Genomic DNA, 142,502 nt, shown 5'->3' on the forward strand with positions numbered 1-142,502 from the left:
TATAAATATACTGTAAAGCATAGCTGTGAGTAACCAAGCTATAAATGCGATTTGTAAATAAAAAAGAGCCAAATTGCTTAATGGTCTTTTATCTAGTGTAAAGCTTTGCATTTAAATCTGCATTTTAGTTAGTTTTTGTTTTTGTAGAGAGAGTATTTTGTGGTTTTGTTATAATGCGGCACAAGATTATATGGCTTATTTTTGCCCCTTGGTTTGACCACAACCAAATTTAACAATACTGACAGGAAATAATGCATTTGGCATCTACAGTGCCATATATTTCCATGGTGCTTTGGAAAGAGACATGAAGGTATGCTCAGTGCCCCAAGGAGCTCAGAGTTGAAGGTTTCCATTCTCTCTGTATGTAAATAACTTCATATGCTTGAATAGCCCCATTGCCTCAAGTGGACTGTTAAGGTGTGAAATTGCTCATGTGTGTAAATGTTTGTTAAAGAAAGACTGAATAAAAAGGAGTTGGACAAGAGCTGACAGGCAGGGGGTAGGTTGATATGTCAAAAGACACTTGAACTTTCATTCCTTCTTTTTTAATAGTAGGGAGGTTCCATCATCATGCTTTGGCAGACCTGCACACATACAAAATGCAAATAATCCTTCAGTGTTTGTTGCCATGGTTTTCTAGCTTAGGCAAGCATGTTAACTTGGATTTGTTGCACATCCTGTGTATTTTAAGGTATGAATAACAAATTGTATGCTTAAGAGAAACAGAGCAAGCCATGCAGAACTGTCCAGCAGAAGGACAAAGTTAATACTTCTGGTTTATGTTGAGGTGTTTTAAATATTGCATCTAATGTGCATGATCATTGCACTAATTATAAAAGGAAAATACTTTTCCAGAGATCTTAGATGTAAAAGTCACCAATATAGTGGATGGTTGTCCTGTATTTTCTTTTCAGGTTACTTAGAAGCTACTACATTTCATTCATAACTCATTTGTTCTTAAAAGGCTCTTCAATTGTTTAATCTGGCAAATGCTAATGGATGATCTTTGTGTTACTAAAGCAGTTGTTTCCCATTCAGGTAAGAGGATTAAAACTGAAGGTCAGGCTTCTGTTGTTAAACTACATAGGAAGCACCTAATCAAGCAATTTCATTTTTTTTCTTAGCATCTGAGGTCAAGCCCTTAGCAGAAGGGAGGAAATGCACAGTGTGACTACACTACTGAAACTTGTTCTTTGTCTGCACGGGAGTTTTAGGGACCCAGAGCTGTTAAGCATCTTCTATGAACACAGTACTCAGGTAGGAAGATCTTGGAATTGTTGGATGCCCTGTTCATTTATCTGTTTAGGATATAAATCCTTTATAGTAGGGCTTCTCTGATGAATATTGGAGGACAGGGAACTTTTAATTTTCAGCTAAGCCTGCACCAGTAGTGATATATAGTTTAGTTATTGGGCAAAATTGTGTATAACATTGAACCAGGCAATTATGAAAGCTGTAATAATGGTCACTTGAGCAGAGACAGTCCATAGATTTTTTTCAGATTATTTTTATTCCATCCCAGAAAGGGATGACAGACTAGACAATTGCTTGAGGCTCCTGCCGGCCATATATTTCTGACTTGGTTGTACTATGTAGTTGAAATAGTTTGCTCATTAACCTGGTTGTCAGAGAAAACAAGGTATTTGCACACATGGTCTGCTGAAATACTCAAGTCTGATCTCAAAAATACTATGGACACAGTGAAAATAGTCAGCTGGGGAGAGCAAAGAAATGAGTTACTGACTCTGCTTTGGGAGTGGCACCTGAGTGAGCTTAAAGTGTTATTACATGTCTGAGAATGTACAAAGAGATTCCTTAAATGACCTTGTTAGAGCTGATGCTTTGTAAGCAAGAAGATAAAAAGCTACAGAGAACAGGACTTTGTAAGTTTTGCTGCTTAGAAAACAGTTTGTTCTGGAGGGGGTTACTGAGCTTGTAGCAAGAAGGTCTAAAGCCAGTGTTTTGCCTCCTTACCTAAAGCCTATCTTTAAGTTCTGGAAGAGGCACAGCAAGTTTTAGTGCACTGTGCCCCCACTCACCCCTGTACTTTTTCCTACTTGCTAACACAACTGACTTTCTTTTTGTCAGAAGGGTCCCAGTAATTGCTGTTTACTTGGAAAAGGGAAACAGTGTGAAACACCACACAAATTACACGGCCTGTTACACATGGCCAGAGTCAACATCAATTAGTGCATGCAGAAACTGTTGATCACAGCTGTGCTAGAGGTGTGGCTTCTTGTCATCTGCACGCAGGTGTTATGACTTAGGGGAATGACAAGTGATTGTGGAGGTGATGAGGGTATAAGGATTGGGTCTTCCATTTGAAGGTGTTGGGTACACCTGGCCGTGAAGGCCCAGCACTGCTAGGGGCTGGAGATGGAGCTGGGCTGCCCTGACCTGGGCCAGGGGTGCTATGTGAAAGGCAGCAGCAGGAATGCTTTGTGGGGCTGTCTTAACTTAGATGTTACTAGAAAGACTTGGCCACTGTCTTAAAAAGTTACCAAATCACTTTGCTCGCAAAAGCTCTGAAAGAGCTAATGAGGTCTGGCCTGTGTAATTGCATATGATTACAGTGGGCACTTCGCTAAGTTTCAGTTGGATCAGGCTCTGTTGCTGTGGGCATTTAATATGTATGTGTTCAGGGACCTGAAGAGTTTGTGATCGAGGTGACTCCCAGGAACCCGGGGAACCACATAGTCCGTCCTCTGTGCTGGAACAAGTTCCTTATGGGTTAGCCCAAGTCCTGAGGGCAGCTGCTGGTGTGTGACAGCTGCCTGTTGAGATCTGGGGTCTCCCCGGCCGGAGCCCCGAGGCGGGTGTCCACGTGTGAAGGTGGTTCCATGCCCGAGGTGTTCGCTGGTTCCCCCGCCGGGAGGCAGCGGGGTGGGACCGCCGCGCAGCCCGGGCAAGGGGCCGCGTTCCTTCGGTGCCGTGCTGGGGGCTGGTGCCCGGCCGCTCCCCCAGCCCCTCCGACCACCGCTCCCAGGCGCCGTTGGGGCCGAAGGAGAAGCAGCCCGGCTCTGTTGCTGTTCGTTTCGGGTGAAGAGGCCGCTCGGTGCCGGCCCCGACCCGCCGGCGGGGAACCGCGGGGCACCACGGTCGAGCGCGCCCGGCTCCCGCAGCGCTCGGCACTTTCCGTCTCTGTCCGGTGTGCCAGCGGGCCGCTTCGGGTGTTTCCGTAACTCCTCGGCTCTATGTCGGGAGTTTCCGTGCTGGGGGCTCTCCCGGTTGTCAGGGGTAACGCAAAGCATCTGGGAGCGAGTGCGGCCTTCAGCGCCGGGGCCGCGCTCTGGGGTTGCCGGCGGGTAAGAGCGGGCGGGGGGCGGTGGCTGGCTGCGGTCGGCCCGAGCGAGGGCGCCGGGAGCCCTCAGCGGTTTGACCGGCTTCTTCGCAGTCGTTCCGAACCCGGCCTGCGGGAGTGCGGTCGGTCGCCGTTAGCCCGAGGCTCCGGAGCGGCCGGGCCGCTGCTTGCGGGCTCCCCGACCTCGGGTGGGCGGCGGGAGCGGCCGGGTCTGCGCCCACGGAGCGTGAACGTGGCGGCGGGACTCGGGTGTTGATGGCGCGGGAGCAGCCGCTGGGCTGTGGCGGGTCGCGCAGCGCCGTGGTGGTTTGTGCCGGGACTGACGATCGCAGCTCGGCCGAGGGGACCCACGCGGGTTTTGGCCCACGCGAGGCACTGTTCCACGGGCAGGATTCCTCCAGTTCCCTCATCTCGTCCCCCTCTGTGCGGGTTCAGGATTTAATCAGATTTTTACTATTTACTTTTTCTGCTCTGCTAGTTGTGGGAAATAGTATTTAGTCGTTAGCCATCTTTTTTTCACGTAACTCAGTTTCTTTTGAAACGCAGCCAGTAAGACAACACAAATCCCAAGGACTATCTCTGTATATAAGATATTAAAGATTATTAGTGATTTCCTCAGTTTCTGGCACACAACTCAGAAAGCATTGCTTTCTGGTTCTTTTCCTTGGAACATCAGCACTTACCGAGTATTTTCATTCAAATGTAGATAATATGTAGATGAGTTGAACTAATTTTGTGTAATTTCAGCAGTATAAGCTCAGAAGTGGTGACAATGGTTAAAATTCACTTTGGAAGCCCAGATAATGGGACTTTGCAACATAAAATCACCCTCTCTGTACACTAATTGACATATTTGGATATGAAGTACTGGAAGAAGCTTTCTGGTAAATGCTGAGTTATTTCAGAATCCTCTGAAATAAGCCAAAATAAACTACTGCTGAGAGGTTGGTACGTGCATACGCACGCTATCAATCTGCAGACTACAAGGCTCAGTATTCCTCTGTATTTAAAAAAAATACTACTATGACCATTTTTATGACTGTGTAGTGTGCATTGACAAGATTATGCTGTAGCTTTATTTTTTTCCCTGTTTTTGTTATATATAATATAGTGTATATGTATTGTATATATGTATTATATGTTTAAGCATGCTTGTTGAAAACATTTGTTTTCCTTGTACAGGTTTGCACTCTGTGACGGCTGCTGGTATTATGGCTGTGTATGTGGATCACCGGACAGAAGCTCCCGATTCGGTTGCCTCCCCTTCCCATATAGCGTGGCACCCGCTCCATCCGCTCCTGGCAGTTGCTTCCATCAGCACAGCGTCGGGGGGCTGTGTGGATATCTACCTGGAACAGGTTAATAATCAGCAATTTTGCTTTTGGGCTGTTTTGAAACGTCACTTTGTTTATATATATATATATATATATATATATATCTATATATATATACACACATACACACATATATATACATATATATGTATATTTGCAGCCTTACTTATGTTTCTGCGATCCCTCTCTCTAGATTTTAATTCCTATCCATGTCCTGTGCTTTTTAGGGCATGTCAGATTCATCAGCTACTGATTAAATGTATTTTATAAAAAGGTCTTAATAAGTTAAATTGATCTTTCAATTGAAATTTATTTTTTCCAGCCTTTCAGTCTTGTTTGTGGTGGTTATTAACTCACTTGTTACTTTTCACAGTATTAGAATTTCAGGCTTAAAATAAAGTGGATACATGCTGGTTTGGGGTTTTTTTTGTTTGTTTGGTTGGTTTTTTTAACTCTAAGTGAATAAAATGTACTAAGCAATGTAAATTAAAACAATAATACCTCCACCTTGAGACTGAGCTGATTTGCTAGACTCGGCTTGTTCCATTTGAGTAGGTTGTTTCCTAGTATGGTTTCTGCCTGTAGACAGATACTTGCTTTGCATACTTTAAAGTTTACACAAAAGGCTTGTGTAGGACTTTGCTTTGCATAATTTTCTGGAAAAAAGAGTGCTGTTCAGGGAAATGGTACTACAAGCTATCTTGGGGCAGACATACGGGAAACATTTAAGTCTGTTAAAATGAGTAGCCTATAAAATGTATACTTTCCAAAGTGCATTATGAAAAATTTCATCCAAATTTTACAAATGGAAAAATAAATACATAAAGAGGTTAAATCATTTGCCCTGAAGTATGATTGCAAACCATGCACAGATACATGGCTACCTTTAAGAGCTGTTGAAGCATGAGATTATTCTGTGTCCTCAGTGAGGTGCTTCTTTTTCAAAAGGTTTTGTTGTTGTCGTTGTTTTACCTTGAAACGTGAAGCCGGGAGTAAAAGCTTAATATTCATTGAGAGAGGCTCATGAATGCTGTGCCTGGAAAAGCAGAGTGAGGCAGTCACTTAACACTACTGTGTTTTCATTAGCAATTTTCAAGTGGAGGTACTTCATGTTGTAGCATGTATTTATGCACAGGAAATAGCTGTAAAGAGAATTTGTGTAGCCACTTCATATCTCTTACAGGAAGCTTTATTACATGCCAGTCCTTGATCACAAAAAAATATCTTGTTGACTGGGAAGTGAATCTGAAGGTTTAGCTGCATCCTTGTACTGAGTTTCCATTGTACTGAGCTTGCACTTTGTTTCTATTTGCAGGGAGAACATGTGTCTGATGCACATGTTGAGAGGAGCTTTCAGGTCACATCGCTTTCCTGGCACCCTTTCAGACTGATTCTTGCAGCAGGCTGGGAGACGGGAGAAGTTGTGGTACTTAACAAACCAGACAAGGAGCACCACACTGTGCCACCAAGTCACAACGCCAAAATTACAGTCTTAAACTGGAGTACGAATGGTACCTGCCTTGTGTCTGGTGACAGGGTGAGTAGTTGAAATGCTCATATGTATCACTGTTATATGCACTTACTTAGGGATCGCAGAATGTTAGGGATTGGAAAGTACCTCAAGAGATCATCTAGTCCAGTCCCCGTGCCAGAGCAGGAACACTTAGATGAGGCTACACAGGAATGTGTCCAGGCAGGTCTTGAAGGTCTCCAGAGTAAGAGACTCCTATCTAATGCTTTACTGTCCTTTATTTCAATATCTTTTCTTTTAGCAAGCAGACTACTCACAAGAAAACAGTGGATAAGGAGTTACCTGAATAAATATTTGCATATGCTACTTGCAGAGGAAAACCAAGGCAGTTTCATTTAATTGCTCTGGCAGTGTCATTTTACTAAGAATGGATATGACCAACAAGCTTTTTTAGATAACTTGATTTTAATTAATTTTAATGCTAAAGACAGTTTTTATTCCTTGTGGCTTAGTTTTAAGTGAGAGTAATTGTATGTGTCAACTAAATGAAAGGAGAGGTGATGCTCTGTCAATAAAAGGTTTATTTTTCTGTGCACTGAGTAGCTGGAGTCTGAATTCTCCTCTGTGTGTGAAGTGTAATGGATTAACTGTTGTCTTTTTTTTCTAGAATGGTGTCATGGTTCTATGGAGAATAGACCAGCGAGGCAGAGCGCAGGGTCCTGCCCTGCTCAAACAAGAATATGGAAAATGCCTGTCTCACTGTGTCTTTAGACCACCCCCTCCTGGCGAGTGAGTACTGTGCCTCGTCAGACCACTGGCACACCAGCTCTTTCTCTTGTTCTACAGAAAGAAAATCCTGCTCACAGATAAACTTTTTCTAAAATACATATATACACACAGATATATAAAGTTCTTCTCCTATCTGTCCTTTATTTCCATGTTTTTCTCCCTCTCCAGTAGCTCGCTGCTTGTGTCCTCTATGCAGCAACAGATCTTCCTTTAGTCCATACCTTTCTCTCTGTTGCTGTCTTCTCTTCCTTTAGTTCTTTTAACTAGCAATGTTGCTGACTGTGAAAAGCAGAAAGCACAATGAAAGCAGAATTATCCATGAAATTATTGATAAGAATAATTAAATAAAAAATCAGGTCTTAAGCATTATAATTTCTTATCTCTCCAAGCAAGAAATGGGAAACAGCTGTAGTAAAAAAAAAAATCCTTATCTGGGCCACTTCTGTTTTGTATCTCTTTAAAAAAATGGGAAAAAAAATGGTGAAACAACACAAATGAAAACTAGTATTAAAATTTTACTTTATATCTTGTTGAGTTTGTCCTTTTCCTAGTTAGTGTATGAAACATCTTTATTCCTTCTTTACCATATACTGTATTAACTACTTGTCCATTCTTTGAGATAAAAAGTACTCTGTTATGTAAGGAATTGGAAATTAAGTATCTCTGTTTTCAGGGACTTTGTACAGCTGGCAAAAGCAGCTGTGAGTGGTGATGAGAAGGCCTTGGACATGTTTAACTGGAGAAAAACTGGAACAGGATCACCCCTGAAAACAAGATTCCAGGAAGGACTGTCCTTCTTTATCACTTTGACAGATGGTGAGAGCAAAACCACTTTTTCAATCTGCTGGAAATTTGTCTCCTTAGTGCTTCAAAATAGCTTAGTGCACAATAGTCCTGTTTTCATATATCCAGCATCTAGGGTGTATTCATATATCCATCATATTTACATATCCAACAGGATAGAGTATTCATAGGAGTTGAAGGATGTTTGGTAAGAAGAAATGAATAAAATTATTAAAATTGTAGCATCTTCAGTGTGAGTTGTCTCTAGAAGGACACAGTAGGTTTTGGATTGATCAGGTTCCTGAAGAAGTGAGTGTAAGGAAAGTGATCTAACACCTAAGTGTAAATAAAATTAGAAGTTGTCAGCTTTTAGTGCAAATCTTCAATATAATGCATGTGTGGGTGTTTTTGTTGTTTGGTCTTTTCATGTATGTTTGTGTGTTGTTTTTTTTTTTTTTTTTGAGAAATAGGCAAATGCTGCTAGAATATACCTTTTAAAATAAATTATTCATTTACTTTTGTGCTTTGAAATGAGTCTTCAGTCTGAAGAAGCAAAAAAGTCTGAATATCTGTTTTGTTAGTTTTCTTCCTAATATTGTTTCTTCCCTGCCATTTGTCTTTTCCTCTCCTTTTTACTGTTCTGGGTACTAATTTGCTCCCAGCTCCTTTTCTTCCTACCCCAGTTGTTCTCATGATACCTTCTCTCTCTCTAACCTGTTAACTCTTTGGACAGGGGCAAGAATGTGTGTGACAAGTATTGTAGTATGTTTCTAGTAGGTGATTTGAGTTTGTAATCCTCTTGATACTCAAAAAAACCCAATTAAGTTATGCTAGTTCTGCATCTCAATTGCAGTTGGATTCAATGGATAGATAATCAGGATGAGACCCGTTGTTTACACCACTACAGGTTCTGTATGACTTGCAGGAGTGGCCTCGTCCAGCTGTATGTTTGTTTTGCAGAACAGTGGGCTGTGCCTTCATTTCATCTCTGAGTTACTAAGCCTGAGTGAATGAACCATTTAAATGAAAAAGCGGTACAGGGCACCTCTTAAACATACAAGGAGAGAACGTTTGAGTAGCTGTGCGTGTTACAGCCGCATTTTCATAGCAACTGTTGTGGTGGTACACAGCTCCATCTAGGGACAGACTCTGTATCCTGCGGGTGGGTGTCCTGTCTTGGTTCTTGGGCCTTCTTTCAACCTTTTACAATTTCAGTCAAATGACACCCACTGCTTCTTTGGAGCAGTCTCATTGTCTAGATTGGTTTGGGCATATGTATTTCGGACCCAGTTCTTAATCTAGTTAGTGATCTGTCTTCAGAATATGTTAATGTTTTTGTAGGTTTTAAACGTGACTTGTAAATTTACTCTAAGCTATGGATTCTCAGCCCAAACTTGTTTAATAAAAATGAATTTTAAACCCCCATTCTTATTGCATGATTTTCAATATCTCAACAGAGATTTGACTAAAGAGAGTAGCTGAATGCCATTAACTGAAAACTATACCGTGTTTATGTGTGCTACAGGTTCTGTGCATTACGTGAGTGAGAAAGGAAAGACAAGGCATGTGTTGTCCACAGACAGTCTGGTCCAAAAGCTTCTGTTCATGGAGAAAAGAGATGTTTTAGTTGTAATAACAGAGAACCTGCAGTTGTCCTTGTATGCAATTAGTCTTGAGGGAGAGGCAGATGAGCTCCTGAAGGTAAGAGTCAGACTACAAGGTAAAGTTGCAGTGTTTAACTTTATAAGTATTTGTTAGGGTTTTTGGTTATAACTTTTTTGCTTACAAATGAATCTTATTTTTGTTTCTCAGATAATACCTTGATGAGCAAATACACACTCATTTAAAAGTGGAATAGAGTAGTGTGTTATGGAACTCTGAAAAAGTTGTATAGGGCTAAAAACCAAACTGACTTCATCCGGGACTTATAATCACCTTGGCTCAAAATGCTATACTGTTGGAGAACAGTGCTTGTGGGGATGGAACCCAAACCTTCACCTTCCTGAGATGTTTTTTCTTTTCTTTTTATCTAAGATCAAAAGAGACTTGGCACTCATGTATTACAGGAATGTCCACTTTTTATTAATCAACACTTACTTTTGACTAGCAGTAAGACCTGGTATTTCACATTTTCAAGCCATCTTTATCAAGTTCTGAGAGCAGATCTTACCTACTTAATTAACCCACTACAAACTTTCTTTTATTAAATTTATACATCATATACTTGATGCATTTAGCGGTAATCATTGTCTGAGAGAAACTCTTGGTCTGTCTGAACTGACAGACAGGTCTAGTTATTCTTATGTTTTAACTTTTTAGCCAAACTAGGCAATTCAGATGCTTACTATCTTTCAGTGTGTTCCTCCTACCTTCTATAAATTCATTTATTTGCTTATGGTTAACAGGTGAAGTTGAGTGGGAAGACAGGTCGTTCTGGAGACATCATTTTAATAGACCATAGCCTTGTTGTTACAGCACTAGGCGAGACGGTCATCAGGTAAGAATCCTGTTTCAAAGCTGTTCTGGCTGCCCATGAGAAGTGCCAGCTAAAAGGTTTACAGTCTGCAATGAACTGAATATTTTACTGAACTGTTGTTTTTGTTTGTTTGTTTGTTTTTAACCAATAATGAAAAACTCCCAAAACAAACAGAAATGAAAAAAATCTGTTTCTGTGAGGAAAAAAATCTAATTCTATATAATTATTTCTCTCTGGTTATTTTCTTTGTCAGGCAGTATGGCCCAAACCTATTCCTTTCTGAGTGCTGTTATTGATTTCTTCTGAAAATACGTCCCTTTTTTTAATGGAAAAGCAACTTTGCTGTTCTTTCCGTTGTTATTGTCTAAATATTAGGATAGTCATCTCATCAGCAACAGGAAAAAGTGCTTGCTTTTCAGGATGTTTCTGTGCTACTTTAATACAAGACAAGTATTTTGGTCACTTCTATCCTAATTATTTAAACCAAGTGTGTTACTTTGCCGTGCTGCTATGTTACTGTGTTCTGTAGTTTTAATCCTTTTGCAACTTTTTAAAAAAAGATATTAAATATTTTTTTCCTGTCTTTACTATGGCTTGCTCTAGCTGTTTCCCCTAACTTGTTTCTAGGGGTGGGAGTGTTCCATTAACATCAGTAGTTCACTTTCTTGTGCCTCTATCTGCTGCTGTCAGACAAAATCATCTGTTAATTCTGTAAGAACGTGATAAAGACAAAGTGTCAAGAAGGAATATATTTGACAATGTTTAGTTCTAGAAAATACATCCAGAATCCAAGAGACTACTGGTTAACCAAGGAATAGTCTTAAAATAGAGGAGGAAGCAAAGTGGAGAGGAGGAAAACTGGAACGAGACCTCACTTCTTTCCTTTTCTTTTTATTTTTTTTCTTAAAGCTGGGTTTACTTCTGACTTCTTCATAGGAGAATAACACAAAACGTGCTGCACATTAAAAAGTCAAAAGGAAAGGAAGGAGACTGTTAAAAAATTCACATTCCAGAGACAGCTGCTGGCAATTTAATTTTAAAAATTGAATGATCTGGGCATTATGGAAATAGCAAATTAATGCCATGTACAGCATCCTATCGACTATGTTTACCGAGACACCTGGAAGGAAAAGCATTGTTAACACTCTTGTTTTGTGTACCTTAGATTCTGGGATTTGGACCGAGATGAGAACTATGTGCTCTCCCCAGATGTGCAATTTGGCTTCGAGGGAGGAGAATGTATTAACTGTGTTTCTTACTGCAGTGCTAAAGGTGAGAAATAACACAGTAACTGTGATCTCTGGATCCTAAGCCTTGCCAAATGTCAGCCTTCAGTACCCTGTAGTCCTTTCAGTACATTTGTCTTGTTACTGAGGGTTTCCATAACAGCATGTGGTGTAGAAGCATTTTAGTTCAGCTCAGGAGTGTGCTTTTGAGGGTGCAATGAGCTGATTTGATACTCTCCACACTTTGTCTCAGTGTGAAGTTGTCTCCTGACAGGCAAGCTGGATTCCCTTCGACACGGAGCTGTTATAAGTACTCCTGGAGTACATATAATGCACTCCAGCATGTTATGGACAATCATTCTACAAGCCCACACTAGAGCTAATGCAGAGAAGAACTCACCAATCATGTATAGTATGGATGTCAGGTCCTTAAAACTGATGTTTTTGACAGAGCTACTCCTATGCATCTCCTTGTTTGCCAACATCGGCATGGCTAGTGTCTGCTACAATGGTTTGCTATGGTGACTTGCCCATGGTGATTACAAAGCCAGCTATCCAGAAATAAAATGTTATAATCAGATCACTGTCTGATACGTTTAAAAGAGAACTTCATCTGGCATAGCAAACAGGCATTGCCACCTTAAACTTCTCCCATTATTTCTCCAGAAACTCTTCCCGGTTTAGGACTAGGATGCTGGTTTGCAGGAAGGCAAAGAAATGGGTGCTGTTAGAAGAAGGCTTCTCAGTACCTTAGAACCAGAGACAGGCTTTGTGTATTGTGCATTTGTTTTTCTGAGGTTTAATATACAAAATGTCTAAAAAGGTTTGTGAATGGCAGGTCTCTTAGCAGCTGGTACTAATAAAGGGAGAATAGCTATGTGGAGGAAAGCAGCAGGATCCGATCAGAGCACACGGGCTTTGGAGGGCAAGGAGAAGTGGAAGCTCCAGGCACCTACAGAACTTGAAGGAAATGTCACTCAGATAAAGGTAAGACAGGAAAGAGTATTGCATGTTAGTAGGACATCATAAACATGAGATGACTAGATCATCTTTGTGAAACATGAGTCCTACTTACAAAATTAAAACGTAAGTACTATTAAAGTCAAGAACCCAAACCTTTTGTTAAGATGCTTCCGTAACAAAAGGTCCAGGATATAGGAAATACTGTGTGCCATTAGTATCTCATACATCTGCTAATAAGTTGAGGGAAGAGATAGGGGTGCTTATGTCAGCTCAACCATTCGAGTGTTTTCTAGATAACAGGATATGGAGCGCTGTCCAGAAATAGCACCTTGTTCCCACTGTTTGTTACCGTAAACAAAGGCATTGCCAAACAATTGTCAACAATCTCTGTGTTTTTATTTCATGTTATAAAGCGGTCTTTAGTTGTGGAAACTCTAGATTTTTTTTTCTTCTTATTATTATTAATTGGAAATCCTGCATTCCAAAAAATACTTTGTTAAAAGAAGTTAAAAATTGTTACATGTGAAGTCTTTTGGTAATTCCTATAAAAGCCTTTTCCTATCTTATTATACCGTGAAAAACTCAGGCTAGAAAGCCATATACCATGGTGACATCAAAGGGCAGCAATAAGTTCATTTTATTCCTTGCCAACCTATATTTTTCATCCTGATGTGGTGGCTTCAGAAGAGAGGTGGCTGAGAAATGTGCTCTAGCTCATCTGTTGTGCAGCATAGCATCTAGTTAATTGTAACTAAGCATCATAAGAAAAAACAAAACACCGTTTAAAAAAGTGTTTGCTGAAACCTGGGGTTTCTTCCAGGAGGAGGGGCAAAGGTTACTTTTGGACCCATTTATTTATACATGTGATTTAGAACTCGTGGGTTGGGAATTTGAGCTACATTGACTGACAGGGCTATCAAAACGGCAGAAAACAATAAGATAATAAAAAAAACTGTATGCAACTGGCTTTTAAAGATTGCAGCATTATTAAGCCCTTTAAATATGTGATGCTCTCTTGCAGTAGTAAATGTAAGGTGGTGCAATAATATCTTAGGAAAGAGAAGTGGTTTTAATTTAAAAACCAGCTCTTCTACCTATACAAAGGAAGTCTGAGTAGCTGGGTAACAAGCATAGTAGTTTTAATCTGTAATAATTCCTAGTCATTGACTACAGTTGTATTTATATGCTAGGACTTCATGTATGTATGAAAAGGTTTATTCTGTCCTACCCCTTGCCATCTGTCTTGGGACATTGCTGTGACTGTTCAAGATCTTAGATGAAATTATGTGTTGTGCTTTTTAACTTTTCCTATTGTGTGCAGTGGGGGTCCCGAAAAAACCTGTTGGCCGTGAACACCGTCAGCTCCGTGGTGATCCTCAGTGAGCAGGCCATGTCAACTCATTTTCACCAGCAAGTGGCTGTTGTACAGGTGTCTCCCAACCTGTTTAATGTGACCTTCTTCAGCACAGGAGCCACACAGAATCTTCGTGTTGATATGAATGTCAATGGAGTCTTCGCTACTAAGGTTAATTGTTTGTTGTTTTTGTTTTTTTTTATTTTCATTTGCTTGCTTGATCGTTTGCCTCGTTAGGTGTATTGAGACCAAACTTTCTAAGTCTTTAATATAACCCTGCTTTGTTATTCGATTTATTGTGTAATGGAAGCATTGTTACGACAGCAGCAAGGATGCTGTGATGCAGCTGGTTTTCAGGCAGCACAGTGACTCAGTAATTCTCTGTGTTCTGATTGGAGAACTTTTGGGTTATCACAAGCCTTCCAACTCAGTATACAGAGGAACTAGTGGATGGTGGCTATTGTGTAGAAGGTTTTACTGTGTTATTGCATGAATTCCTGTTATGATTCCAAAAGAAACTGAATGTATATATTCTTTTGCTTTTTTTTTTATTGGTTTAGGATGCAATAGCATTCTGGAATGGGAAGCAAGTTATTGTCTTTGAGTGTTCAGGAGATACCTTCAGAAGTGCAGGTAAGACTTAGAACACTGGTCAGAGTTGCAATGCTTCTCTTCCTCCAAAGTTACATGTTCTCTTCATTCATGATACCTGATGGATTGTAATTGGCAGTGCAAAGTGAAAAACATTATTAACACTAATTAGACTTCATATTTGCGTTTTGCAGAATAGAAAGATTAGGGTATAAAAATCATCAACCACACCAGAACTCAAATGTCAACTTCTACATCTGCGCTTAATTCACTAAATATTTTGGGATATAAAGTGTGAGTTAACCTCACAGTAGCTGGTATTCCTGTATATGAGTAGCATTGCAGCAACAGAGGTAAAACCGAAGGTGATGTGCATCTGTAGGCATAAAATGAAAATATATATCCTCTTAACCTCTCTTCAGCTACAAGCCAATCCTGGAAGTACCTAAATTGGGTTTGAACCCCAGCTGTCAGGAAAATCTGTTCCATAAATTACTGTATACGGAGCTAAGTCAAGTAAATCAGTTGTTTCTGTGATTAATTCTCCCTATATATTTTTGCCTTGAGAAACAGCCTATGCAGAATTCCATCAATCCCATCCAAAATCTTGAGGGTTTGACTTTATCTTTTAAGAACTATCAAGTGTTTCCTGAGAAGTAGCTTATCTTGTCTATACTTACTCATTAATTTTATAACTTTCCTGTGCTGAATCAACGTCTTATGACCACTGAGGCCCCAACAGTCTATAACACTCATGAAATTATTTGAGTCACTCTTCCTTTCTGACAGATTCCTTTATCACTCTTCCATTGTAGTTTAATGAAGGAAGGAATTAAATCTCTTAATGGAACCTTACATTGCACTAGTCTTTCTTTCGCTCCTCTTATCAAGTCTTTTCCCTTTTTCTCTCTTGTTTTCATGGGCAAAGTGCACAAAACAGCTCTTTTCAGTAGGAGTCTCAGGTTTTAGTGGCAGAATGGAAGAGGCTGCAACAGCAACTGCAAGGAATTTGGGAATCAATAGAGGCTGCCATTGAAAAATGGAGTTGGTGCAGCATAGTGGAAATGGAATGCTTTAAGTTAAATTCCTTTTTTTTTTTCCTTTTAAAAAAATCTGTTTCTTATAATAATGGCTTTGTTGTGATTGTTCCAGGCTCTTTTCTTTGTGACTCTCCAGTTCTGTCCATGCACGGAGAAAATTTGTACACGGTTGAGCCGTATCGGGTCCAGGTCCGTACTTGGCAGGTAAGGGTTCATGAAACCACAAAGTGATGAGTATGCCTTACTGTTTTCAATGACTTATGTTGCAGGTTGAAAGTTAAGTGGATGTTTTGTAGATCTATTAATTCTACCTTTGTCATGGAAAAGGTGTTTTGAGTGTTTCAGCAGAAAGATCTTTGACACTTTGTGTTAAGAAGTCTGCCACTTTTAACTCTACTGCACTGTAACTGAGAAGTATTTATAAAATAGTATTCTGTAGGGGCCACACTTTAAGAGGATCAAAATTGCATGAAGGTTGAATATCTGTATGTGTATTACTGACAGGAAAATGAACATACTGAATATTCTTATAATGAAAAATACACCATGCACTTTCTATGTGTTCTGCAAAATCTTTTGCTTAACTTTTGCAGCCTCTGCCAGTCTGTGAGAACCACAGGGAGAAATCTGATTATCAGAGTTCTACGATACATAATTTTTTTTTAAAGAAATAAATATTTTATTCAAGAATGGGTGGGATTTATCACGCTAAGGAGTGATTGGATTACTATTTATTTTTGCAGCTGTATATTAAATGACCTTCAGGGATCTTCTCTATCTCTCTTAGTTGGAAAAAGTAATATTATTAAAGAGGAAATGGCTGCAGAAGAATACCTCTAAATTTTGACTTTTTTGGAGGCCACACATCCAATTTTCAACCTGAAACAGAGATTGCATTTGTAGAGACTGCATGCGCATGTGTGCATAGTTTCTCTGATTTTGCTGGTACTGATTTGTATAACACAGAAGTTCAGCAATTAGTTACGTGGTGAAAAAATAAAGCCTTTCTAGTTAGACTCTGAACACAGAACCCTGATGTTACACGTTTCTTCTCAGGGCACAGTTAAGCAGCTGCTGGTGTTCTCTGAAGCAGAGGGGAATCCGTGCCTCTTGGATGTCTGCGGAAATTTCCTGGCTGTGGGAACTGATTTGGCTCACTTTAAAATCTTTGATCTCTCTCGCAGGTATTAATAAGTTTTTAAAAAATGTCTGTTTATAACTGAACATATATTTTGTGGGAACAGGGGAATCATTAGCAGCTTTTGATCTGATGGAAAGTGGTGGCCACTTTGAATCTAGCCTACGTGAATTGATGGCCTATCCCTAAAGCAAGGAAGAGCCACAGAATTATGAGACAAATCATGGCATGAGTAACAATAATAAATTTTAAGAGAGGATATTGTGAACAATATTTGTGTGTGTTTGAAAGTGGACAGAATTTATGGAAGATCAAGACAAGGATGTCACGTGTTTCTGCTGATAACTTGAACAAGATCTTAATCTCAGAAGAGCTGAAATTAAAAAATGCTAGGTCTTGTATCTCCTCATAAATCAACAAACTTAATTCAGTGAATCCCTGGAGGAAGTGAACCTAGCATTGTGGACATTCTGTTCTTCCTCCTGTTTAGGTTAAGAGAGAAGTTTACTTGACTTTATTCAAACTTTACTGTGTGTTCTCACGCTGACAAATAGCTGCGCCGTGAAAAAGATACATGCCTGGTTTGACTTCCAGTTTGGAAATGTATCTGCTAATGACAAATGTAATTCTGACAATCTGAAAAGCCTCAAGAGTGCAATGGATTCTGTTCTTCCTTACTGCCACCTGGAGAATGCTGAAGTTTAGTTACACACTTGGAAACTTGTTACCTGTGTTGAGGGGGCACAAATTCTGCATCAGACACAATTTGAAGGTTACTGGATTTGAGCAGGTTGTAACTAGCAAAAGTATTGGTTTATGATGATTGATAGTGGAGAAAAAGTAGCTTAACTCCTGCATGCTATGTTAAATTTTTGTGGCTAGTAGTGAAAATGTCCCTTCTCAAATGACAGTGTAGTGCCCTTTAATTTCAAAGCAAGCATAGTTGGCTTAAAATAAATGAGAGGTATAAACATGTAACCTGAGAATGTTATTTTTACAGAATCAAAGATTTTTTTTTTTGTGGGATTGTACTATGGGTCTAAATTACTGTCACTTCTTTTGATTCATGAGATCTGTTGTCTTTTTTGCTGAATGATTGCTGTTTTTTTTTAATATCAGCAGTAAGATTCTTTTAAAATAATAAAAAACATGGGGGTGGAGAGGGTGGGTGTTGATGATGTGAATGATATGGTCTTTTGGAGCTTATGTACTGAGGGAAAGCCACCAGCAAGATGATATAAATACCACCCCTCCAAATAAATTACTTCTGCTCCACAGTCTGTTTTCCATACAAAGAACTTCTGTGTGACAGGCTATATTCAACATTTGTCGTACTGTTCAATTTATGTAGCAATAACAGACCTCTAAACTCAAAATTCTGGTAGGATGCTCTTGCTGTATAGCTCTGTTTTGGGAATCTGATAGGAGCATTGAAGTTTATTCTTGCTGATTCACTGAGGAAAGAGTGTTTCATTAACTTCTTCCTGAAAGAAAGGCAGATTGCAGCAATTCTCTGGAGAGGAAGCTGGAGTCTGGGGCAGTGGTGTCATAAGGTAGAATTAGTTTGTTTGTAAAAGTCTGACCCATAATTTGAAAAACGTTTTGGCTGATTTGTATTGCCAGTTCCTTGCCGCTATATGATATAAGTTTATTCCTTTCCACAGAGAGGCAAAAGTGCATTGCAACAGCAAGAATTTCTCTGAGCTCTTTCCTGGCCTTGGAGGCATTGCTTCTGTCAAGTGCAATGCTAATGGCAATAAAGTCAGCATCCTCGTTAGCAAGGTGAGGCAAAGCTCTTCACTTACACCCTAGAACCTGACATCAGTTAATAGTGTGAGGTTAAAGAACATAACTGAAGACACAAGATTGCTTCTCAGAAATAAACCTGCATGTTCTATGCATTGTGTTGGGTCTTGAAATCTCATGTCCAAGCATGTAAATAAACACTAAAATTAAGGTATGTGGTGAGAACAACAACCTGGAAAATGAAGCAATATTTCAGTTACAAAAGCTACTTCATAGCATTTCAAAGAAATCAAAGGCTAACTTGCTAGAATAGGAAAACAGCAAGAAATTTTCTGATACTTCTTCCAAAGAATGTTCTTCTGTGATTACCAGTAAACAAAACAGCGTGAATCAGATTAAATAAATGTACCATCTGCACTTTACCTTTTTTTCTTTTTTGACTGTATGCTTCAGCAACTTTGGTTTGCCTTCTTGTAGGCGGATGGGAGCATTGATTCCAAGATCTGTTTCTATGATGTTGAAATGGACAAAGTTACACTCTTTGATTTCAAGGCCAACCAGGAAAATGGTAGAGAGAAGCTTTATTCTGGACAAGGTGTTGACAAGTAAGAAGCTTTTATTTTGATAAGTATAACTTGGGGATTTAAGATAGGAATCTGTCCTGTGAAGACAAGTAACACCTTTATACTGGCATTCTTCTGTCTTTGTGTAGGAGCTTGTACAAATTTCATTATTTTATTTCTAAAGAATTAATTAAAACTGGTGCATTGTATGTCAGCTTGCATCCCTGTCTCTTCCAATATGTGAACTAGGGAGTGTCAAATGAAGGTATCAGAAAGCAAGCTCAAAATAAGAAGGAGAAGGTGGTTCTTCAGACAATGTGCAGCTGAGCTAAGGAACCCGTTGCCAAAGGAAGTTACAGATGATGAAGGAAGGGTCCATGGGAGCATTGGACAAATTCATACAAGAGAAATGCAGTGAGAGTTACTAGATCTGTGGAAGCCAAATCTGGCTCAAGAGGTGTGTGAGAGGAGGATGATTGGGTGTTTGGGGGGTATGTGTAGGGGTATTATATGACTACAATCAGGATGCTGATCTTAAAATAAAATCTTAAAATAAATCTTGGAAATCTACTTTTCCATGAAGAGGACTTCCACTGAAAAGAGGACATTCTGGAGCCACTCCTAGGAAAAAGGTTAATTTTTAAGTTCAATACAGAATGTCTTTTTTATGGATTAAAAACTCATGAAATGTCTATTTAGAACTGAAAGCTTTTGTTTTCATGCAAACTGTTCTGTGGCAAATGCATTAGAAATCTTGGTAGCAAGGCAGCAAAATGCAGTGAAATAGGAATTCTCATGGAAGTACAGTGGAACATCAGGGTACAAACTCCCATCTGGTTTTACAGTAATATTTCTGACTATTTTTCTTGAGAAACAACAGCATTAGAATAGGTGATTTGCTTTTTTAGCAACTATCTGGTAGAGATATTACAAGCAACAAAAGATTTACTCTCCTTATCACTGAAAAACAGAAGAAACTACCCAGTTTTTAAAAAAAAAACTGGGGACAGTGCAAATTTGGGACCTTATGTCTTGGTCAATTATGCAAACAGTGTAATAATGTGTAGTGAGAAAGTTTTCAAGTGTAGTATCTTGTGTAGCCCAACAGAGGCCACCACAAACTAGTAATACTGTTTCACTGATACTTAACTGCTAGATGGTGTCAGCGTGAATAATCCATTTATCTGTGCTTCATTTTAGAGTATCCTGAAATTGGAATAAGTAAACTCACCAGAAAATAATAATAATCTACGCTTCTTCCCCTTCTCTTTCTCTTCCTGAGGCAGAATTTAGATGCTCCCGTATTTTTTTTTTTTACACAAATACTGTTTTTAAGTTTGCAAGTAACTTATTTTTGATTCAGTGGCACAGATAGGACACTGTGTATTTCTGATTCACTTTGAATCTCTCCCTTAATTTGCCTTCCAGCCCTACCAGTTCTCCCCACAAGTCCACCCTTTAGTGGTGACAGCAAATGAGAAAAATATTTTAACAATGTCTATGTTTTCTCTCTTTTAAAAAATTTGACACCTATTTATATTCTGTATTTTTTCAGGAGAATCCTCAGCCCTTGCTAGAATAGTGTGATCCTGTATGTCTAGAGCTGTAACGTGGCCAACACTGAAGCAGGATTTAGGTGCCCAAAGGAGGCAGTGAGATGTTTCTTATTTGAACTGCTGTCAGAGAGAGGTTTTCCTAAAGCTGCAGGGGCTGCCCTTGTGCTTAACGTGCTGCTTCACAGTCTGCAGCTCAGGCACAACGCTGGAAAAAGGGACTGAGCGGTGACATATCTGGAGACCGAAGTCCCCAGCTGCAGCACTGGAGTTTCCCTCGGCACTGAGTTCAGCAGTTCAAAGCATGGATCACACTGCATGCCCAGGTTTCCTGGCTGAACTCTCAGTAGAGGGAGATCTGTTGCCTGAGAATATAAACAAATGTCTTTTTTTTTTGCCCCATCAGTTTAACCACACTAGCCTAGTTGTGATCTCTTAGGGCCACTGCTTAGCTGGGTTTGAACGTGAGGGATATGTGCTGGAAACTCTCTTTGCTGCTTATCTAAATGGGTATCGGTGTGCCCAAGCTGTCTTGAACCTGGCTGGGCACTCGCAGTGCTGGCAATAAGCACTTTTGGGCAGGTTGTAAAACCCATAAGAAGCCAGAGCTGAGGTGCAGTCCCCATGTGACAGAACCTACACCTGTAGCGGACACTAAGGTAGATCATTGCAGTGATGTTCAAGTATTTCTGTAGGACGTGATCTCAGTGGAAGCAGATTTTGGGTGCCTATTGGTATTTGTGGCAGTACCATCTTTTTTCCTACCAAAATGCTTTATGTCCTGTAGTCATGATTAATGTATACAGAACAAACTAAAAGGGGCATTGACATGTATAAAGTGTTAGGAGGTAGGAAGATGTATGTGATTAATGTTACAATGCAGAGTTACTGGTATAGATAACTGATCATCATCTGAAAATTATCCCTTGGTTAGTCCTTTATTTACATTCATGCACTGAATGGGCTGGAATTATTTTGTCTCCTTTCTACATTTTTTTCCTTGTCTTTTGGTAGGTCTGTTGTTCAGTATCCAGAGTTGCACAGTCACATCCCTGCTTGCCATTTCTGGGACCAGAGTGAACCAAGACTCTTTGTATGTGAAGCAATTCCTGAACCAGGCCTGCAATCGCCAGACCAGAAGAAAAACCAGCCAGAGAGCACAGTATGGTCTTTTTGTTGGTTTTACCTTGCTTTACATGGAGTTCACCTTTTTCAAGTAATAAATCATTGGTCCATTGTTAAGGATGTATGTGTAGGTAGTATACATTATCTTGTTCAAAAATGAGTAGTGAAACTGTATTTTTGATGTCTGTGGCTTCAGGCAGCCACTGTACATTAGCTTTCTGGTTTAGTCCTGGCTTGCATACAGTGATGAATATAAAGAGGTGATTTATTTGTTTGTGCTAGAATTTTGAGGACGATCATAATGCAAGCTTGTATCTGGATGACTGTTTTTCAGGTAACATTATTAGGTAAATTTATAATCTAGAGGTTTGATACTTATTTTCATTTTAAAAAATGATGCAGATTTTACTTCTTCGGTCAACTTTTATCATCAAGAATTAATTTGCTAGAATAACAGTGAAGTACACTCTTCCCAAATTATCTTTTATTATTTTTTTTACATTAGAAAAAATATTTCATTGTTATTGATCAGAAATGATCTCATCAAAGATTTCTTTCATCAGACCAATAATTCTTCCCTGCTTCCCCTGCTAATGTGCTTGTAGTGATCCTTACCATTTTATCTGTATAGAACTGCCTGTTCCTCATAAATATTCCATCGATTTGAAACATCAAGATTGATTTAAAGTTTTCTGATTTGCACATCATTTTAGTTAAACCTCTTCTAGTTAGAGACAGAAAACTCATTGTTTCTTTTGTTGGTTGAAATGACCTTAGAAAAATCATGGGAAGATCAATATAGAAAGGTGGAAGGGAATAGGGATGTCTCAAAAGGCGGAAGGGAATAGGGAAGTCTCAAAAGGCCTTGCAAAGAGAAGAACACTTCAGCCTAATATTCCTAATGTAAACAAGTAAAAATGTTTGGCTTCTACATAAAGTTAAAAAATTAAAAATATATAAAAGAAGTGCAACTTTTTGGCCCTTATTCAACAGAACTTTTAACTGTATGCTTATCCTGTAAGAAATGAGAAATATGATTAACTTTAGTTGGAAACACATGCTTCATTTTGACTTGACTCAGGTCAATATTTAAACTGTTACAGAAACTATTTTTAAATGTCTGGTATATGCCCTGGGAACTCAAAGCAGTCAGTGAGTTGCTGAAATTATAATAGAAATAATACAGTATTTAAAAAAGAAGAAATTGTTGAAAACAGTTGAGATTCTTTGACCTGGGTCTGATCTGTCAGAGGGAGTTGTAGAGCAGCAGTCTGGCCGGGGATTTCCCTCCTGATGGCCAGTGAAGTTGGGAGGTCCCTTTGCAGCAGGGACACCCTTTGTAATGTAGGCTGGGCTGTTGGCTTCTTACTATGGGGAGGAAGCATGTGGCTCTGCCCTCTCCTGCAGGTGTGTGCCTGTGGATGTGTATGGTGTATTATTTTTGAGAGAAGGTTCTGCCAAGTGAATATGGAAAATAAAAACAAAGTGAAAGAAGGATATTGCAGCATAAAATCAAAACAATGGTTTGTTTCCTTTTCCAGATAGATGCTTGGATTATATCATTCTTCAGTACTGAAGAGCATGGCCTGTTGCTTCAGGACAGTTTTCCATTGCCTCCATCCTTCCAGGTGCTTCTAGGCATAGAGGTGCCACATTATTACTTTGCCAAAAAGGTGAGGAAGTCTCTCACAATTCCTTCCCTTCTCATAACTTCAGGGTTTTCACTGTGTGGGGATCAAATTTAACCAAATTGAGTCTGGGATAATTAGAGCAACTCCAATAACAGTTGCTGTATCACATATAGAAATGATGTAAAGATAATTCTAATGTGGGTATTCTGCACTGAATTGGTTTCTCATGGGTATTGCAAACTGCATGCCATGTACAAGCCTAGGAGATGAAGTAATTACCAGCGAATGCAAATAAAAAAAGGAGGTGAAAAATTCAATTTCTGTTTCATGTAGTCACCATGCCTGTTGGAAGTAAAGGGAGGGGGTGTGTGTGTGTCAACTCTTCGTATACCATAAGAGGGGACATTTCCTGTTGGCTTCTGCAGAAGCAACCCATCTCCTTGTTGGAGTGGATCTTAACCCCCACAGAATAGCCAAGAGAACAAAAATACTCGTCTTGCACTATCACCAAATGCCTGTGTGCTATTAATACAAATACCAGGCATGCATGCTTTATCTTCCTAAACTTGAATACAAATCAAAAATTGTTTGCATCTTAGGTAAATAAAAGCATGCATAATGGGAAAAATGAAACCTATTACTTAGTGATTGGTTTTCTGGTTAAGCTCTGACCTGAGTGTCTCAGTGCCTGTTATGATGATTTGTGCTGCTCCCTTGTTGCAAGGGAAGCTTAACAGACTCTGTTTATTCTACAAAGGCATTTATTTTTGTAAAATCAGTAGGAACTTAATATTAATGAGGCTTCTAATTCTCTACATCTTCTGAATAAAACAGACGACTGAGATTATGTAAATCTGATTTCATGTAATTTAGAGGTTGTATTAAACAGGAAGAATCTAGATGTTTTTCTACTTAATATATTTAGATTCAGAGCACTCTTTTGCACTTTAGCCTCCTTCCAAAAATCTGACTGTTGTCACTTTTCCTGTGCAGATCCAGCTTTTGGAGTTGCGCTCTATTTTACTTTCTCTTTTCCCTTAATTTCAAAGGTCAAAGGTGATCTGCTGCATTTTGTTAATCTTTCCTTTATCCCTTCCCCCGATCATGTCTCATCCTATTTTATTTTGATATTACGTGTCTTTTTTTCTTTTTTTAACTCTGTATGGATAATTGCTGCTATTAGTTGTTTTTTCGGAGGGGATGTGTCTATAGACCTGTAAGTATATGCATTATTTTACTCCTCTTCCTTCATTTTCTGCTTTTCTCTCTTCTGTTTCCGTTTTCTTCCCTCAGTAGGTTACTCCATCTTAGTGACTAAGTTACTTGTTATATAATAATTCATTTTGGAAACATGATTTAGTATATGAACAGAGTCTGCTTTAAATATAGCAAGTCCAGTTGATGCAACAAGTCTGTTTGGACCAAGCTTCATTCCAGGGTTTCTCCTGATTCATTATAATGTCTTTTCTTCTCTGGTTCCTGAAATTCCCCAAATTGTAGTCAAACACCTTTGCATTTTTGATTTATGTCTTTTACTGTATCTAATACTTTCATTGCATAATAATACAATACTAATTTTTATTTGCTTCTGTAAATCTTAATATTTAGTTATGTAACTACAAAATTGGGGCAGAATATATGTGAAATTTGGTGTCCTTCATGACTCAGATGGTCTTCCACTGTGTTTGGCTGCCTTTCAGTGACTGGTGAAAGTAGCACTGAAGCTCCAGAACTTCCAGTTTTATGAGGAAGGGTTTGAATCTGAACTTTGCTATTCATAAGCTTCACGTGAAGGCAAAAATAAAAGAATTTGGTCTATATAGTTAATTTTCAGAACAGCAGGGTCCTTTTTGAGAAGAGACTAACCTTAGTGAAATGTTTATCGGAAATCTCCAGGAATCTGGGGACTTAATATTTGCTATTGTAGTAGTAGGAGTAATGCTGCTACTACTATAGGTGGCTGCCTCTCCTGTGGGATTTTACCAATTTCGAACTATTACTGTCGTACTGTGATTGTTCGCTATCATATGCTAATCTCTTCTATGACATTAAATATTTTGGGGCATTTTCTGGGAAGTTCTGAAACATTGCAACTGTTGTCACTATTGATTATGGTTCTGCAGAAATAGAAAATTGGACTGTAGTGTGGAAATAATGTAGTTAATTACATGTACATAGGAGTAAGTTTCAACTTGATACCTAAATGGTAACATTCTCATTTTAGCTGGGAGAAGCTGAGAAAGGACAAGCAGAGTCTGGCTCAATCAAGGTCTCTCAGATGGCGGCAAGAAGACCCCTGAGAGATTTCATTGGATTAGGAGACTGTGACAAGCCCACCCGAGATGCCATGCTGAACTTCAGCTTCTACCTCACCGCTGGAGACATGGATGAGGCATTCAAATCTATCAAGCTGATAAAAAGGTATCGTATTTGTGTATAGTTCTTTATGGATACAGTTTATTTTCATTAAAATTTGGTATAAAGTTTTGATCCTCTAAATTCTCCTTATGTTTTTCCTCTCTGATTTCGTACTCACTTTCATTTTTAGCAATATGAAATATCTTCATCTTATAGATATTTTAATGTATTCTCTGCTTATTTTTTGCCTACAAAACTTTACAAGCTCTGTGGATTCTTTTTTACTAAATGGGAAAAAATTATTGATAACAAGCAACCTTATTCTGTGTCTGAATGGGAAAAATCTCAGAATATCACTAGAAGAAAATGAACATTCACAACTTTATTTATACATCTAAAATTATCACAGTAATACAGAGTATTACAATTTTACCAACCACATAGCTGATTTTTAAATTTAAATGTACATTATTATAATACGGATATTGCAATATTAGAAGAAATAATATAATGTCTTTTAAATATTCCAATATTTTATTTTTTAAAACCCCTGCAATTAATCATAGCATATTATTTCTAGAAAAGATTTTCCAGAAAGTAATGCAGGCAAATGAATACAAATCTTAGTTGGTTTTTACAAACCTACTGCTAGAAGAAACTCTGTGTCAGCTTTATGGTAATCTGCCCTGAATGCCTAGAACAATAGAGTTGTTCCAGAGCATCAGTCTCTGCGGAGTGTTGCTCGCTTTGAACATGGTGCAGAGCAGCGGTTGGGGTTGAGTTTCTTATTACATCAGAACTGAGTGCAGAACAGAACTCAAGAGCCAGCTTGATGATCACATTTTAACAAAGTGTGGAAAAGGATTGTGGGAATAGTGATGAAGAAAAGCAGTGTACTCAGCCGGGAGCGACACAACTGTCCTAAAGAATTTGTAACATTCACAGCTCGTGGTCCTTCAAACCTGTCAGTAACTGTGCTCAGAGTAGCATCCTCAGAGTTTTTAAACGTCTGTCATTGCCTCTAGTTCCTGTATCCTAAGTATTTCTGCGTAACAGTTTTACTTTTGACCTGTTGTTTTTCTTCCTGAAAGTTATGTGCACGTGATTTTTGTGAGCCTGTGTGTTTCTCAGGGTCAGGCTTATAAACATGATGCCTAATTCCAAAGGTACAAATTATTTTCATTGCGTTACCATATTAAGTTACCTGGCAGGTCTTTTTGAAATCTCGTGCCTAAGTCCTGTATATATGTCTCATTCTCCAATTTGGGTGCTTGAGTGGCAGTTATACTCTTCAATATTCACTGTTATGTGCCTCTGAGCATTGCTGGGCAGCGCTGGGTGTCCTGCCAGCACTCTAATCTGAAAGTGTCACAGCAAATGATAAGCAAGCTGGGAGGAAAATGAATCTGAAAGATCATTCTTAATAATTTCCAATAATGTAAGTTAATATTATCTCTGATTATTAGGGAGTCCAGGTAACTTTCTTCTGTAGATATTTGCCCTCATTTAACACTGTAGTAGATTTTTCTGCAACATGTATGACCTGTTCTAGCTGCGTACCCTTCTCTTTTTTGAATGGCATGTCTGTTTATGTATAGCATAAACCTGAACCTTTGTCTCAGGATACAAAAGAAGTGTCTGAAAAAACACAACTTAATTCTTCTGCTTTCCCTTACTTTACAATTAGGGTGTTTTTTACTGGCTGGGCTGGGGAGCAGGTGTTGTAGCTAATGAGAAGTTCCTTGAAGAGAGGTGGATGGAAGGACTAAAGCTTCATGAAATTTAAACAGCTGTTAAAATAATCACTTATTCTATAGTGAGTTTTCTGCTTTCTCAGATTGCCTGTTAACTCCAAAGCTATTGTCACTGGTCTCCTATAGCTTTTTATATTATTATTATTATTATTATTAGGGAGCACGATAACACTATGCAAACAGAGAAAACATTTAGTTGCCTCTTTTCTGCAGTCCCATTGCATACACTGTGTCTGCTACAGCTGACCCTGCTGACATGCAGCTTTGATGCTCTGTCAGGATTCTGACAATCCAACATTCTGTGCTATACAGCAAAGGGAGAGGGCAATATAATATATATAAAATTATGTGTTTTATACATATGTATATAGATGGAGCCCATCCAAATAATAATTGAGGGCCTCTGCCCACAAGAGTGAGCTTTGTGATGTCTTTCAACCCTTAGTTTTAAATTACAACATATATTTATAGAAAACAACTCCAAGGCAGATCTCCTTGGAGGTCTTTCCCCTTTCAAGTCCGCTCTTTCAGCATGGTGACTCAACGTAGTCGTTTTCCAGGCCACGGCGAAACCGAGCGGTCAGGGTACGGCTAATGACGATGACCCGGGGCGCCATGCAGTCCTCACGCCTGTGCAGGATGTTCCATATGAGAATGGCGGCTGCCAGCGTGGCCAAAAGACAGGCTCCAATGTTCAGATAGCAAGACCAAGAGAGGTTGGTGTATGGTCCGATGCGGTAGAAAGTCACCAATCCGATAACCAGAACAAAACCTGCAAGGAGAATGTGAGAGTTATTTTTACTGTGTTATTCTCTTGAATTTCTGTAGTGGCAAGATGCCATAGGCCAGCATCCTGAGTCTGTAAAGCCTTTCCATCCCTATTACTATGTGCTTATATGCTCTTGAAGGCATATTTGGGCATGATGATGTATGCGAAGACTGGGTGCCTGAAACAGAGTCTCAATGTTAGGTTTAAATCTGTTCACTCTGATTTCAGTTTCTTATCCTCCACTTAGCTGTACTTCATGGTGTGGGGTTTTTTTTTCCCCATCCTCTTGTCCCACTTACACATGTGCCCTCTTTCTCATTTCCATTGCCAACAGAGAAGACTGCTATATTAATGATACTGAAAATCTTTAATTCAGAATATGGTACACTTATTCTAACATTTTAAAATGTTTATTTAAGGCAGGCCACTATTGCAAATGACAAAGTTGATGAGTAGCTCAATATCTTACAGAAATCATTTTTAAAATGTGCAGAAGCTTTAAAAAAGGGAAGGTGAAATAAATGGGACTTTCCACATTCTTTTTGGTAGACACCACTGATAAATAGCAATGTTATTTCAGAGATGAGGTGTGGTGGCTTTTCTAGTCATGCAGGAGGTCATTTTAGAACTGAGGGCAAATCCCTATCTCTTGACTCTTACTTTTTTATGTTACTAAGACTGCCCTTTACCTGAGCAATGCGTTGATAAGCACACAATTGCTTTTCTGCCTTCTGTTTATTGTATTGGTCTCTCTTGTTGTCCTTGCTCTCAAATAAAACTGCTTTTCAGCTTTTTAAGAAAAATATTTTTTATATGAGATTAGTTTGAAACGAACATAGAAAGAGGCAAATATGCCTCACTAACCAAAAAAAGTTTTCACTTTGTCCTCCTACGCATTTCCTTAACCACCACCATAACACAAGAAATATCATTGACAAAAGGTCCCCTTCATGAATGAAGACTAGAATAAACAAAGGCCCGTAGGCAGCCAGAGGATTTCTGGATACCATCTTCCTAAGTCCATGGGCAAGGACAAGTCAAGAGCAAGTCCCGGTGGCTGCGTGCTGTTTTCTCAGTTAGCTGCACTGCTTGCAAAGGTGGATAAATGGCAATGCTCTGAAGTGGTGTCACACCTGCATCTGGGCCTTGGTTTTCCATGAAAGAGCACATCCTGAGTATGCATTGTATCGAGTTTCTTTCTAAAAAGAGAAGTAGTAATGCAGTGAAGATGGAAAAGACAGAAATTACACAGAGATAAAAAAAGTAGAGGAGAGAAATGAAATAAAAAAAGGAGGAAAAAAAAATCCCACAATCACTACTTAAGTGGGGATGGCACTTTTACTATTCTGTGAGTCAACAATGTGAAGGCTGAATCCCCCTCCTAATAAAACAAGCGATGAATGAGTATTAATTCAGTTATCTTGCATCCTTGGCTCTCTTGTGTCTACCTAGAAGGTGGTTTCTAATGCAGGTGCTTGCTGCACCTTCTCCTCCTGAAGTAGCACACTGTCCCACGTGTACCAGGCAGGGGCTGAAGGGAGGCAACTCTTCCCAAGGATACATGAGGAGGAAATAGGTTCTTAGAGAAGGAGCAGCTCTTCCCTGCTCTTTCACCACTCTGCAGTAGCCTTTGCTGTGAAAAAAATCTTAACATACCCTGGATAGGTTTTAGGCTGTTGAGTCAGTTGTAAGGACAACAATTAATTGATTATGATTTTTTTTTTGTCAGCAAGTCTTGTAGTTATTTAATCGTTCAGCTTAGTTGTAAATGAACAAACTTCATCTGGGAGAGATGTGGCCACATGGAGCAGATTGACTTAACTGAGTTGCAAATCATAAAACCTTAAGCAGGAAGAACTGTGAACCTAAGCTGTTTGTACCATTTACTGCTTACAAGTACTTCTAACGGGAAGTTATAGATATTAACAACAGTCTACTTTACACTATCTTGTATTATTTCTTTGAGGCTCTCTTGACAGAGGGAGCTGGGTTCGGGAACACCAGTTACACAGAGTAACCATGATGCTGCGTCTCATCTTGCAACTTAATTTCCAGTTACTGAATTGTGACTGGTGCTTTCCCACTGCAGGTTTACAGGTATTGACCATTACCTCTACCTTAGAGAAGTAATGGATGATTAGCACTTCTAGTTTCCTTACTGAAAGTCAGGTCTGCTTGTGCAAACCCGCTGGGAAAAACCTGTAGGGTTCTTGGTGTATGTGAGAGCTGGACTCCCCTGGGCATGAGTTTTGCCCCATTCTTTGCTCTTTTAAGCCAAGGCAAGCAGCAGTGTCTATGCGCATTCCTTCATGGCACAGTGGAAGTAAATCAACGCTGTAGGAATATTTTCAATATTTAAACTTTTTTTCCAAATGCTTGGCTTTTAATTAAATTACTTAGCTTTTTCTTTCTTATGTATCGCTTATGGCAAATTACTGTCTGAAATAGCTACACATCTTCATGCTAGACTGGCCACCTTCATGAGCTCCCTTCCATCTGATGGAGAAATTATCCACTGGGAAAAAGTACTAAGGCTTCCTTACAGCTCCCAAAATAAAACTCTTTATGCCAGCAAGACCATTTCCCTTCGCAGGCCCTTTGCCTGAACCCTGGTCAGATGAGCAGCCGGTTGTGCAAGAGCCTTTCTCTCCTTTTGCGGGTCTGTGCCAGTGTCTGAGCAGGGGGGACTGGGAGATAATGGGTTTGAGAGCTCCCCGACTTGGCAGATCACAGCAGTGAGTCACTGGGGCTCTTGAGTGCAAAATGTAGCATCTGTTTAGAATACTTTGCTGCAGGCTAGACAGGAACTGACATTTAAGAAGAGAGAAAAACATGACAGAAGTGGGAGAGTTGGAAGCTGTTACTGTAGAGTTTCCACAATTAGTTTCCCAGTTCTGCCTATGTACGAGAGCTTCAGAATAAAAACGTCACCGTTAACGTTATTTTTGAGAATTCTTATTTCATATTAGCATGACCTGGTGGTTGATTTATAAATGTAGGATATCAAGATCAAAGGGTGAAGAAATCGTATTGATCCAAAAAGACTGAGTTTGCATCGGATGATAATTAAATTTTGATGAACACTGCTTTTGTAAAGATGATGTTGTGTGAAAACCCCCGAAGTTTACTTGGAGAGACTTTGTCTGTAATAACTTCATCAAAATTAGACTTTTTGAAGCAAAGTGTTCCAGTGTGCTACTTGTGTTTTCCTTGCCTTGAGAGTGGTCTCGTTGTACAGCAGCCAAGAACTGAGATGGAACATTTAGCAGCAAGTCCGTTCTCTAAATGACCAGACAAACACATTCAGTTCACTTCTTTGTGCCAGCCTGGCCCTGCTCCTTCAGTGACTCCTCTTGCATAGGGAAAGTAGATTTTTATCTTTTTATTTTTTATTATTATTTTTTTTTAATTCCGCTGCTGCATGGATGGATGTGAGGAGCGCTGTCTTCCCAGTTTGGATGAAACCTTGCCAGTAATTATCTACGTGCCATTTGGTTGCAAACCCTAATGTACTGATGCAATACTACTCAGTTTTTGTAGGGAAAGAGAATGAAACTGAAGTTTGACTAATGTGTTTTTTCTTTTACTATCATAGCTAAAGCAGGGTGTTTCCATGATATTGGTATCTCCTGCTTTTCTTACTGCCTTCTCTATGAATACTGTGAATGTTATTAGCATTAGGAAATCTTTGACAACATTTTAATTTGTTGCCTTTGAATGTTGTTAAATATTCAATTAGCGTATCACTTCTGTGAGAATTTAGTGTAGGAAAATTAGTGATGGAATTCTGCCCACAGTGATGGTTGTGTAATGTGGGTATAACTCAGTTGTTAACGTAAATGTACCAATGCAGAATTTGGCTCTGTATTCAGAACACTTAGAAGTACACTTATAAAAATCAACCTTAAATTAAGATTAGCTTCTGTCTCCATGACTAAAACTGACTGTGGTGACTTTTCACTTTTTAGATAGATATTTGTAACATCGACCAACAATGTCTTAATTTAGTTTCAGTATTCCAATAAAATACCTGGAGGGAGACAGTTGACTTCCCAGCCTATTTCCCATAGGTAACTCTTCTAAAAATAACCAGAAAATTGCTGTACTTGCCATCAGCCTTCTTGTTATCTTGATTTATAATACAGTTTAAGGAGGACTGCAGATGGGAAATATTTATTTAAGTTTAGTTATGAAAATATTAAACATTTTCGTCTGTTTTCGTTCGTTTCATTTCTGTTTTGTAGTGATGACAAGACTTTTAGGTGCATGGTTGAATTTCCCTGAATTAATTTCATTATGTGCATCAATTCATTTCAGATCATTTATTGTGTCTTGTCTGAAGTCTGCACAGAGGCTGCATCTTTACTAAAAATCCTGATGCGATTACTTGAAGTACTTTTATTTTCCCATAGAGCTGCTGTTTATCTCTAGTTCTTTCCCATCCGTAGCAAAACAAGGCTGGATGGGGGGCTTTTCCGTTGGGGAAGGAAACAGATAATGAATTCACTAGGAAGACTTTTGGTTGGGACAGTATTGACTGTGTGAGTGGGGGTGGGTTGGGAGAATGTTACTTTTTGAACTTACATTTCAGATCTGTATACTGAATTTCCTGTTTGCCTGTAGCTGGCTGCAAGCCAACTGCAGATTTTTAGCATTTTAAAAGAACTCTCATAGTTATTTTTTTCACTTCTGTGATAGGCTTTGCTTTGTTTTTATCAGACACCCCTGAATTTACATCCCTCCTTTCTATTAGTACATTGATAGTACAGTTGAAGAAATCTACATTATGTTTTTTCTGAGTCAGCTGAAAGTCTATATTGGGAGTTATAATCCTCCTCTTCACAGCTTGTCCTATAGGATTACTTTTGCTGTGCCAGGAAGAGGGAGAAAGAAAATACAGCAGCCAGACGGTTGTTCTGAATTCACAACCCACGCCTGTGCAGCAAAACTGCGAACAGGGAGGCGGAATTTTTCACCCCCCTTCTCTGCGGACCCCTTAAACATTTACAGGGAATGCTACAGCTGCAAAGAGCCACAAGCCTGAACAAGCTGCTTGTAGGAGCTCAACTCTATGTATCAAAGTGACATAGCTTCCCAAAGTGTGATTGCTATAGGGCTTGTGTAAATGATTAATCAATTAACACATTTTCCTGTGTCAGCTTGGCACAAGAAGGTTGTTACAGTGCAAGGCAAATGTGGAGCTTCTGCAATAGTTGTGGGCTCTGGGTTGTCGTACCAGGCTGAAAGCTGGAGAAGTGTCCTTGCTGTGGTTTATAATGCCACCAAGACCTTAATGGCCTTTGAGTCTTCAGCTGTATGTTGTTGAGTACAATAAAAATTTCCTTTCAAGTATTTTGGTAGAACGTAGCATCTCTTAGAATTAAACAAGTTATGAGTAGCAAAGCTGCTTGGGTGCAGTGAGACCCTCTTGTCCTTCACCTTTCACCACTGAATTACAATGACTTTCCACTTGTTGTGTTCTTTGTCAGTCCCTCTTTGTCTTTAACCTGATAAGGTTGGGAGATTTAGTCAGTGTCAGGCAGTGTATTCTGCTTTATGTTAGCTGGAAACTTTCAAAGGGAGGTACAGAGCACTGTTTTACAAGTTTAAGTCTGACAGTGAACTTGCTTTTCTTGGTTACCTTTTGGAGGTTTCCTTAGAAATGGTGAACTGAAGCTTGTAAAGCATTCCCTATGAATTAGGCATAATTCCTGTTGGGCAGCTGTTTAAATAAGGATAAATGTGCAGACTGCTGAAAGTCAACTGCAAACATTGCTTGGCACCTCGGATTCAGAGGCGGCTGGAGTCAGTGAAAGCGCTGCTTTTTATTGCAGTAAACTTCATATCAGACACAGGTAAGAGCTCTTGTCAGCCTGACCAAAACCACCTTGTTCAGAGAACAGCAGCCACTGACAAGTGGCCCTCCTGGCAGCTGCAGTGGTCACCTGCTTCCTTTTCCAAGTGCTCTCTCTGTCTCCTGATGCATCAAAGGGTCAGGTTTGTGTAACAGTGGATCTAGCTAGGCAAGTCAGTTTGAAACTTATATTTTTAGGAGATATCTCCATATATATATACAATATCCATGTTCATAAGCAATAAAGTGAATATGTGATGAAGAACTTTTCACACACTTTTTTTCCGAATCGCTGTGTTATTTCTAAGACTATGTCAGTCATAAAACACATCTCTTATACTTGCGTATCTGAATTATATTTATCTGGCAATATATTTGTTACAGTATTTCTGATCAGAATACATGCCCTTGACATTGAGGTGCTACAACAAATTGCTGCTACTCATCAGTATGTAGACATGAAGAATATATGCAGATCTTCCCCCTGCCGCAGTTTTACCGGTTGAAGAGTTCAACACACTTGTTGGGAGCTCCTGCCCTTCCCAGTTCGCCAGTTCAGCTGCTCACATGAACCATTCCAGTCAAAATAAGTGGGATAGGCTTCCATATTTTAAGATCTTTGCAAATGCGTTTCATTTTGCAAGCGTGTGAAAATAAGATCATTTTATTTTGAGGTTCGCAGTCCGCATACAGAATGTGCAAGTTTGACACTGAGGTGAAATAAAATTGAGAAATAATGAAAACTTTTAGCACTAATCAAGCAGTCAAGTTCTCTCTTTTTGTTATTATTTTTAGGTTACTTGCAGTGTCTCACTTATTTGCTTCCTTTTCAGGAAGTATTAGGTTTACAGCTCCACAGATTTCATCTTAGAACAGATCTGTCTTGAGGGTGTCATGAAGGAAAACGGTGGAAGGAAGTAATACAGAAATCAGGATCACGTTGCTATCGTTAATATCTTCAGTTATATTTTCCAATGGCTGCTTTGCTAGTCTGTTCTGCATTAAGATTTTCTGGATGTCACCCAATCTGAAGTTGCAGTGCCCAGACAGAAGAATGAAGGTACATGGTCTAACAGTTTTTTCATTTAGGTTTAACAGCACAGAAATGAGAGTACATGTGAACTCAGGTTTCCTGTGATGCATTAGGGGTCTGGAGTGAAATACACTGTCAGCAGAAAAACATGCTAGGAAAAGCTGGAATGCAATGCTTGACATTTGAGAGAGAGGTGAGATTGTAATTTATTTGGCTGTAAATGACAATCTCAGTAGGAACACAAAACTTTTTAATCTTCAGGATATTCTGGGTTTAAATTATTTAATGCTGAAAATGGATTGGCAAGAATATTAATTGCTATGATTCAAGTTTATTCCAGTCTTGGACTTTGAGAAACGAGGATGAGATCTAATGTAAGGGATATGTTATCCTGGATTTCCCTAGTTATGTTTCTAATGTTTCACTCTGAAGTCCGTGATAATCACCATTGTACGAGATTGGAGACTTGGCTGGAGTCCCTTAAGGTCTGATCCTGTCTGGCAGGTTACTACTTGTAGTAGTTTAATCACAGAATGTTAGGAGTGCTCTTTATTCCTTGTCCTCTTAGTATGGGTTTCCCTTTCCAACTGCTCTTCTGTCAGCTCTGTTATTCATCCTCTATTCAGCATGCTTGAGTTTGTAAGAGTTCCTTGGAAAAAACCAGAACCTCCAAAACCCTCTAGAGGGAAATTTCTGAGCGTTGACACAAAATTCCACGTACAGTGCTGGTTCCATTTTCACCACATGCCTTTTCCAAAGCAAACAGCTCGTTTTCCTGTTAACGGGGAGGTGTGGGGTTGCGGAGCTTTGGAGCTGTGTGAATCCCGTTGCTGTCCCAGGAGCGATGCTGTTTCCTCTCTTCTTTCCTTCCTCTTTGTTTCCTGGGGCTTTATTTTCTGTCAGAGGTTCATCCTTTTTGAATGGCTGTCAAATGCTTGCGCAGGTGGCAGAAGTGAAAGAGCAGCAGGGCCTGGAGTCATCGCAGGCTCTAGTGGGATCAGAGATGGTTGATCTGAACTTGGGATGGGGTTTGGAAGATAATACTCAGTACACTTAGTTTTCTAAAACGAAAAGGACTTTTGTTCAGACCTCGGGAAACTGTAGTGAAACCCGCACATAATATTGCGGTGGGTAAACTCTTGACTAAAAATAAGAAAATTGTGGGTTGACTTTGATTCTGAGCCATATACTCAAACCTTGCCCCATAATATTAGATTTCATTCTACTGATGACCATTGTGGTTCTCTTCAGCACTTGTCGGCGTATTCAAGGATGAAAGTTAGAGATCAAACAGAAGCTGGAATTAGAGGGGACACGATTCAAGAGATTTTTTTTCTGAAATGACTGACAGGATGAGGAATTGCAGAACAATTCTCCACATCATTTAGGTTTTGAAAATGAAAAAATCAGGAGGGTGGGTGCTTGTGTTTTCAGTAACATATTTGAAAGTGTAATAAAAATAAATTACCCAGCTAATACTTAAATAATTAATAAGATCTAAGCATGTACATACTTAAATATTGTTTGTTCTTCTCACACAAATGATCTGTCCGGCCTAAAGTACCTTGGCTTTAACCCTTAAATGAAGTAGGTGAGAGCTTCACAGTGATTTCTTACAGGCTGTTTTGTGTGTACAAAGTGCTTTGAAATACAAGCTTTGTATCCACTGTTCTGATTTTTTTTTTTGCCTAATGTTGCTACTTTACTTTGCAAACAGATGAGAAGTTGCCATGTTGGAGAGGAGGCTCAGAGGCTGAGCATTACCTGTGGCTTATGGGGTACGAGGCAGCTGTTTTCCTCCCCTTCAATAAAGAAATCTTGGTCTCTAGATGTAGCAGCAATCTGTCATCAGAGCAGCAGAAATGCTGAACTTGCACACAGTTTGCACGTGTATTTTGGCTGATATAAAAGACATTTCAGCCATAATGTATAAAATGCTGCCACCGGGGCCAGTCCAGGGAATTTGGTGGATGGGGCTGATTTTTGTGGGCAGTCTGAGTGGCTCAGGATTACAGAGCACATGTTGGGTTCTGTGAAAGAGGGAACAGCCTCTTTTGTCAGTGCAAACTGTTCTCCGAACTGCCTGTCCTGTGAGTGCAGACCCTTCATTTCCCAGGCTGTCGGCAGTTGATGTACCGCTGTCCTGGAAAACTAGGGAGGTCTCCAAGAAGTCTGTTTTATATTGGGATAATGGCAGATATGATGACTCCTCTGTTTTCAAAAGCTTACATTCCAGAAGGCTTCAGCCGGTTGTTATGGATATCAGGAAGGAATTAGTTTAAACATAAAGATTTCATTAAGACAAGATGTAAAATGAATGTCATGTTACTGACTCCAAGGCAGAAAACCATCTGATGATGGTGAAGGAGTGTGTGGCCGAACTGCAAGGGGCAGGGATCGCCACCAAAGCCGTTGCACTATTTCTGCAGATGGGAGATCTTTGATTTGTGTAGCGCAATGTCTGTCTGTGTAACTGTCACGAGCTGCCAGACCCATCTCTTCACGCCTTTTGAACACAGGCAAGCAGATGAACTCCTTGATTTAACAGCTTCTTCAGCCATTCTCATTAGTGTTTTGTTAATCGTTGTGACTCTGGCTTTCCTCCCCTCTCCCCTCCCAGCACTGGGGATTTCAAGGTTCAGCTTGCATAACAGGTAATAGCAGGCATTTCCTTCTCCTGTGCCGGGATATCCTGGCGCCCTTCAGTCTCTCTCTGACTGTGTTTAAAACAGACTCCAGCACAGGAAAAAAAAAAAAAAAAGAAGCCCATTCTAAAATTAGCAGCCTTGATAGAAGAAAAGGCCCACGGCTGTCCACTGTGCTGTTTGTCAATGAAAAACACATCCAAACAGGGCCAGAATGCATTTCCGCTCTGGGAAAAACAGACATGCTGAATTTTGGGGAGGATAGGAGTGAGAGTAAAGCAGGCGTCATACTGATGATCAGGGAGAACTATCTGGAGTTATAAAGACCACGGTGTATGTGAGAAGCTGTAGGGAAGTCTTGATATAGCAGGGATGTATATCCATCTCTTGGTAACACTGACTGATGCTTGAGGGTCTCACTGCACCTGGAAGCTGGATCAGATGCTTTGAGAGTTACAGAACCTCTGCAGTCTCCTCCTCTTGTTTGCATTTCAGGTTCATCATCCTTAGTGGATGTTTATTGCTGTGATGACTGTATTTAAATGACCTAGGCTAAATTCTGATCTTGCAGCACTGTAAACCTGAGGTCTCAGCAAGTTTATACCGTTCTAACTATTGAGTTTTAAAAGTTGAAATTAAAATTTAAAATCAAATGATCTTACTTTATTATATCCTGTTGTTTACATTAATAATAGTGATATATTTTTAATCTGATCTTGTAAACAGCCTGAATGTTACACTCCATTAATGACAGTTTCATGCATGGATATTTTATAGGATTGGACTCGTGGTGTAATGAATACTGAGTGACTTATGTAGTAAAGAAAGGTATTATTCAAAATGTTTACAGTTTGTTGCCACTGCTGTCAATAAGGAATTGTGATAAAACCATTTCCTCCTTTCCTCAGTCATTTCTGTACACAGTCTGTGCCCGTGAGAATTACTGTAGGAATTTTATTTATAGCAGTCAACGTTATGAATTGACTTCAGCTTTCTTCGCTAGATTGCAGATGTATCTGTCTATCAAAATCCAACTCATGGTCATGTTTCAGTAAAACTTCAAAAATTTTCTTGGCCATTCTGCTTTCAAACAGTTTCTTTGGCATATTTTGTCCTGCAAAATTGTGGGATTGCATTGCATCCAGTTTATTTCTTTCATGTTTGCCTTCCTGGTTTCATAGGAAATAATAAAGGCTTGTTTTTCTTGGTTGGCAGAAGACTCATTCTGATACATCCAAGATAAAAGCTTCTATTCATGTACTGCAGAATCTCATGGGGAGAGCTTCTAAGAGACAATGAGCTTACTTTTACATTTAGGCCTTTTTGCTCTTCTTTGTCACTTGAAAGCCTTATAAAGCAAGAAACTACTTTCCACCTGGATTTAATAGAGACTAGGTATTTTTCCATCAGTAAAAGAAGTGGACTTACTGGCAAGCTGGAACACGGCAGCTATGGCTTCCTCCCACCACTGGGTATCCTGAGAGATGATGGGCAGCTCCATCAGGCCCAGGACGAAGATGAGCTGGCCAGCAGTCAGGGCAACGGTGGCAATGAGGTTACAAGCACGCATCATGTCAAACTGCACTAGAGAAACATAAGAAGCAAGCAAAAGGTTAAAATGGTATAAAACTGGGAAAAAGAAAATCCTGGCTGAGCAGGTATGTGAAATGTGTTAGTCCACAGAAAATGATTCTCAAACACTATTCCTAGTTCCAGCAGTCCCTTGCTCTGATTTCCAAATCGTTGGCGATAGGAGAAAAACTGCCAGCAAAACTTTGACCCTGGATATGGGGAGAGCAGACTTGGGGCTGCTGCAGGCGCTGGTTTGTAAGGTCTCCTGGGAATCTGCTTTTGAAGTTGTAGGAGTCCATGAATGCTGGTTGGTTCCTAAGTGCTGTCTCTTAAGAGTGCGGGGACAGGCAATTCCAAAGTGTTGGGAGTCAAGCAAGCAGGGCAGAAGGCTGGCTTGGCTGAGCAGGGATCTTCTAGAACTCAGACAGAAAAGGAAGGTGTACAGACACTGGAAGCAAGGCCAAACAACATGGGAGGACTACAGGGAAGCTGTTTGCCACTGCAGGGAGAAAATTTGAGTCTTGCTGCTCCAGTGGATGTGCATAAATCTATGGGGTCTGATAAGATTAATCCTGGGGTACTGCAAGAGCTGGCTGATGTAATCATGGGACCTCTCTCCATTAATTTTCAATGGCGTAGGAGAGTCTGGAGATGTCCCAGTTGACTGGAAGCTGGCAAATGTTGTCTCAATTTTTAAGAAGGGTAAAAAGAAAGAAGACCCTGGTAATCACAGGCCTGTCAGTCTCACCCTGGAGCCTGGTCAAATTATGTAGAAAATTATTCTGGGAGTTACTGAAAAACACTTGAGAGACAAAGCAGTCATTGGTCATAGCCAGCATGGGTTAATGAGGGGAAAGTCTGGGTTAACCAACTTAATTTCCCCTTATGACAAGGTCGGCCATCTAGTTGACCAAGAGAAAGACAGTAGATCTGGTATGTCTGGATTTTAGGAAAGCTTCTGATATGGTCTCTCACAGCAACCTTCTGGACACGAGGAAATGGAATGAAGCTGCGTCAGGGGAAGTTCAGATTGGACGTTAGGAAGAGGTTTGTCACTGAGACGGTGGCTGGTCGGTGGACCAGGCTCGCCAGGTCGTGGCATCAAGCCTGTCAGAGCCCAAGGGGTGTCTGAAGGATGCTGTTAGTTATACCATTTAGTTTTAGGTAGTACTGCAAGGAGCAGGACTCGATGATCCCTGTGGGTCCCTTCTAACTCGAAATATTCTATGATTCTATATTAAATATAAAGAACAAATACAGAAATTATTACAGACATAGATGTCTGCAGTCTTGGGTAGAAACCTGATTAAAATGTGTCTCCAGCTGGATACTGAATGGAATATATTCATTGCAAAGGTGGGTAGTTTTAGTCAGGCTTTTTTCCTGCTTTTCCTGTTAACCTGATGGATGTCCTGTTTTCATCTTTTTCCTTCCTCTCTAGCAAAAGGTGGGATTTGTAAATATTATTGTGACAGTTCAACATCTCTTGCTAATATGTCATTACTACTCTGAAATAGAAGCAGCTCAGTGTTTAAGTTGGCATATGTTAGAAAGGCTCTGGACATGAATATTCACCAGATTTTCAAAAATGACTTAACTGGTTATAAGTTTAATGAGTGCACTGACCACCAGAATTTGATTCCTGATCTTCCAAGGAGACTGCTAGGAAATGCAGAAAACAAGAAAGTAAAGTTCATCGTGATAATCATCGAGCCTGGTCCACTTTTGTGAGTCATAAAAATGGGTTTACCCTTTATTTTCCCCTCACAGGTCATTTTAGGTTTCAGTATTCTAAGTAACAACTCATGCTTTAATTAAAATTTAATAAAATATAGTATTATATCTGAAAGAGTTAGTTAAGAACCATAGTCCATTAAACTTTTTCACATTGAATAAAATGTTAGGAAGATAACATGCTATGTATTTTTGGTTTTTCTTTTGAATGATTACAGGTCATGAAGCATGTTGGCTAATAACAGAGTCAGATGTCTGACCTGTGTAAATATCAGTAAGACTTTGAGCATTTGGAGTGTTCTTCTGTTTTTCCACTTAAATGGACTTATGTGAATAGTTGGTTTACAGCCACACTGAATTCTGTTGCCTTCTCTGTATATAGTATGCATGAACTTTAAAACAAAAAAATGCTCTGTTATTACATACGCTCTAAATGTCTGAAGCTTATCCCAGAAAGACACACTACCCCTTGACATAGAAACAAACGCCAATTTTTTGCCTTTACTGTTATTCATGACTTCTTTTAAACACTTAACTGTATTATAAATTCTATTGGCTTTGCCATAGATGATATTATATCTAACATACTAAAACCAGTTAAGTTTATGACTGTGACTCAGTTGAATTCTGACATAATTTTTAATTATTTAGTCTTTAAATAATGGTTCTATGATCGCTGTCCTCTCTTGCACTTGGAGAGTGCAGTAGCATTGGATGTGTAACGCTGATGATTTTTACTGCTGTTTGTAAGAACTGCAGGCTTAGGGATGCTTATTCACCTAATACACCATGTTGTTCAGAGAGATGTAGAAATCCAACAGATATTTTGCATAGTTGCTTCTTTAAACCAAAAAGAAGGTCATACATGGTCCAGGTTGGAACTGCAACAGGATGACAGGTAGAATAGGGAGGAAGCAGCTGGTAGGATTTCATTAAATGTGAAGACAGTTAGTTTTGTGGAATAAAGTACTAACAACCCTTCTGTATTTTGTATTAGATATTGTTGTTTTATTCTGGCAGATTTAATGTATGATCTGTCATCTTTTGGTTTTGTTCTTGAATTCTAATGATTCCTCTTCCTCAGAGGGCAAAACAGTCAAACTTAATAATGTGTAACTCTTACCAACTCCATTCTCCTTGCAGTGGAGCTTGTTAATTGTTTTCAGCCTGAAAGTGCCACTCTGCAGATGATTTTTTCTTACTCGTAGCCATCGTAGCCTTGCGCGTTGTCAGCTCAGCACATGGTAATTCCATTTTGTACATACACAACCCTAAGCTGAGCTTCTGCAGCAGCAAACTTGCCTCCCCAGAAGGTGGAAGTTGTGGGAAGCAGCACTGGCCTCCTGTTACTGAGGACAACCAACGGACAACTCTGATGGAAACACAGAATTGTGCAACTTCAAAGCATTTGTTTAGAGCCTGTACCCAAAGATGCTGAAGATGTAAATCCCATTGAGGAAGGCCAGGCCACAAAGCTCTTTTCCTGCTTGAATGACTGCTCAATCCAGGAATAAATATTTCTCATAGCTAATAAAATTGGCTGCAATATTGTTTTTCTAAGAGCTGTGAAATTGATTGTTTACCTTTGTGCTCTTTTACTCTGCCTGTTGCTATTTTAAATAATACATAAACCAGAAATTTCTCAGTAGCCAGCTTCAGTCCATTCTGATGTGTTTTCTATAGGCTTTATAATTAGTATGAATTTAGGGTTATATGTCAACCATTTCAAACATTTCTGCTTTGTTTACAAAGCCATGATGCCATTGTAACTTTCTGTGGCCATTACAAACTCATTACTGGTAATGTCACCAGTGTCCTGAAGCTTTACTGTGAAAGGGGTTTCCTGCAGGTAGAGGTGGATGTTGATGCTTCCAGCAGAACAGACCTGGCACCGCAGAAGGTGTTTATCCCTTTGTGCGTGTCTGACATGGGTGAAAGAGAGAGGGCAACAGAGAGTACAGCTTTATACACCCCCTTCCTTGACCTGCCTGTTAAGCATCAGAAAGGGGCAGAAACTGAATGGCTCCAAAACTGCTTTAAGTGACCATTGTTCAGCAAGATCAAATAGCAGTCTCCTTGACATTTTCTTTCTGGAAGCCCATCTCAGTCCTGATTTACTCTGAGTAGTAGTTAATTCACCAACAGGGTATCCATCTGGGTCTCTTGTACAGCTGGGGGTACTGGCTAATGAATTTGGCTTTGTTTAAAACAGTGATCAGTCAAGGGTCAAAACCCAAACTCCAGGGATGAGACCAATTCAAATTCCTTATTGTGTTGCTCACTTCCTAGACCAGATGTACCCATCTGGATTAGTAATGTTGATTTGATTTTATTATTCAAAAGCAGCAGTTCTGTTTTGTGATGTTCCATGATAGCCCCTGGACTATTGGTGCTTTGCCAGAAGAAGGTTAGTAACATTAGAGGGTAATTTGCAGTGTTTTGGCATAATGAGGAAGAATGATCTCATTGAAAAATCAGATTATGCTAATTGCTTAAAATATGAGGTTTTCTTTCCCTTTTCTGTCTGCATACAGGGAAAAAACAATCATAGGTGGAAATTCAAGCTTTTGACTGATTAAAGCATAATGTGTGTGTGAAAGAAACTAAACAGCCCAAAGTATTTTAATATTTGTCTAACACTTCCCCCGAGAAATACAGCTTTTGGTGAAGAAAACTTTTAGTGGAAACTTAAATCCAGCTTATGTAATTTAGAACATTACCAGCCCTGGGAAGGGTGTAGTGAGCGCACAGTTACTCTATAGGAGCAGCAGTGGCTGTGAACATGTCACCCTGCTGCACAATTTCCTGCCGGTCATCGGAGCTGCAGGAGCTGTGAGCATGCGGTTACCATGCCAAATGTGCTACATCTGAAAAATGGCATTTAAACTTTGTAATTAGATTGGTAGGGATTGATTATACTTAGCTGAAGGATAGTACCCCCTTAGGCTGCTGCTAAGTTGATTTCATTTATGAGTTTATCCATACTTTAAATTTCCTGAGGAATTTTCCTTCCTCGTTTAGTGTTAACCAGCTGCTTTAGTTGTGTTTAATTTCAGTTTTCTTTGAACCAAGTGTTATCCTTTTAGGGATCGATTTTAAAAATTATTCCAACCAGCGAGAGTTCTGAGTATAATACCTTCTCATCATTTACTTGCTTTTTAAACATTACTCAGTTGTTAACCTTTTTTTTTCTGTCAGTATAAAAAGATGGACTTTATAAGAGGAAGTCAATGGTTGCTATGATTGCGACAAAAGGAATTTTTTTAAAAATTATTCTATCTGTGCTCTTTTTCTGGTTCTTGGGTTTACTTATTGATTACTTATTCAGTGAATTATTTGGTATACATTCTGAGATGTACCTGATTGTCTTCATAAATGCTTAATGTTCATACGTGACTTAATTCTAGAGAGGGTAAATGGTTGCGTTTCTGAAAAAAAGATTTCTAAATAAATACAGATAGAGCTGTTAATGCTTCTTATGCTTAAGTTGCTTCACTTATTCTTGTAAGAACCTGTTTTCGGTTGCTTATAACTTTGCTAGACTTTATCCTTTTGGGCTGGTGTCTGCAAGCTGAGATCATATTCTGCTGTCAAAATTTAATCTAACTAGGTCAGTAATTAGATTTTCTGTAATGTAATCAAGAGATTCTGAGTATATGGTTTTCCTCTGGAACTTGACATTTTGCTGAAGTGTTACCTTGAGATAAGGGATGTATCTCCTGCTGTTCTTTTAATATTCTCTTCAGTCAGTCGTCTGATAAATCGTACTGTGTCCTGGCAGAACAGAACCATAGCTAACAACTAAGTCTTCCGAAAGCCCAGCAGTGCCAGGCGTGTTCCTCATATCGTGGCTCTGCTGTTGCCGAGCAGTGGATATGCCGCAACACTCACGACAGTCTTTGCACGTGTTCGGCAGCCACCGTGGCACCAGCCGCTTGGGAGCACAGTTTGTTCTGCCCTCGCTCCGCTGAGCTCCACTTCTCATTCCTGCCCCAGTTATTAAGCCATTTGGAAATGAAGGAACAGTTATGCCTGTGCATTAACCTCAAGAGTGAAGCCTGCCCATGATCTAGGTTGGGCTTAGTACACGGTCTTGTATAGCAAAGCTCTACTTTTTCAGCCCTTTGGAGTAATTTTAAAAATCCACATCATAGGGACTTCCGAAGTGCAAAGCCAAGCATCCAAACTTAAGGAAAAGCCAGAATAGTAAACTTCTGCCTAAATGGGCTTATACTGTTTTTTCATGGGAGCTCTGGTTTATTCAATACATGAAATACAGTGCTTTGCAAAAACCTGAAGTGGTGCCATTCAGACTGGCTCTGCATTTGACTTCTGTCTTGCTAACTGTTAATGACATTGAGTTCCAACCTGGAGAACTGAATTCTATATGAATAAATAATTTTAGGAGAAACCCTTCTTTATAATTCTAAAGAAGCCTACTTTAGCCTAACTTTTGACAACTGTGTGTTCTTGTTTTGGATGTCAGCGTTGTCAGCAAAGGTCTGATGTGCAGAAACAGTCTCTGCAGCTGGCATGGAAATCAGCTGAGGCTCTGCCTTGAATATTTGGAGCACTATGGAAATGCAAAGTACAACTATGCTTCGTTTTACAACATAGATGTAGGAGATTCAGTGTTTACTGTTAAAATAGTTAAGAGATAGTAAGGACAATACACAGAATCAGTGTGATTATTTATTAACAGTCAGCATCATGCTACACCTCCCAAACTTGTGCTCTATTTATGAAGTCTTCGGACATTTAATTTCTTCTGTTGATTTAAATTTGTGGTATTTATGTTGTTAACCTCTTGAGCTGTTTTTTTGGAGTATGAATTAGGAAATATATTGAGACACTTCAATGGTATTTGTGAAACAGACTTAAATGCTGGCAGTATCCAAAGAACACCTTTGCATGGCTATGTAAGTGGGGCTGTGGGGAGGCTTAATTAAAGTACTGCCTCTTTGATACACATATATTTTGATTGCGTGAATATATACTACTTTCTTAAAAGTGAAATAGATCTGAATCCAGTTCTTCTTTGTCAGTTTGTACTCTTTCTATATGAGGATGTTGTTAGCAGGTCTTAGATATTGGTTGTCTGCATGTTATGGTTTGCCTCTTTAGAAATATTGGTAGGGTAATCTGTGGCTGTAATAAAGGCATTTAATCTAAAATTTTCAAAAGCTCCATAGCCATTTTCACTCTTAATGCTTTAATTTAGTCTTGATAGTGAGAGTAATCCAACATTGATTTATCTGATAATATTTCTGTGCAACGCATGTGAAGGTGCTATATTGAAAGGTGTATTACATTCATTTTCCTGTCCTGAATCCTAATATCCTTGAACTTTTCCAAAATAAGTGAAATAGTAAAACCCACACTAAAATGAGCATTCCCTCTAATTTGAAGAACCAGACATCTCACAATTCACCTCCAGAGAGACTGCATATTGGTCTCTACCATTAAATTAGTGATTTTACTTATTCAAATATCGATCGTATTGCAGATGTTAGGGGGGAATCACAAGCCCGAGTTGCCATCTGTCTGCGCTGCCTCCACCTCTGTGGAACAGCCCGAGCTGTTTACAGCCAGGTACACAATAAGGTTTGGGGCTTTTTGTAACCTGGTGGTAGTTCCTGTCTCACCCAAAAGCCATGGGCCTCCTTTCTTGATCTGTATCTATTGAAAAAGTGATGTGTCTATAATGTGCTTAGCTGCTTGGCTCAGCCTGGCTTCCAGCCAGCCAAATTTCAGAGATATTTGTGGACACTGGAAATTTGTGTAAATACAGCAGATGTGGGCACTCAGGGAAACCGTTGCCCCTGCAAACTCCTCCTTCCCACCGAGCAGCGTCCTGCCTTCACCACTGTAGCTCAGTGTACGTGTGTTTGCATAAATCATACATTTAGCCTGGACAGGTGTTTATATTTGGTCCCTATGTCAGTCACGTAGTTGCTCATGATACTGTGCCTCCCCCTGGCACTGCTTATATGTCCTTGTAAGAACGACAATTAACGAGCGCTATCTCACCCTGAGCATCTGTAATTGACATACGCTTCCCACTGCTGGGATTTTCCTTATATCTTCTGGAGCGCTGAAGAACTCGGCAAGTTTTTTCTATCTTTTTAAACCCCTCCCTATTCCTGCATTTCCACATTGTTCATAATGTTCTTTAGACAAAAAGGGACAGACTGTGACCTCGGCTAATGAATAAATCAGCTCCATCTGTCCACCCAGAGATAGCCTTGTAGCACCATAGGGCTTAAGGGCATATTTGTCCTGTGCAGCGTGGTTAAAAATATCTAAGCTGATTCCAAGTGATCTGGTGTGTTCACACAGTGCAACACAGTATTGCTGGCCTGGTGCTGGGCCGAGGTGTGGGTGACGGTGGCTTTGAGCAGGTCTGGTTTGTTCTGAGAGGGCATCACTGGTGGGATAGTGACGTGTCCTTGCTGCTGGAGGTACCTTGTGAGTCCCTGCGTGATGCCGCATTGCTCAGTCTGCTGCTCTGCTCATGCATTAAGTGGGCACAAAGCTGAGTACTGAGTAATCAAGACACGCTGTCCTACCCAAGATCTTACTAAGTGTATCCTTCTGCTACATGTGGTCTGTTGAAGGGTTAAGAGATGCAGACAAGAGCATAATCTTCCACAATTTTGCAGCAGCTCTGAAACTGCATCTCCGTCACCTTTGGCAAATTTCTTTGCCTCGCTCAGATGACGGGAGAGTCAGGCGACCTGGCAAGGTTGCCTTAAAGCCTTTTGAAGAGGGGAAGTGCCATCTGAGTTCCCAGGGAAGCCTTTACCTTTGTGTTGTCTAGTGGTTTGTCCATGTTGGAAAAACTCTGACTGGCACCCTCATAACTTGGCTCCGATTCTCAACATAAGCAAAGATTTCAGATCTGATAATTTGCTGCCACTAAAAGTGAGCTGCTTCACCCATCATCAAACTTGCATCTCTCAGCCTGTGCTAGAAGCAGGACTTGTTGGACTCCTGATACCACCACTTAATCTGACAGAAAAATAACCACACAAGAACCCACCCCATCTCTTCCCCTCCCCGCAGCCTTCCACTCCAACCTGGGTATTTTCTTGATGTTAATCAATTGAAGCGTCTCACAGAAGCTTTTTAGCCTCACAGACGGGTGAAAGAAGGGTGCAGGACTGCACAGTGAGGAGGAAAAGCAAGAAGTGGATAAAGACAAACAGGAGGGCCCGAGATCTCCCCCTTCCAGGAGCAGTGAGGCTTGAGCTTGAAGAGCAGAGTTGAGGTGCTTTCCCCTGGGACCAAAGTCATCCACATTTTTTGTGTTGCGCCTTATTGAATTAGTTCACATGAAGATGCTTCATTTCTGTATATTTCTTTAATATAATTTACTCCTGTCCCTGGATTTTTTTCCCCCTATTTCTAATCTTTTTTTTTCTCATGGTGTCCCTTTGCTGCAGCATCTGTGATCTCCCCTTTTATGTCACTCGGTATTTATACCAGCATTCCTTCACTGGCACTTTACTATCCTTGATGCAGTGTTTGCATCATAGGATTTGAATGCAAAATGCCTTAGTTTTCCTCTTGCTCCGGTGGTTTGTGTTATGGCGAAATAATTCACACAGATGTCCTGTTACTGGGGAATTGGATCGGAGAGGTATTTGGTATGGAATTTGATTTTGTATTTCCAGAGAGGCTTTTGGCAGACATGCTCCATCACGCTGACTTTTTCTGTTCGTTCCCTGCATGATCTTTAGAAAGATCATTTACTATGACTTTTGCCCCAAATATGCGAAACATCAATAATTATTTGTTTCAGTTTGCTGTAGTTTATTTTTAGTTTAAGCACATGCAAGTCTTGATATAATGAGCAACTTCCATAATTTTTCTTGCAAATCATTTTGTGTGAACTGTGTAGGTGATGAGGGGAAAAAACCAAACAAACAAACACTTGACCTTTATTGTGTCCCCTGAAAAGATGCTTGGCTGATGTTTTCAATGGGAGAAAGAGCAGGCAGTGAAAGTCAGTGAAAAATAGGTTCTAGGAATGTGCTTCCCTCTGCCAGTGAGTGATACATGGAGTTGGCTGTTATTTACATAGTGCTTGTACAGAACTCATCAATGTATGGAAAAGCAAATTCTCAAAGGTTTTACAGTTTTTCCGTTGAACTCTGAGATAAACAACTTGTCCCCAAATATGTGTGTGTGAATACAGATATTTTTTTTATATGATTGAGATTGTGGCCTTTTTTGCATTGCTATAGGAAGAACATATTTTCTATTTATTGTTCTAGAAATGGCAGCCAAAATAATACATGTTAACTCTTACCAGTGAGGAAGGAATTTCTTTGTTCAGAAAGTTATTTTTTATACATATGTGTGTACATACACACACACTTGTGATTTATCTACAACTGACAGATGAGGATTGGCATACATAGTACTAAAATAACATGTTTTCTTATTAGATAAATGATTTAAAATGACAAAAGCATGGATGCAGAATCAGGCTCATATCGACTATGTGTACCATCTGTGGAAACATATTTATCTTAAAAATATGTGCAACAAATTTGTTTCCTCCTTAGTTTGTCATGACACAGCTGAAGAGCTGAGATTGTCCTTTAAATGCTTCATAAAGATTCAAAATTGGCCTTTTGCCTACTATTTACTCCCATGTTAAATAGCAAATGGATGCTTTGTACCTATATAACCTGAGTCATTTGGCTTCAATGTCCTCCTTTAAATTAGAATTTTTAAGAGTGTCTGTTAGAGAATTTTTCTGGGGAATTGATCATGCTATAATTATTACTTTGAAATTTTTATCACATTTTGCTTCTGTTTGATGTAAGAAATTGCTGCCCATACAATTCTGCTGTGGAACAGCTACCTCTGTGCCAGTTTCTATAGCACCACCCCTCTCCTGACCTGTGCACAGCAAGAAATACAAGTTGGTGTGTTTAAAATGGTGCGGGAGCCAAATTCAATGTGCAGGAGCTCATTTTAGCCATTGAATATAGACCATATACGTTTAAATTTCACGAATGGTATGTGTGTTTTTGAAGTTAGAACATGGCTTATAGATATTAATCAGGGTAGTGATTCCAGTGATGAAGTTGCAGATACATATCAAGGAAGTTTTTCAACAGTCTAATCATTTTTGTAATTATTTATCATTACAAAAGTTATATCAATTTAAAAAGAATTGAAAGGTTTAGGGCTTTATAACTGTTCAGAGTTTTTCTGTTTGTGATTTATGCAGTTTTCATATTAGCAAATGTGCAAAAAATGCTGCTGCACAATTTTGTTGGGAAACATTATATGGAAATTTGAAAAGAAATTCCTCGCATATTTCTATGGTGTTGTCTCCAGAGGGATAGAAGAGACTTGGAGGAGGAGCAGAGCATTTGCTCTTTCTCCATATTTCAAACCAGGACAGCCCAGGGGTACCGCTGTCCCCAGCCCGGCAGCCGGGGCTGGGAGCAAACCTGTCCCCAGGGCTTGTGGTCACAGCCCTGGTGTCCCAGGTGGCCGCAGGTATTCCCAGCACAGCCCTGCTCTGGTTTCTCAATGAGGACAGGGCCGCACCGTTCACATTATGAATGTTTTAAGGGGCACTTTTTCGTTAGTCAGCTTTAAGATTCTCAGCATTGGCTTAGGGGTTTCATCTTATCTCATTATTTTAAGTAGCTTAGTTTAAGCTACGTGCATTCTTCAGATCCTATGAGTCTGAATTTGCAAAATGAGAAATTTACCACATGATTTTCATGTTCCCCAAGTAGTATACTAATTGTGTTTTTTTTTTCACCAAGGATAGTTGTATGCATTAAGGCCTATCTCAATTTTACATGTTTTTACCAAAACTATTTCTGTCTTCTCCTGGCACTTCCAACAAAAGTAAATAAAAGGAGAAATAACTTAGCATGACATCTGAATACTTTCTTTGTTTCTTTTTGAATTTTACAGTATTCAGAGCAACTGTGGTTGGGGCTTAATGTATTGAGCAGGAGGGGATATGCTTATAGCAGGAATATGTATTGAGCAGGAGGGGATATGCTTATAGAGGGAAGAGCGAGCATGCGTGTCTGATCTTGAAGCGTACATTGCACAGATCATTTCTTCAAGTGCATTGTTCCACATGCTATATAAACCAGGCAGCGCAATGCAGAGTACTGCTTTTATGGTGGGAGGAGGAAGAGTTCATCACTGGTGGACATAATGATTCTAAGATGAATGTTAAGAGATGTTTAGAATCAGGTGGTTAACAATGATTTCAGGATGCTCTGCTAGGCTATAAGTCTCCTGGGGACCACATACACGGTATCAATCACAACCAGCGTAGGCAGAGAAGACAAGGGATTGAACTTACGTTTGACGGTACTACGTGACTCCTGGAACCCGGCTGACTCTGAACCCCAGCCCAGGGCTTCACACTCGCGCTCCTCCCCTTGCCCGTGCCTGGCACTCGTGCTTGCACCTCCTCTGCTCCTGTCTGCCAGCCAGCACATCTTCCACAGCCCCACGCTGCGCTTACGCCCGTCCTCCAGCGTCTGGTACACCCAGTTGGGAGTAAAGGCAGCCGCGTTGTTAAGAATAAGTGAGACCAGAGCTACCAACACAGCTGTGGCTACCAGTTTCTGGACAGTCATATCTGACTGTCAGCTCGCTGCCAGTCTCTATTTGCAGAAGACACGAGGTCTCAATCAGCTGCAGCACATTGGACTTGGACTTGATACAGAGGCAGCTTCACTAGGATGTTACGAATGGCTAGAGGACATCACCGTTCATTCTCAAAGTCAACTCCAGAGGTGTTTCTGATCAAGGAAGTAAGAATTTTGCGAGGTAGGTAGGAGAATTCCATAAAATAAGAACACGAAGAAGCTTTTTTAGGTCCTTCCCAGCTTTGGCTTATCCACCTTCTTGCACTTTGATAAGTAATGCCAGTCCTGTGATGAACTGGATGACAGGGAGGTCCATTCCTTGTGAGGCGAGGCGAATCCAGAAAGAATCCAGTCTCGAGGCAGGAGAGCCTGAGCTGCTGCCGGGGCAGGGACAGAGATGCTCGCCAAGTGCCGGCTCCTCCAAGTCAACCAGCGCCACTCCGAAAGCCTTTTTTTTGCGTGCAAACTTCAGAATATCCTGCAAACTGTGACAAATGTCATTCTCTCAAAGCCGAGCCGAGCTGGAGGTGAATGCTGTCATCCCAAACGAGCTCTGCAAGTTTGGAGCGTGTCGAGGAGTTTGCTCTGCCGTGTCCCTCTCCGAAGATCCGAGCTGCGAGTGCAGGGGCCGGGGAACAGCCACTGCTGTGAGGAAAAGGCCCCCCCAGCTCTCCACGAAGAGGAAATGGCTGTTTTTGTGGCTGTTTTTGGTGAGCCTCAGGGCGTAGTCGACTGCAACAAACAGAGCCACTGCCACGGCAGTCAAACATTAACAGGATGTGTTTCCTGAAAGGAAAAGACTATGGAGACTTCTAAAGTTGTACCTCCTCCCCTCGGAGAGCCCCCCTCCCCTCTCACTCCTCCTCCCCTCCCAGCAGCACCAAGCGAGGCTGGGAGGACGGGGCTGCACATCGCAAATCAGAGGTGCTCTTGGAAAGGAAAAGAAGAAGTCGCCAGCCTCAGCCCTCGGAACATCAGCTCTGCAGAAATGGATTGAGGAGGTTTTTGAAATGCTTTTTACTGAAAGCAAAACGATATTGGGGTTAGCTGTTGAACAGCGTGACAAAAGCAGTGGCAGCGTGGGGGTCTCCACTAATGTCCCCGTTCCCCTCTGCAACCCTAGAAGGGAACGTGGCAGATAAATAGAAAATACAAAACCTCCAGAGTCTCAGCTTGACAAATTAATCTGGGGGTGTGTGAAAAGGCAGTTCCAAGTATTGTGAGGTGAATGAAGCTGAAAATCGCTCCATTGCGACTGTGCAGGGCTGGCGCAGCCCTGAGCCCCATGTCCCCATTTGCTGTGCACCTCTGCAGTGCCTCTGGGAGGGCTGGCTGCCCCCCTGCAGCGCCCCGAGCCTGGAAGCGCTGCCCAAAGTTGCTTCATATGATGTCTGTGTTCACAACCCAGTACAGAACTGACCAGCACACAGCAAGCCAGCCACTAGTGCTGCCAAAGCTGCAAGGAAAGCAGCTCTAATAAACAGATTAAAAACAGTTGTTTGGGACATTTCAAACTGTCCCCGAACATGGATGTTTCCCAAGGGGTCTTGCAGAGACGTGCTCTCCACATGGGTGTGTGATGGTTCCGTCCACTGCCACGGCAGGACCTGCCGCGGGGCCAGGGACAAGGACAGCGGTCCCCAGCTGCTGGCTTCTCCTGCCCCTCTGGGCGTTACTGTCTGCGGTTGTGCCCTTCCTCCATCTGAGCCCGTCAGAATTTTTTAGGCTGAAAAAATGCCGTACAAGGTACAGTATTAAACAGTGTCTTGTGAAATGAAGGTGTGAGATTCTTGTCAACAGCCTGGAGAGGGAGCAGTGAGAAGTCGCGGTGAGCGCCTGCATGAGCAGACACAGCTGCGCTGCACCGACCCCACCTGAGATGTTGGCACAAGAGTTCTCATCGGTGTAATTAATCAAATTAGATCAGAAACCGATTCAGTTTTATAGCGGCTCTGTCTTATCAGCTAAGTTTCTTTGCCCTTACTCAACAGATCTGTACAGACCCAGTACACATAGATAAACCGGTTGGAAATTTTTTGAAAGGCAACATTTTATTTTCTAAAACTTGCTGCTGAGGAGTGGAAAATATTTCAGTGAAGCTCGTAGGTTTCAGCTATTGGAATTGAATGTACAAATCTGGCTGTGAATTTACCTGTCCTTTGTGTGCTTGGTTCATTTTTAATCTTTAAGTGGATTAAACTTCAGGTACTTTGAGTATCTTTGCACTCTGACAGCAGTACAGCATCTTTGCTTTCTTTTATTCCTGTGATTGGTCACATTTCTATACATTCGGTTTTTGAAGTTTCGATATAAATAACACACCAGTGTCTGCTGTTCTTCAAAGGGATTTCCTAAGAACAATGACTGTATTTTCATATTTTATAAGTCATGGGTTATGTGTGATTATTGTAAGCCTGTGATTCAGCAGCAAGACAGATGTTGTTCATATACAGGTAATGCAGGGAGAGATTTGCCTTTAGGGAAAAATCTCTTCTACCCAACTGTACACTTGCTTCTGTGCCTCTCCTCCCCCATCTTTGATTTTCATGACTTGTTGAAGTCTGAGCATGTATTTTCAGAAGGGCACAAGCTTTGTTTGCATGTTATATGTAAAAAAAATATAGCAATTGTGTTTTACAAAGACTGAACAAATCAGTCTAATTGCTTAAAACTTAGTCACATCTCTTCTTCTTTCCACACCTGTTACTTGGTGTGAGAATATGCAGCTGCTCTTTTGAATTCCATTGACACTGAAAATAAATCTTGTTTGTCCTAACTCATACTTGTCTTTGAGCATCAAAGGGACCAGGTAAGCTAAGCGCCATGGCGTTTGTTTGTGGTTTGAGAGATACGATACTTGAGAAATTCTTCATGTTATCCAAGCAAATCAATGAATTTACATTTCTGGCAGCTTTCCCAGAGGAAGAAAATAGATCTCTTTCCCCCAGATCGCCTCTTGTTGTGGCCGCAGATGGGTGGGTGGTACGTGGCACGTCGCAGCTGGGAACGGATGAGTCAGGTGGCTCCGTTCCCTGCCCCATGAACAGGGGCTGGCGCTGGGACTGGTGACAGACTTGCCTTAAATCAGATGTTTCATCCCTCCGGCAGTGCTGAGGTGCTCGTCTCCAAAGGGGCTGTGTGATTTGAAGTCCATGTTGTCTCTCTGTCGTTGGGCACTGCCACGGCACAAGTGATTTGGGACTTCTGGGAACCCCGATGGTGGTGTGGGGAGCAGAAGGGGCAGCAGCCCCAGCCCATTGGGTGGTCCCCGGTGGGGAGCGTCTCTGAGCAGCAATGCGAGGCACCAGGAGTTGCTGTTGGCTGCAGTAATTAAGCAAGTGCATGATGACTTTTTTCCCCCATGGCAAAATTTCTGGTGGATGTTCTTGTCTGGAAGTAGCTGTTTGCTAATTGATTGTTCCATGCTAGCGAGTGGTTCTGCTCAGTGGTAGGTTAAATTACTCCGTGCAATTGGCATCACAGCTTTTAAAGCATTCTGGGTCTTTCTGGAGGAGAAATCAGTTATGTAAATGTCATTTTACTTTAAGAATCTCAGTAATTTAGATTATATCAGATAACTAGTTGCTTACCTACTGAATTTATCCATTTACTACCTAACAAATTCTGTGTACAGTTGTTTATTCAGGGCACAATTGTTTTTCTTTTCTTTTTAATAAACAAATGGCTTTTTACCATTTTATTAAACTAATAACAGTATCTAGAGGTGTAAAATTGGGGAATTCTCCAAATGAGTGGATTGCACCGTATCAAAATTAGTTGACTTTGCAAAGATCCGGTAAGTTTTTCTAGCCTGCTCACACCGAAGTGGCTCAGTTATTAATTTTTTGATACAATTTTAATCGAGTGGTTCTTGCTGGCACATTCACAGTCAGTGACATTCTCTGTCTTCACTGGGAGATCGTGTTCTTCCAGTACGAAACAGTCCAGGAATCCTCCTCATCCTTTTAAATAAAAAATCATCTCAATGAACGCTTCTGATAAATGTGCAGCAGTATATTCAGTTGCTGTACTTACTGGATTCCTTAGGACACAAGATTTTTGTTTGCTACCGTCCACCCTGAACAACAGCTTGGTGTTGATTTTATCAGAATTGATTTGGAACAGATAAAGCTATATATTTAATAGGATGTTATAGGGCCTCTTCTGTAAAACCTTTGCTTATGTATCAAATATTCTGTTACTGCCAAGGAAGAGTTTTTAGGAATAATCTAGACAGCTCTCTGTGTTTTGATCGTACATGAAAAATACCTCACATATTTCTCAGAGAAGCAATAATTTAATATGGTTAATGCTATCTAATAGAATTGTTGCAACTTTCATATATTATTTAGTTCCTTGTTATCTTTTAGTCCCACAGAACAGGGATAACCAGAATCCAATAAATGCATTTTAAGAGCATCTAATGTAATTTAGCTACATCAGATGAAAATTGATTTTTTTCAAGTCCTGGTTGTTTTCCAGGTTAGAACAGACATTAAGCCACTGATTGTGACATTATAACTATTTATTTTGCAGTGATTTGAAGATAAGATCGGTGTCCATTTTTATAGATGTGTTTAAAATTTTACGTAAATGATCAATGATCAGCTCCTCATCTCTCTAACCTTGGGTGTTGGGGAGTTGGTCTCATTTGACCATGTCCAAGCCCTCTGGATCTGTTCCGTCTCACACCGCGGTGCTTGTGTCCTGTGGTCAGTCTGTCAAATCACATGTATGTAAAGTTGATCCTAACTGAATTATCTGATCAGAATCACCAACTGTTGTACATTTAAGCCAGGTGACATGATTACGACATGTTTTTTCAGAGGTTGGAAGGTGCACCCTCAAGTTACTGAAATCCAGGTAAGGGATCAGCATTTGTAAAGCAACAGTAGATACTGTTATTTTCCTTAGGAAGCAGCACCTGCTTGGTCCCATCCTTTTCCTGTGCACAGACAACACCCGCCGGCAGCACGTAGGCAGCGGGAGGAGGCTGGGGAGGGTGCCCGGCCCCACGGCGTCTGTCTGACCAGCCCTGACCCCTGTACACACGGTACATCTCGTAGGAAACTCTCTGCACCAGGACAGCGCATCCTCTGCGGGCCCCGCTGGCTGAGCTGCTGAGAACCCGCTTTGAATGGCTTGTGCAGTTTGTTTTGTGACGGGGGAGTGAAGCTCCCTTGTCCCCGCTGTTGGGTCACCAGAAGCTTTCCCGCTTGCTGGATTTATTTCTGTTTTTGACAGCCCAGGTTGTGCCTGAGGCACAAGGGGACACTCACCCACGCCAGGTAGATGTATGCATTAGGGATATAATGATGTATTATGAAACATTATATATAATATAGTGTTATAAGGACATATTAATGTATTATTATACATTATATATAACATAGTGTTATAGATAGTATATCCGGTAATAGTATTATAGATATAATAGCTTATATATGTATTTCCCTTTGCGTTGTACCGTAGTCCTTAAAGGAGAATGATCAGGGTCTAGTTCAATGAATTGGGGCCCAAATTGGAAGGAGAGATTCTTTTTTTCTCCTGTTCAAGATATTTAGAAGCAAGAGACGGAACACACGTTCATTTTCCAAATACAGCCCATTAAATAGAGAAAGATTTTGTAATGAGATGCTTCAGATATATAAATCTCCAGCACTTCTTGATAATACTCCATTTACTGGATCTTTTTCTTTAAACTTCCATGCAAAATGGGCAATGAAAAATACACAGGAACAGAATGTTTGTAAAGTCAGACCGTTAGAGGCTATAAACATAATTTCATAGAAAAATAGATGCAAAACATCAGATATAAAGGAAGAAAAACTTTTTCATCAAGTATATGGTAAATTTGTGTCCAGTCTGAAGAGGTGTCCCAGTTTGCTTTCCCAGTCCTATAGATGTGGCTGGAGCCGGGAGTCTGGGGTGCAGCAGCAGGTCATTTATCCCCAGGATGCTCGGGGAGCACATTCCCCTGGCTTTGCTCGCGCTGTTGCTGCGTCTGGTGTTCATTAAGTTCCCAGCTCTGGCTGATGAAGTACAGATGCGAGTGGCTTTCCAGGGGGGAGAGGAGGAGGAGGAGAAGAACAGGAAATTCCCAGAGCATGAGCTGGGGGCAGGGTAAATCATTACTTGGCATTTTGTGTGCAACGGTGGGGCCAGGCCTGGAAAGACTTGCTGCCTTTTAGGGATACAAGGACAGACTAGTCTTTCTTGCTTCACTAGCAACTCTTGAGAGATAAATGCTGCTTTTGTGTGGGGTTTAAGCGAGCCTGTTCTGCACCTCCTGCTTCTTGTTCCTTAACCAGACCTGCAGTAATTTGCCCACATTCCCAAGGGGCAGCAAAAGTGATGGGCAGGACTCTTGCCCTGGTGCCAGCGAGGTTGTGCCATCCAAGGCCAAGGCTTATCTTCTTGGAACACAGAGAAACATGGAAGCATGTCACAGATGCTTCCAGGATTGTTCTCTCAACCCATCCGTTGCCAGCAAGCCTGTGCCGCCTGGAGCTGAATGTTTCGCAAGGGAACTCTCATCTTCTTGCGCCGAGGGAATTGTGAGCCGTCAGAGCTCTGAAAATTAAAGATTTTTATTTCCTTTCAGAAATGTGCCATTAGTCAGTTTGACAGAGCACAGCACAGGCGTGCGTTCCTTCACCCAGAGTGAAATGGTATTGGCAACTTCTTCTGGCATCGTATGGATTTTGGAAAATATTTCTTTATTCTTTGTGTGCGGAGAAGCGCGGCCGTGCCCACGCACGCAGGGTTTCACAGCTTTTAGTAATGACAGAACTCGCTGTCCTTGGTGATCAAAGCCAGGTGACAATGCCAAGGCCTAAATGTTCTTAAAGTTGTTTTTCCTGCTTTTTGCAGTTCCAGATGCAGGCAGTGGCTGGAATAAAAGAGAAACCAATTCCAACTTTTCAAAAATTAGGATGGTCACATCTTTTGCTGATATAAGTCAATATTTCTGTATCGAATGCATAGAATTACACTCTGAAGGATCTGGTGCTGAAGTTTTTGTAAGGCCTTCCAGTTCAGAAATCACTGCGCTGTGTCCATGTTCCTTTTGGCTTCCCAGTCTGGGAGACCTGGAGCGGAGCACGAGGGGAGGCGTTTGGGCCACATTCAGCATGGACATGCGGATGTAAGAAATTCACTGAAATATTCAGACATGCATTTTTGCTTTTCTAAACAAGCAAAACTCCTGAACTATCTCAAATTTGACCCGATTTATCATTTCCGATTCTGTTTTATTTTCTCTATACAGATTGGCCTTAATGAAGTTTATTTCACGTATTTATGTTGATTACTACTGGAAAACTTTATGCCAGTTGTAGTTGCAAATAAAAGATGATCTAATTGTAAAGTAAATTAGGAAAAGCATTTTTCTCTGCCCTTCCTTGCGGTATGTGTTTGACAGCACGTCGTGTCTCATCTGCTTGGCTGCTTCCCGGTTAGTCACTTTCCCCTGTTTGCGCAGGGCCTTCCCACAGCAACTGGGAAGAGAAAAACATTTTAATCAGGGAAAGCTGGAAGGGGATTTGCTTGCAGAGGCAGGACCTCAAGTGTCATTCAACTCTTCTTTTTCTTCTCTCTATGTTTTCCTTCTGCTTTTATAATTTAGATACTTATTTTGTGCTGTGATGCTGTCTGAGAATGGTATGGACCATACCTCTGCTGAGGTTCACACACTGAAAAAACCCCATATTGTGTAATGCTTATGGTTTCTATTAGTCAAATATATTGCATTTCATTCTGAAGAGCCTCAAATGTAAATAGAGTCTACGAAAATCTTTGCTTGTCACCTCATGTAATGGTCAGCAGTGTCACGGTCCTTCTGTTGAGCGATGCTGCGTGCTGACCATCCTGCCTCTGCCTTGCCAGAAGATTTTGCAATGTTAAGTGTAAGCTCTTTGCCCTGAGGAGTTCTCATTCTGAGCATTGCGAAGCTTTTCTTTGTGCCATTTTTTATGAGAGTTTTAAATTAGAATATGATCGTTTGGTAATTTGTTTCCTACACATTGTTCCCTGTTGTTGAGTGCAGCTATGAGGCTCCTAATAGCTGTTGCATGTTCGGACTGTGCAGGACAGTAGCAGGATGTTTCCAGTACAAGGTTTATATGTATAAGACTTTTCTTACAGCTTTTGTTTTGCATTCTGAACGTTGACATGGCGGTATTGAATGTCTATATGTTGCAGCTACAGCAGGAACCACAGTGATGGGTGCGTGATAAATGTTTATGTATGTGCAAACGTAACTGCTTTTGTTCAGACACTGGCGTAAAACAAAACCTGCAATATTTCCTTAAGGCTGTGGGTGTTCGGCTCCAGAACTGGCCTTTATGTCTGAGGCCTATTTCTGTTTGTCTTCAGTCTTCACAGAGTAGCTGGAGTCCCTTTGTTACATCCAGCAAATGTCCAGTGGTTTTCCCTTTCGCACTCTTTTATTTCCTTGCATTTTACCTGCTCAAGTCCCCAAGCCTTAAAGGTGACACCGTAACAGCTCCGTTTTTCTTTCCCTTTTCTCACAGTGAGGCTGTCTGGGAGAACATGGCTCGCATGTGCGTCAAGACGCAGAGGCTCGATGTTGCCAAAATTTGCCTTGGAAACATGGGTCACGCAAGAGGAGCCAAGGCCTTGAGGGAGGCTGAGCAAGAGCCCGAGCAGGAGGCCAGGGTGGCCATGCTGGCCGTGCAGCTGGGCATGCTGGTAAACCGCCCGGGAACATCCACCCCGCGTAACTAGGGACAACTACGAGAAACTGATCATTTCTTTAAAATTCTGAAATGCAAAAACCTTGGTGGGGAGTAAAACCTATTGTCAGGTCTCCAAGGAGCGATGAACAATAGTTCTGATGATTATTTTTTTGAAGTTGAGTTTTTATGCTGGGGAAACAGGCATCTCCGTCAGCATCGCACGACCACGTGCTGCACGATTCCTGCCTGACACTGCTCGGGGCTTTCCCTGACTCCGGAGCTCAGCAGGTCCCTGAGCTCTCTGTGTTCCTCAAAGAGCAGATGGGAAGGAGTGTGGCAGAATGTGATGCCTGGAAATGAGAGTTCCAGGAGCCACAGCTGCCTGAGGGTACAGCAAACCGTTTTGTCTGTTTGCTTAACTGCTGCACAGAATTTATATGGGAGTTTTACTCTCATATGAAAAATGACTGAATGAAGGAAACTGCTGAATGAAGGAAATGTCTTTTAAGGATGGTTTATGTGTGAAACATTAAACAGGAAAACTGTTTTCTTGGGGCATAATTCTTCCAAGCTTAATCATTCTAGATTTGACTGGATTAAAAAAAAAATCGATGCACTTTAAAGTATTCTAGCTAAAATGTTTCAACAAACATATTTTAAGGTTCAATATGGGAAAGACAAGTTCTTTTTTGACATGTTTGTTTGTGGAGTGAAAGGCTAAAGCTGTGTTCTGCCAAACAGCAAGGGCTGGCTTAAAGCATTTGAGCAGTTTAGGCGAAGTTGGTGTTTCCTGCGGGTTGGAGAGCTCTGGCGAGTCACATTTGCTGCTCGTGCTGTCCCAGAGATGCCTGCTCTTCTGCAGGCGCCCACATGTCCATCCTGGCTTCTCTCGTTATGGAACCAATAACTGTGCGTCCCGCACAACCAGCGGACACGGTCGGGCTGTTCTCCCCATGGTCTGGTGCATGATGCAACTGTCCCTGTATCTGGAGCCCAACCTGGCAGCAAATACACACCGAAATGAACCGTGTCTTTCCCATGTGTCTTTACTGTGGTCTGAACCCACTCCCATTGATTACCAGTTGAACTGAGATTTGAAATGGGTTTGAGACCAGCATCATCATGGGGATTGAAAACTGACTGGAGGGCTGTTGAATTAGATGAATGGTAAGGGCACGTGTTCTACTCGGTTTGCCTTTATTCAATGATCTGTAAGAAAAGCAGAGGTTTTTAGCTTGGGAAGCATAAAAGATCCAGGCGTATGATCTGTAAGAGGGAAAGATTTGGAAAGGAGAATTTATGAAATATCTCACGGTTCATAGGAAACCACGAATTAGATAAAAAATAGCAAGGGGCTGTGACAGCAAAAATCTGTCTGGGGCTGCGTTTGAGGAGACGCCAAATCCCGGGGCTTTGATTTGGTGACTTCTCTCTGTGTTTGTGGCAGCTACAGCTGGAACATTGACTTCCACCCTTAAGTATCTCATTACCAGAGAAAAATGTTGATGAACTGGAAGAAGTTCAGAGAAAATCAGAGCAAATTGTTAAGCTCTTGGAAAGATTTCACAGACAAGGAAATCTTTAAGATAGCCGAATAAATAGAATTTGGCTTAAAAAGATGTTTAGCAATCTACGACTATTTTAAGACTATACATGCTAGAGGGATAGAGTAACTATTCTGAACTGAAGAAGAAAAGGAAAATTCAAGCTAAATGTTTGGAAAAGCTTCCTGGCAGAGAAAGCTGTGGGGCTGAAAAGTGTCAATTCTCCTTCTTTTGGACATTTAGATCTATTCAGAGAGGTGGAAAGGAACTGTAGCAAAATGAATGCAGTTCTCTTGCTTTTTTCATCTCATACAGAATAATAGTGCAGGCATGTTCCATCTCTACTTTCAGTGCTGCTTTGAATTTGAAACAATAAGAGACAGAAACTATTTTTCTGTCTTGGACAGATAATCTCAATATACTAAATATAGTATTCAGCTGGACAGCAGTTGGGTGGAGCAGGAAAGTGCTTCTTCCACAGGAGTACCTCTCAAAGCGTAAAAATAATAGTTCCAAATTTGCTCGCCCTTGCGTCAGCATCCACTAAATCCTCCTGTTCTAATTCTGTCTTAAATTAATGGCGTTTCTTCCCAGGATGGATCTCAGTTATCCACGAACGGTGTTGCTGCCTCTGATGGCTGCTCGGAGGTCGCAGGGGGTCCCCAGCACCTGATGCCCTTCTTGCCACCCCCGCCCTGTGTGGCTGTGAACTGCAGCCCCACATGAGCGTATCTCCCCTTTCGGAAATGGTTTACGCTCCTGGTGACAGTGTTTAATTGTTGATGCCTTGCTCATGTCACCCCCCCCAGTTGATACTGTACAGTAAATGCCAGGATCTGAGCGCTTTCCTTATTTTCACATAAACATCCTGTTTCCCAGTAATGTGCTATTCCAGGCTACGTATATTTAGTTGGTTAACCCCCCTGCCTGAATTATTGTTACTTTAATTGCATTACAGTGACCTGCACTAATAAACTACATAGAAGTGCAGTGTCTGTTGTGAAGGACACCGATGCAACACCTCTCTGAGCTAATGAGTGTCTGTGCGCTCTCCTTGCAGGAGGATGCGGAGCGGCTGTACAAGGCTTGCCAACGCTACGACCTCCTGAACAAGTTCTATCAAGCCTCCAACCAGTGGCAGAAAGCCATTGAAACAGCGGAAGCTCACGATCGTGTTCACCTACGCACCACATACTACAACTACGCGAAGCACCTGGAGGCAACTGGAGAGCAGAGTCTTGCGCTCACCCAGTAAGAACCAGCCCGGGGCACCCAGGGGATTTGGAGCCGTGTTCTCCTGTGGAGATGGGAGGCAGGCTGAGGAGGATGTCTGGTGATGACTGCTAATAATTAATTAAAGTCTTTTCCTGTTTCTGGTGCTTTCTGTCTCATGGAGTGAAAGCATTGTTCTAATAAACTTCCCAGCACCCTCCCAGGCTAATAAAGCTGAGCGCCAGAAAGGTTAAGTGTCTTGTCAGGGCCCATAGTTGAATCCCACTAATATCCAATCCGGTACTTGTCTCTGAAGACCAGTGCCCTCTTTTCCTTCCTTTTCCGTGACAAAACCACTTGTTTACTTCTCCCGAGAGTCCCAGACACAACTGCAGTGGCAGAATTTAGTCTGACTTGGGTGTTTCTGGTGCCTGGTCTGCTCCTGTGACTGATGGGTCCCTAGAACAGTAGGGGAGGTGATTTTTAATGTGTTGCGTTTGTTGTTTGAAATGTTGTTTTTATATGAGTTTTACCGTTTGAAGCCTAACAATATAATAATATAAGATGATCATGTCTGTTCTGAGTCAATGTAGATCTCTAATGTGGTCAGACAGACCCAATGGGTGATCAAGGTGGGCAGAAAGGTGAGGAGAGACTCTAGCAGTAGAAGGTGGAAAAGCACAGGATCTCCTGGGAGTGGAAAGGAGGCTGTGGGTGCAGGGGACACCAGAGGGACAGGGCAAGATGAGGAGCCCAGGGCTCTCGTGTCCTTTCCAGCCAGTTGCACAGGGATGTGCGTGATGTTTGAGGAGCTTTCTGGGACATTTCTTTGCCTATCACTGGCACTTTTAAAGTATTTACTGTCCTGTGATCACATTGCCTCCCCCATTCCAGGTGCCCTTCAGGATCAGTGAACTTTTTAGCTTTGATGGTGCTGGCAGAGTTGAACTGGTCTTGTAGTGAACTTAATAATACAAATGAAGCAGTGTTACCAGTGTTGTCGGTCTGTAGCTGTCTAACAACATTAAATGGATTTTTACACAGGACATGAGCTAATAAGAAGGTAGTAATTTCACATCTAATGTATGGTTCTCTACAGCTATGAGAAGTCTGACACGCACAGGTTCGAGGTACCCCGAATGCTCTCTGAAGACTTACAAGCCCTGGAGAACTACGTCAACAAGATGAAAGACAAGTCAGTGCTATGCTTGTTCCTTCTCCCTACACCTCGCTCAAGAACTGCCACATTAAATATCTAGGCTGACCTTGCTTATAGTGCAGACCTTTGAACATTACCCTTGAGTTGGGGGTAAAGCCTTGTCTGCATTCTGAAAAAAAGTATCTAGTCTTGAGTTCAAGATCTCCAGGAGTGAAAAATGCAGTCTCTGGCAATTCTTGTTACTGCAATTAATGCTGTTACTTTTCTAGGAGCCTGTGGAAATGGTGGGCCCAGTATCTGGAGAGCCAGTCAGACATGGAATCTGCACTGAAGTACTACACACTTGCTCAGGATTATTTTTCCCTCGTCCGTGTCCACTGCTTTCAGGGCAACATTCAGAAGGTGAGGCAGCCTGATCCCATCTGCTTCCAGAGTTCTCATTCCTGCGACGAGTATGGGCACAACATAAAGATATATGATTTCCTTTCCAGGCGGCTGAAATAGCAAATGAAACGGGGAATTGGGCAGCATCGTATCACCTGGCCCGCCAGTATGAGAGTCAGAATGACATCAAGCAGGCTGTACATTTCTACACCAGGGCCCAGGCATTCAACAATGCCATCCGCTTGTGCAAGGTACGTGAAGAGGTACATTTATGTCTTAAAGTTGTACAAGTTGTTTGTGCCCATTCTTTCTTGTGAGAAACTGCTTGCTCGTATACAGCCCACTGTGGAGATGCTCCTGCTTTCTGCCTGCATCCTCTATAAAAGATACATTGATAAAGGCTTGGTTATATTTTCTTGTATATCTCAATGGAAAACTACCTGAAAAAAGATTATTGTTGTCGCAGCTCAGCGTTCTTTGGGTTGGTGTAGGTTTTTACACAGAAAAGGGTTGATGGGCGACTGTGTTGACGCTATGAAGCTGTAGGCTTGCAAGAAGAGAGAGCTATGAAGTCTGTTTGCCACATACCGAGAGCTGAATCTTTGCTTTTGAATAGGAGAACAATTTAGATGATCAGCTGATGAACCTGGCTCTTCTGAGCTCTCCGGAAGACATGATTGAGGCAGCCTGCTATTATGAGGAAAAGGGAGAGCAGATGGACAGAGCTGTCATGTTATACCACAAGGTAAATGTCTTTTTAGTAAAAAATACCAAACTTTAAACTGAAGTGATTCCTACAGCAGAGGAACATTAAATCAACTGTAGCTTTTACTATATGTACAGTTTATTAATCATTTCTTCATGGTAGTTAATCCACTTTGTTAATTCACTCTAAGCTGATCTGTAAACTGATTCTGCAGTGCTTACTCTCGCCTTTAAAGACTCATTCTTAATTTTGCAGGCAGGGCATTTCTCCAAAGCGCTGGAGCTAGCCTTTGCCACGCAGCAGTTTGGGGCCCTGCAGCTAATTGCTGAAGACCTGGATGAGAAATCAGACCCAGCTCTGCTAGCTCGCTGCTCGGATTTTTTCATTGAACATGCTCAGTATGAGAAGGCAATGGAGTTGTTGCTAACAGCTAAAAAGGTAAATTCTGGCTTCTCTGGTCCCTCCAGGCACAGGCAGAGGGAGCTGTCCCTATTGTCATACCCCCAATTTAGTTAAGGTGCATCATCGCTCACCTAAACTTTTATGCACCTCTGCCTCACCTTCATTATTGTGCTGGGAACTTGGCCTTACCCAAAAGCTGGGTATCAATGCAGAGCTCCCATGTCTTACTTTCTTCCATGTTTTGCAAGGGTACAGTAGCCCTTTCCTGGGCTAAAAGCTATTGTATGTCCTACTCATAATTTGTTCCTATATGAGAAGTAGCAAAATATTTAACAAAATCTTTCAAATGCCTGTATTTATTTTATTTGTATTTGCTGAAAACCTTAACATAATCAACCATGCCTACTAAATCTGACTTGTATGCCTCCAAGAACGTTGTGTTCAAAGAGATTAAATGGATGAATCTTTGGTGCCACACTAGCATCCTCTTGAGAAAATGGGAGAAACAGTGGTGTCCATGGAAGAACGAACATGTTCTTAGCAAACAAAGTGAGACACTGTGAACTTGAACAGGAGCCGGTGTTGGGATGCTGAACTACACCATGTTCTAGACAGAGCATCCACATCTCAGGGCATTTGTGCCTTCGTATAGCCAATTTCTATAGGTCCCACCACAAGCAACGTGATGTATCAATGTAGTGTCTGCAACATCTCACTGCTTTCTCTCTTCTGTTAGTACCATGAAGCTCTGCAGCTTTGCCTGAAGCAGAACCTGACCATCACAGAGGAGATGGCTGAGAAGATGACAGTTGACAAGGACTCCAAGGAGCTCTCTGAGGAGTCCCGGAGGGAGCTGCTGGAGCAAATCGCTGACTGCTGCATGAGACAAGGGAATTACCACCTGGCAACCAAGAAATACACACAAGCAGGAAACAAGTTAAAGGTCAGTCTGGATCCTAAGATTTCTTAAAACAAGGGTATTTTGAGAAGTAAATCTTGGAACAATCCTTGTACGGTAGACTATTCACACAAGGCTTCCCAGGCATCTTGGCATAGATTGTGGTTTTGTATTCACAATTATATTTCCCCTCTTTTTTCCCCGTTTCCCCTTTTCCCCTGCCAGGCTATGAGGGCACTGCTGAAATCTGGAGACACCGAGAAAATTGTCTTCTTTGCGGGAGTTTCCAGACAGAAAGAGATTTATATCATGGCAGCCAACTACCTACAATCGCTGGACTGGCGTAAGGACTCTGAGATTATGAAGAACATCATAAGCTTCTATACTAAAGGAAGAGCGCTGGACCTGCTGGCGGGTTTCTACGATGCATGTGCTCAGGTACATCCCCCTCTGTGACTGCTTGAAGGCTTTTGATTGTCAGCTCTGGAGCAAGACATTGATCTTACTTCTTCTCTTGCAGGTAGAAATTGACGAGTATCACAACTATGAGAAAGCGCAGGGAGCACTGGCAGAAGCGTATAAGTGCCTTTCCAAAGCAAAGCCTAGAAACCCTCAGGAACTGGAAAGCAAACTGGCACGTTTGCAAAGCAAGATGACCCTGATTAGGCGATTCATCCACGCTCGGAGGTGAGCTGCAGTATTCAGAGCATGTAAACATGTAAACTAATGACAGAAATATCATACAAGAAGCAAAGTTTTACTAGTACGGTTTAATAAATAATTTGCAGACTCACTTCTAAATGCTGTTGTTGCATTTTTCTAGCAGGGAAATCATTATGTAATTTTTAAAAGTGCTGGTGACACTAAAAAGGTAACCTGAAATATAAGCAAGTGTGTTGACTGAGGAAAGCATAGCTCTATCAAAAGGCAATTATGAAACATAATGCAGTAAAAAAACCTTCCCTGTTCCTCTCATCCAGATTGTTAACAGTTTCCTTTTGCTCTTTTACCAGAGTTTACTCTGAAGACCCCAAAGAAGCGGTCAGACAGTGCGAGCTGCTCCTCGCTGAACAGGATTTTGACAATGCCATCCGTCATGGCGATGTCTTGGGATTTCTGATTGAACATTATGTACAAACGCAGGAATTCCATACGGTAAGTAAGTTAATTCTTCCTGTATTCTATGTACACCAGTACAGCTTGGTATAGTGTGGTTCTCTCATATAGGAAGAGACTCTACAGCAGAGACATAGCTAAACTGTTCAGCAGGGTGTTGCAGACCTGAGGAACTGTATCCATATTAATGTATTTTTCTTTTTGTGGGACTGAAGAGAAAAAGCAAGTTCACAGGACATGGAGCATAAATAGTGGTGGATTCTTAAACATTCCCAGTTACCAGATAAGAACAGAGGGGTCAGTCTGGGTGCACGTCTCGGCAATTACACTGAACTTCATTTGCCACCTGGCCAAAGAAGAAAAGAAAATTGCAGAGTTGCAGTTGAGGAAATGGTGAATCACGTCTGCAGGGCAGAAGAGCCACAGTGGTTGGACTAAACCGTAACCTGCGCCTATTACGAAACACAAGGATGCGGAGTGTGTGTTTCTCCAGCTCTGCTAATTAACCTTATTTTTAACATGTTTTGACAGTGCTTCAGCTGTCAGAATGTAAAACCAGCCTTGGAGCCCCCTTCCTTTTTAAACTGGAAAAGGCAGAATTGACACAAGGCACTATGGAAGGTCATCACATTAGCGAAGGCTACACCTCCTGGCCAAGCGTTGGCAGCCTGCAGCTCCCAGCGGGAGCTCAGCCGTCAGGCACGGTGGATGCTTTTCACTGTTCTGCTGGTGACTCCCCATAACAGAAATCTCTGTGCTTCAGGCTTACCGGTATCTGGAAGAGATGCAGAAAAGAATTCCACCCGCAAACCTGAGCTACTACGTGCCGCAGCAGACCATCGAGGCAGCTCACCGAGGAGCTGGCGTGCCCCTCAGCCGAACCCTGGTTCCGGAGCAAATTCACCACAGCGGTGTGGAGAACAAGGAGGTGGAAGAAGAAGTGGCTGATGAAGTGGAGGACCTTTGACAACTTACACTCACCAAACACAAAGCTGACTTCAATACAAGGTAATTTATTCTGGCCTCATTAGGGGTCAATCAACACACTGCTGCAATGAGGCTTTTTGGTTATGACCAAGAAATTTATTTTTTCTGCTTGACTACAAGCAACAGTACTGAAGATAATGTATTTTGTTAAACACTACATACAAAAATTCACATGTATATCCTGTTATTAAGGTGGTTTTAGTATTTTAATAAATTTGAGGGGGAAAAACAAACACCCAACAAGAACTGTGTATTGTAACTTCAGGCCTTTTGCTCACCTTTAAGTCTGACCCTGCCTCACAACGGTGTATTTATGAAGTCACTCTCATACCTTTCATACCAAAATCACCCTAAGCAGAAGGGCTGGTTATTTTTTTTTCCTATTTTGTGAACTGCTTCAAAACTTGAGGTGAACACAGTTTTAAAACTGTACGCTTTCAGGGAAGAAGTGGGGGGTAGACTTTAAGGCTGATTTTGAGACTGTACAAAAAGGATTTATGCTTGGTCCCCTCCTGACGGCAGCACAGCTTTAGCTCAGTGAGGTTTGTCACAGTTTCAGAAAGTCAGTGTAGCTGTTCGGTTCTTACATCTCATCCGTGGCGTCATTCCCTACCCCATGCTGCCCCTTCCAACAGCAGCCCAAGGACTATTCCACCACTGACACGGGCACCTTTGTCACGGGCACGTCCTCGAGGCAGCCCTGGGAGGTAAGTGGCCCTCTCCAGCCCTCCTGTTTTTCTGACAAGAAGTCTGCTGTGAGATCTTCCCTGTATTTTTAGCAGAACGCTCAAATCTGCCAAGGTTATAAATAGCCGGGGGTGGGGGCTGGGGAGGCGTGGGGAGGACGGCAGCGCTCACCTACCTTCCTGCATCTGTACACCCCGTACCGGATAGCCATAGCTCACTCAATTGGCCGCCACTACAAAGTCCAGATGTCAAGTCAGGTTCGCTGGCTCACAGCTCCGCGCCCTCCCCCTGCTTCCTCTTCTCCAGCCAGGTGACCGCTGAGGAGGCCCCAGCGGTGCCGACACATCCAGCTGGCAAGAGTGTGAGGTTAAGGTCATTTCTTTCACCCTTCAGCTAAGACGGGACAGGTTCGAGTTTCTTTTTCAGGTTCTCCATTAGTAGCAAGTTCTGCAGGGCCAGCCTCCTGCAGTCCCCGTCTGGATCTTTCTCCACCACATCTGTAAAAGAAGCAGCCACTGTTAGTTGGGAAATGGGAAAAACTGCTCTTCAGTTCACACTTCTCTGCTGTTTCACTGACCGTCACAGAACGGCACGAAAAGAAACAGCAAGTGCAACTGAGCCTGGGCTGGACATCTGCACTTGCAAGAATTACATCAGACTAGAAGGCGAAGACGTGCAAACTTGATCATCTCAAGCTGAATGAGATTAGCTGAGCCCTGACTGTCGCATGTGGTAACGCTCAGTTCATTCTTGCAGCAGAAACAAAGAGCTGGGTTGAAACACAACTGAAACCCTGACCTTGCATTCCATGGGATAACCTCTGTGATAGAATTCTTACTTGTGCCCTTGAGCTATACATCACCTTTCTACAGCTGATGTACTCGCACAAATGCAGTTTGCAGTCAGAAATCCACTTACTCAAAAGCCCAAAGTCTCCATTCAGCCAATTCCTGCAATCTAAACAGATTCTGCAGTGACACTGCCCTTCAAATGGGGGACAGAAAGAGGCAGACCCCAAGCTTCACCACATTCTCCGTTCTGACGTCAGTCTTATAATAAACTAGTAGTCCTTTCACACTTTATGCAGCATGTAACGGAGAGCATGAAGCTGCCCCTGGCAGCTGTTATTTCAGGGGCCCTTAATGGGCCTGCGAAGTAGAAACCAGGATGCACGCAGGATGTCTGAGCAGGGGGAGCCTGGAAGAGCAGCGGGTCCGCGTGAGGATATCCTGTACGCACAAGCAGTGTGCTCCGAGCCCGGCGCTGTCAGCCCAAACACATGACTCACTCCGATGGAGCGGGGCTATTTATAACCCCAGGGAGAGCTTCAGTGTGGTGTTTCCATACTCCACAGAAAGCAAAAAGGGGGAGGCTACAAGGCAGAGCAGTACAAGCTCAAAAGGTAAGAGACTGATGTTGGCGCTGCTTCTAATTGCCATGAGCGTGGACCTTGAACTCCTGCTACTGAGAGGGAGACACAGGGCACCAGAGTATCACTCGTGTCCTCACATGCAACAAACTCACCTACAACACAGCTCTGCAGCACTTGCAAGGAGTGGGGAATTCCCTCAAAGGCAGCTGCTGAGGAATCAAAGGAACTGTTTCCTAGAAATGTTGAGGTGTTCCCTCACTCCCCTGGGAAGGACTGCACTACTCCATAGTAGGTCCAGCACAGCATTAATAGCAATGATGGACAAGTACAAGGTGGATCCAGCCTCTCTCCCCAGCTGAAATGTCCCAAAGCATCCACTAAGCGGACAGGACTGTGACAGTGACTGAAGTAGTTTCCTACACCACACTGCAAACACTTTCTAATGGGGAACAGTTCTAGTTCCAGCCCAAAGGCTGAAGGGCTGGAACAGTCAGTCATATACACATGATGAACTGCAGGAAGCTGTGTGGGCTGTGATTTAATAACAAACTGGAGCAGATCTGTAAATTTCTACTAAATAGTTCATGGATAACATTTTCTAGCCAACTGTTCCTCATTGTGCTTTAACTATCACAGGAGAAATGTGTATGCTTTAAGCTGAAACCCAAAGTGGTAACTTCTGGCCATCAGGCACAGTGGCAGGCGATGTGCATGTGGGACAGCTTGTCATTTGTCCCAGCTACAGATCTACCACATGACTCCTCTTGCAAATCTTGTCTGGAAGAGTCACAAAGCGACAGCAAGTCCACTAGCTCAAAAACCACGATTCAGTCACAAAAGTCGGCCTGTAGGGACTGACTTCACCCGCTGGAGCGGCAGGGAGGAGCCTGGTGCTCCCTGTGAGAGCCACTTCACCAACAATCTTACACCTAATAGCAAAGGCGCAGCACAAGGAGCTGTTGTTCTTTCAGGAAGTAGCTCTACAAGGATGCACAGGTTTTAAATTGCACTTAAATCACATCTGACCAGATATGGAGTTGACTTGTATTCTTTAAGGTTTCTGACTGGCTTCTAGCATAACTTCCCCTTCTGCACTACACACACAACCGGGATCTAATCCTGCTCTCATTGCCACCAGGCTCTACCATGCATTTTTCATGCAAAACCAGTACGTGTAAAGAGATGGACATTACACTACCTACAGGCATTAAAAGATGCTACTAGCTCTGTCATCCTCCTCCTTCCAAAAATAACCAATTAAAAACAGATTATGTAGACCCTCATGCTGAAAATACATTTATAACATTCCTGGAAAGGCTTTACTTGGCAATAGCAGTGTTAACCGCAGAGACCAGCAGATTCCTCAGAGCACACCATGTCATGGGAAAAGTAAAGTCCTGGCCCCACAAGGCAGCTCTCTTCCTTTTAAAGAGCACAGAGCCCCACAGCCTGTGAGGATCAGAGGCCGCTGTGTCACTGCTGCTTCCTGCCTGCTCCCCGCGGGAAGCCAACTCACCAAGAGCGAGAACGCTGAAGGAACGAACCTGGGGATCGCATGGGGTCCGCTCAGAACACGGAGGAGGCTTCAGAGCTACCAAGCACACAGCGCTATTTGCTCTGGTGCTTCCAGCACCCTGCGATACCTGCGATACAAACAGCTGGTGTTGATGCAAGGTGCGCTGGGTGCACCATGTAAAGGTGTTTGCCATAAGTTGCTCTGTCCACCAGCAATAGGAAGTTAGGAGATGTGGTCATGTTTGTCTTCCTCCTATTTTTAGCACTCATGAAACCCATCTTCTGCACACATGGTGTAAACAGGCCATACAAGACTTTGCTGCTGCTGCCAGTCAAAGGCACTGCCCAGATGAGATACGTAATCTGACAATGCTTCCTGCAGCTTCATGTGGTTGGGTGCTTAAACAGAGAAACTGGGAACATCATACTACATTTTGGGGTTTATTTTGGTTGGCTTGTAAGGTGAGGACAGTCACACTTGGAAATGCCATATGCTGCTCTCAGCTTATGCTTTAGTTACCTCAGTAATACATCTATACAGCACACAGCGTGCTCTGGTATTTGCCCTAAACTTACAAGCAAGCAATAAATATGTTTAGCATGCAAATCTCTGGCGCACAACACCAGGACATGACATTACTGCTACCATCACAATTAAAGAGAAGCTGCACAAAGACTGCACCCCTAACCAGAAAGCCACTGGTGTACACCACCGCATCTTACCTCCCAGCCAGGACTGAGTCTCCAAAAGCTCTTCTGTCATGTCTTCCAGAAGGTGCTGTGCAGGGACACTGAGGAGCAGGGAGGAGATACAGGACAAGAGACCCTGGCGCACATATCTGTTGGAGAAAGAATTAACTGGGTAGAGCCTGCAGCTTCATGCTCTATCTTGATTTCTTCAAATGTTTGTGACTATGATGGCTTTTGCCATATTCCTACTGACTAGGAATGTAATTGTGCAGCAGCTGGCAGGATGCTCACAGACACAGCCCCTGCCGTGCCTTGGGGCAGACAGTCCGGCACAATTCAGAGTCCTGGACAAGCCTGAGATCCAAACAGAAATTTGATGTTTACAGCACTTTGGCTACATCTCTTAATTTCTTTCCAGGGTTGAATGCTGGAATTGAGTCTAAAGTTTTCTGACCTCCCTATCACATGGATAGTTGATTAAATTTGTCATGTATCTCCACACTAGAAGACACTAGCCAAGCTCCTATGTTGGTTTGACATTAAAGCAATGCCTTTGTTACCTATTCTTGCAATACTCAGTCACAGGAACACAAGGCTGGATGAGAACATAGAGTTAATGGACGAAGTCATTAACATCCTCAGCCAGCTGCTAGTCTTGGGCACAGACAAATCACAGCTCACAGCTGATCTTTAAAACCAGAAACAACTACAACTCACGAGTCAGTGTGGAAACGCAGAGCCCAAACGAACTCCAGCAGTGCCTTTCCCATCGCAGTAACTGCCTGCAAAACAGAATTATGACAGAAACACTAAATACCTCGACATTCACACCACCCTACAGAACTGGACCTTGAGATACACTGTTGTGAACATCAAGGTTACAATTAACTTTATTTTGCAGATGATGAAACTTAAGCAGTAAAGCGAAATGATGTCCCCAGCCTCCCACAGAAATTAAGAGTTCTTCTGCCAGAAGCAGGAAAAGATTGTGCAGGGGCGTCTGAATCCCATGTCTCCTTTCTGACCATTTTTTCTCAGCCCTTTTCACAACTCTGTAGCACACGTGACTCAAAGTTGCTGCCAGTCCAAGTGTAGCAGGCCCCAGAGCACAGCGCTGGTGCAGAAAACCCCTCGGAGCTCTCAGGCTGGAAGTCTCCTGCTCGCTGCCAGCTCCCGCAGCCTTTCTTACCACAGTGTTGACAGCCAGGTACATCAGGACTGCTAACGTGTGGACCAGTCTTCCAAGGACAAAGTGATCTTCCCCCAGGAGATCAAATGTTGTCAAAGGCCTGCAAGTGTAAGATACACAGTTGTGTAGCAGCGAGAAGGCTGATCAGCACACCTTTGGAACAGTCGGGGTGGTTATGCAGTGCGAGCTGTTCCCCACAAGCCTGAATCTGTACGGCAACAGTCATTATACAGTTATTCCCAGTTTAACACAGACTGTTGCTCCCAGACCACTAACATCCTCTACTCTAACAGCAGGTATCGTTTATTCTACCAACAGGCTTTCCCTAGAAAGAAGTGCCTGCAAACAATGGCACTGCCATACTAGAAACAAACCATTACGATCAGTATTAGAACAATTTTGATTCTCATGGAATCAATTACTCAGCCTCTCTTAGAATTAATTGACAACAAACTGTGTCCTGTGTCCCATAATGTGGCCACAAGGACCAGTCCAGGTGACAGGCCCAAACCTGATACAGAGTTAACTTGATAACAGGGTTAACTTTGGTTCAAGACTGCAGTCTGATTTCTGTGGTTCTCTGTGGACCTCCCCAGGTGGAGGGTCAGCCAAGACAACTGGTTTGGTACTGCCAAAATCATCCGCCTGCGCACCTGCCAACAGGTTATTCTTCATAATGTATCTCTGCATCTCTGCTTCTGCATGGTCTGACACACTTCTGCCCAAAAATGCTTCACAGGAGCTGTCCAGAGACCACAAATCCCTCTTGTCTACGCTTTATGCAGGAGCCAGGCAGCGGTGTGGTGTCACCAAACTCCCACACAGCTCTGGGCTTCATCCTGCTGCTCTGGGGCGAACAGAACAAGCAGAGGTTCAGGCTGGCAGCTGCCATGCCCACACCCCGAGGGGCTCACGCTCACCTGTCAAAGTGCTGAATCAACGGGAAAAAGAAGTGTCCAGCAACAGAACTGAATTCATTCGGGCTGGAAGCCAGTTCCCCTTGAGACGGACCCTGTCCAAGAGAAAAATAAAGACTAGACACAAGACACATCATCTGAATCTTGCACTTCACTGGACACTGTCAAGACCACAGATGCCCTGCAGCGATCCCACTGTCAGCCACTGCTTGCCTGTATGCCTATGGCTACTAGTTTCCAGGCTGGAAGGCTCACTTCCCACTTCTGATCCTCTCACACATCCAAATATTTCAGCACAAAATAGCTCAGTGCTGCTGGGTTAGATATAAGAAACAAGAACATGCAAGGGATAAAGGAGTTTTGGAAAGTGAGTTCTCCAGGGCGAACCAGAGGGGAGTTCTGGGAACTGTGAAACTGGCATCAATTTATCCCTTATCCCTGAAAAGCAGGGAGGCTGAGACAGTCCAGTCCAGGGACAGCTGGTCTGATGGAGGAGGCTCTGGGATCCGCGAGGTGCAGTAACAGCTCCCTGCAGCGGCCAGACAAGCTCAGAACAAGCACAGAACAGCAACAACTACCCCTCAATGCAAAGCAAGGAAATCTAGGTTTATTTTCTACTCCCTGCCAGGGGAAGACTACAGGAGTTGGCACTCTGCACCAAAGATTCAGCTAAATATGAAGATAAATTTATGTTTTAAGTTACACAGTCTTTCATTTGGATTGGGTATTTTTCTCTTTCTGGATAGAACTACAACAACCCCTGTTTTTTCTGGATCTGACATTAGTTTGTTTCCGCCCCAGTCTCACCGTAGCAAATCTCCGAGTCTTGCTTTTGATCCTCTCATCAACAATTTTCCTCCAGCCCTTGGAGCTGTCACTTCCAGGAAGAAGTTGGATACAAGGTTTTTGGACACCGGAATGCTTGGTCTTCCCATGGGATTTGGGATAGGACAGTTCCCGAGCTGCCAAAACCAATACCTAGATGAAAGATGGAAGTTCTGTTAAAAAGGGCTAATCCCTCTACTAGGAGACAACAGCAGAGTTATCTGCACCCAAACTGACAGGAACAGCAAGTCAGAAACACACGACAGGTTCAGAATGAAGAACAGCAACAACCTGGCTCTGAGGTACTGACCAAGCACCTGGTCACTTATCCCAGAGACAGAACAGTAGCTCCTTCTTCAGCCACAGTAAGTGAAATGGTGTGGGAGGAGTCAGAGGCAGATCGCTGCCTTTCAGAAAGTGGAGATATAAGACTGATGACATGTTAGGGAACAGCGGCTTCTCCTAAGCAAACGTCCTTCATACGTTTTGCATTCTGTAGGGAGGGATGGCTGTATAACTGGAGTGTAGCAGGGCTACAAACGAGAGGAATGCCAGGCACAAATGCTAATAGAAGACATTCCCATGCCTCTGCCTGCTCCTATGAGGAATAAAAGGTAACACCGTTACAGCAGCACTGGTACAACAAAGACACAAGGCAAGCGAGAAGTGAAGAGAAGAGCACTTACATCAAGAATGTCCATGCGCTGACGAAGACTGTAGTTTAGAGAGTAGAACTGGGAGGTCAAGTACTTTGCTACCTGTACAGAAAAATCAATGTGCAATGAACATAGACCCAGGTTGGAAACAGCCTTCCCATCAATCTAAAACTCTCCATTCCAGGAGAAGCTCCGCTTCCTGTCAGGTTAACAAGAAGCCTCCAAGAGAAGAGAAGAGACATGGTGTGCAAATAGGGGAAAGAAGAACTCACAGGTATTGGATCTGTGGTTAAAACAGCTACTTGAGCTCTCTGACGGAGCTCCACAAAGCCTTCAATGCAGGTCTTCTCCTCCAGATGCAATAGTATTTTTGCCAGCTCCACACTAACCTGCTCAAAAAATGAAAAAAAAGGAATCAAATCCCCGCAGGTGTTTTCCTTCTCACAGGATTTACACACCAGTTCTAACGTTTAAGCAAAGACAATTAGGGTATGGAATACAGGCAATGTGTCTGTTACTTAGGAAGGAGAGAAAACACATTAAGCTAAATGCCAACAAGACAGATTTCTCAAAACACTGAAACCCCGCCCCGTGCCGATTTCTCTGTCCACACTCACTTTGGCATCATGATGTAGGAGGAATTGTCCCTATAACTAATAAGGGGCACAGTACCACGCCCAAAGCCCATCCAGCTTAGTAACAGGTCTGATGAGCAGCAGCAGGTTGCACATTGTTTACCAGACTACACCCCTGCAATTGCTCTGTGGAATTCGTGGTTGCTCTGTAAACTGCATTTCAAATGTTGATTTCTGCCTGGCAGAAAGCACGGCGCTTCCTCATGCTTCTGGCAAGCTTGACTCACAATGCATTTCATCTTCAGTGCTGCAGATGCTCAATGCCATACTGCTGCCAGCACCTTTGCCTGCTTCTTTGTTTCTTTGTGTTCTGCAGCCCCACCTCCAAACCAACTATTGCCTTCTATTTCCCTTCCCAAGCTGAAAGCTTTAAATGCAGGTCCCCCTTAGCCTGGCCTCCTGTTCTGGTGGCACGTTTAGTCTCCTCACAAGGGCAAAGGCACAATCCCGTATTACAGCCCACTGTTAACTTAGCTCACACTACTTCACCTCTCTTGTTGCTGCTAGATTCTTTCGAACCAAGCTCTCAAGGGCCTTGACTGTAGCTTCCCATTTGTCCATGTCTTCAGATCCTGTCAGGACTGAATGCAATCAAAAGACAAACAATAGCTGTTCACAAAATGGTTGTGCTTGGTTATACACCCCCAACTTTCTTCTGCCGCTAGTTTGTCCTGTTATAGGCAGATATCACTGATCCAGCACACAACTGGCATCAAGAACTAAACTGAAGTTACTCAGAAACACTTGAGCCCCGATTACTGGAATCCTACAGCTTCTTTAAATTAGCTCTGAAAAAAATAAACCTACATCAAGATCACCCACCCAAAATCAGTAAGAAAAAGATAAAGACTCAGCCTCAAATGTCCTACCTTCAATACAGTCTCGGATATACACAGGAGCCTTAGTCTTTAGTTCTCTATCTTCTGACATGTCGTAAGGGATGAGGTCATCATCACTGTACAAGAAATAAAGGCAGGAGTTACTCTGTGGGGTACAGATGTTCTTCCTCTCCCCAGCCATCCACACAAAAGTGAAAAGAACAGCACATAGATTATTGTAACATCTTCACCCTTGCACTGTCCACAAGTGCTGCTGCAGCCTGGCCTGAAAGGGCTCCTGAGGAAATTACTCTGCAGCTCATTGCAAAAGTGGTTTTGTGACCAGGAACCAGGTGACCGAGAGACATGAAGCTGATTCTTGGGATTTCTTTATATATTGGTAAAGTGACAGAACAAGGCAGGTCCACTGTTAAAATGGGGAGGTATATCCATAAGTCAAATGGACTAAATGCTTTCATTAGATCACTGACTAACCTACTTGCATGCAATTTCCTACACAAAGTCCGACTCTGCTGCGTGCCACTCAGCTGAACAAGGTCAGAAAGCACAAGATTTCCCAAGAAATGCAGCTACCCATAGCTCCCTTCTCCTGACATCTGCTCTTAAGAACCTGCCATTTATTTTCCATTTCCTACCAGTTTCTTGCCTCATACCTGTCAAGCTCAGCATCTGACTCCTCCTGTCGCGTTACAGGGGCCGCTGTATGTGATTTCTTGTCACTTTCCAATACCAACGGCAGTGCAGCATCTGCTTTCTCATTCCTGCTGTGAGCAACAACAAGGATTAAAATCAATAAAGCAACAGTCCTTACCCACTAGCAAGAAACTACCCAGGCCATCAACCCTTGCTGCCTAAGCAGAACAGCAGGTAATTATTTCTGCTGCAGCTTCCCACCAAGCTTGGCCTACACAAGGAACAAAGTCCTGGGAAGAGAATGGGGTGAGGGCAGAAGAGACGCAGAATCTCTTAACAGAAAAGCAATGGGTAACAAAACCTAAGCTGGTTAATTTGCTGTGTTCCCCCACACTAACTTGCACCTAGGACTGCAAAGTAAAGACTCATCTGTGATAACTGGACCACAATGGCCTTTCCCACGTTTGAAGCTGTGAACAAAACCAAACAAATGAAGAAGAAACATCTTTAATGATTAATAGTGGGACAAATTCAATAACGGATAATTTTTTTTGTGCCCTTGTGCCTACTTCTGTGGACTCTGGAATTGTCCTTTCATCTCTCTGCGTCTCAAATGCTGTCTCAAACAGCTGTCTACACTGACTGTGCCCCTAAAATGGGAGCAATAAACCTTCTGTATTTCACTGGAGTGCTGGACAGCTTCATTTGCTAATAATATGAAAAGCTTCCTTCATCCGCTGATAAAACTAAGTGCTTCAAAGAACCTCTGCAGATGCTACAGAAGTCAAGAGCACCAAAGAACCAGCCTTTAGACTGACAGGTATGCTGGATTTTTGTCAGGGACTAATGGGCTGTGGGCATATGGCCCAAATGCCAGATTTCCCCGATGTGAAGAGAAAAGGCCTGTTTGATTCTACCCAGGGACACACAAGACCCTGGGAGCACGGTTTTACCGCGTGCAGCTATCAAACAAGCAATTTAATACATACTGCTATTTGAATTATGAATTTAACATCACTACACTGCATTGTAAGAGTAAAGTGCATTATAATGCGTAAGAATATATAAGACCACTTGAATACTGTATGCAGTTCTAGTGTGTAACTCAAAAAAAGTACAGAGAAGGGCAAAAAGATGGTATGGAGATGAATAGTAGCAATATCTTACTCATCATCTGGAAGGCTGGGGACAATACAGAATGGTGGAGTCTGCACCAGAAGGGACTTCAGTTCTCTTGCTTCATCATCTTCCTCATACTAGACATTCAGAATAACAGTTACTCAACTCTATTTGATAGCAAATCTGCCCAGCATTCAAAATCTGACCCTTCTGCTGTGTGCAAGAGACTGAATCACAAGCAGATGAACCCACACAAATCCATGATCCATGTGTTTCAACTGCTGTGTTGCCAGCAGTAATGTAAATGCTGTAAAGTGACCTGCGCCATATGTAATCTTTGTCTCTATATTTAATAGTAGCACCTGATCCAACCTTGTCTGAATGTTATTTACAGTCTTTAAAACATCTAATAAATGGCAATGTGACATGAGGGATGATGCAGTTTTAAAGAATCAATGTGATTTAATCGCATAATTCTTACAATCTTTACTGGAAACAGCAGAGCATAATCCTCATGTCCAGCTGGAAAATCTCAACTCAGAGCAGCTCTTTGCGGGACTGAAAGTTCACAGTGGTTTAGGTTTGAAGTTCCCTCTCAACTTCCACGGGCCAGATTCTGATTCCCTTGTGCAATATGATAGTCCTCTAGTAGTCCTTCGTTATCACCAGTTTACCCTCAACTTTGTCAGCAGGTTACACTTAAGGTCACTCTCAGCCAGCTGGCTAATTTCTGTACAATTGCTTTTTTATAAACAGATGTCTTCTCTGAAAGTGTTGCTGCCTCTCCTTATTTCCCGACAAGTGTTAGAACTTGCTATAATGCCCTGGATCACCTGGTTTAAAGCTTTTATTTCCTGTAAGCCCTGTAAACTAGACATAAATTTCATTATAACCTTCACCTGAAACTTCAGGACGGGCCCATCAGTGTTTATTTTTGAACTAATGCTCTCTGCCACGATCATCCCCAGACGCCGTATTTGTGGCAGGCTGCTGTCCAAGTGGCATTTCACACCCTCCATCATGCTTGTGAGAAGCTCTGAAACAAACCAAACCATCAGTACATGAAATAATGACACAGACAAATACCCATCTTCATGCTGGTTCCCTGAGAGGGCATCTTTAGCCATTCACCACTCAATAATGGGTAGAAAAACTGGAAGGGCTCATGCAACTGTGACTCCTCTTTCTGCAGTGGCAGTATTGCTCTTCAGCACCAACAAAACCACACTTTTTCATGGGGTACTAAGTCAACAAAACATTACAATATATTCTAAATTTAGAATATTTCAGTTTTCACTGAAACAAAAAAGGATGGTAAGTAGATCTTAAGTGGCTTTGAAGAGCTCTAAAAACAAGCTGAAGTGAAACGTCATGTTTTGAGGAAGCTACAAATTCTGACCGAGAAAACAGTCATGGAGGGAGAAATTTCCCTCAGCACCTGGGCCAGCTGAAAGGGGCAGTAACACTGGTATTTCTCAGCCCAGAGAATGACGGCTGCCAGCTTCACCAGGCAGGCTTACTGCATTCCACTGACCTCCTTCAGCTCAGAAAAGCTTATCTTGGCAATGGCTGTCACACAAAAAAGAGATTATAAAACTACAGTACTGTTAGTAAATAACAGGTCACTGAATCACCTAAACAAGTAATTCTATAATAGAATGAAACTGACAGACAGGTCTTGTCAGTTAACCTTCTTGCCCCTCAGAGCCACACACACACAGAAGTAACTCTAGACATTGGAGAGAATATTTTTCTTATTGCAACAGAAACAGAAATTTTAGACCAGGACCCCACTATATGAATGCAAAATAGGATGCCCTTACCAGTAACTTGCTATCGCTACTCATCTAGTACTGAGGGGAGCAGAATGATGCAGAGGAACTCGTATTGGATAGTCAGAGTCCAACCAAACAGCTGTTTATCCTGGGTGTACTTGCCCCTGTCCCCTCTGGAGCCTCATTCGTGCTCCAACTGTGAGCCTATAAATTGCAAATCACACCATTCCTCTAACCAGTCCCAGAGGCAATCCTGGTTTTCCGGTGACAAAACTTAAGGACTCCCAAACCACTGTTCAGGTAAGAACCTTAGTTCAAAGATATGCTTCTCCAATTTTATAATTTAAAGCTATGCACTTGGAATTGTACCACACCAGTGCTAAAGAGGATCCCAGGAGGCTACACCGTTTTTGCCAAGATGAAATGGAAACATTTTGTCCACAGATCAAAACAAGATGTTTTTCTACTCACAGTGTGACCTCCTGTTAAACAAATTTATCTCCCGCTTCTCCCACCACCTCACCTTGTCTGCAGCTCTCGATTTCGGGCTCCTTCAGGTGGGAGAGGCAGATGAGGATGGCCTTGCTAATATACTGCTGCTGCTCTGGCGGAGAGTGTTTCACAGCGCTGCTGCTGCCCCAGGTCTCCAACAGTTCTTGCAGCACCTGAATCAGAGAACTCAAGTTGGTTTGAAATTGATCTTTTCTTTTTGAAATGTACTTTGATACAGCATGTTGTATATTCTGATGGCTCTTTGGTCTCCATGCTTCCCAGTGCACTCTACACTCCCTACAAACGAAGATAACTTTGTATTTCAGGGCCCAAAACGTACTGTGTTTGACCAGTTGAGAACTCCACACCACCTTTGTTTAATATACTGCTAAAGATATTTTTTTACTTAAAAGTGATAAATATGTTTATTTCTCATTAATAAATATTATATAGAAAGCAATACATATTATTGTCAAAAAGCAATATGCTATTATATGGTTTTATATATTTGGGGTCATATTGGATATAGCTGCCAGTACTTCCAGATAATTTTAGAGCATCTAACCAGTGCAAAAAAACCCAAAAAACAAAGAAACAAAAGCAAAAGAACCACCCCACAAAAACAAACAAATAAACAAACAAACCAAAACAAACCAACACCACGACAAAGCGGTAGATAGTTCCAGAGATACAAATTCCATCACACTTGGACAAGGACAATATCTGCATCCCCACTGAGGAGAAGGTAGGTGAGAGAGATTCCAAAGCATCAACCATTTGGCACACAGACAGTTTCCAACCAACGTCATCACCTGCTGCCATCTGCCCAGCCACACAAACAGGGGCCAACAGAGGAAGCTGAGAGGGATGGAGGACACAGGACATCTGTTGGAATCTAAGCCTCATTAATTTTGCTACTTGGAAGACAATTTAGCAATTAAATATGAAAAACTAATGCAAGCAGCACCGAAGTCTTTGATTTGTATATCATCATTTACCTGTGATACGCTAGGGCTTCCCTCACTCTCAGAAACCTTAACAAAAGTGTCTCAGAGAAGTACCAAAACTGCGCACCCCACAGACACACACACACACTCACACAGTAGCATTTTTTTGATCAGCTATGTCACCAACAGCGTTACTTAACCGTACCTTGATCAGTAAGGGACGCCGAAGGCCATCCAGGGCCAGGTAGCCAAGGAGGTTCTGCAGTACTGCAGTCTGCAATGAAAACCATGAGTCCTGCTTTAGCTGGGCACAAAGTGGTCACCCAATGACAAGAGTGTATTTTTACTACATTAAGCTTTTCATTTTGACAACATTCAGAGACACAAAATTAAGCAAATTTTAAAAAACCCAACCAAACACACAAGCATTTGCTGATGAAATACATGGAAACCAGGACAGGAATACAGTACAGTGTTTTTATCATCAAAACCAGATCAGCGCAGTCTCAGGCAAACATGGAACACAAAGAGAACATCCCTCACAAGACCACCACAAGCCACAGAACACTTCCTAACACCTTGTGACAAACTTAAATGCACAGGGGAAAAAAAATCCCCAGCCCTTGTCTCATCTCTTCAATCTAATTCTTATCCCTGAGGGTGGGTCATGGCTTCTTCAGCCTCTTCTCTCAGATTCTAAATTAACTAGATGTCCCCAGCTCCCCAGAACACTGACATTTTGTGCAGCTGACCACTTGGTCCCAGAAAAAGAGTACAGTAATTCTGCTAATTGCCAAGAGAGAACATGAATCCCATGATTTCAAAGCAACAATTTACCACTCCCTGTTCATCACGTTGAGTTAAGGGGATGTAAGTGAAAAGCTGCACAGCTCAGGTACGTGTGGAGAGACTTAAGGCTGATTTCAGAATACAGAGTTAAATCTTGCAAAGGCTTGGAGTTCAGCTAAAAAACACACTGGTCCTTGGAAAAGAGGAGCTCCCACACCGCTGTTCAACGCAGAGGCCTTACCGTGTGGCAATACTGCAAGAGCAGCAGCTTCTGTGTCACCACAAACTGAGCTTTCTTGTTTTTCACAACCAGGTTCCCCAGCAACCTAGACAAGACATCTGCCCTAGCAAGACAGGTCAATAGCAAAATATTAGGAATCTGTGTAATTACTGTCATGCTGCTACTAATCATAGGAAATTCTACAAGCAGGTATTTGTAACAAAGTCTCTGAAACAACTCTAAACTTTAGGAATGAGTCAGTAATTGCAAAGAATGTTTTCACTCATTTTTTTCACATGCCACAACACAGATCTCTAAGGAATGGTGCAGGTTCTACCTGAGAGGAAACAACCAGCTACTCCGTCCCTAGAGCCTCTCAGGAAACGGCACTGTAAGCAACTGCCTACGCACACAGGCACACATCAGAAACCAACTCTGCAAGTACTTGTGAAAAACCTCCAGCCTTTCCTCTGGAGGAGGGAGGAAAGCAGAGCTCTTACCCAGGGGTTCTCTGCACAAAGCCAAGGACCACGGCTTCCATCCAGCGGTCTGGCACACATTCAACCAGTCGCCAGCATATTCTTTGCCAGATACAGTCTGACTTGGTGAGACCCATCAGGCGGGGTACCAAAACACCCAGAATTTCTTCTGAAGTTGAAAACAGGTAAATACATCAGAACTAGTGCAATCGTACTCAAGGTCAGCCTGCAAATTTCAAGATCCTTACAAGATGAAGAAATATGATGTACAGCTTGCAGTTCTTAGTTGTTCCTGTGGTAAGAACTAAGGAACTTGCAAGTATTCCTCATCACAGTAAACAGATAGAAAATCTCTCCTTCCCCAGCCCTGTAACTACTTGTGAATTCAGTGGCTTCAAGGTTCTAAGTGAAGCCAGACTGAAGGTGCCTCACATGAGAGGGTTATTACTCAAGGGCAGTGATTTATACTGGTATTTACAAGGCACTTTCAGGCCACTGGATGAAAAGCACTAGAAAAATATTTAATAGATATGCCCCAAATGGCAGGATGAGCAGGCTAATAACCTCATCAGTTTTTGAGAGAACAGCTCACATTCACACGAGCTGACAGAAAAGCATTGGTATCTGTTGGATACGTAGTTGAGTAGCCTCAGAAAGCAGCGAGCAGCTCACAAAACCCCCAAAGTATTAACTCATCAGTCTCCCACTCCCTCTGTTGATCATCATCATCACAGTCATCCTTCCATACTAATACAGTAAACCCAACTTTCCCTGGCCCCAAAATGGTACTGTAAAACACTCACTTTGTCTCCCATGAACACACACCTTCCCGAGGACATGAGAAACAAAAGAGATTGAGCAATCCAAGCCACCTGGGAGAAAACAGACACAAGCTTAACAAGAGCATCACCAGCATCCTCCAAACAACCTTCAGAAGGAGCAGCATACACTTCCATAAGTACCAAAGCCTGAAAACACAGATTAACTTTTTCTCTTCCAACACCATCTCTTCTTCCCTCCACCACATGTCTTCAGGCACAAAGCAGCACCCAGCATTATTTATACACAATGATGAGAGTCAAGAGACTGAAGTAGTTCAGTCCCACTTTAATACAATGGTAATAAAGCCACTGGTTCATTCAGTACCATTTAAATCTTCCATACAATTACTTCAGCACAGACTAAGTGACCACAATTCAGCTCTGCGAACAGAAGATGCTATTTAACAGCTTCCAGTGGGATTTCAAAATCATAGAACCATTTCAGTTGGAAGACACCATCAGGATCAAATCCAACTATAACCTAACCTAACCCCAGCACTAAACCATGTCCGTAAGAACCTTGTCTAAACGCCTTTTAAACCCCTCCGAAGATGGTGACTCCACCACTTCCGTGGGCAGCCCGTTCCAATGCCTGACAACCCCTTCCATGAAGAATTTTCTCCGAATATCCAATCTAAACCTCCCCTTGTGCAACTTGAGGCCATTTCCTCTTGTCCTATCACTTGTTACTTGGGAGAAGAGACCAACAGCCTCCATATTACAACCTCCTTTCAGGTAGTTGTAAGGAGTGAGGTCTCCCCTCAGCCTCCTTTTCTCAATGCTACTAAAATGCTTCAGGCATCTTTCTCATTCCTGGTATTCTGTGCTTTTAAGCACAACAAACTTCAGCATGAAGACTGAACGTGAGGCTCTGTAATGCCCATTTTCTGTATTTTAAGCACCAGCCAAGGCGGTCCACACATAAATCACTTTGTCAGAAGAGCTGTCTCAATAGCACAGTCCTGCACTCTTACCTCTGAGAGAATCAGAGATCTTCTGCAGCACCTGGATGATCGCACCACCCAAGAGAGGAAAGTAGTTCTGCGGGAAGAACACTGGTGGGTTTTTCCCCTGGAGTTTGTTGCTCACGTGATCAGGCAAACACACGACCTTGTTGAGCAGGGCCTCCTGCAGCTCGGGCGAGCCAGCCTGTGCCTGCTGCTGGCACGCGTCCCACAGCAGCGCCGAGAGCCGCCCCTCCTGCAGGAACTGCTCCAGCACCTCGGCAGCCTCGCTCGGGTGAAAGCTGGGACTGGAAGAGAGTAACTGCAATAAGCCCCTGCCCCTTTTCACTGCTGAAAAGAGATGTGCACGCTATTTCTTCTGTTGAGCTCTCATCACTATAACACCGCTGCTCAATCACATGGAATTTTAACCAGAATCAAAGCAATTTTAATTTATTTGTATCTCTACAGTTTGCTCAGCTCAAAAAGTTCCGGATATTCAACAGGTGCACCTGAAGAGACTCGCGACCTCTGTGGGGGCCCCGGCGCTGTGTGCGTGCTGTGTGTGCGCCGTGTGTGCGCACTGCGTGTGCGCTGTGTGTGCGTGCGCTGTGTATGCGCTGTGTATGCGCTGCGTGTGTGTGTGCGCGCTGCGTGTGCGCTGCGTGTGCGCTGCGTGCGCGCTGCGGAACCGCGGGGGCAGCGCGGGGCTCCCCCTGACCCCGCCCCCCCGCAGGGCACGGCCGCCCCGCGCTCCCGGACGAGCTCTGAGGAGAACGCGCCCCTGTCAGCTCTCGGGCCGCCGCGCCGGGTGACACCCGCCCCGCCCCCGCCCTCCTCCCGCCGGGGAGCAGCCCCGGAGCCCGGCCGCACTGACCCCGGGGACGTGAGGGCTTCCAGCAACACGCAGAGCCCGAGGCCGGGCGGCCCCTCCAGGAAGCAGCGCTGCCACTCGCCCTCGGGCCGCGCCGCGCGGGGCGCCCGGGCCAGGCTGCGCAGGAGGGCGCCGAAGAGCGTCCGCTCCCTCTCGCCGAGGGCGGCCGAGCCCCCCGCCGCCGCCAGGGCGGCCCGCAGCGCGCCCAGCGCCTCCGCGGCCCCCGCCGCGCCCCACTCCAGCGCCGCCACGGCCTCCCGCAGCGCTGGCTCCAGCCCCGCCGCCGCCGCCGCCATGGCGCTGAGGGGCGCGAGGCCCGACCCGCTTCCGCCCGCCCGCGGCAGCAGCCAATCAGCAGCGCCTACAGGCGTGACGTTCTAGAAAAGCACCGCCCACGCCAGTCTTAAAGAGACAGGTGCCCTCGGCGGGGTGTGGGGGTTACAAACCACCCCGGGGCCACTTGAGCACCCGGAAAACGGGGCGTGTCGGGCAGAAACAACTCCCGTTATGCAAGTGCAGTGAGATGAAGCACTGGGGCACTCCTTCCGTGCTCCCAACACTCCTGCCACGTGGGAAAAGATCCTCTTTGCAGCCACCAGTCACCGCTGACAGCCCGGTGCACCCACCACTCCTTGGTACCTGGAACATCGCCAGAGCAGGATGGTACAAACTGCACAATCTAAAGAGTTCTAAGCACAGATAAGTGGTAGAAAGCACCTGAAATTACCTCATCCTAAGTATGGCCAGAGTGAAAATGTACTGACTGAAGTCAAGGATCTCATGACCCTGCAGTGATCCCAGAGTGAGGACCCCGAGCTCTCCTGGATCACAGCATCTCCCCTGTGCTGGAACATCCTTCGGACATACTACAACAAACAAACATCACGTAACTGTGGGCAAGGACAGATTTCTCGAGTCTCAACAAATTGCGCCCTGAGAAATGCAAATGCAGTAAAGCGAGTAATTTATTTAACTCGAGAGGAAAATTCTGGCCATAGGTACATACATATGCACAAAGCTATAAGGTTAGTGTGTGCAGATCCATTCAAATATTCATGAACTAATGCACACAAGTACTTGTGTGTTTACAGATCTGTATGTAGGCTTTTAATCATATACCTGTGTGTGTCTATATGTGATTTAACCCCTCTTTTGTAAGTAGAGTGTAACCCTTGACAGCATCGAATCTGCAATTAAGTCACTGTTATAATCACAACAAATCCATTGAATTGCTTTAAATCATTTTGCTAACCAGCTGTTGATTGAGCGTTATTAGAAATAATATATGGAACTTGTGACCTACCTTAATAAATCCTAAATTGCTGCTAAATCAAAACAGTATTAACACGTCGTTCTGTGCCACAGGGTGAGTCCCCTGGCGGCTCTGGCTCTGCCGCCCCTGCCGTGGGATGGGGCAGTGCTGGTTTTACTGTAAAAGTGCCCAGAAAAGGCAGCTGCCCCCTCACCGCTTCTGCGCAGAGCAAGGGAGCGAGGCAGCCAGTTATTCTCAACCCTACTGCTTTATTCAATAGTCGCTCATCCTACACAAGTACAAACACAACATGGCCCAAAAGGCTACAAAGTTATACAAAACAAAACAAAAAAAATCTTTATAGTATTGACTGTACAACAGGTGGTAAATTCTTTGCCTTTCCCTATGTGAACCCCAGTTACTCCAGCCAGCATCACGGTCTGGAGTCTCCCTCTGTGCCTTGCAGTTTCCAGGGGGGTGATGCTCAGTCGCTAATTTGAGATTTCAAAAGCAGAAGCACTTACAGCATTTCAATGGGAGGTTGTGTAGGAAGTTTTTACCAAAACCGATTAAGAAAAGGTGAAAGAAATCATTTACAGGGGCAGCTACAAACCAGTTGTTAAGATTTCCAGCTTCTTTTCTAAAGTATCACATTCACTGCGCTGGAACATTGTTTCTGTGGTGATCGCCTGGTATATGCATTACAGAAGAGCTTAATCTGCAGAAAGAGCTTACGCTGCAGAAAGTGATTATCTGTTCGGGAATTGCAATAAAGCGACAACTCGGTATTTAAGTCGCTGGCAGATCTGGACTTCAGCTGCTATGAAAAAACCTGTGCTGGCACCTAAAGATCAAGTTAAATGTCTCCCTGTCTTACAATACAGGGTTTCTGAAATAGCTCAAGATTTACATGCTCATCTGTACAGCGTGCTAAGCGTTTAGAAATCACCAAGTGGCAGCCTGCTAACGGGAGAAAGAGAGGCTGTAACATCTGTCCTTCTATTTAACTGGAAAAGATGTTTTTGCAGCCTCTAAAATCAAAGCCATTTTTAAATAATTTCAATTCAATGCCAGGAAACTTGAAGCCCCACAGCAAAGACTATCTACTGGCCAGGAAATGTTGCTCTCTCCTCTTAGGTTGCCTTCACTGCCAGGATTCTCTCTCTCACTCCTCCTCACCCAGACCCATTATGAAAAAAGGTACAATATTTAGTCTGATGGGATTTAAGTTAAAAAATAAAAAGCTGTCCAGTCTTTTTGCTTTATCGTGAGGAGTTTGAGCTGGAGCGGCTGCGATGGCGCCTTCGTCCAGGAGATCTGGATCTTGACCGCCGGCGAACAGGGGATCTGCGCCTCGGAGACCGAGACCTGACGGAGGAGAAAGCTTGCATTAGGAGACAAGAGCAACACAAAGTTGAAAGAATGACAAATATCCCAAGAACAGACAAGAATCTTGTCTTCTTCCTCAAGCAAAACAAGCTTGAGTTCATTCTACATCACACCCTCCTTCACCTGAAAGGTCAGCTTCGACTCCTGAAATACAGCAATATTCAGGGAAAGGATTTATATAAACCCTTTCAAACCACAGGGACATTTCTTAGAGGAAGTCTAACTCTAAAGAAATCGTTAAGCTTCAAGCTCTTCAGTACTACAATCAATCTGTACAGCCTCCAGTATGACACTGAAGTTCCAGGCAGAGAATATTAACAGAGCCTGAAAGGGACAGTAGAAGTTAGACTAGGGAAGAAAACAAACAACAGGGAGGGAACTGCCAAATGTAGCATTTGCCAGACCTCAATGAAAAGCATGTTTAAAGAAGGACCAACAGCCAGTGGATCTTTTGTCATGTTACCTAGTTCTCATTTTTAAACCTGGAGTTCATACGCTGTTCAGCAATCAAGTGGTTCAAACACGAGCCACTTTTTACTAGTGACAAGAGTCTAAGCAGATTTCCAAGACAGAGGAGCCCATCTAGATGACGAGGAAGACTCCAAAAGATTATCTGAGCACGTTCAGGCAGCCCCAAGTCACACAACAGGCACGTGCCTGTCAGGTCACATCTTGGGTTCAGTGTACTCTGCTCACCTGATACAGGACAGCTTTTTGATCGTGTGCCCATTCACACAAGTAAGGGAGGGAGGTGCAAGGGCTTCAAAAAAGCAAGCGGCTGGAGCAGGCTGCGCAAAGCATTGTGCCAGCCAGAAGTCCATTCCCACTTCACCTCAAAGCGTTTATGTGGAAGGGACTCCAGGGATCAGGCTCGAAAGCATCTGGCACTTCCCACAGATGCCATCCAGGGTGTAGACCAGAGCCGGTCGCCCTGGTGCTAAGGAGTTAAGAAGCACAATCCAAGCTCAACTGATGCCCAAAAGGCGTTACTGTCATTTGGAGGGAAGAGTCAAGTCGAACAGGAATAAATTGTCCCCATGCCGAGTCTTTCAGTGCTAACATGTTAGTACACTGAGAAGGAAATACAAATTGTCACAGCTCTCACCTTCTCCTCATACGAGGGGGTGACCTGCGCCACATGGGCGGTGGCGGCAGCATCCTCCTGGGTGGGCTAAAGCGTCTGGGAGGTGGCCGAGGTCGTGGTGCCAGCACAGCTGTGGCAGTGATCTCCTGACCATCAATCTGGCCTTTTTAGGATATCACAGAAACAGGAAGAAGTAAGTATTTTCCAACACTAACATCTACACGTCATGTTACTGCAACTCAGAGCTTTGTCACAATGAATTTAAGCATGAAGCAGCTTACAGTCCTATTTACACCACCCGCTCAGGGACTATTTTGACAAAGTCCACACACATACAAAACTTCTTTAATCTAATATCCCATCAAAGTGCAATTAAGATGTTAACCAGGAAAGATTTTCATAGAAATTTAAAGAATTGTATTAGTTTGCTTTGAAAAACACATGATTTTTAATAGTTCTGTGATGTTTTGGACCTGAACCACACAAAAGCCAAAGTCAGTTTGGCTGAAAACAGACACTATTGCTGACCAGTTCCCCAAAGGCTTCCTCATCACCTCTAACTCACTTTTAAACCAAACTCATCTGCTTCAAAGATTTTTAAAAGCATCCAGCCTCCTTGCAGCATTTGATACCTACCTCCATCCATGTGTTTCAGGGCTTTCTCAGCATCATCTGGGTTCTCAAACTCCACATAAGCATAACCTTTAGAGAGGTGTGGATTTAGCCTGTCAACTGGCATGTCAATCATTTTAATCTTTCCGTAAGTGGAAAAAATTTCCATGATATGATCCTGCAGAGAAAGAGTAAGTCTTAAGGACATGGACACTTACTGACCAGGCCTGGCTGGCACAGAGCAGTAAATCCACAGCACTAGAGTAGCTTTAAATCAGTGTCACCATCAGGAAGAGACATATTTCCTTGGCCAGATGTGGAACGGATTACCACTGCTTTGTTGTCTATTCAGTTCCTCCTTAGATTGTTCCAAACCTTCAGTTCTAGCTGCATTACTGCTGCATGCATGCTGCAAGGCTACAAAAACACTAGTGTGAAAATCCTCTTGGAGAGCTGAAAAGGGACCTTATACCCTCAGCTAAAAACCCTTAAGGTACAACTGTTAATATATTTTTAAAAACTTTTTTTCAGCACCCTAAACCTTTTACCTCTGAAGACCTTTAAACTACATTCTAGCAAAGATAACTCAAGCCAGTCCAACTCTCTTCAGATCCTTTATCAAGAACCTCCAGATATCCTTACTCCCTCCAAGGTCATTTCAGGTATTGTCCCAGCCTAGTCCTAGTAAGGCGGGACACCAGGTCTGGAATACTGACAAAGCAGACAGACCTCTAAAGCACTATACAGTCTCAAAAGCCTGCACTGCATTTGACAGTAAAACCATACCAAAATTTTCCTGACTAATCAATTTGGACACAAAGCACAAATTTCAAACAGCAATACCTTGGCAGCACTCTAGCAAAACACAAGTTTTGAGAACTTTAAAAGAGCCACTGACATGTCCTCACTGAAGATACACAAGTTTGATATTGCAGGGGAGCAGGCCCTTACCTTGGTCACGTTTCTAGTGAGCCTTCCAACATGTACTTTTGTAGGTCTGGGTGACGGGCTCCGCCTCTTCCGCTCCTTTTCATCTCTCTTGGGTGGCTTGGACCTCATTTTGACAACAGAAAACGTTTACAGTTTGCAGGGAGCACACAAGACGAAACCAAGAAGCCAGTCAGTACCACATAATGAAAAAGTAACATTTTTCTTGGGAGGACATCTTTTTTCTGAAGAAGTTATAGGTTAGGGCATGTTGGTGTGGTGGTGGTGGGGTGTTCCACTTAGAAACACCTCAGGATTTGCATTTGCCTTGTCTGCTTTTGCTTTAGAACTTTCTGGAATGAGAGCCTTTTCCTGTGAATGTTCAACGTTACTGTAACTGGGGTAACAAACGCAGAATTTACCAAAAATTTCTATAGAGTTCTTGGACACAGCTAAAGAATTTCCCAGGTGTCAAAAAATATTCTTTGCTTCAACAATTAAAGTGGCAAAATGAGGACATAAACCCCAAAGCATACTATAACCAGGCAAATTAATGGATCCAATGATTCGTGTTTCTATATCTTCTGTTTACTACAGAGGTCCAGAAATATCATGGTTAAAAAAATAAAATAAAATAAAGTAGCTGCATATCACAATTTATTTGTAGGGGGTTTTGTGTGTTTTGGTTTGTTTTCTGATTTTTGTTTGTTCAGGGTTTTTTTTAACCTGGAATGTAATTTTAATCTGTAAAACATTCAGTATGCAGAAAGTTGATATTTGTGCTGCTTCTTAATTTTATCCATAAATCAAAGGATATACTAAAAAACCCCAACACACTGGTTTATAATACTTCAGTAGATTTTATCAGCCTTCAGCAACTTACTTACCTACAGAATTATCCAAAGGAAGAATTGCATGGACATCAACATAGTTTGATTCCTACCTTTACAGAAAAATGCTTTCTTTGCCTCCATTTTGGGTTTCGTTTGTTTTGTTTTTAATACATAAGAATATACATTTACACCATTTTCAGCCCTGTTTTTTTCTGTTAGTCTTGGCTGTAATTTACAGGAACCAAAGAGCTTTACTCTCATCTAGTGCTTATATATGCCTATACTATTGGGGAAATATTGACTAAAACTGAATCTACAAAATATAGTATGTAGAAAAACCCCACTCTTTAAAACGAGGTTTTCAATCTCATTTTTTACAGGGCACGTGTTTTGATTGTAAGCAAAAGGAGCACACTCATTCTAACAAAATTCAGATCTCTAAGTTACGGAAAAAGAAAATGGTCCCCAGAAAAAAAAAATCTACTCCAACCATGATCTTGTGTTCCACACAGAAATTAAGTTGCCATCTGGTAATTCCTAGAAGGCAAGCAAAACTCACTTGGAGCGGGAGCGTCTCCTGTTGTCATGTCTCCGTCGAGAGGGACTTGGAGATCCAGAGGAGCTGCTAGAACTGGAACTGCGTGAGGTGCTGGAGCTCCCAGAGCGGCTTGAAGCAGAAGAGGAGCTGGAGCCACTGCTAGAACCAGTGCTGGAACTGGACCCTGAACTGGAAGTTGAGCTGGAACGGGACCTGTCGGGAGGATGTGGGGGGTCGGAATAAAAATGAGTGGAGTGCCCAGAAAAAGAATGACTGAAAAACTTCAAATAATTCCAAAGAGAGCGACTGCTAGAACAATGAAAACTGATGATCCACATCTAACTAGACAGGCAAAGGAAATTCATACCTAAAAAAATAAACTCTGCAGTTTTGTCTAACTTACATGTGACTAACATAGTGCAAGCTTTCCACAAGTCCATGACATGGGGAACAAAATGTACCAGAAATCAAGCTGGTCGTTTCTGTAAACACTGTAGTTTGTTACTACCTGTAAAAGTAACTACCTGGTACTGCTGCTCCCACTGGAAGCACTGCGTCTTTTGCGTGTCTTATCTCGACCACGATCCTTGTCACCCGATTCCTTAGTGGATGCTTTGTCCTTGGACCGGTCCTTTGATTTCTCTTCAGATCTATCCTTGCGCTTGGTTGGTGAGGGAGCCCTTCAAGAACAAATTGCATGAGACATTGTTTAATAGAGAAAAACACACACAACAGAAAACCCACACCCCAACAAAGAACAGAACAGCAACACAAAACATGGAATTTCAAATGTAACTCAAGATCACCATAATTGCAGAGTTAAAGCACTAGGCAAGTTTGGACTTTTTAGGAAAAGGAAAGTATTTTACATTACAGAGCAGTTTTGAAGAAGACAGCTATAGCATACATAAATTCTCACATAGAGAAATTCACGCAGAAACAGGGACATTTTCAATTCCTCACCCTCACTGGGAGAGCCCTACTACCCTGTAATACCCCCAGTTTGTTAAGCCTAGAAAATTTGGACAGAATGATTACCTAGTGCTGGATTTTTTATTATTTTCTTTGAGTCCTAGCAAACTCTTCTTTTTCAATCCTGATAACTCCATTTCCCCTTCGGAGGCGTCCAAAGCAGCACCGAATGGGCCTCACTTATCTCAAATCTCACTTCTAACTCCTCGATTCTCAGAACCGATACCTAATCGAGTGCAATAAACTCCAAAGAACAGCCTAGTGACAAGACAAAAGGGTTTAGAAACAAGAAATTAACAGACAGGCATAAAACAACAAACTCGCTTTGCAACAATGGCAGCAAACTGGGCATCAAATGACTCGTACACAGAAATTCAGCCATACACACTGTTAGATGGCTGCACACAGCCAACCTCGATGCCAGCCTGCACTGGCACCATGTGCCTCATGTAAAAGTCTGCGTCTGTGTTTAAAGCATCATTTTGACATTCACAGAAGTACAAAAGATCTTAGTTATCCAAGCAGACAGCAGACATCCATTTTCTCTGCAAGATGCCCATGCAGCTCATGCCTCCTGACAAGCCTTGTCTCCAGAGGAGCAAGCACTGGTTTTCTCCAATTTGTGCTACAGAACATCTATTTGTCAGGAAGAAAGGGTTGCTGAGAACAAAACTCCACACTGAATTATGGTTGCTTTCAGCCTTGACAAGCTGCTTTCAAAGCTCTGTCAGTCTTGAAAAGACCAGATTAAAGGGCCCAGTTTGCTGCACTGCTGCAACAGCAGATTCTACTTTAACTTCTTAGCAGAAAGTCTAAACTGGATTCTGACCTCATCTAGCCCAAATTAGTTCCCTCTTTACTCTAGATCCAAAAGGAGATAAATTTAACACTGAAATACTGGCCATTAGCTGAACTCCAGATGTTGCCCATGAGAGGGCTGCATCCATCACATATTCTGCAATGTCTAAACACACTGTTGCATTTTGACTACTCCACATGGATTAACATCCGCATTACAAAGCTGCTTCCAACATGTGTTTCAATAACTACTACAAGAGTGAGGCAGATTTGATTTGCTGTAACACCCATCATCTCTCTACGAATGAAACATTCAGGAAATGAAGTGGGTACAACCATGTCTGAACCACCAGCTTATGTGAAGTGGCATTGAATATTCACAGTTCTGCATGATGTTGGAAACATCTCTAACTCCACATTCATCACAGGGCAATATTAGTTAATGAGAAAAAAAAAAATCCACCTCTCTAGCTCAGTGCATCCAAGAGTCTTGTTGCTTCTGTGCTTCTGGTGTCAGATTCTGGTAAGCAATTATTTTATTGACTAAATTGAAATGAAATTTACATTCGGAAAGAGATTACTTCTGAACAGCTGAACTCAAATACCTGATTTTCAGCTTCACGGTCTTCCCTAATACAACAACTCCAAAAAGCAACACAAATGAACATTCGCCAACCCAGCTCTCTGCAGACCCAGAAGCCAAGAAACACCCATGCTTTTTGCATGGAAAACAGGAAACCCATAACACAAATGTGACATTAGCAGGGTTTGCTGGGAGAGGAAATGTCTTTTCCAACACCAGTGGTGGTAAGCAAGCAGTCTATGGACTGGTCTGTAGGTGCTGCAAGGTCACTAAGAAAAGCAAACCTGTGTATATCATTCAGCTGTATGGATTTCTAACCAGCTCCACGCTTCTAGTGTCAACTGTGAGGGGGCTGCAGTTCAAAACTTGAAAGCCACTGCATGAGACCAGCTGACTAGTTTGGAAGAACAGGACAATTTCTGGACTCACAAGACCAAAAAACTTGACATTTTCCTTTCTCACCTTCCTTCTCCTAAATACACCATAGTCAGGTTTGTGTTATCTCTTCCTAAACACCAACTTCTCCTGCATCTGTGGACTATCACAGTGATGATGCTATCAGCTCAGCCGTGCATGACTGTCTGTTATCGTCTGATAGCTGGCTTTGGTTTTACCCCACTGGAAGATGGGACCAGAGAGAGCACAGATTAAGACCAGCACATGCTTTGTTGTTATCCAGCCTGCTGCTGGAGTAGCAGGGCATACTTCAGTTTAACAGGTACCACTCCAGCACCACTCATCAGGACAGGCACTTACTATACCAGTTAGCTACAAGATATTCACATATTCGCCAAGCTTCTGTACAATGGCACAAGCAGCATTTAAGTAGCCTCCAAATTAACCAGTGTTTTCTCTCCGTCAAAATATCTATATCTTTCTCAAGAATGCCACTTGCATAGCTTACTTCGGTTGGAAACCTCAGCCTAGAGACGCAGCCTGTGGGCACTTTCAACTGTATGAGTTCAGACATTCACCGGAAGATGTGGAAAGAATAAAATTATGGTCTTCACACAAGGGTGTATAACAAAGCATTTCTAACCGATATGCTTCTTTCCTACAATCAAGAAAACTCTCAATCCCTAACAAGTCAATCTTTTCGCAGCACCCACCCCAAACCAGAAAGTCTAAGAGCAATCTACACAGCCAAAACATTCATTTCACACACACACCTCTCTGCTTTAAGGAGCTGATTTGCACCCTTTGAGAGCTGCAATTCTGCATCAAAGGAAGCAAACTCAGCTCTCCCTCAGACTTCCTGCACAACTACAGGCAAGTCCTTTAACGGCAGTTTGCTTCAGATCCTCATCTGCAAAATGGGGAATCATTTCCTCGTGCGAGGAGAGGGCTGAATGCTCTGCCGTTCTTCGCAGAGTTACGGCCGCTCGCCCAAGCTAAGTGCGGCGAGCAGGGCCAGAGGAGCGCGGGGGCAGCTCCGCGTCCCGGTTCGCAGGCCATGGGGTACGTTAGGGCTCTGGGCGGACCGAGAGCTTGTCGCTGCTGAGCGCACCGTACGTGTTGCCATACTACCAGCGAAGCCAAGGCGCGGGCTGAGGAACAGGGAGAGAAGAGCACAGACCAAGCACAGAGTCGGATCAGAGCAGAGCCCGCACCCCGGGGCCCGCGCCGCCTCCGCCAGGCCCGGCGCCGCCGGCCCGCCCGCCCCCGGGCCCGCACAGCGCTCTTCCCGCCGCCCTGTCCGCGGGAAGCGCCGAGACCCTCGGTCCAGGGTTCCCCTCCAGGCCCCGGCGCGGCCCCGCCCGGCCCCTCCCCGGCCCGGCCTCCCTCCCTCCCCGCCCCCAGGCGCGGTAGGCCGCAGTGCCGCGGCCCCATCCCTGACCCTTGCCCCGCCATCTCCTCCTCCTCAGCGGCTCCGGCGCTCTCCCCTCGACACCCCCGCGCGGCGGCGGGGCCGCTCCGCGCCGCGGCCGGGCCGGATGGACGCCGATCCCCCGCGGCCGCAGCCCTCGCCCCGGCCCCACTCACATCCTCGGCGCCCGCCACAGCCGCCGCTCCGGCCCCGTCGCGCGCGATCGACGCAGCGCGGGCGGGAAGGGGCGCAGCGCGGCGCGCACTGATGGCGTCACATGCCGAGGGAGGGGAAGTGGGCGGGGAGAGGGGTAGGCGTGTCCGGGCGGGTTTAAAGGGACAGGGCGGGAGCGGGACAGCCGGGCTGGCTTCACGGTAGTAGTAACAATAGTAATAGTAACAATAATAATAGCAGCCAGGGCTTCAACTCTTGACTTTCCATGATTAGAAGTTTCTTCTCTCTCAGCTGTAGCAAAGCTATAATGATCCCAAACCCATGCACACCGTTATTCTCATGTCCCTCCTATCTCTGAGGGTGATCAGGTGAGTTTGCTGAACCAGCAGAAAAATATTACTACTGTGAAAAAAGAAAAAAAAAGAAGAATTTTCCTGCCAGTTGTGTCGCTGAAGCAGCTCCAGCAGAGCTGAGAGCAGCAGGGCAGCCCCAGCGTGCCGGGGGGCTGATCTCAGTGACTGCTGGCAGGCGGCAGGACTAAGCCTTAAGGCCGAGCCTGAGCAAGAAGAGACCTCTGTACATGTCATTTGACGGCACAAGCAGAGGTGGGAACAGGTCAGAGCATGCGTCTGCTTCAGAGCAAATGGCACCACCATGACTTTCTGCTCTGTGCCAGCAGCTCAGCCTGGCGCTGGGCAGCCCCATCGCCGCTGCAGTCCTGCGCAGGGAGCTGGTGCTTCCAGGTCTGGGTGGGACCTCTAAGGACAGCGCTGCTGCCTCCTCTGACACTGGGACCATCAGCCACGACTGAGCTGTGGTCTGGAACGGGATGGACAGCAGGTCTGCACCCTGAGACGGCGAAGGTGATGCTGCTCCTCACCATCCTGGAGCAAGGCTGCCCCGAAAGAGTTAAGAGGAGGGCTCCTCCTTCCCAGCACAGAAGTCTCCTCCTGGGCCACCTTCCCAGCAGCCTTTGCTGGCTCTGCCCCAAACAAACAAAGAGGGCAGGAGCTTCTCAAACAGCAGCCTCCCAAAAAGTTGGCTGCTGCAAAGCTGGACTGTGCTGGGACCCTGGCTGGCCACGGCCACTGGAGGATGCAGCAGTGGCAGCAAGTTGGTGCCGTCGCCTAGGAGGATCCTGGCAGTCGTCTTTAGTCCCTGTACGTGGATGCTCTGCCTGTTTGCTTCTCTGCATTAAGCTGGTTTGGTGCTGGGAGCGTGATGGGGAAGGAAACTTCTCGCAGTGGTAGTTTGAGGGGGTGTGAGAAGCAGGGAGGGGTGGCAGGAGGCTGGGGTTGGTGAGGTCCTGTGGCCCACAGCCATCCCACGCTTGGTGGGTGCTGCTCGGCATGCAGACCAGGGACACGCTCAAGCGGGGATGCAGAGGTCTGGTGCTGCGCTGAGATTCAGTGTCGGAGTGGGGAGTGGTGTGCCTGATCTGAAACACTGTCCTCGGGCTGCTTCTCGAACTCAGACACCTGCCCAGCAACTTCACAGCAGAGGTGCAGACCCTCTTTAGACATCATCCATGTGCTGATAGACTGCTGGGTGGTGGATTTAAGGCAGCAGTCACAAAGCTCCTTCAGCCAACATGCCAAAGATGAGCAGAACAGGAAAGAACAGAGCTCCATGAATGCTGCTTTTGGATCTTGCTTCTGTGTTTTTCTGTCCTCTGATTCCTGCCCCTCCTGTGTTAGAGAGAGGTTAGATGTGTGTCTGGCTTCAGAGAACATGGGCTGTGTAGCTTCTTTAGAGGAACGGCAGGATAGGAGATCTGTCTTCTAAGATCTTGGAAACTTTTCATCCTAATGTGTAGTAACAGCCTTAGTTATCTCCACAGAGAGCTGAGATTAACCTGAGTTTCCAGTGGCTGCACTGTCAAGTAGCTCTGTAGAACTGGAACAGCAGAAAAAGGACATTGTTGGGGTTCCTCTCTAATCTGCGGAAGCAGGTGAATTTAGCAGTTTAGCTGAAACACTTTGAGATGAATTAAGTTTTCAGCAACAGTCTCTGAACATCTGGCCTGCCCTCTCTCGAGGTCTGAGGCTGATTCTTGAGGTGCACACCAGCCATGGACAAGCTCAAGAGTTCAGGACTGTCTGCACCAGAACGTGCCTATTGCACACATTTGTATTTCAGGGCTCTTAGCCTAAAAACTGTGCCACAATATTCCTCTGTTTTCCTGTGACACAGAGCATGCTCTAAAGCTGTAGGAATATACCTACTTATTAGCCTTCCTCAAATGTCCTGGTTCCACCATAAAGAACAAATATCGCATCACAATTTGCAGTGATTTATTTGTTTCCTCTTCAGGCATGTGAAAGACGCTCTGTATCATGGGATACAGCAGTCCAGATGGCTGGTAGCAGTCCATGTTGTTAGATAATGTTATTGCTTCCATGAGGCTTGACAAATCCTGCAAAACAGTGACACTGGGTAAAATTGCAGCCTGGGAGAAATGACCATTCTTCCCTGGCATAGATCTTCCTGCTTTGGCAACATTTCAGCACAGGACATCTCATATTGTTAATCTTCCTCCAAACACAGTACCATTAAACCACATTGCCAGTTCTTTCCAATTACCTGTCTCCATGGGGCTAAGGATTTCCAGTCTGTACAGCAGTGGAACTGCTATCGAGGTGAAGAGCTAAGAACGAACCACGTCACCTCAAAGCTGTGCTGGGCAGGCTCTGAAACAGAACACAGAGGAAACCCAGGGGAGCATTGCCACACCAGCTCCTTTTGCCCGTCCAGCACAGCTGTGTTCAAAGCAGGGCAAGAAGTAATTTGGTGTTCTCCCAGCAGACTAGCCCCTTCCACAGCATCATTGCCTTCACTCTACTTGAAATGCTTCTTGCTCTCTTGGCTGCAAGAAGCTCTTTTTCATAGCTGAATTAAGTGTAAACCAGCACTGTCCTCCTTGTGCTTCTGGAGGATGTTTTTAATATTTTTTTTCCCATCTGAGCCAGAATGAAAAAGGACTCGTCTTGCCAGCTATTGGTAGTGGCTATTTAGAATGCTGTGGGAAAGCAATAAAACCAGTGAGGCTGGATCAGTGTCCCTCCCCAGCTGCTTGCAGCTGCTCCGGCTTCCCAAAGGGACACTGGGGATTGGAGGAGGGCTGGGAACTGGAGGAAAAGAGAATGGTGAGCAAGAGGACCTTGTTGAGGTGCTGCTGGCCACAGGGCCCTGGTCCTCTCGTACCTGCAGCCACAGGCAGCTCAAGGTGATGGCTTCCTTGTAGTGTCTCCCCTTGGCATGGAGAAAGCTGGGTATTTCTGACCTTCTCATTTTGCTCTGCAATTGCAGTGTCTGTAGCTGGCGATGTCTGTTTTTCTATATCCACTCCCCCAGCTCTTATCTACAAAGTCCCTAATACATGTAGCAGGGCGTGGGGAGGCCTTTAGATGTAAACAGATCTGGATCAAAGTACAACCTACATCTGTTGAGTTAACGTCTCTCTCTTTTGCCATGGAATAAGTAAAATGCAGACAACTCCTGTGTCGAATTAAGTGGCTCTATTTCTGCCTGTGGCTTTCTGTGGCTGATGTACAACAGTCTCTATGCCTCCTTGGCCAACAAAACAAGTTATCCTCCTTTTTAAGATCCACATGTGCCTGAGGAAGCGTGGTTTGGAAAAGGCTCCTACATCACATCTGCTTGGCAGCCACCACTTGAGATAGCTTCCATTATACATTACTAATCCAAAAAGTGTTTTGCTGTCTCATGGGAATTATTGGAAGCTATTTATTTTGGTGATGTGAAACTGAAAAGTATGTCCTTTAGGCAGCAGTTGCAGTACTGGGCATCCAAGAAACACCTGCAGTGAAGGAAGCTGATTAGAAGTTGGAAAAAACCTCCACCATAGTTGTGTACACACATACATGTGTATGTATACAGATATATAGGTATATCCACATATAGGTATAAGTATATATGTGCATATACACATGGCTCCAAGCACTGTCCCTCCTGACCTGGCCCCACCATGATGCCTGCAGCGAGGAAAGGGGCTGGTCCCGCCACGCTGCTTTTCTCTTGGGTGCGACCCAAAGCAGACACACGTGCAGGGACCGTACCAGCAGCGCAGTGCCTGCTACACCCACCCATGCGTACGCAGTGAGTGTGAACACGTCCTGAGCCACCGTCCCTTAGCTGACAGCACCAGCCAAAGCTGTGGGCATGGGGAGAAAAGGGAAGCACAGGAGGTACAAGCATTATGTTTGTAGTTTTACCTTATTTGAAACTGCTGTACAAATGGTTGCCTTTGCTTCTCCCAAAGGTACAGGACAGCATCATCTCCAGACCCAAGAGGCAGGTTCTGCAGCACCAACAGTTTCCATGCAGTAGCTGTCAACATGGGCATCCCTGGTTCCGCTCAACATAACCTTCTAGACCATCAAGGAGACACGAGGCTCCAGTAAGGACCTGCCAGCCTTGCCGGGACTCACACTGAGCTCCCTGGGACACTGAGCTGCTGCTCAGGATTCTGACTGCTCCCGATTCCTCACTGTGCTGCTGGCAGGCAGGAATCCATGTCCAGTTTGGGACACTGGGCAGGGCCGAGCCCGTTACCATCCTCTGCACCCTCGGCAGACCCAGGGACTGGGCTGGATCCCCTGTTCCGAGGGGTCTCTGTGTGAGTGAGGGAGGGGTTTCAGGCTGTCCTGAGTTGCTCTGGTGGGAAGAGCTGCCTCCTTCCTCCTCTGTGGCTGGGAACCAGGTCACTGCTGGCAGGTGGGATGGTGCTGAGGGGCTCCACGGCTGGTTCCAGCAGCCTGGTAGCAGAGCACTAGCAGAGCCTGAGCACCGTTGTGGGGCTCTGTGCTGCCTGGGAGCAGCTGCACTCCGGGCATGTAGGTGCCAGCACGGGACGGTGCCGGGAGCGATGGGTCGGCTGGATGACCATGCCAAGAGGAGGATTGTGGAGCTGCGCAGGGCTGGGCTGAGCTTCCGCAAGATCAAGAAGGTGCTGGAGCTGGACGATATCCGGGTGACGCCGCAAGCTGTGTACCTCTTCCTCAAGAGGAAGAGTGTGGAGCCAGGGTCTATGGCAGCTGGCTGGGATGGGGACCAGCCCTGGCCCCTGCAGCAGGGGCGTGAAGCTGAGCCACCTGAGCCCCCATGGGCCCGACCCCCAGCAATGCCCAGTGGGGACCCCGCCAGCAGCCAAGACACCAAGGAGGGCATCCAGATTGTTAGCGTGACCTCGCTCTGCAAGGACGGTGGGCAGCTTGGGGAGGCCCTGCCTGTGGGACTGCCCTCCAGGAACGGTAAGGGCTGGCTCCCCTTGGGGGGTTCACCACCATGGCCACCCCCTAGCAGTGCTGGGCCTCCTTTTGAGGTATTACTCTCGCTGTCCCTTGCAGGCAATGATGGCTTCACAGGCACACCCTCGGCTCTGGGGGGTCCAGCCATGCCCCTGCAACCCCTGCCCAGCCGAGGGCAGCTGGTCACACCCCCCGCCAGGAACCCAGCCCCGATGGTGAAGAAGAAGATCGTGGACAGGGCTGTCCTCCTGCAGGAAAAGGTAGGGTGCTAGGTGGCATGGTTGGACAAGACCCCCAGAAACGGAAGGGGTGGAAAGAAAAATCCAGGATACGCTATTTCTGTCCCTGCAGAGAGCAAACACAGGCTGACCAGCACAGGCAGCCTGGCTGACATGCAGCAGCACCCACCACCAGGCAGCTAAGCACGTACCGACAGCATGCAGGGCAATATGGAGCTCCTGCGGAGCAGCAGCACAGGGGCTGGGTGGGGATGAAGTGCACCCCAGGGTGCAGTGAGTTCTAGAGGTGCACAACAAGGAGGTGGCTTTCTCTCCTACCTTATAGCTAAGTGCAGAAGAAATCCTTCTCTTGCTAATCGCCATTAAAGGAGCAGCTGATAACATTTTACCTTCGCTTCTCTCCTGCCTCCCACTACTCCAGGTCAAAGATGCCAGTACTCAGACTGCCCTGCTGAATCCCACGATTCCTGGAAATCAAAACCTTGCTTGGGGTGGACCAGTGCATCCCCCTGCTCCCAGTTCCCACGCCATTGCTGAAAAGTTGGATGCTGTACAGACGGAGATCCAGAAGCTGAGCCAGGCCCTGCACGCGGTGCTGCAGAGGCAATGCTGCCTGGAGCGCCAGCAGGAGCAGCAGCAGCGGCTGCAGCAGGAGATGCTGATGACGCTGCAGCAGCTCAGCTCCACCGTGAGCCATGGCACGGTGCCGGCCAACCAGCCCTGTGTCCCCTTCAGTGGTATGGTTGAGCCCTCTCCCACTGTGCCCAACTTCAGCCAGTTCAAGATGGAGCTCATCTGACCTCACACAACGCCAGCGTGATCTAGCAGCGCTGCACTCATGGCAGGATGAAGCCATGAAGAACCACCAACTTGCAGCAGCTGTGCCAGCTGCCTAAGGATTATGTGGGACACCCAGCAGAGAAGGTCACTGGTGCCTCATGTTTTCAGCCCTGTTGACTGAAAGGGGCTGCCTGGCACAAGAGAAAGGGCAATGGAAAGCTGAGACCTTACTCCTGCTGTGCTGCCCATCCTGGCTGGCGCTGAAGCTGGCTGGTGCCCAGAGTTCAGCAGTGCAGGTGGGTTGCCTGCAAGTAGATGATGCAACTAAGAAAGACACAGCAGGGAGGTGAGTCTCAAAGAAAACGCGAGGCTTCCTCTCACAAGGGTCAGTGCTGTGGTGATCAGTTACAGAAATGCTTCGTGCCCTCCCTCCGCAGAGCCTTGTTGGGTAAAAATCTATATACACCATGGTTCAGAAACAGTGTGGCGTCTCTGTCTTCATTTTATCTAACCCTCACCCACCAGGGAGCAGGCCAGATCTCTTTTGGATGCTGCCACTATGTGCGGAGCCACACAGGGTGCTCAAACCCATGAAGTGAGACCACCGCTCTGCACATGAGGATGCTACTGGAGGCCTGGCATTTGCCTCGGTTCGTCACCCAGCAGTGAATGTTGAGAGGATACAGAGTATGTCATTCCTCTGCATCAGCCACGCAGGCTTCCTTCTTTCTGGTCACCACACTTAGCACAAACTTTGCCTAGAAGTCGTCCCCAGCCTGTTTCTTTAAACTCCTTTTGTCTGAAGTCATGATTCAGAAGTGTAAAAATAATTCAGGTATTTGTATACATACAGAGCTGTACATACACACACACACACATATATATGTGTATATACACCTGCGAATTTTGCAGGTCCTTGCAGCAACCCCAGCAGACAGGGCAGCTGGACAACCAGTCTGCCCCAACCCCAGAGACAAGTGCCTGGCCCCAGTGCTGTCAGACCCTGTTGCTGCAGCTGTGCCCAGGAGCACTAGAAGTCTGCTGCCATCTCCCCGCGGTCATTCATTTCGATGTTGGTGTAATTTCGGGGATATCTGAAAAGCAACAGACAAAGAAAAATGCAAGATCCAGTCTCCTTGCTCTTTTGCACGAGGCAGCTAATCTGCACCTTATCTTCGCACTTAAAATGAAGAGGCTGGATGGCCAGCCTTCAACAGGCACAGAGTTTACTAAGGTGTCTGTTAACATTTTTGGGAAAAATTGGAGCAGAACACCTGCCACCACCTGGCACATGTACACCAACTTAAAACCATGCTGGTTTCTGAAAGAGATTCCCTAAACCTGACTTCTGCTATTTTTTAAACTCCTTTTTTTTTTTCAAAAAAAAAAAAAAAAAGGCATATTGAGTTTTCTGTTCCCCAAACGTATTTTAAGAACTTTCCTCATTTCCAACACTTGCACACCAGCCTCCTATGCAATGATGAAAGAAGATCAGCAAAAAATCATGGAAATAAATCCCCTGGGCTGGTTAGATAACCCATCCACAGTAGTATTTAATTCAGACAAACACACAGCCTGGCTGTTAAGCTGCTGTTTGTCTGGTGGTAAAGTTAGGAAATGTCAAGTAATTATTTAAAATCATGCCATGTTATAGTGTGGAAGCTGTTTCCCATAAAGTTAATCCTAAACTGTCCATTGCTTCCACCCTGCTCTAAGGAAAAGCTCTTCCCTGTGGCCAAAGCGTCATCTCTCAGTGCCCCTTGTGTGCCATGAGCCTTCAGCTTTCTGCTCTCTCAGCACAGCACATTGTAAGACTGATGGCCTGTACACTGCGCCCACTGACATGCCTGGCATTACCTGTGGTTTTATTGGTTGTTCTCTTAACCTCCTGTGGAACCTGCAGTCTGCCCCATCAAAGGGGCTTTTCTGCAAAAATTAGGAGCAACATATTGGAGCATTCAGATGCAGCATCTGAATGTAGGTGGTTCACCCAAGTGAAGGACAGGGTGTCCCTGCACAGCAATTAGAGAGGAAGCACTGGGGAAGGAGAGGGTGAGAGGTGCAAGGCAGATGGGAAGGTGGTTTCTCACCTTTTGGTGAAGTAAAATGCCAGGCTGACCATCAGAGAGATGAGCAGGAGAGATCCCATGACAAACAAGGCTATTTCCCAGCCCTGGAAGGAAGCTGAGGGTGCAAGGGTAAAAACAGAACATTATAACCATGACCTTCCCCAGCGCAGGGTGTCACCGAATCAGAGTCACAGAATGGGTTGGAAGGGACCTTTAAAGATCATCTAGTCCAACCCCCTGCCATGGGCAGGGACATATTTCACCAGATCAGGTTGCTCAGAGCCCACCCCAACCTGACCTTGAACACTCCCAGTGATGGGGCACCCACAGCCTCTCTGGGAACCAACAGATTGGGCTGTCCTGGCCCCCTGACCTGGAGAGCCACACTTCCACCCCCCAAGCTGCGCCCCCCACGCCATCCCAGCTCTGGCAAGGGGCTCCCTGGTGACGCTCAGTCTCAGGAGATGATGTAGACACCCAAACTTCCAGTGGTATTGGTGCGATAGGGCTGACTGCACCATCACACTGGAGGAAACGACCGTCATTACTTCTCTCATACTGACCCACCAGTTTCTAGAAGGCAGCTGTGTTTGGGAAGCATCACCGGAGATCGCTGGTAGCTTGCCTTGCATTGTCCCTCTCACATGGAGATGTGGCCTGACCCTGGCCCCGGCCCCACTCGCTTGTGCTGGAAGCAGATCACCGCGCTTAGCTTCACTTCCTACTCACCATCGCTGTGCAACACGGATGGTGCATTTTTGGGGGTGATGCACTCAGGACTGGTTTTCAGCACTCTCCCATCCACGGAGAAAGGGTGGGGGCTGGCCAGGAAGCCCTGGAGCCAGGTCTCAATGGACTGCTGCTGCTCTGGCTGCCGAGCCCACACCTGGCCCCAGACCTTCACCAGGGAGCCCACGCAGGTCAGGTTTAGCTCTGCAGAGAAACAAGAGACAGTCTTGAGTGGTTGGAAACCCTCTGGCTATTCGGGAACACTTTGCTCCTATGACTTCATGCCCTGCTCCAGTAACAGCCTCCTGCTCCCATAATCTTCACCATCTTCTCCCCACCTCTCTGAAATCACACTGCCGTGCTGCATCGCAGGTTAGCATGTGCTCAGCCTTTCTTTCAGTGACAAAAAGGACTTGGAGTTGTCCTCCCAACCCAGCAGAATACTTTGTCCTACACTTTGTAACTTCATGATCTCTACCTGTTGGTGAGAGTTGTCTGAAATAGTTCAAAGGGCTAAAAAGGTGTTTAGGTGAGGGAGACAAAGCATGGCTGTGAAGCTTTCATTTCCTTATAAAACTAGCCAAAAACCAGGAAACATTTCTTCCCATCCCTCAAAAGCTGTAGGTCTCTAAGACTTCCAGAAGTGACTCTTTGGTACTTTGAATAAATAAAGGACACTGAAGGAGTCTGATCGAGTTGAGAACCAGAGTCCTCTGGAGTGCAAATGGTTTTTTGCCTTGTGAGCTTAGGATATTCAGCTTGTCTGGCAGGACATCTCACCGCATCAGAGACTCCCATTCCTCACGGTCCCTCTAGCTTGCCCTTCCTCTAGTAAGCAGCTTGTGTCAGGCTCTCTCCTGCTCTCTTCGCTGAAATCCCAGGTACGCATCACCGCTCCTCCAGTTCCCCTCATTCAAGTGTAAGTCTGCAAACTTGGCTTGAGAAGGGACCATCCTGGTGATGAGCAGCTGTGGATGGGTGAGGGAGGAGGGCATCTCAAACCGGGAGAGCAGAGCGGGGCACCAACCTTGCAGGTAGAGCTCAGAGACGCCGCAGGAGCACTTCTCCTCTAGGGAGCTCACCAAGACCCTTCCCAAGCTTTCCAGCATCCTCCTGTGCTGCTGGGTCCACATGGAACAGTCTAGGAGAAAAGGAGACATGGTTTTCTGGTGCAGCTCAGGGCTGTTACTAAGGTCCCAGCTGTGTGCCCCTTTCAAAACACATGGCTTCACACCTGAGGTCAGGAGCAAAGCTCCTCCAGAGCCTGCATCCCACCCTCCCCTGCCCTGCTCCTGCAGGATCAGTCTTCACTTCTGGCCTTCGATGACCACATACACCAGCTTCACTCCTTCGCCAGCCTCCCAGGGGAGTGAGGAAGAGACATGCCCCAATATGTCCTACCACACAGGCCAGTACAGAGTGGTCTCCCACGCTGGGAGAGGAGGGAGAGGTCCACTGCCTGCCCCTCTCAGAACGCTGAAGGAGGAATCTCCATTTCATTTTACTGAGGTCCTGACTGCCCCAAGCTGATCCAAGCATGGCCTTTGCAGAGGCTGGAGACCCCACTATACTGCTTGCTGGTTCTGGTATAAGGACTGAGCCACACAGCTTCATCCTGCGGATGGGCTCCAACGGGAGGGTTTGCTGGCAGCTTCCCTGACCATGCCCCCACCATCACAAGAGACCTTGGGGGGCCTTCCTGCCATTGCTGCAAATTAAGGCTGCAGAAAGAAATCCTACGAGCAGGGCTGGGCCCTGCCTGAGCAGAGACATCTCAAATGAAGTACGTGGCCACCTTCATACAAGCACACGCTGGAGCTGTGAGTGAGGCTGCCCTTTGGCTGGGGGTGTGTCCACCATCCCATCAACACATGGGCGTCTGTACCAGCTCTCCCCCAGCACATGCCCTTTCACAACTGGGAGGCAGCAGGGTCCCCGCGAGCATCCCCCTCCCATCCCATGAGAAGCTAGGGTCAGCCCCTGTCCCGCCCGGCCCAGCCCTCCCACCCCACCCCAGTGGGGATACCCAGATCCACTCACTGGGTGTCAGGAGGCAGAGGTGGAGATCCACCGCGAAGGTGTCCCGGGGACAGCTGTTCTGCAGGCCAGGTGTAGGGTCCGAGACGGCAAACTGCAGCTCTGCACTGGCATTGCTGCTGGCACAGCGGCTCAGGGACACGGGCCTGTTCCCAGAAGAGGAGTCAGAGCTCACCAACACGTCACACACCTTTCCTCCCTCCTCCAACCACAAATCCCTCCCAGGCCCCAGTTCCCGATGTTGCTGGGGATGATGGAGAGTTTGCTGGAGCTAGAACTGAAATGAACTTTAAAAGAACCATCACAGAGATGGATTCAGCCAACCCCTCCAGTTGGAGAGGACCTGGGCTTGGCCAGAGCAAACCTATTCGGTGTGACTGGCTTCTGTAGGAGTAAGATTGCTGCCTCACTACAGCCAGCCTCCCAAAATTAAGAGTTTGTCCTCCAGGATAAGGAGTTTTCCAAGCTACACAATACCTGCCCCTGCATTTCACTAACCTACTGCCTCCCTTCCCACACCAGGGCTTACAGACTTGGTCATGGTGTCAGGAACCAGCTTTTCTGGACGTGGTTGTTCAGGGCTCGACTGACAGAGGCTGCCTGGAGTCAACTCATGTGAGCTCTCCCAACAAGCCACTGCCCTGGCGTTATGAACAACCACTCCGGTGAGGCTTCAGCACAATGTTTCAGCCAGACAGAAGCCGGTGATCTCAGTATCCCACAGGAAAACTGCAGGTGTGGGTCTGCATGCTGTGCATGTGTGCTTGTAGGGGAGGATATGGACGCTGAACCTCCTGTCACATACCAGGTGGAACAGTGGAGCAGAGGACTTAAGGAGCACAGATTGAATTAAAAGAGGTGATCATGTGGATAGGAGGAAGTCTGTTAGTGTTCCCACCAAGAGAAAGTCCCAGCCCTATTTGGTTTTGAGTCCATCTAGGAGTGAAAGGGATGTTGGGTTTTATTTTGCTCTGCTGCTCACAGAGATTGTTGTTGTTGTTATTGTGGGGTTTTTTTGTTGGTTTTTTTTTTGTTGGTTTTTTTTTTTTTTAAGATAAAATTTGGCAAAGAAGCATATGCAGCTGCTATCTGTAAAGGCTGCATTCCTTCATGGGATGCCATACACATCCCTTGAGGGAAGCAAGTTAAGTGAGCACTGGAGGAACAAAGTTCAATTCCCTACACCGAGGGTGGGGAAATGTTTTCCATTGCAATGTGCTACCCACCTCTCTGTTTTTCATCACAGTGCTGGTGAATGTATTCAGCCATGCAGGGCGCAGGACAAGGCAGCAAGTTCAGCGACATGCCAGGTAGAGGCTCTGGGTGCAGAGAACCCAAAGACATTTTCCCAGAGAAGCGACCTCACCTGTCATCCTTGCAGGGCACAGCATAAGATGGTCCAAGGAAGTCCAAGTGTCCTCCAGCTGTGCTGGGCTCACATGTGTAAACCAAGGCATCCACCAGGTTCTCTGATGTTGCCTTTGTGTCTCCAGGAATCAAGCTGGTGCTGTACACAGCAATAGCACTGGAGCCTTCACTAGCAGCAGAGATGTCCTTGAAAGTCAGGTTTGTGCCATCTGGAAATGCCAGGGGAATAAGTGGGGTGAACATCGAGATAGTGTTAGGCTGAGCCTTGAGCCTGACAGGACAACCTGTTAACATGGAGAACTCCAGGAACAGAAATGGAAGACAAAACAATGGTGGTAACTGAGGCCAAGTAAAGCTGAAAAATAGCGACTCCTTGCTGTGAACACAGATTTCCAAAAAGATCAAGGTTCCTCTGGTATGCAGAGTCCTCTTCATATAGACCAGCCAGAATTTAAGATGAACAAAAAATAAATCTAGATAAATGAATGTGCTGAGGAAACACCACCTCAGGACCAGGAGGAGGCAGCAGCACTGCAGGGCTCAGTGAGCATCAGTGAGCATGGAATCAGTGAATAGCCCCATTGTCCTGGTAGACCTTGCTTCTCCTGAAAACCCCTTTGTCTTGGTACTGGCAGGAGGAGTTTACAGTCCTCCCTGTCCGGGGAGCTCAGCAGAGGCATGGAGTGGGATTAAGCACCTTCTCGGCTGGAGTGTGATGGAACAGCACAGGCAGAACAAAGAGAGAAAAAACTAGAATAACGGACAGGAAAGGCAAGGAAGAGTTCTTCCCCATGCCATGCACCCTCCTCCATCCCTTTCCTCAAAGCTGCTCAACCTGCCCATTTGTTTGAAGACAGACCACACACCAGGTCCATGCCATCTGCCTCACCGTGCCCTCCATCCAGTGCAAACACGAACAGCCCTGTGGCTCCGATGGTGCCCCTCAGCGGGACACTGGCCTGTGCCTTGGCCTCCTTCCCTGAGAAGAAGACTAGGCTGAGCCCTCCCAGGCTGGTGCCAGGCTTCCCCTCCAGCTCCACGAAGCGGTCAGGGTTAGTGCCACCAGCCAGGCACAGCTCACTGATGCGGATGGCAGGAGGGACTGGTGCTGAGGAGCTGCTGCAGAAGTTCTCACTCAGTGGTGTCACCATGGCCACCTGCAGGGAGACACAAAAGCTGCTGTCACCACTGCTGCATTTCTTCAGGTGGAGTGATGGCTGCTCACAGCGTTAACCTCTTGTTCGTGCCTCTCACAGGTCCCTGGTGAGGCCTGAAGAAGACGTGGTTCTGACTCACACCGGCTGTTCCTCACTCCCACCATCTGTTCAAGGGTTGTCCTGATTGTGGGGTCCCATCACCACACATCCCCATCACTGCCTTCACTCCCACTCTTGGGACTTGGAACAATTCTCTTTCCCTACTGTCAGGAGCACAGTGGATAGAGAAAGCATATCTGCCCTTCTAGTGTCTGGATGGAGAAAGGACATCTGCCATCAACCCACCTGGAAACTGCTCTGGAGTTTCGCACTCAGGCTGTGGCAGCGGCTCAGAGACTCATCCTCAGGGCTGTGAGAATCGTTTTCATACAGGATGCTCTGCCCTGGTACCAGCACTTTGACCAGCTGCTCTGCGTTCTCCGGCCTTCGAGATGTGTATACCACAGCATCCACCAGCCCCTTGGTGGTCACAGCCATGTTCACTGCATAGCGGTTGGTGTTGCTGTAGTAGAGAGCCACAGCGTCCGCCCCATTCTGGATGGTGTTTGGGGGCAGCCTGATCATGGGTGCTGGGCTCACGGCGCTGCTCCCCACCAAGAAGTAACCCAGCTCATCTGTGTGGTGTCCTGACAGGTCCAACACCCGGTAGGCCCGGCTATTTTTACCATTGTAGAGGACCAACCAGTATCCCTGGAGGTCAAACCGTGTCCGTCCAGTGTAGAAGAGTTCAATGTATTCCGTATCCTCTCTTCCCCCTGGGTTGTCTGGGTTCACCTCGTTGATGAGTAGCTGGGCCACTTTCACTGAAGTTTCTTGAGTCTCTTTGGGTATCTCTGATGGGACACCTTGGAAAGCAAAAATGTCACAAATACAGGCCTAAGCACAGAGCCCCAGGGAAAATGCACGTTGCACACTATTTTGCTGGAGTGAGGGACTGAGGATGCTGGCTCGGATTTTTATCATGTGTGCTCTCCTTAGAAGAGCCCAGGAAATACTCTGGCTAATACCAGCTGTAACAGCAGAGCTTGTTGTTATTACAGACGATGGGCAATATGGGCTCTAGGAACTGGATGTGGTGGAATTGGAAGAGATCTTTGCCAGAGCTGGGGAAATGAAGAAAGGAACACTTCCCTCCTCTAGGAGAGCCAAACCTACGTGTCCACTGTCAAACACATCATATCCCCCAACCTGGAAGAATTATGACTGGTACCTGGAGGCAAGTCTGGCACGTTAAGATCCTTGAAGCAGGAGCTTTCTGCTGTGATGTTTCTTCTGTCAAAACTCAAAACTCTGGGTGTCTCTAGGAAGGTCTTGAAGGCGAGCAGCAGCCTGCTCAGCTGGTCCTCTGACTTAGCAGTCAGCAGAGTGGTGAACACAAGCCCCAGGTCCTGGCAGGCTGCCTTTGGCTCTGCAGAGGCAAGCAGAGAACTGCCTCAGTTTCCCCATGCTGCCAAAGACCCACTTTCTCCTGGAAGAGAGACAGAGCTCACCAGCTCATCTCTACCGCCGCTGTCCTCCCGGTCAGGCTGACTTGGGGCAGCTCAAGCCATCTGCACAATGCTGTGAGCTCTGCCTGTGCCAAGGGACATCCTGGGACCAAGTCACACAGCACACCCAGATACTGTCCTCACCCTTTCGAAGCCTTGTAGTCCCAACAGTGAACAGAATGGTCTCTTTGGGGGTAGTCTAAACATAAGCTGACATAACACTGCTGACAGTGCAGGCTGCAACACCATGGCTCTTCTCTTCAGGCGTCTGCATCTGCTCATCATACTCACACACTAACCTAGCAGGGACATCAGAAAAGCAACACAGACCAGTAAGGTCACTTGCATTTCTGCTGAAACTTGGCTTAGTTCATATGGATCTTAATGCCAAGCAGGCAACAAATTCCTAGTTGGGATGTCAACCCTGTTGCCACATCTGTTTGACTGCAAACACTCAAGGTCAAAATAGCTGGTGGTCTGTGGAGGAGCGCTGATGTGTGTTGGTGGAGCTGCAGATGGGAGCACTCTGCAGAACATGGAAGAACAGCACCATGCTCTGCCTGACACTCGACATTTCTGTCATCAGCACCAACTTCAAATTAGCTGGGATCCAAGCCAAGAGGACTCAATGCAACAGGGAATACAGGGCTGAAAATCAGAAGCAAATGGGCATTAATCACCGGAGGTCCCTGGACTGCCCTGCTCCTGCCCAGCTCACCTTTGAAGTATGCAGCAGAGACCCCACAGCTGCACGATTCATCAAGGGCCTGGACCAGAGTCATCAAAATCTCTTCAGACTTCAGGAGCCAGGCCTGGCAATCTAGGAAACAAAAAGCCAGCTGTTGCCCAGGCAGTGCAGCCTCGGTCACAGGATCCAAGCTCATTCTGGGATGGGTGCAGCTCAACTCCTGCATATCATTCAGAGGGCCTAAGGTCTTCACTTCCCCCAGAACAGATGAGTGTGGGAATGAAAACTGGAGAAGCTCAGCTTGGCATGGGTTGCCATGAAGAAAAATATTGCAGAAAATTATCAGATGTCCTAGCTGTGTTTTCTTTGGTGTTATATTTACACAACTCAGCATGAGTCTGGGTGGTCTCCCTGGACAGCTCTGGCTTTGTGCACCTGCTCTTGTCCTTCGGAGGTCCTGCCTGCAGAAGCAGAAATAACCAACACCCACCTGCTACATGAAGGCAGAAGGAGAGAGTCTGGCTGAAGCGTTTGCTGGGGCAGTCATTGAACTTGCCAGGGGTGGGCCTGCTGAGGACGTAGGACAAGGAGTCCCGGGTCACAGAGCAGCAGTTGCACTGGCTCATGGACATATTTCCTAGCTGGTGCCTGCAAGAGAAAGACATGCAAATGAAAGAAAACATGACCTGTCAGCCAAAGGCCTGAGTCCTCTTCATCCACCAGTCACACCCGCCTGCACCAGAGGGTGAAACCAAGTGCTTATAGTCTTCTCCCTTCATAAGGTTTGGAAAGATATTCCATCCTCATCAGTACCTCCTTGTCTCAGAAAAAAACAAACAAACAAACAAACAAACAAAAAAAGCCCAAGAGCTCACTAAATCTTGTGAGAGAAGAGCACAGGCTTCATCTAACCCTTTTTCTTCCAGCACTGGCTGCTTTTTTGACTGATCTAAAGTCAGGCAGGTACTACAGGCAAACTCATGCTCAGCCTGGGACCACTGAGAAGAATGGTGGGGTGCAGCTAGAGAAACTGGAAAGGCAGCACCTGAAGAAGAAATGCTTGAGCAAGAGCCTTCAACTCAAAGGTGGGGAGCATGACTGGGTGTTGGACTAGATGACCTTTCAAGGTTCTTTCCAACACAAACTGCTCTATGATTCTATGAAGTCCCACTCTGAGGAGCTGCATGGCGCAGAACTGCTCAGACCTCCTCAGAGAAGGAGATCACCTCATTACGGGACAAGTGCAGGTTTTATTTCATAAGTGGGAGGAAGACGAGCAAAGGAAGGAATAGGAATATGCTGTGAATAAGTGCTGACCGTGCCACGGGAGTAAACTACACCCTTTGCCAACCCTGCTGACCCTGGTCTGGAGGTGGCACTCATCTTCCATACTTGGGTTTGGAACAGCAGGCAAGGGTGACTCTGGTGCCAAACCTCCCCCCAGCCATGCCCAGCCTCTCACCGCTGTTCCTTGTAGGCAGGTCTGCCAGGGGTCAGGGTCTCCAACAGCTCAGAGTTGGGTTCCTCATTGCTTGTGTACACGAAAGCATCCAACAGGCCGGTCACCGGCAGCACCTTCCCCAGGACCAAGCTGCTGCTGTTGCCTCTGTAGAGGGCAATGGCATTGGGGCCACCTCTGAGGACAGGATGGGTGACGTTCTCCGGGAATGACAGATCCACTGCACACCAGCAAGGAAAGGAACAATGATGGCATGTAAGCAACACATAAGCGATACCCCCTATGTAGGAAACCAGCATCTCTTTGGTCCTGGACAGCAAGACACAGGAACTCAGAAAGTGTCTGGGGTTGTCTGACTATTACAAATTTGGCTTCTGCTGCTGCATCTTTCTGCTCACTAACACTTCTCACACTTGCTCAGCTTGAATTTCCCCATTCGTGGCCAGATCCACAGCGTGAAGGAGGCTGGAGGAGGAAATGGGAGCAGAGTTCATCCTCCTATTCTGGTTCTGTGAACAGACGAGCTGAGTTATGCATAAGCAGGGGAACTAGAAAGCAATTGCTGATGTGACTTTGACTACAGTAAAATAATTTTTTAATTCTAAAAGAGATCTGCAAAATCCACTAACCTTTCATGTAGCAGTTGCTTCAGTAGTACACAAAAATATTGAAGAATTTACATTTTATTCCAGCATTTAACAGTCCAGCTCATCCAGGGTATCTTTCCTGGTGAGAAATGCAGAGCTCAAGTGGACAATCAGCTCCTCTACTTGTGATGACAAAGAATTTGGAGCAATTTGAAGCAGTTTGAATTGTAGAAAGGAGCTCAATTTCTTTTTTTAAAACAAAACAAAACAAAACAAAACAAAAAGTTTTAGTTGCAAAAGTTTTTCAATTTTTATGGCAACCAGCTTTGTAAGGGATGAATATACTCCCTGACTCAGAAATCATGAGTCAGTGAATTACACAAGACATCTGCAGAGCTAGTGTCTCCAGCTGCCAAAATCTTCTTTAGAGGTGCCCAAAATAACAAGATATTTCTTCCTCCTCTGGTGGCCTGGAAGAAATCTTGACTGTTGGGAGGAAGTTTAGATTGCAGCTTCATACAGCTGATGCATGTGACCTACATCTGCAGATGGTGCAATAGAAGAAAAGCCCTTGTGCTTTTTTGAGAAAAGAGTCTGTATCTGCTGGGAATGACCACCAGTTTATGCATAAAGAAAGAGACGTCAAGGAGATGTGGTGCTGTCAGGGTTCTCTGGCAGCCTGGCCACAGGGCTGGGAGCAGAACCATGTCCTCCACGTGGGCTTCTGACTTCCATGAGGTCCCTTACCTGGAGCTCTGCAAGTCTACCAGCCCTGCGAGACATACTGCCTCCGTTTGTTTGTCCTGAAGCCATCTCCTTCTGCCTTCTTTTGATGCCCTTCAGTTCTTGTACCAGGAGAAAGAGTAAGAAATTGAGCCTTGTCCACTTTCTTCAGGCTACTCACATTTCTGAAACCTCTGTCAGAGCCCTCCTAAGCTTTCCCATTTCTAGGCATACTTAGTTACTTCTCCTGTGGAAGCATTTCTAGAGCACTATCCATCCTAGATGACCTTCTCTGAATGTCTCCAATTCTAAAATATCCTTTTGGACATTAAGGTATTGTACCACACAACAACTAAAGATACAAGCAAACCATGGCATAAAACAACAGGATCCTCCAGCCTGAAACTTGGCTGATCTCTCCCGCAGCTAGTCATCAAAATCCCGCAGGTAATCATCAAAACGCAGTCCTTACCTGGGGTTTTGCTTTGTGCTGGACCAATCAGAAGTAGCCCATCCAGTGAGGTTTTGCCGTAAACGTCCATGGTGAAATAAATCTCTTTGGTCTGACCATCGATCAGCACCAGAACAATGTCCCTCAGCTCGGTGGAGTGGGGACCCTGAAGCTCTATGAACTCGAACTCTTCAGAAGAAGAGGCAGCAAAGACCTCACTGATCAGGACGGCAGATGCATTCAGCTGAGAAGTCAGGATGCAGTGGTTGTCTGTACCTGGGGTGGGCAAGGCCACTTGGAAGATCCACTGAGAATCTGCCCCGCGGCACCTTTCTATTGACTCATCCATGGTCCTGAAGGTGGAGTCTTCCAGGAAAGCATCTCTGCCAGGGGTCAGTACCTTGACCAGTGTATCTGCTCTGTCCGTCTTCTTAGTCTTGTGGACCAAGGCATCTACTAGTCCATAACTTGTGACACTCATGCCCTCCTTGTAGTTCCCTTTTCCATAGTAGAGAGCAATCGCGTCAGGGCCGTTCTGGACAGTGTTCCTAGGGATAACTATAGCAGGGCTCACAGAAGAGGAGCCAACAAGAAAGAACCCTTGGCTGTTAGTAACTTGGCCCTGGAGGTTTAAAACTTTGTAGGCTTGGTTTCCATTGCCATTGTAGAAGACTAGATAGTAGCCATCCAAGCGGGCTGTTTGACCGCTGGTGTGATAGAGCTCCACAAACTCAGAAGTGTCCTCTCCCGGGCTGTCAGCGTTTACTTCATTAATCAAGAGGGTATGTTCTGTTTTCTGGTCCCTGGGGTTTTTTATGAGATTCTGAGAAGCAGCCTTGGGAAACCAGACACATACAAGTACCACCAATCCAACCAGCCAGACACCTCCCATGATGGAGGCTGGGATTGTTGTCTCAGTTCAAATCTAGGAGAGAGAGGGGCTGTCCTTTGCACAGCCACACACAGAGCACAGAAGGAAGCTGCCAGCAACTGGCTGTTGCAGGACAGAAACCCAAAGTGTCTGATCTGGGTGCTCACTGGCAGGGGCCCTGGCAGAGGCAGGCACACTTCTTCAGGGAGTTCTGGTTTGCAAAGCAAAGCAGCGATCCCACAAAAATCAGAATGAAAAGGGTGTGACTTGAACAAGAGATTTTCCAGCTCAGCTCCTTTAAAAGTTGGGGCAGGGGAGGAGTGGGAGAAAAGAAGATTGTTAGGAAACACAGAGACATACCAGTGACATTTAAGAGCCTTAAAACCCCATAGTTTTCCCTCCCTGTATTTCTTCAGAGGTTTATCAAAATGGATAATAGCAACTGCCATGGGACAAAGCCAGCAGTTTTCAGTGTTTGAAACCCTGAGACCTGTATGAACACTGAAAGTTGTGCAATGTCTGCATTAATAGTTATTTCCCTGAGTACAATTTATTCTCGGGGAATTAACACAAAATGGTACTAACGATTACAGTAACCATCTTCTCCATCAAGGTGAGAGTGGAGGAGAGGATAGATGGGTTTGGCTAGATTGTTGTCGTATGCGTTGCAGAGCAGCTCCACTGACCACTAACCCACCCTGCTGCAGCTCCAGCAGATGTGGAGTAAGTTCTGCAGAATAAGCAGTGGGGTTTTACTTGACCTCCTTGCAGTCTTTGGCCAGCTGAGATCAGACATGCAGAGGTTTCCAGCCCATGCAATCCTTACCAGCACTGACATTGTAGTTTGGCCACATCCACACCCGGCTGACAATCAGGACCACACCTAACCCTCCAGCTGCTTAAAATCACAGCTGATGAGGACAGCAGCCCAAAGGGGTGACTGCTGTGTGGTGGAAACCTGCCGTTTTCTAGGTGAAAGTGACAGTGGGACCGTAACATCACAACCTTCACTATGGACATAAGCATCCAGACTTGTGAGTGGGCCTGTCTGGTCACATTTATCACAGCCACCTGAGCTAATTGCAGTGCACAGGTGTCTCCTCACAAACAGGAGGAAACTGCATTAACTCCAGAGCATGAAGCTGACAGCAATTCCACAAAAGAACAGACCCCAATGGAGAGGTGACCCTGAGCCATGCTGCTCCAAAACACCTTCTGCTGTCGCTGTGCCTGACAGCTCTCACGCCCATCTGCCCTCAGGCTACAGAAGATGGAGATGCACACACGTGCCTCACTTCTCCACCACACAGACCAGCCCGGTGCTGCTCTCTCTTCTGTTAGATGGTCGCTATCAAAAAGGTCTCCACTCCCCTTTAGGCACAGATCAACCCCAAAATCATTACCAACATCCCCGCTCTGGCGAACTCTTGCTGCTGCCCAGCCTCCAAAGAAAAAGAAACTGTACCAGCTTCTCCTCCCCAAACCCACCCTCACAGGCGCCCGATTTCCACGGTCTCCCCCCATTTCAGGAGAAAGGAGGAGGAACACACGGGGGAGCTCCTGTCCAGGGGCGTGCGCGGGACACAAGGAAACCCACCAGAAACCGGGAAAAACAGCAGGAAAAAATACGCCCCCACAGCCCCAGGCTGGACAGATTTAGAAGCGAGGGGGGATTCCCGTCAGCTCCCTGCCCTGCTGCGAGGTGCGGACGGCAGCGGGAGCCCCGGCCGGAGAGGGGTGAGGAGGGACGGGGATGGGGACGAGCCTCTGTCCCGCCCGGGGAGGCGGCCCGGCTCCCGGCGGGGCTCCTGGAGCGGCCGGAGCGGAGCTTCGTGGCTCAGCCCGGGCCGCTGGGAGCAGGATCTGCCCCGCACCGCCCGCCGCGCAGTCCCGAGCCGGGCCGGGCGGTCCCCGGGCGGAGCGCACAGAGCGGGCCCGCTCCGGGGGTCTCGCTCAGCCCCGCCGCCCCGCGCACTCACCGCCGCTCGCTGCCACGGACGCGCCGCCACCGCCGGGGCCGCACCGGGGAGAGCAGGGTGGGGCGGGACGGGGAGGAGGAGGAGCTGCGAGAGCCATTCATAAAGCTCCAACCGCAAATTCAGTTCGCTCATCCTCGTCTCCCCGAAGACCCTTCTCTGGCTCTTCCCAGCTCTTCCCCTGGGATGGATGGATGGATGGATGGATGGATGGATGGATGGATGGATGGATGTTTACTCGTTGTGTGTCCATCCAGCCAAGCCAGGACTAGCAGCACAGCTTTGCTGGAGGACATTGTGCCTCTTCTTGCACCAGCCTCAGCAGTTGAAGTAGGAGCTGGAGGGCTGTGTGGTGGTGGATGGTGGCCATGCCCAGCCTGCCACAGTGGCAGCAGCAGGGCTTTCTCACAGGATAGGTCCCTGAAGCCTGTATGAGCTGCTGTGCTGTGTTTCTTCTGTGCAGGATCCAACACCTTCCTGTCCAGATGCAGAGTGAAAAGCAGGCACTGCTGTGCATCTCACAGCACACCTGGCTGGGGGCAACTTTAAGCACCCCCCAGGTTGCACTGGAACTGCACTCCCTGGGTGATGGGGAGGAGTCCTGGCCTTCCACTTCCTCCCTATCAACTCTTGAGTCCTGCTCCTCTGGACCTTTTGATGAGGCTACCCAGTCCCCTTTCCCTGCTCCCCCTCCCCCAGGAGTTACTGCCCCCCTCCACTGGACACAGGGAGGTGCTGGAGATCCTGCTCTGGGCTGGACTTAGTGCCAAACACCCATTTGATGAAGCAGCTGTTTCTGTGGCTGGGCCAGATGTGGGCTCCTGCTCATGACTTAGCAGCCTGGTGTCTTACTCGCTCGTAGCTGGAAACCAGTGTCTCAGTGCAAGGTGGGCGTGCTCTGCCAGAGGGGCTGTGTTTGCCCCAGGTCTTGCCAGCTTGGCTGGGGTACTGCACCCCTGCAGCCCCCTTCACAAGATCTGCACTTATTCCTGGATGAGAGGCTGCACATGCAAGGGCATCTGCACCCCAAGCAGGGAGGAGTTTGGCAGTATGGACTTTCCTGCAGACTCCAGCAGCGTGTGCATCCCCAGAACAGCACAGGGGCAGTTGCCACCTGGGACTTGAACGAAACAAACTCTCTGAGCAGATGGCAGGGTCTGAGCACTCTGCATGGCTGCTCAGCAGTGGGGCAGTAAACCAAATATTCCTCCTGACAGGATTTATTCAGTTTAGCTATTGTATTTTGGAGACATTGTATTTATGCAGTCACAAGGCTCTTGGATGACAAAGAGAGGTGGAGAACTGTTGGAGAGAGGAAACACCCTTACCCGGAACAGGTCCTGACTCATCTCTTGCTGGGATCTGCATGGTGCAATCGGACTGGAGAGACTCCCTGTCACCCCTGTGGTGGGTGCCAGACTTGCTCAGCTCCCTGTGCCCTCCCATCTTTGCTCTGTGCTCAGCCCACTCTCTTCACCCACTGCTGCTCTATTCTGCCAGGCTCCCATCCTTCTGGTGGGGAGCACAGCCTGGACCCCCAAAAACCTCCTTCTTCCCATCTGTGCCTTCTCCAGCTGCACTGTAGCCTTTCAGACAATGGGGAGGCAGAGCAAGGGGATATTTGGGGAAAGAAGACCAAACATCTTGCCACAAGATGCAGGGAGCCTCTGCAGAGCCACTGCCTCAAGAACTGGGCTCCCAGAGAAGTGCAGGGGTGACGGGGCAGGAGCAGGGATGTCCCTCCTTCTCACATCCCGTTTGTGGCCACTGTGCTCAGGTGTATGGCTGATCCCTAAATTCCCCTCATGTCCAGCCTGCCCAGGAGGTGGGTCTGCAGCACCGGGTGACTCTGAGCCAAGGCACCAGGAGGCACCAGGAGAAAAGCTGCAGCTCCCATCGCTTGCACGGGCGTCTGTGTCTGCTGGGTGGGCTGGGCACGGCCACTTCTTCAACCTACGGCAAGCACGGTGTGCCGCGGCTTCGCCAAAGCAGAGCTCAGCAGGGTGAGCATATACAGCCCTGCAAAACCTTTAAGCACTTTGTGAGGAAAACATACCTCGCTGTTGGAGTGTATTTCCTGCCTGTATTCTGAACAAGCTCTGCCGGTCAGGCCAAGTAAAGGCAGGAAAATCCTGTAAGGCTCAGATGCTGTACTAGGGCACGTTTTTCTTGTGTCAAAAGTGCATCCTCAGCAATGGAAGCCGCTTTGTTCAGGTGCTAGAGTGTGGCCAGCCTGTACCTGGGCAGATGGGTCTTACCGCAGGGTGGGACTTGCAGCTGTGGAGATCAGAGATGGCTGATCCTGAGCAAGTGGGGGACAAGCAGGAGCACCCGCTGGTGCCACCGTGGCACACTGGTGGGTCCTGTGTAGGACCAGCCGGGGCGGAACCAGCTTCAGTTCTCTCCAGCAAAGCCTGTGCGTATTTGGCCATGTTCATGCCCAGCATGGTTCACCACGGTCCCACTCCCTGTCCCCACCCCATGGCTGGACTGGGCAGTGTGGGTGTGCATCGCCAGGATGGAGGCAAAGACAAGGATGTGGTCAGACCCAGCGTAACCCAGGACAGTGGCTGCAGTGACAGCAACCCCCAAGAGCCTGCACAGAGTGCAGGTGGTGCCAGCGGTGGGTGCTCACCAATGCACTGCAGCACCGAGGGGTGTGGGAGGCTGCCCATGGCCATGGCCACCAAATCCGATGGCTGCCTGTGGCTGTGGGTGCCCTGTCCTGCCAGTTGGGTAGCCATGGCCAAGCTGCCACTGGGCACATGCAGCAGGACAGGGCATGGGGAGGTGAAGAGACGCACAATGAGGCTTGGCTCACTGACCAACGCAGGCATAGAGAGCTCAGTGTTTATTGGTTTTGTTCAGAAAGGTTTGTACAAGGAACAAGCTGACTCCGCTGCACACGCAGACGCACACACCTGTTGCTGCCTCAGCAGCTCTCCTGGCACCCCAGGAGCATTGCTCAGCCTCACAGAGCGGGGCTGTACCAACCCTCACAGCCCACGCTGCCTGCCGGGCAGCACCCGCAGCAATCACTGGCACGTGTCTATGCGGGCACCGATGTCTGCCAGCGGTGTGGGCAAAGGACCCAGCACGGTCCAAGCCTGCACAGGGAGCAGCACTCCCCAAACATCTGCTCTGCTGTCATGACAGAGACATTTCTGAGCTCTCACCCTGCGGGTAACAGGACTTCCCAATTTTTATCGCTACTCTACATTGCAGTGATACCTCTGAACTAGCGAGCGCTGCCTCTAAGACTGCTGCCGCAAAGCAAGTCTAACACATGCTGCCCTCCCGAGCCGGAGACTTCCTCGCTGCTTATATCAAAGTGCTTTTGGAGCTGCCAACTTGTCCCTTGCAGGTTGAAGACATGAGGCATTTACTGCTGGGTGACAGGGGAGGTACCCGTGCAGGAGGGCAAGATGTGAGCACCCAGCTGGGAGACGCTCCCCACCTCCGGGGTCAGATGTCAGGGCCTGGTGGCCGCAGGGGCAGAGCGAGGTGAGCTGCAGCCTCACCCTGTCCCCATTCCCTCTGCAAAGGGCTGGTGGGTGACTTTGAACACCACGGCCATCCTGCTTGGAAGGACAGCACCAAGCATAGGGTGACACTGACAGCCACTGGCGCTGGGATGAGAGAATAAAACAAATAAAAAAGTGTGACCGATCCTGTCCCGTGGGACCCAGGTGATGCTCCCAAGATGATCAGCCTGGTTCTGGGGATGCCATAGCTCCAGGGGACCTGCTGCCCCAGGTGAGAGTGTGGCCCTCACCTGTCCTTCCTCCTGACCCCATCCCTGCTACAAGAGCTTCCGTCCAGGCACCTCTCAAGGGTGAGTTGTTATTGTCTGCCTGGAGGCTATTTTCAGCATCTTTATGCTGCTCACCTGCATCCACTCTAGATGAAATCCTGAGGAAATCCTCACTATTTATCCACTTCAACTTTCTTCCTTCCCCAGTCGCTGCTTATAACCATAATGAATTGAGAGATCTGCTGTGAGTTGTTTTGTTTTTCATTTCTTGGCAGACTACATTCATTGGTGCTGTGCTTCCCATGGGGTCTCACTGGCACGTGTCCCAGTGAAAGGACAGTGGTTGTAGAGCAGTTGCAAAATGCTCCTTTAGGAGCAGAAGGGATATTTAACTGGCAGAGCATCTCAGCCCAGCTGTGGGGGGTGTTTCTCACCTCCCACCCACCTCTGCTAAGGGTAAGACTCCCCACAGGACTTGCAACTCAGCCCAGAAAAGCCAAGGAGATCTAAGGGTCAAAGCAGAGCCTACTGCCTCCAAGTCTGTCTTGGAAGAGCATCACCGTACCAGCCTCCCCACCCTCCTCTGTCAGGCAAAAAACCTGAGGACATCCAATACTGCAGATGCAGGCTGAAGAAGTGGGAGTGTTTTGGGGACAGCCAAAAAAAGGGACTGAAAAAGCCACTGGATTGGGTTTAGCAGATTAGATGGCATAGATCAGCAGCCGAAGCATTTCTACCAGCTGTATTGGCTCTTCTCTCCCACTGAGCCCCTGCCCACTGTCCCCCTGGTGTCACCAGTCACATCCAACTCCCCTGATTTCCAAGCACTGCCATGTGGGAAAAGGCTTCAAAAACCCATTGGACAGGGAAAAAAAGCTCTGAAGAAGGATGTGTGCAGTGCCCAGCCCCAGCACTCTCTGGCTTCGCTTTCAGGTCACAGACATGAGCTGAAGCTGCAGGTGACAGCTTTGGGCTGGACCCTGACAGTGGGAAGCACATCCAGCCCCCTGGTTCCACCAATGTTCGTACAAGCCCCATCTCCCCTTAGCCAGAAGGCTCAAACCAGGCAGTCACCAGCTCTACATGCCAGCAGCCCTCAGATCATGGGGTAGCTTTGGATTCTGCGTGGCCTGAGACAGGCAACTACTGCGCTGATGTGCTCAAAGAGGCTGGCCAGGCCAGACTGTTTGGTGTTTCTTGAGATGCTGCCTTCTCCTTTTAGGCATTGCCTTTTGTCTCAGTGCCATGTGGTGCTGACCAGGGCCACCAGCTGGATGGGAAGCTATGGCTGCTGAGAGGAGCAAGGAAGGGCTTGCTGTGGAGCAGCCTGTCTCCAGCCAGTTAATGTCTGGTTAGATCAAGACTGCAGCTGTACAAACAAGACGGGATGTTTAATCTCAAGAAACAGCAAATGTACCTGACCTGGCCTCAACACAGGGAAAGCTTTTTGCCTTTTTGCCTTAGCTGCAACAGAGCTGCAACATCAAGTGTTCCTTCTTCCCTCACCCAGGTATTCCTCTAAAGATGCCCCGATCCCACCCCACCCCACCAAACCCCTTGGTTCACGCCAGGTCTCCTCTGGGAAGGCTGCAATGCCACTAGTTCTGCAAGCTGCCACCACACGCCGTGGAAGCTGGAGCTGTTGGGGAACAGAAAGGAAAAGGGAATGAGACCTGGCTGAAGATCACAGGAGTAGGATGTAGATAGAGACTCTGGAAGGAGGAGCAGGAGTGAGCACTGACGGGCCATGCCCTGGTAGGAAGGCAAGTGTCTACTCAGGGCCAGCTTCACTTCAAGGCAGATGACAATAACTGTGGCAAAGACCATTTCTCGATTGCTGGTTCAAGTGGCTCTGGGAAGCCTTGCGTCCAGCAACAGCTCTGCATTTCTTACACAGGTCCAGGCTGTGTCTTGGCAGCACCAAGAGAGTCTCAAACTGGAGACTGTTACCCAGGGAAACCACAGAAACACAAGGCTGAGGCAGAAACACTGTGGTGGTAGGGCAATGCAGGCAGAGGGGTTCAACGTCCATCCTCTCTGGCAGCGTCCAAGCAGGGACAAGCCACACAAAGCACAACCTGAGGTTCAGGGCATCAGCCCAGCCCTCATGCTTTACAGTTTCTTGATCCATGGACATGGGGGATAGACAGGACAGCTGCATGTACCGCCCACAGGCGGGTGTCACAGGCTGTGGCCACCTAACCCCTTTGGCCTCATGGAGATATATAAAATGGGTAGCGAATGATGTGGGCACTTACCAGCTACTGCTCTAGGTAGTATCGGTCTCAGGCTGAACAGATGTTTCAGGCCTGCAAGAAAAGAACAAAACCAAAACATGCAGGCAGTCAGTGGCGGGGACAACAACCACATCTTGAAGCAACAGGAGAAACAAAACACTGGTGTCACCCTTGGCAGGATGGACACGTTCGCCAGGGTAGAGCAGCAGTCCTCAGCACAGCGTTTGCAGGTGGGACCTGCTGATGCTGCTCACGGGCTGAGGACGTGGCAGTTCAAACCAAGGTCACTGGGGAGAGCAAAGCAGCTTTTGGACAACCCCGTTGCAGAGCTCTTTGCACACTTATGGCTCTGGCCCAAATGCTCATCTTCACTGCGTTGGTGCAAAGCACAAATGCCTTCAGTGCCCCAAGCTGGACTTTACACCAGAATGAGCTGTGACATAAACATGAGCAAACCAGCAGTCGCAGCAGATCGGGTTGTCAAAGGCCCTTCCAGCATGCAGGGGCCTGGAGCCCACTCTTGAGGAGCATCGCAGCTATGAAAAGCTGAGACTGTATGTCCAGGGAAGGCTTGAACTTTTGTATCAACTTCAAAGAAGATCAAAACATGCACGTAACCCTTGACGCTGGGAAGCACGAGACGTTTTTGCTTTCAGCTACATGCAACCCTGACAGACAAGGACATCTTCTTCCCTCCTCATCAGCTCCTGGGAGACGGACTCTCTGAATTACCACCCTTCTCTACTATGTGCTAAAGGCAAAAAGGGGAAGCTGCCTGCACATCTGCCTGGTCCTGGACATCGGCTGGGCATCTCCACATGGAGTAGGACAGGCCTTGCTCCCTGTGGAGACCCAGCCCTGTGACCAGGACTTGGCTTTGCCAGCAGCAGCACTCTGGGGAAGCAGGTCCCACCAAGCCGGCTTGCCGTGGTGGATGGTGGCTGACACAACTAACCAGCGTGCTCACGCTTATGAGGCATGAACATCCCAGTTCCCTGCTCCCCATCTTCCTCTGAACTGACTCCGTACTGGTGCAGCTGCTGAGGAAAGGGCTCTAATTATAAACTGGCAGATACTTTGCGTGTCTGAGGAAGGTTATTTCGGCTGTCAACATAACCTGATGCTCAGGGACCCCGGGTCAGCTCTAAATTGCTGTGACAAAGCATTTGGCATGACCTACCTTGCAGAGCCAAAGCAAGGTTAAACCATATGTCATTACATATACATACCACACACACAATATATGCTCTATATGACCTAATATATTCCATACAGCTAATGCATCACAAATATCCCTATAGGGGATACCTAACAGTAAGTGTGCATACATAAACCATCTTCAACCATGCTTAATTTAATGAAACTAGCACAAATGTTAAACGTGTGCTGAAGAAGGTGGAAATGAGCAGAGGATGTTCTAGATAAATACATACAGACACATCTATATAGGCACATACATTCCTCTATACAGTCTGCATTATGCTGGACAAAAAGCACTACTACAAAATGCAAACCCAAGCTCCCACAAGCCATGGATCACAGGACCACTCTCAGACCGTGTAAGCATTGACCGCTGAAACGGGAAAGAAATAAAATCCCAAGCAGGTGCTTTTCAATGGCTGAACAATGCAGAAAACAAGCAACACTTTATTTTTTTAAATTTCCTTTCTTTTGCACAAACCCTATAACCCCCTTGCTCTTTCCCGCAGTGCTGGACAGCAGCTGCCTGGTGGTAGGAGCCCACACTGAGTTTCCGTAGGTGCCATTTCTCCCTTTCCTGTCACTGAGGTTGTAGTAAAGTTGGAGATGTATGGAGCCTGCTGTGACGTGGCTGTTCAGCCCCTGTCCCTCAGCGTGGCTCGTTTTGCGGTCTCTGAGCCTGCAGTGAAGGGGCTCAGCAACTGAAATGAAACCCCCTCTCTTTGCCTCAAGGGTGTATGTAGTCCCTGCACAGCGACTGAGGACAGCTCAGACAACGCAAGACCAAGCTGCAGTGTTGCTTCCAGGGTCTTACTTGGCCTGGGCACTGCAGCCTTTCAGCTTGGTGGCCAGACTCAGGCTCCATCAAGGGCTCAGCTGCCACCCAGAGACAATGCACCGGGAAAGGCCACTCCATTTCCACGGAGGTTCCCAAGACAAGGTACTGTCCCATCCCCCAGACATTCACATACAGCAGGTGAATGATGGAAACCAAGTAGGGTCTTCATTGACGTGTCAGCCAATTCAGGCCACTCATGAGACACCCTCTTCACTGGCCTACACCAGGGAAGAAAATTATGCTACCTCTTTCTCAGCTCTTTCTCCTCCCACGTGGCCAGAACTCCTGCCCCACTTTAACAGGGGAAAGTATCCCAGAACCATCCTGTGCTCCTCCACATCCCCCATCTTCATAAATTCACTCATCCACAGCCTACTCCTGTGGCTGCTCCTGCCTCAGGGCCACCACACGCCTCTGACAGGGAGCCACCAAAACCGACAGTCGTCATTTCACCCCAACTCAGTAAGGACACGGCTGAGCTTAGCAGAAACAGGGTCCAGAAGAGCAAGAAAAGAAAGGAAGAAGGAGGCAAGGAGCGCTACAGACAAAACAAGATGTCCGTGGAGAACTGTCTTTACCGGTAACCCTCACGGTATCTCCTGGAAGCAGTCGGGTGCTGTCTTCTTCTCACAGACAGATCTGTGTCTACCGTCTCCTGAACCGCTTGCTCTGGAAGCAGGACAAAGAAAGATAGACCTCTGTTGATAAGCTCCTTGCACTTGTCAGCAAGCCCTGCAGGAGACTGCCTGGTAATAGCTGCCGGTGGGGATCAAGCACCGTGGGAGGTCAGGAATGGCACTCCTGGGTGCTGGATCTGCTATAATGGCTCAGAAAACCTGTACTGCAGCCCTTTTTCTTTCATCAGTTGAAATGCCTTTATCCTCCCAAGCCCAATTAAACTTTTTTAATTTGGTGCCCTTTTTGGGTGGCATGTTTGGAAACCCAGCACACTGAGCACAGATGACAACTGCTGCACAGCACAGGAGACCATTGGTTCTGCGCTCCCCAAGACTCAGGAGGGACCTCTCAACTGGGGGTCGTACCTGGCCCCACACAACCAGTACAAGGCAGTCACTGGCTTCCAGCACAAACACAGCCCTTGTGTGCACACAGAAACAATGGTCCCCAAATGACTTCATGGACACCATTGTGGCCTCCCTCTCCTCCACACTGGCCAACAAGACTAGTCTTACACCATATGAAGGCAGCGCATCCTCTTTCAATACCTGAAGCCATGTGTGCTGCTTTCCTAGGAAGCACTTCCCCTGCTGCATTTCTTACATAGGTTCAGACAGCTCAGAAGAGCACAAAGCCAGCTGCCAAGCCAAAAATCACTCCCCACTTGGAGAATCACCATCAGCTTGTTGCTGTTTAGTCTCTTTCTTGCCAGCTGGTGCAGCTGAAACTCTGGGCTTGTGCTTTTTGTGTCTCACGGTCCATTGTGAACTGGTATACATACTTATTATGTTAAATCTGTGTGTGTGCATTTAGCATAATAAGGAGGTATATAAATAAGCTGTGGTTTCCAAACATAAATCTGCAGGGACTGAAGAATGAGGAAACGGGTGAAACAGCTTTACCTGAATGATAAAACAGAGGAAACTAAAACTAGGAGAGTTTCCTTCCCTCCAACACACACAATACTAAATGGCTGCAGAGCTGGTCAAACAAAATTTTGGCAACAGATTTCTTGTAAGACAAAGCATGGATTTAATTAGTTCTTTTTCAGTTAAAAATGCTTGTTATCATTGTGGATAGAAGCAATAACCATCAAAAGTTTCCAAAAGTTGCTACCAAGAGAAATTGCCAGCAACATTTTCTGGAGGACAGTTTTGAAACCCGCTGACTGCAAAAGGGCTGGGATGGGGATGGGCACAAGCCCCTCTTTGTCCTGGCAAACCCTCAATTATTCGACCAGCTCTGTCCACTGGCTCAACCACTGGGTTTCCTGCGAAGGAAGGGTCAGTTTGTAAGGGGAGAATATAAAATCTGGTTTTGGACTCAATGACATATTTGCAAAACAGGCTGAGAGGGACAAGCTTAGGGAAGGGCCAGTGCCAGGCTCCCCAAGGCATCGAGTGCCATTGAGCTGCCTAGAGACCGATGGGGGAATGGGAAGGCAAGACCCAGACCCTCTCCCCCATCTTCTGCCTTAGGAGTCCCTGGTGCTGGTGGGTCAGCGCGAGGACCACGCTCTTTGCCTTTTGTATGAGACCTCATGTCCAGCCAGAGAGTGTCCTCCAGAGCACCCGCAGAGCTGCTCTGCCCCAGGATTATCTGCTGGGCCACTGGGGGCATGTTCTGCTTATCAACCCTGTTTTCAGGGCTCTGTAGGCATAGCCACAGTGTTCAGGAGAACAGTCTCTGGGCATATACTCTCATGAAACCAATGCCTGACTCTGGGTGCTAACTAATAAGGAACCCGAATATTTGTCTGGGTGTACAGATATTCATGCATGAGATTGCAAAGCCAGGAACGTTTTCCCTGCCACTCCTGGTCAAAGTTGCAAAAGCAAATGCCTGCACAGGAGAAGGAGATTTCTCTAGCCATAATCTCACAGTTTGGCCCAACTCACCAATCTCTTCCACAATATTCTCAGTGCTTCCAGGAGGAGTGGTTTTCTCCTGTTCAGAAACAAAACAAAACAAACAAACAGAAGAATAACAACCTCAGGTGGGTGCCCCCTTGACCCGCGAGAGAGGAATAGGAAGTGCTGAGGCTTTCCTGGTCATCGCTGTGATTAACACCACGAGCACCACAGGGACAGAACTGCTGCCCTCCTGCTCTCAACACCAGCACCTGCTGCCTCCAGCCGCTCCACCCAGCACCGGGCCGTCCATCCCAGCCAGGGCACGTCCTGCAGTTGTGCTGCTGTGCAACCATCTCAAGGGCTGAGTCCTTCTCCTCAGGCTTTTTAATTTTTTCCTTAAAAAAGCAACATTCAGCTAACTGCAAATCGGCACGGTTTGCTCCGGTTTGGGAAAAAGGGCAAGAACAGCCACTGTTCAGCCTTCTGAAGAACACTGCTAACATGACTGACATGCACACAGAGAAACGACGACACCAAAGCTGCCCCCAAACCTGCAAACAGATACTTAAAGTTATTACTAGTGATAACTTTAGAGTAAGCAAATATTAGAGATTTGTGTACACAAAAGGTTTAAACCCTAACGACAGCCAGCCATTGGCACTGCAGACCCATTAAACACTTGCTGTGCCCCATCAGAGTTGCCCACAGACACCTTTGGGTCTCCAGGAGCTGGATCTCAGCCTTCTGCACCGAAAGAGCGGATCTGGGAACCCGCTCACTCAGACCTGTAATGCCAGATGAGGCTTTCCTAATTCCAGCTGAATGATGAATGCAAATACCTCAAAACATCAGATGTCATTTTCTAATGTATTCAACTCAGCAATCATAGCGTATATAGAAAAAGATGAGTTAGGAAAGGAAATTGGGGGACATGATTTTATTAACTTTTTTAGGGGTTCACAGAGTTTAATCAGTGGAAACACTGACTACATGACCCCACAGGTGCTGGAGTATCTGGTGCTTTGTTATTTGGGATAACAAAGGAATGCACACCAGAGACCAAGAAGTGGCATCTGATTTTAAATATTAAGAAAAATAATAAAGGGAAATAAAAATAAGAAGTAGCTTTAAAAAATCAGAATAAAGAACCCCTTTGTTATGGTCATAATGAGAAAGTAAAAAACCTCTGATTTGATTTAAGCGCAAGCTATCGCTGTTGGTCCCATGCACGCACCGAGCATATGCTGCCCTTATCTTTTGTGCCCTCTGCTGTCGGTATCTTCTCACTGTGACTCCTCTCTCAGCAGCTTGGCCTGTCCGCTGTCCTCCCTCTCCCCATAGGACCCAGCTCAGAAAGTCTCATGCTTTGGATAGAAAGAAGCTGAAAGCAGTGCAGAAATCATATTTTAATCAATCACAAAGCCTCTTCTGGGCTTTTCACCATGTCTTGCATTTTCTGTACCCACCCTGCTTGTGCTGTAAACTTGTAAATTAACATGGCTTAAGGAGGAGAGCTATGTTGGAGCAAGAGATCCAAGCGGTGGGAGTCAGCTTGCAGGGCTGCTGGCTGACACCAGCCAACTCCTGGGGCTTTGCTCATTCTCAGTGACTGCAATCAGCATCAGCTGTGCAGTGTCCTGCAGCCCTTCGGCACAACTGCGCACCAAAGCTACGAACCAGAAACCCGGGACACAAGTGACTTCTGAGCTCTCACACTAGTAGTTAATGTTAAGGTTGGTTTAGATTGTTTTCCCAGCCTATGGATTATACTGTCCAGCTGCCTGGGTGCGGATGCTGCTAACAGCTGGTTTGCATTTTGGGTCAGCTCATAGACAGGGCTTTTCTGTGAGCAGGAATCCTTCAGGGTCAATTCCTTGTATGCCTGTGAAATGAATCTCTCTGAGCTCAAAGGAGCTCCTGTTAATTTGCTTCTTTTGTCTACAAGCACAGCTCTGGCTTTACTAGGTTTCCTTGTACAAGAGCCAGTGCAAGGATTCGTGTTTCTTACTTGAGTGGCAAGCCTGAGCAGCTGAACAGGACCTGACCTTTGAGCTGAAAAAGCTGTTGAACGTGCAGACCCTCCTGAAGGCAGATCTGCCATGTGGGCTCTTTGCTGAGTCCTGCCTGCCCTCCAGAGGTGTCTTTGAACCGTCACCCATCCAAGGGCCTTCAACAACCCAAAGAGACCACCTGAGCCACCCAATGGAAAGGCTGGCTCATCTGGGCTTCACTACTGCCTTCCAACATCCAAAACCTGATGTTCTTCCAGCAGGACGGCACTGATTGGTTGAGAGGGAACAACCAAACAAAGAAATGGAAAAATACAGAACACATGAGAAAAATATCTCCAGTTAGCTCCCACGACCACACTTTCAGAAGTCTTCATTCTGGCAAAGGTGCACTGTGACATTAACTTGACCTCTCTGGTTTACAGACTGCCAAGGGCTCTTGCTCTGGGTTGAGATATCTGAACAGGTCACCCTGGCACAGTTCTGCATTCCTGTGGGGGCCTGACTGTAATTCAACCCTGCCCAGGTCAGCCAGGCCATATTCTGCAGCAACCTGCCCTGGGGAGCAGGAGTCCAGGAGCCCTGGCTCCTGCTCGAGGCCGTGTGCCCCACGAACGCCATTTGGAGAGGGCAGGCAGCAGCAGCAGGCGAGGGCGACGCTCGGACAAAGACAGGTCTCAAACAACAGACAGGTTTTTCCAAACAAGAGCTGTGGGTTTTCCGGAAACACCATTCAGCAGGGAAGCCCGCTGCTTGAGAGCAGACGTTGAAGCAGAGCAGTCAGGAGGAGCAGAACAGAGGGTCTGACACGCTGGTGGTGTTGAACTCAACACAGCCGGTTCCCCCGGGTGCGAACAATTTACAGGAGAACCACAGCAGCATCCGCTGCCAGGCAAGTATACACAGGATTAACACTTCCCTTGCACTCGGCAGGGTATAACAAACTAGGTGTAATATCACTATAGCTACATGAGCTCCCAAGAACTTGTGCTTCCTAAATCCAAAAGAGTATCTACCAGGAACTGGCACCCCTGGCTGCACCGCTGCCCCTGGTCACAGCCAAGCACAAGTGGTGGTTTTGCTCCATCCTTCCTCAGACTTAGTACAAGAGATCAACTTAATCCATCTTCACTCTCTACCAGTCAACTGAGCCAAGGATACCCAATTGCAAAGCAAAAATGACTTAGAACTTCTCACTATTCCCCTGTCACCACTCTGGGCTTGCCCAACTCTCTCCACCCAGCAAGTTCTCTGGATTTAACAGCTCCCTGCCCAAGTTGTCCTGTACAGAGATGGCCTTCAACCCTTTTGTTCAGCCTGTGGGAGTTCAATTAGCTACTCCTGACCTCCTCCTTCCATGCCTGCTGTCCCATGACTCCTCAAATTCATCTTACAACTCCTCCTTTCCATCCTTGATGGAAGTATTGATAGTCTGCCAGTCCATGAAGTCTGGTCTAAAGACTCTGGTCCTACCTGGCTTGCTGTCCCAAAATACCACCCCTTCCATTGTTCCTCAGACACATTCTTGCTCACATTTCATATTCATCTGCTTTTCCAGTTTACTACCCAATTCTATTCCTCACGGTCCTCTAGCCTTCTCTATACTCACACTGCCTTCAATTATTTTCTCCTAGTTCCTGCTGGAAGCTGCAGTGCCAGCAATCACCTTCTCTACTCTTGAATTGCCTCTAAGCTGTTCTGAGTGTATTTTGATTTCCACCTATTACCTATACACTGATGTTTTATCTTGATGTCTCTGCCAAGGCATCATCTCTTGGATGTCTACATCACCTTTATCAACTTGATGTGCTATGGCATACTCTGTATTTTCTTAGAAAGAACTTATAGCATTTTCTTTGTGTCCTAGTCACCTTAGACTTCCTTCGCAACTTCAGCTTATTAATCGGCAGCTCTCATCTTTGCCTCTGCACATGAGCTTTCATTAAGTCCTGGCCATTCAACTTCATCATCTGATCTTTGAAGAGCTAAAGGGCACAGATGAGCCTTTATTCTTTCTCCTCTTGTAGCCTCACACTACCCTTTCCTTCAGGCTTTCTCACTAGGGGAAAACTTGCTTCATTTCCAGAAGGCAGGCTAAGGTTGTGTCTCCCAGGAGCACAACGTACTCCCCAACATGTCCTACGCTTTGTAAATGGCCCATGAGCAACCTGTGTGCATATGCTTGCCCGTGACCAAATGACCCTTCAAGTGTTTATCTGAAAAGAGAATATACTGTTCTCTTTGGTCCTGAGGGTTGCCTCCAAGTGCTCTGCAAAGTAAAGCCCACTCAAATGAAGACTTACCCAAGCCGCAGTGGGGAACAGAACCCAGAACTGCTAAGCCCTGACTATAACACTGTCCTTCTACTCAAAGACCAGGAATCTAAAAAGAGCTAAACATTAAATATTATTACTATACCATCAGCTCCCAAATCCTAAAAGGTCAGTCCCACCTCATCAGTCTCAAGAAAGAGTGTCTTTGGCCCACTGGAAGAAGGGAGTCACAAAGTCACAGAATCATTTTAGTTGGAAGAGACCCTTCAAGACCATTGAGTCCAACCATGACCTAACTCTGGCATTAAACCATGTCCATAAGAACCTCATCGCCGTGTCTGTTCAACCCCTCCAGGGATGGTGACTCCACCACTGCCCTGGGCAGCCTGTTCCAATGCCTGACAGCCCTTTGGGGAAGAAATTGTTCCCCAGATCCAACCTCAGCCTCCCCTGGCACTTGAGGGTGTTTCCTCTCGTCCTGTCACTTGTAACTTGGGAGAAGAGTCATTACCATGTCTAGGACATGACCTTTAGGCTTATAATGGTTCCTCAGAGGGTCTAACCCAGCTTGGCTCCACATCTTGCTGTAGGCCCAGCTGCTCTTTCAGAGCCCCTCTGTCATGCACCAGCACTTTTCACAAAGCCCTTCAGTTGTGTCAGACCTGAAGACAGATACATGATCAGAGGGAAATATGTCACTCTAAATGCTGGTATCATTGCTCATTGCTGAGGTTTGGATAGCTAGCAACCATGTTGGATTGCCTTCTGGTAGCCAGAAGATCTTGAAACCTGGTTTGTCAGAAGTGGCAAGATGAAACAAGTGGCTCTCTTGGTTTATCTGTGAGTTCACCTTATATGTTAGCTAAGGCTCAGGAAAATCTTCCCTTTTGGGCAGGAGTCCAAAGGCTAAATATTGAGCACACCTGCCACGTCCTGCCTCCATTCAGCCTATCAAATAGTCTACTTTTCAACTACCCCAGTTTCCAAGGGGACACCAAAAAGTCTTTTTCAGTCCAAATCCTAGATGTGACACACACAAAGTAACATTTTTTGGGTGTGTTTTATGCTTTTTTTAAACTCAGAACATGCAGGACAATTAACTGTCCTTTTGGTTTCAGGGACTAAAGTGTCATGGCCTCAGCTTCTACGAACGCATTTAAACCTTTGGAAAGCAATTAATACATTTTGTTTCCAGGTCATTCTTTGGCAAAAATTCACAGATAAACTATGGGGTCTGTGAGTGTTGCTCTGCTTTAAATCTGCTGCTTGGCAGTTTTGTTGCCTAATCCCCATTTTTGCAGGGAAAGAGAGCTGGTGCACAGTCATTCCCATCTCACCTCCTCTGTCCTTCAGGATTTACAGGCTTTACCATTTTGTCTTTGTCTGGCTTTCCCCATGACACATTTGAAATTCAGATTCATGCTTTCCGAAATCAAACGGAATTTGGTATTTGCTTAAAAGCACAAAGATCAACAGCATCAGAGAGTAAAATCCTTTGTGTGCCTCTGAAAGCGTCACGGCAGGGACAGCAACAGCTCACCTCACAGCTTGTGCCAAGATTCTGGCAGGTGCCAAACAGATAAAAACACGTGTTTACTAACAACTGGACTGGATAAAAAAAGATGTCTCAGAGGCCACTGGAAAATCAGATGCAAGACCCTGAGCTTAATGGAAGGACTCCTACTTCTTTGGTATGGCCTGTGGGTTGTACCAACTATGGCAGATACATCGGGCATTTTTGCTCCTTTCATGAGAGTCTGTGGAGCCTAGGAAATAAGCAAAAGAAATTCTAAAACGGTGACCTGCAAATTGCTGAGCAACCTAAAATCTAGCAATTTAAAATAATTGCTAAGGAAAATGCTGAGCTAACTAGCGTGAGCAGAGCACCATTCCAACAGAGCCACACCACCTGTTTCCACTAGCAGCTCAGATCTCTCCGAACCACACTATGCTGGGCCTTAAGGGGGGACAGGACTCATTGCTCAGCTTGGGCAATCCATCTAAATGGAGATGGTGATACGCAAAATGAGTCAGCCTCTGAGGACGCCTGTTTCTCTCTCCTGACCGCAGATGGAGCCACAGTTAATTAGCTCAGGGTTTAGACATCTAACTTTTGGGTGCCTAAGTTTGGGCATAGGAATTCTCTTCCCATACATGTCTCAAGTTAAAAGTTTAGGCTCAGCCTCTTAAAAGCACTCGCAGGCATTACACTGTTGAAGACTTTGTCATCCCTGAGCTGCAAGTCTGCACTCCCAACTCTTCTCTTTTTCAGCGGCAATTTCATGGCTTGGCAGAGTGGTGCAGGCTGTGGCCAAGCTCACGGAAGGGAGGTGCTGTATGGTTAATCATACCATTAATTTAGATTATTTTAGGCATTTTATTTTTGTTTCTACCATCAATGCTCCAAATCACACCTCTCTCCCTGGGCACCTAAGTTAAACGTCTGCACTGAGATGGTGAGAATACCCCTGAGGTCACCACTGCTCACCTTAGGAGATTGGCAGGGACACAGCTCCAGATCCGGTGACACTTTGAGCAGAGTACAGAGAACATAGTGATCAAAAATTCCTCTCAGTCAAACAGTTTCCCATTTATCAAAGGCTGGGACACCGCCACTGCAGAGCAGAGCTTGGAGGACAAACTGATACGCTGATATGAGAACAAGTGTGGCAGAACTGGCAGGCATGGCGAGCTGTGAGGATGAAACCATGCTGGTTTCGGTTACATTAAGAGGTTGCTTGCTTGTTTAGTCATTTTCTGCTGCTGCTGCTGCCATGTCTTATCTTGACTGTGACTTCTGGAGGTGTGTAGAGCCCACTACAAACAAAGTACTGCTTAACAACCAAAGACAGAAGCACTGAAATGATCCCCAGAATTGACATGGCAGATACAGCACAGATGCTTCAGCTATGACCTTCCTAACCATGAGAGAGCCAATGGGTAGTGACAGCGGCTGCAGTGACAGCGGCTGCAGTGATAGCGGCTGCAGTAAGCAGGTGGCAAAACCTCAGACTAAAGCTCAGCGCCAGCTCCATTGCAGATGTGGTGCCTCTCTCACCAACACTGTCTCATTTCAACGGCTGGGAAAGGAAACACTGGAAGCTGGCAAGACTCTTCCAGTGAACTCTTGTTCAATACTTTTCCCCAAAAGAATGTGAACACTTTCTACTCTTTTCCCCAAAGAATGAACTACCTTCTTGAGCTGATATGTCCTCTTTTTCTTTCTTCATCTTGACTCACCCAGCTTTATGAGCAAGCGCCACATGATTAAAAATGCCTCACTGCAAAGCACGATGGTGATATAAAATGTGTAACATATGCAATACAGTCAGCTTATGAATAACCCAAAGGCTGAAATTTATTTGCACAATGTCGTGAAATAAAATCCAGGGGTAAAGCTGTTGAAAACTCTGAGCCTGGACAGTCTTTTGAGAGCAAAGTTCCATGGAGAACGGTAAATATCCATCCTTTGCCATTCTAATATTCCTGCTAATTTGTCACCTTATACCCTTCCTTTTGTCTCCTTTATCCTGAATCTTACATCCACTACTGAAATGGGAAATCAATTCAACAAGCCTAAAAATGGGAATGTGTACAGGATGACAATACTGACTCACTTATTCTCTGAATATTCTTCTATCAAGTCCACAAAAAACACCTACATGCTGTCTAACAAAGCACAAATGATTAAATGCATGTTCTTCTCCTCCTGCTCCTCTTCAGTCTGTGTCAATCCTTCTCTCCTAACGTATGGGGTGGATCCATACACACATCTACATAGCTGAGTGCTGGCCCACGTTACAAACTGCTGGAATATGCTAGACTACAAATATAATTGTTACTTAACTGTCACCGGCTGCTGAGGTAAGGAAAGCAATTCAAGGAGAAGGAACTTCTGTACCTGTAAATAAATGCTGGTTAATGACAATAGGCCTGAAACCTATTGAACCTCTGCTCCTCTTGCTGGAATGTCCTAAGCTTCCTTACCAGCAAGGAAAAGCAGGGCAGAACTGCCTCCTCACAGTAAAAGAGAAGCTTTTAAGTTCAGCATGTTTCATGTGCTGCTTGGAATACACCTGATTAAAAATCAGGGCTGAAGCACAAATGTGAAACCAGTTTTCAGATACACATCCCGATACCTGCCTAAATGACTTCTCTGGGGTTACGGTGTGTGCTAGAGAGTTAAGAAATTGAGAAATACCCAGATGCAATACAGAGATGGAGGACTTTGATAGAAGCAGAGACTTCAAAAGAAACAGCATTTTGTTTTTCCTGCACAAATTCTTAAATTTTACTGTGTAAGAGGACATCCAAGTATCTAGATAGAGACGTTAAAAATCTGACTGGATGTGGTCCTGGGCAATCTGCTGTAGCTGGTGGTGCTTTGGGGCTGGACGAGCCCACATCCAGACCTCCCTTCCAACCTCATCCACCCTGAAACACAAATGCAGCAGACAGATTATCTTTCTGAGAACAACTGATATAGCTGGAGAGAAAAAAATAAAGCAGAGAAGCTTTTAGGCACATAAGCTCCACAGGTGTAATGACAGATATCCTCTCTGCCTACAAACCTCTGTGCTTGGAAAATGACGGCTGCAACACAGACCTAAGAAGTAGCATGATGGCAGGTCTGGAGAGGATTACAGAAAGACGCTCTGACAGCGTTACCTTAGGTAATGCCACGTAGGAGTCTATCACCACAGCATGAGATCCACAAAGATATTTAATCATATTACAGGTAGCCATCTACGTAGTTTTCAGGACCTGTGATGGGCTGAAGTAGCAGATTCTTGTAGCATATTTAAAACCACCCCAAATCCTCAAGGATTTTGCACTGCAGAAAACGTGCCGCTCTTGCCAGATCAGAACCGAGGAGACCCAGTACTACACCGCAGAAGTCAACCTTGTGTGCATGAATAGTAACTACTCTTCCTCGCAGCCCTGCCTATTCGTGCCATGCCCACGTCAGTCATGGCTCTGTTAGCACTGACATGTCATTACAAGAATTTCCAATGGTACGACTCAAAGGTATCCAGGTGAAGGGCAGCACTGAAGATTACCGGCTATGGGATGTGCTTCCAGCAGAAGCACTGGTTTTGCTGAACCTCCTGACCCATGTCAAACACAGGATGTGCTCATACGGGTCTGTCAGAGTTGGGCAAGTTACCTTGAATTTACCTGGCGGGTATCTCACACAGCCACTGAGGACAGACAGACCTCTCCGACACCCTGTCTCTGAACCCGAATTCTTGCTGCCACGGGGCATGCACTGCAAACAACCCTTAACCCAGCAGCAGCTGGGCCATCGCACTAGCTTTTCCCCCATGGTTTGGCTCAAAGCTGGCACTGTGGGTTTTCTAAACCCACGGTTATGTTAAAGACTTCCAAACTCTGCCTTGTCCTAACAGGCACACGTGCTCTACCTCCCATGGTATGCACCACAGGCTGGCTGGCAAGCTATTTTTCCAGTGTGTGGGAGGCCCACGCCTCTCTGCCATCTGCCACCATTAATTTTTCGTTGCTCCTGAAAACAACCTGAAAATAACCCTGCTCTGATGAAGCTTAATGAAGCAGGAAACCCTCTGAGTACATTTTACTCAAATAATCTCCTTTCTGCTGTCATGCCTACTGCCTTCACCCATCTTACCCTCCTGCACTTCTGAATCCATTCATTTGCTCCTGTTGTGGCTGTAATGAGTGGACTGCTCAGTTTCCATGAGAACAAGAGTCAGTGGGAAATGAGGGGAAATCAAGAAATGATTTTTAGATCATTTCATAATTTAATGTGTAGCAACAAATAGAAATTCATAAGAAAATATGGATTCTACCCTACTACGCAAGGGCTTCGATGAGTGCAATGAATGACAGACTTTCCCATAGCTCCCTCTGAGCATCTTTTTGCAAGACAAAACAGCTTCCTCAACTGGAAAACAGGGTAATTGAAAGTGTCTACATTGATAGCTGACCAGCTATGGCCAAAGTCTATTGAGTAAGTCCAATGCTCCCCAAGAAATCTGCAACTAGTATTGCCTCTTGCCAACAGTAGTTACATTACTCTGAATTTCTACAGATATTGCTCCCGAATGACCCTGCCCAGGGCTCCAGCTTGGTGGTGTTTTCTCTTTCTGCATCCATAACAGGTTTCAGATCACTCCTCTCTGCCCAGTGGTGCCAGCAGAGCTGCAGTTTCTTCAGAACTGGGTAGGAAAAGCAAGCAGAGATCCTGCACGTGGCTGGTGAATAAAACCAGCACACTTAATGAAGATGCTTTTGCTGCAAGCCATCCTACATCTGTCACACAATGCTGAGGATTTCATTTTCCAGAGATCCTAACTTGGTATCTCCCAACAACTACATTCACTCTGAATGAGAGACAAAATTCTCAGAATGAAGAGGACGCTTCCCTCTCCCTGAACAAAAGCGTTAGCGTTGTTTCTTGACCCGGGAGAGATGCAAAAGCCTTCGTACATACCCACACGTTCTCACGCTCGCAGAAGGCACCTAAATCATGTTCTGAGCTGCCTGCAGCTCCGTCACACCATGCACCCACGTAACCACGCTCAAACAGTTCCTGAAACTGTCCCAAGGCTTAGCCTTTGCCTGAGCAATAAACATCCCCCCCCCAGCAGTTTTGGCACTAATGTTATTCCAAGCAAAGTTGAGGTTTCCCATTTCACTTCAGTGGCTGGACAACTTATTGACAAGTCCTTTTTTAGGTTTGTTTAGGTGGTGACTTCTTTCTCACTGCTCACCAATGAGGAACAACAAAACATTATTGCTGCTGCTTTGCTTCTGCGTGATTACTATTCCTTCCATATGTCCAAAGAGCTTATATTAAAGTCTTCAACTGCCAGAAATATGATCACCCGTTGCACCAAATCCGCAAAAAAAGCGTCCTCTCTTTTTCTAAGCAAGTGAATGTTCACTGGAGCTAACTAGCATTATGTTAAACTGTATGAAAAGTGATCACAGCACCTTTTATCCCCCTTGTGCATTCTGAAAACATAGCAATCATTAACCATAGTAGAAAAATAAGCTACCAGTGTTATTTTGCGACATGATACATTTCCATAGGCAAAAAAGTTGCTATTTTTTTTGATCTGTAATAAATCTAATAAAAAAGCACCTTCTTCAGTAAATGAGATATGCCAGTGAGTAAACAACTCCTTGAACTACTGTTTCTGCCCACATATTCTGCACAACAATCTCACATTTTCTGTATTTGCCCCTCTCCCTCCAACTGGATGTACTGATTCTTCCAGATAGCTCAGGCAGCTCCTGAAGACTTAAGAAGTTATAAAGCTCTGGCTCACAGAAAAGGCTGTTTACAGCAGAGCTTTCATCATTAAATCTGTCTCTTGATCCTTTGTCAGGGCACAATTATTGACATCAAGGTCTGTCTCTCCCCTCTAAGGTGAAGGCTTCGTACTGGAGCTCCCACCTGGACCTAGAACGTGCTCAGTGACAGAGCGGGGCATTGGCACTGCACGATATGTGTCTCAAGAATGAAGAATACAAACAGCTGCTAGCATAAAGTAACACAGCCTCGCATAGCTGCCATGAAACTCTGTCACCTCAAGGGTAAAACCTGATGTATTGCAAAGAGGATAACGATAAAAATATAAAGGCATGCATCTTGTTCCATCCCCTAAAAAAGGGCCTCAGCCAAGGCAAAGAGAATTTCGCACGTTGCCAATGGTGACTTTCACGTTTACAGAGTATACTACGCATGATCATCGTGCACAGCAGAAAAATTCCCTAAGTGT

At 45.1% G+C, this 142,502-nt stretch overlaps 5 protein-coding genes across 9 annotated transcripts; 2 read left to right on the top strand and 3 right to left on the bottom strand.

Annotated features, from left to right (window-relative positions):
* Positions 1–4,512: 4,512 nt before the first annotated feature.
* IFT140 (intraflagellar transport 140) lies at positions 4,513–69,184 on the top strand (the record flags this gene model as incomplete). The annotated part of the gene is made up of 29 exons (XM_080353616.1): positions 4,513–4,659; positions 5,951–6,172; positions 6,774–6,895; positions 7,569–7,711; positions 9,204–9,379; positions 10,084–10,175; positions 11,320–11,426; positions 12,219–12,367; positions 13,665–13,868; positions 14,258–14,330; positions 15,441–15,532; positions 16,385–16,512; positions 18,131–18,248; positions 18,690–18,817; positions 21,343–21,490; positions 22,995–23,126; positions 25,309–25,505; positions 59,984–60,161; positions 62,753–62,943; positions 64,004–64,099; positions 64,333–64,465; positions 64,555–64,698; positions 65,064–65,192; positions 65,409–65,591; positions 66,292–66,498; positions 66,679–66,891; positions 66,974–67,140; positions 67,467–67,608; positions 68,333–69,184. The coding sequence occupies 29 exons, from the start codon at positions 4,513–4,515 to the stop codon at positions 68,534–68,536; spliced, it is 4,365 nt and encodes a 1,454-aa protein (XP_080209742.1). The 3' UTR covers positions 68,537–69,184.
* TMEM204 (transmembrane protein 204) lies at positions 27,724–51,437 on the bottom strand (the record flags this gene model as incomplete). The annotated part of the gene is made up of 3 exons (XM_080353623.1): positions 27,724–27,968; positions 38,926–39,081; positions 51,158–51,437. 3 exons carry the CDS (start codon positions 51,435–51,437, stop codon positions 27,724–27,726), a joined length of 681 nt encoding a protein of 226 aa, XP_080209749.1.
* Positions 69,185–69,316: 132 nt separating the features above from the next.
* TELO2 (telomere maintenance 2) lies at positions 69,317–88,304 on the bottom strand. Of its 3 annotated transcripts, XM_080353619.1 has the most exons (21): positions 88,278–88,304; positions 87,702–87,840; positions 86,131–86,408; positions 85,139–85,207; positions 84,357–84,504; positions 83,878–83,980; positions 83,053–83,121; positions 81,932–82,073; positions 80,533–80,669; positions 79,682–79,770; positions 78,535–78,645; positions 77,912–77,997; positions 77,532–77,623; positions 76,680–76,796; positions 76,438–76,509; positions 75,734–75,904; positions 74,930–75,021; positions 74,010–74,109; positions 73,538–73,602; positions 72,854–72,969; positions 69,317–69,740 (listed from the first exon to the last, which is right to left on the bottom strand). In XM_080353619.1, the coding sequence occupies exons 2-21, from the start codon at positions 87,704–87,706 to the stop codon at positions 69,637–69,639; spliced, it is 2,166 nt and encodes a 721-aa protein (XP_080209745.1). In that variant the 5' UTR covers positions 87,707–87,840; positions 88,278–88,304; the 3' UTR covers positions 69,317–69,636. The 3 variants fall into 3 exon arrangements, with proteins under 3 accessions (XP_080209745.1, XP_080209744.1, XP_080209743.1); XM_080353618.1 differs by lacking the exons at positions 87,702–87,840; positions 88,278–88,304 and adding an exon at positions 86,978–87,286 and having other exon boundaries at positions 78,535–78,642; XM_080353617.1 differs by lacking the exons at positions 87,702–87,840; positions 88,278–88,304 and adding an exon at positions 86,978–87,286.
* On the bottom strand, positions 87,944–97,978 carry RNPS1 (RNA binding protein with serine rich domain 1). Of its 3 annotated transcripts, none has more exons than XM_080353622.1 (7): positions 97,946–97,978; positions 94,134–94,289; positions 93,631–93,822; positions 92,263–92,365; positions 91,336–91,489; positions 90,721–90,862; positions 87,944–89,594 (listed from the first exon to the last, which is right to left on the bottom strand). In XM_080353622.1, coding segments are annotated over exons 1-7 (855 nt in total). In that variant the 5' UTR covers positions 97,948–97,978; the 3' UTR covers positions 87,944–89,488. The 3 variants fall into 3 exon arrangements, with proteins under 3 accessions (XP_080209748.1, XP_080209747.1, XP_080209746.1); XM_080353621.1 differs by lacking the exon at positions 97,946–97,978 and adding an exon at positions 97,800–97,937; XM_080353620.1 differs by lacking the exon at positions 97,946–97,978 and adding an exon at positions 94,648–94,839.
* A 978-nt stretch (positions 97,979–98,956) lies between these two features.
* On the top strand, positions 98,957–104,652 carry LOC308046291 (uncharacterized protein). The gene is made up of 4 exons (XM_080354021.1): positions 98,957–99,103; positions 102,226–103,216; positions 103,313–103,473; positions 103,874–104,652. The coding sequence occupies exons 2-4, from the start codon at positions 102,832–102,834 to the stop codon at positions 104,249–104,251; spliced, it is 924 nt and encodes a 307-aa protein (XP_080210147.1). The 5' UTR covers positions 98,957–99,103; positions 102,226–102,831; the 3' UTR covers positions 104,252–104,652.
* The last annotated feature ends 37,850 nt before the right edge of the window (positions 104,653–142,502 follow it).

Source organism: Nesoenas mayeri (genome assembly GCF_963082525.1).
Source record: "Nesoenas mayeri genome assembly, chromosome: 15".
Lineage (NCBI taxonomy): Eukaryota > Metazoa > Chordata > Aves > Columbiformes > Columbidae > Nesoenas > Nesoenas mayeri.

Excerpts from the sequence above, each read along its gene's own strand:
- TELO2 (XM_080353617.1), bottom strand. The coding sequence starts at position 87,270 with ATGGCGGCGGCGGCGGCGGGGCTGGAGCCAGCGCTGCGGGAGGCCGTG. Across the intron at positions 84,505-85,138 it reads GTGTGTTCATGGGAGACAAA|AAGAAATTCTGGGTGTTTTG; the intron begins GTGAGTGTTTTA and ends TTTCAACTTCAG. Across the intron at positions 83,981-84,356 it reads TTTGTGCAGAGAACCCCTGG|GGCAGATGTCTTGTCTAGGT; the intron begins GTAAGAGCTCTG and ends CTGTCTTGCTAG.
- RNPS1 (XM_080353620.1), bottom strand. The coding sequence starts at position 94,718 with ATGGAGTTATCAGGATTGAAAAAGAAGAGTTTGCTAGGACTCAAAGAA. Across the intron at positions 91,490-92,262 it reads TCACTAGAAACGTGACCAAG|GATCATATCATGGAAATTTT; the intron begins GTAAGGGCCTGC and ends CTTTCTCTGCAG. Across the intron at positions 89,595-90,720 it reads CCCCCTCGTATGAGGAGAAG|GTCTCGGTCTCCGAGGCGCA; the intron begins GTGAGAGCTGTG and ends CTCCTCCGTCAG.
- LOC308046291 (XM_080354021.1), top strand. The coding sequence starts at position 102,832 with ATGGGTCGGCTGGATGACCATGCCAAGAGGAGGATTGTGGAGCTGCGC. Across the intron at positions 103,217-103,312 it reads GGGACTGCCCTCCAGGAACG|GCAATGATGGCTTCACAGGC; the intron begins GTAAGGGCTGGC and ends TGTCCCTTGCAG. Across the intron at positions 103,474-103,873 it reads CTGTCCTCCTGCAGGAAAAG|GTCAAAGATGCCAGTACTCA; the intron begins GTAGGGTGCTAG and ends CCACTACTCCAG.